This window comes from Balaenoptera musculus, chromosome 5, assembly GCF_009873245.2.
Source record: "Balaenoptera musculus isolate JJ_BM4_2016_0621 chromosome 5, mBalMus1.pri.v3, whole genome shotgun sequence".
Taxonomy (NCBI): Eukaryota; Metazoa; Chordata; class Mammalia; order Artiodactyla; family Balaenopteridae; genus Balaenoptera; species Balaenoptera musculus.
Genome location: NC_045789.1, coordinates 110,457,136 through 110,573,457, shown reverse-complemented (window position 1 = coordinate 110,573,457; position 116,322 = coordinate 110,457,136). Strand labels below are relative to the sequence as shown.

General features: G+C 38.6%; 1 protein-coding gene and 1 pseudogene across 5 annotated transcripts; one reads left to right on the top strand and one right to left on the bottom strand.

Moving 5' to 3' along the window:
* Window positions 1-22,050: 22,050 nt before the first annotated feature.
* On the bottom strand, window positions 22,051-109,996 carry EGF (epidermal growth factor). 5 transcript variants are annotated; one of them, XM_036852782.1, is made up of 24 exons: window positions 109,384-109,996; window positions 87,970-88,169; window positions 85,740-85,921; window positions 85,098-85,325; window positions 83,630-83,832; window positions 70,124-70,249; window positions 68,915-69,037; window positions 66,488-66,610; window positions 65,481-65,606; window positions 64,244-64,380; window positions 61,070-61,218; window positions 56,583-56,687; window positions 55,113-55,336; window positions 51,694-51,861; window positions 50,838-50,987; window positions 47,963-48,085; window positions 43,346-43,462; window positions 42,194-42,319; window positions 38,340-38,462; window positions 36,552-36,696; window positions 31,189-31,356; window positions 27,999-28,116; window positions 25,138-25,243; window positions 22,051-23,192 (listed from the first exon to the last, which is right to left on the bottom strand). In XM_036852782.1, the coding sequence occupies exons 1-24, from the start codon at window positions 109,508-109,510 to the stop codon at window positions 22,942-22,944; spliced, it is 3,648 nt and encodes a 1,215-aa protein (XP_036708677.1). In that variant the 5' UTR covers window positions 109,511-109,996; the 3' UTR covers window positions 22,051-22,941. The 5 variants fall into 5 exon arrangements, with proteins under 5 accessions (XP_036708677.1, XP_036708679.1, XP_036708682.1 ...); XM_036852784.1 differs by having other exon boundaries at window positions 47,963-48,082; XM_036852787.1 differs by lacking the exon at window positions 31,189-31,356.
* Window positions 67,092-68,046, top strand: LOC118895544 (annotated as a pseudogene).
* Window positions 109,997-116,322: the final 6,326 nt, after the last annotated feature.

Sequence of the window (116,322 nt, the reverse complement as noted above, 5' to 3'; positions counted from 1 at the left end):
CTTATAAATGTCGACTTATTCTAGAAGAGACTCTTAAATCTCAGTTATAGCCGTAAAAATTTAACAAAGTTTGGAAAGACACCTATTTCGCAAAATAGTTTGACAGCTTTTGTTTGCTATTTTCCAAAACATGCAAATAGAAAAGAAGGAAAAAATACTTCTAAAATGGTGTAAGGGAACAAAGGAAATTCCAAACTCCTTTCTTTTAAGTTCTCTGTCCTTGTTGGCCTACTTACTAATTCTTTTGCCTCATAAATTCCTCTGCCTCATATTTATTCACAGGGATTAAAACTACAGAATGAAAGGCAAAGAGTCTCATGTGTATCTAACACAAGATAAGGTGCAATCATAAGAAAACTTACAATTTCCCATTAAGCCTGCCAGCTTTTAGATAAAGTTTAGCCTCCGACACAGGACCAAGAAAGACTCACCGGCTCCGGCTCCAGCTCACGGCTCCAGCCACCACTGCCTTGTTCCCCTTCCTTCAATCATTCTGGTATGTTCTCAGTTCTTCCAAGGAGTCAGCTGCTGCCCATCCCAGGGCCTCCACGTTCACCTGTTCTTGTGGTCAGAAGTGGTCTTTCTACCTCTCGCGATGGCATCTACCATGCTCACACCATGCCTCCTTGAGCTGTGTACGAGCAGGCAGTGCCAGTCCTGGGTGATTAACCCGCATGACACTTTTCAAGCACCCTCCATTCGTCACTCAGTAATAGGCACAATCCTTGGTACCTAGATTTTCTCATTATCTGTAATTACTCTTTGAGGCACATGAAATGTTAACAGGAATAAGTACAATTATCCAGCTTTGCAATGAGAAGCCATACTTACTGACACTGTGGTTAGGAAGTCACTGAATATAGATGTGGTCATCTTAGGCTGAGTGCCAGTGCAACCAAATGATTGAAAGGCACCTTTTCCAGATGGCTGGGCTGATTGAAATCAGATGATTACATCATGTTTTTTTACTGCATATTTGTCCAGGAATATAAGGGAGTATTGTTATCAGAATGTTATCAAAAAGTGTTGAGGATTGGAGGCACAGGTCTAGTAGTCTGAGTAGCAACAACTGAGAGAAGTGGACTGAGAAAAGAGAAGGAAAGGAAAGCAGATCTCTGATCTCCCCATCCCACGGGGAGTGCCAGGGAAATACCTACGGAGGGTAGATTTGCCCGAGAATCCTACCCTACCCCTCTCCCCCATCCCATTCTGCTCCACGAAATCCAGATGACCCTGAGAACGAAGGGTCTCCTCCTGGTTCCCACGGCTGCTACACAATAAACTGATTGGCATCATTTCTCTCTACACCTGCCTCCTGATCTGTTGGGGGATTTCATAAACCTCGCTCTGGCAGTGTCTCCACGTAGCCTACACAAACAACCTACAGAAGTTTCAGCGGAGAAAGATATTTACGTAAACACAGTAAAGCCTCCGAATCTCAAAGAAATTATCTTGCAAAAATGTGCCCTTGATTATAAAAGATGTATTCATCAGGATCCTCACAAATAATAGAAACCGAGCTCACGATGGCTTAGGCGAAAAAGGTACTGATTAGTCCACAGATGGTAAGGTCCGATCAATAGAGCTGGAGCCAGCTGCTAAAATGTCAGTGATCTTTCTCCGTCTCTGTCCCTCTATGTCTCTCTCTTTCTCTCCCTCCCTCTCTCACTCTCACTCTCACTCCCCAGTGCTGCATTACTCTTTGTGGGATTCCGGTCTCTGGCAGGCTCTCCCCAGGGGGTGGCAAAATGACTCCCAGCTGCACCATCATTATGTCTTATCAGCTTCGCATCTCTGGCAAGAAGAGAGGGAGTAACTCTCTCAAGAGCCCCTGCAGAAATCCCAGGATAGAGTATTATTATCCTGATTGAGATCAAGTGTCCATCTCTGGGACCAGTCAATGTAAACTTAAGGACGAGAAATGCTGATTGGCCAGGCCTGGATCACATGGCCAGGAAATGAGCTCAGCCCCACCTAAATTGAGAACTGGGAAAGGCTGTTGCCCAAAGAAAGAGCAAGAAGGAGAAATGAGCCCCAGGCTGATAATAAGAGAGTGCCCATTTCTGAAGGCACAGGGCTTTCTGCTTTCTAGAGGTATCTACTCCCCTGCCTCATTCCTCATTTGGCCTACAGGAATCTTTCCCTTCTTTGGGCTGATTGGTTCTCCTACAACAACAAAAATAATAGTAGCTCATAGTACTTACTATGTGCTATTTACATGTTTTTATTTATGTATTCCTCACAGCTTCATATGCAGTTGTTACTATTACCACCCACATTTTATAGATGAGGAAACTGAAACACAGAGAAGAAAATAATTTGCTAGCTTTACACAGCTAGTAAGTGGTGGAACTGAGGGGCAAGTCTAGCAGGCTGGCTCCAATGGGTACTAATGTCTACCTTGCTATTTTGCCTTTGTAATAGTTTTCTTTTGTTGCCATTTTATACAATTAAATTGCTTAAAGCATGGTTTCAAAAGCAAGGGTGATGCTGAAATCTTTTTCACTCCAGGTTTACATAGAATTCTAATCTCAGAACTCAATGACTCTGTACTGGGTAAAGGTAATTGAAATGTCTTAAAGATTTTTACATGTTGAGTTTTTGACTCGATCCAAAAAAAGAAAAGAAAAGCCTTGGAAATAGAGGAAGTCTGAAAAAAGATCCTCTATAACAGTATTTCTTAAGCTTCACTTATTCACAAATTTTCTATATCCATACACCACCTCAACTATTATTTACTTGGTATTTTTATTGAACTTGATCTTAAATTGACTCACTATTTATTGACCCTGACTCCAGCCTGAAGTACCTGAAATCATGGAGTTGGTGTTCTAATCGTCTTTTTCCTAAAACATATTAAAAATAAGCACCTGGGAAATCAAATTACAATGAGATAACACTCATGTCACCAGAAAGGGTAAAATTAAAAAGACTGACAATAGGACAACCAAACCACTCATGCATTATTGGTGGAAATATAAAATGGTACAAGCGTTTTATATTTTTTCTAAAGTATAGAAAAAATCTGTTCCTTATAAAACTAAAAGATACACCTAGCCTATGACCTGGCAGTTAGAATCCTACCTGGGAGAAATAAAAATATATTTACACAAAAAGACTGGCGTAAGAATGCTCATAGAGGCTTTATTCATGATGGTTAAAAACTGGAAACAGACAAGAGAATGGATAAACTGTGGTCTATTAACAGAATATTATTCAGCAACATAAGGGAATAAACTACCAATGTGCACAGAAAAAGGAATGAAGAAAAAAATTAAGCTGAGTGAAAGAAGTCTTACACAAAAGAATACATATCATATGATTCCAGTTAATTGAGGTTCTAGAATAGGTAAACTCATCTATGGTGAAAAAAACCAGAACAGTGGTTACCTGGGGATGAGATCGGGACAGAGATGAAGGAGGAACAGGCATAAGGGAGCCTTCTGGGGTGATGGTACTATTCTGTATTTTTACAGGAGTTTGGGCTACATAGGTATATGTATTCATTTTGTCAAACTCAGTCAATTTTACTAATATAGAAAAATAAGCTAAATAGATAATCAATAAGGACCTACTGGATAGCACAGGGAACTCTACTCAATATTCTGTAGTAACCTATGTGGGAAAAATCTGAAAAAGAATAGATATGTGTATATGTATAACTGAATCACTCTGTTGTACCCCTGAAACTAATACAGCATTGTAAATCAACTACATCCCAATATAAAATAAAAACTTTAAAAAATGCAAAATCCCCCAAAAAAAGAAAAAGAAAAAGAAACTATAAACAAATATTGAACTCATTAATAACGTGCATGCAGAAGGGCTTTAGGGGAAATGCACCGGTGTCTGCAATGCATTAAAAATAAGATGAATCGATGGCTCCAGCAAGGGGTGGCTAGAAGGTTAGATATGTGATGAAGCAAGTACAGTGAAATGTTGATGGAGAATCCAAGTGGTAGGTTTACGGCTGTTCGCTGTAAAATTCTTTCCAACTGGCTGCGTTTTGAAAATTTCCATAATTAAATGTTGGATGAAAAGTAAATACCTAACCGTTAAAATCAACTGTTCACTTAGCTACCACTTGAAAGCACTTCATCTCCCTCCAGTGGTACATGTTCAGAGCCTGCAGACACTGCTGGAGCAGAAACTTGCTTTTTCTTGACATCTCGATTTGCAAAAGAACATTCTTCCAGCTCTGTTTAAGCCTACAAAGCTGAGTGAAAAAGTTGTGGTTCAGGTTCCTATACATCTCTTCACTTTTCAAGTCACAAATTACACATTTTCTCCTATTTGTCTCAATTCCAAGCTTTCCTGAAACAAAGGAACAACTGACTAAAATTTTGTAAATGAGCTCTATTCTCCTTCAGGAAGGTCATTCTTTAGGAAAAGAGAGGGATTTGGCTTTTGGAAGTCTTGGTCACTGAACAAATATGTCTCTAATTTAACAGCATGATGGAAAAAAATGAAAGCTGACCATTATGGAACTTTGTAAGTTTTATAGGTGCCACCACTTAAACCATTGCCTGAGATACTGTTAAAGTTTCAGTTATAGTATGCAGTTATCAAATATTTGAATCCAATAGCAACCCATATCAATAGTGATTTGGACTAAAATATATTTGTGTGACAAATAAATGACTGTCATTCACAAGGTTTAAACAATAGTCCTTAATCAAAAGAAACTGAGAATGCTAGAACAGCAGAGCAAGCAATATAAAACAAATTAGAATAGAAGATTTGGAGCTAGGCAGAATAAACAAAATGATCATTTTTTAAGCCATGACAATTACTATCTTGATCAAGAAAAGAAAAGCACTAACGACAAATATTCAGCAGTCTGAAAGAGTTTGAATAGCTGTTAGCATAGATCAAATTTGTGTAGAAAAAAAATAGCACATGGGCTTGTTACTTGCTATGGTATCCAAAAAAAATTCAATTCCTATAAAATGCAGAAATTGTTCTAATTAGGCAATTATAATGACTGTTTATTAGAATTGTAATTCAAATGCAAGCTTCCATTTTACATAATCTAGCACTAAAATGAATAAATTAATTGCTGTTAGGAAAAAAGAAACCCAGATTGCTATTTGCTTTATATCTGTGTATATGTGTGTAAAATAGAGGGTAGGAATCAGATCAATGTTTCTTCTTCTTATAATATCTACATGAAAGTTATACTTATTAACTACCTAGATGAGATCTACTCTTAGACAAACTAATAACAAGTTTATTTGAAATTTTAAAAAAATGACAGTGATGCAAAAAGAAAAATTATTGAGCAAACATTAAGACTATAAGCCTTCAAAACTGCCTTCTAAGGGAAGAGGCAAACCTCTGTGGCTATAGCCAAAGATAAATTACAGATCGCTAAAAAAAAAAAAAAAACGGACAAGAGAGGATCCTGCCAAGAAAACCAGAGTAAGGAAACTATGGATTCTGTCTTGATCTCTCCCATTTGGTAAAATGGAAAACTCTTGTTGAAACCGCGTGATGAACAGACGCAACACGAACATGGCTGGGACCATGCATAATGCAGTGGTACAGATGCTGATAGATTCACACAAAGACACTTCCATTTATTTTTCATGGGCTTGAAAACTGATCTCTACAATGGTCCCAGGCGAGTGTATTTTTGGCTTAACAAATCTCCCAGAGTACTTTGATTTTCTTTGCATCCTAAATGAAGCTATCCATCATGGGTATGCCTCTTAATTGGCAAAATCGAAGACATGGAAAGGAAGCCAAGTTTCTGATTAAATTAATGTGCCCATTTGCTGAATTATAGAAGACCTCTTGCAAACCCCAAACGGATCATGTGGTTTTTCTAGGACTAGTTTTTTAAAACTGAATGAATGATAGGACCAACTCTGACAAGCCAGGCTTGAAATGAACAGCTATAGGGTTTCTTCCTAGGTTCCCCAAGGTAGAATCACTTCGTTACTCTCCCCAGTCTCCTGCCAGAGAAATTTCTCATTATCCTGTCTCATCATATCCCCGTCAACCCCTCTCCATTGCACACTCACTCAAGTACTTCAGTCTCTAGAAACTACCTATGTACTTAAAACTAAAGAAATATTGAAGCTAATTGGACTAGGTATCACTACCATGGAGTACGCATCTAGATTAGGCAGTAAAAGTAATAAAATGCTGACATGGTTCCCAGTATCCGTAATGTGGGGAAGTTGGCATCCTTCATGGTCTGTGGGTTCGGGTGTCGGGTATAGGTTTTAGTTCTGAACCACAATATTTCCCCTCTAGACATCATTTGCACAGTTTGGAAATCACACTCACAGATCCCTGGAAGGGCCATACAGGCCCACCTGGGGAAGCTATTGAAAAGGGACATTTGACCATTTGTAATTGCAAGTTTGCACCTAGTTCAGGGCCTGGTACAAAGATAAAGAATGCAACATAAAGGGTTCCGTTAAGACATCTGATTGAGAACAAGTCTCTTTTCTTCCATCTCACTGAAATGACAGACGAATAGAATCTAAAATATAAAAACTTATTTTAAGAAGATAATTCATAATTTTTTTTCTTTTCTGGAATATTTTAACTTAACAGACAGAAGCCTCAGACATCAGAAACAAGTTTAACTTAACTCAGTCTTGATTGATTTGCTACTCAGAGTGTGATCTGTGGGCCATCAGCATCCACATCAGCTGGGAACTTGTTAAAAATGTACATTCCTTCTCCTAGACCTACTGAACCATACTTTGCATTTTTGACAAGATCTCTGTGTGATTTTGTGGACACAAAAATTTGAGAGACACTGAGCTGGTTGCTGGGGAGGTGGGTACTTCAAATGAAAAGTTGTACAGAACTTGGGCTAGGTTGGTTTCAGGGCACACTGGAGCAGAGGAAAGCCAAAGTTACACAGAAACAGAAATGGCTGGAAGACGCCATGTTGTCAAGGGAAGAGGAAGAGCAGAGCGGAGAGAAGCAGAGACGAGAGGCCCTGGGACAAGGGACTGAGAGAATTATACCAACTCCTTACGTTCCTGCCCAGTCCTCAGACCCAGCAATCTCTCACTTCACATCTTGGATGGATGCCCTATGATCTGTGGCAACTTTACATTTAATGCTTCGTTAGGGCAAGTCTGGTGCTAATCCCTGATCATCTCTGTATGATTTCCCTGTGTGATGTAGTTGCTATCAGAACTAACAAGATTCGGGATGTTGAGTGCAAAAAGGGAAATAAATCACTTAGTTCTCCACAGGATCTGGGCCACATCTGGAGTATGGCGCTCAGTTTGGACATCTCATGTCAAAAAGGATCCTGGCACCTCTGGACTTCCCTGGTGGTCCAGTGGCTAAGACTCCATGTTCCCAATGCAGGCGGCCCGGGTTCAATCCCTGGTCAGGGAACTAGATCCCACATGCCACAACTAAGAGTTTGCATGCCGCAACTAAAGATCCTGTATGCCGCCATGAAGATCCCGTGTGCTGCAACTAAGACCCAACACAGCCAAATATATAAATAAATAAATAAATAAATAAATAAATAAATACATAAATAAATATTTAGGCGGGGGGGAAAAAAGGATACTGAGGGTACTGACACCCTGGAGTCAGACCTCCAAAGAGGCATAGTCTGAACTACATCTGAAAATATAATCGGTAGAGGAACGGGCAACAAAGGCATGGGTATTTGGCTCCTGGTAAAGAAGATTCTCAAGATACGTCTTGAAAAAGGAGACACTATTTTCTAATATTTTAAGGATTAGATAAAGAATTGATCTTTCTAGATGTCAGAGCCAGCCCAGTGGGTGGCTGTAAACAGCTCACTGTAAGGAAAAATTTTCTTACGACTCCGACGGCATTACAAGCTGTCTTTTGAAGTACCAAGCTCCCTGTGACCACAAGTCTTAAGTCGAAAGCTGAAGCCAAAAGACCCTCTTCAGAGACTTGGGAGAGAAAATTCTACTTTGAGCATGGAACTAGAAGACCTTTGAGATATGTTGTATCTCTAAGATTGTCCAGTTACAGGGCTAGAATTATAAAGGCTCTTTTCCCTTATCTACTCTTGAGCAGGTAGAGTGACTGCTTTAGTGATCTGAGTGATCACCGAAGTCCAGATTTTTCTATTTGCCTTATTTTCTAAGAACTCTGCTGAGTTTTATGGCAGATTTTGAATAACAAGATGGTAACAATTGTGAGGGAATAAAAAGTCATTTGGAGTCCAAGAGAGAAATTGAAAGAAAGCTATGAGTTTGGAATGAGAAAGGAACAAAAGCTGGTTCCGAGAGTTCTAATATGGCAGAGGGTTAAAAAAGCTGTTAGAGGCAGAGGACCTTGAAGCTTCTGCTTTCTCGCATTTGTGATCTTTATTTCCTCTCTATTTTAATTGCTTAAAAAATTATCCCTATCAACTATCTCACGAAAGCAGGAAGTACAGACATTATCATTATCATTTCCAGCGCAGAGCAAACATAAGCAAGCAATGCTGTATGAATCTGTTGAGTAATTTAGCAAACACAGAAAGTTGCACAAGGATTTGAAAAGCAGAATTTAAAACTTAAAGTTAATGGGAAATCCTAAACGACAAATTGCTAAAGGTCAGATTTGTTAATAGAAGAATGAAGCAAATCAAAGCAGCAGAATTTGAATGACTCTTCTCATCATACTTATGAACATCACTTTTTACCATCCCCAACCAAGTAATTTCTTATGAGACTCCAAATGCCAACTTTTTATTTTTCTATATATTGCCTCCTAGTTTGTACACAGCCTTTCTTTCCTCATAACCTCTGTTATCTCATTCCTCTTTTTTATACCTCTATTTGCCCAAAGCGTTCAGTGTGTGTGGTAAACAGCATTCTCTGCCTCTCTTCAGACTTCCAACTGTGGAGGAAAATTCCCAGCTCAGAAACATGTTAATCCGGCATACATGCTCCATGGCTTCAGGGATCCAGAGTTCAGAAGACCCAACCCAGACAAATGCAAGGAATGTGAATAATTCCGCTTTGGAATCCACGAAGTGCTCAGTAAAATTTAGGGACAATATCTTTTGTGGTCTTTTCACCCTTTTTTTTTGGCAACTGTGAAACGCACATTTTTTTCACTTTTATATTATGATATATGGGTAGTTTACCGAGAAATAATAACAATAGAAATACCTATGTACCTACTACTAAGACTTAGAGATAACACATTACCAGGACCTCAGAAGCCTTGGATGCCCATCACTGAAGGTCTCCTCTCCTAGTGCCAAAGACAACTACCCTTCAGAATTTTTTGTCAATGATTCCCTTGCTTTTCTTTATAAGTTTACCATGTAAGCCTACATCCACAAACAATATACTGTTTAGCTTTACCTGCTTATAACTTTATATAATGGAATTCTTTTGTACATAAATTTTTCTTCTTTTCTGTTTAAATATTGTTTTACAGATTAATCCACTTTCATGTGCGTAGCTATAATTCACTTAACTGCTCTACGGTATTCCATAATAAACCTATACACTGATTTTTTATCACGTTACTGTTGATGGATATTTATATGGGCTCCAGTTTTTTTGCCATTGTAAACACTCTTGTATGTGCCTTGAGATATATTATTGGTGTAAGAGTTTCTCTAGGATATATACCTCAGATTAGAATTGCTAGGTTGTAAAATATGAACAATGTTCAAATTTGCTTGGTAATGCCAACATGGTGATACCAATTAACACCCCACCAGCACAGAGTACTGGTTGTTCCACACTTTTGGACAAAACTTAGACAGGTCTGACTTTAAAATTTTTGCCAATGAGTGTGAAATGATATCTCATTGCGGTTTGATTTCCCTATTACTAATGTGATTAGTCATTTCTTCATGTGTTTTTTTTTTGTTCGTTTTGTTTTGGTTTTTTTATAAATTTATTTACTTATTTTATTTTTGGCTACATTAGGTCTTTGTGGCTGCCCATGGGCTTTCTCTAGTTGCGGCGAGCAGGGGCCTCTCTTCGTTGTGGTGTGCGGGCTCCTCATTGAAGTGGCTTCTCTTGTTGCGGAGCACGGGTTCTAGGTGCGCAGGCTTTAGTAGTTGTGGCACATGGGCTCAGTAGCTGTGGCTCACGGGCTCTAGAGCACAGGCTCAGTAGTCGCAGCACACAGGCTTAGTTGCTTCACGGCATGTGGGATCTTCCCAGACCAGGGCTCGAACCCGTGTCCCCTGCATTGACAGGCAGATTCTTAACCACTGCATCAACAGGGAAGTCCCTCTTCGTGTGGTTTTTGGGGGCATATTTGTGTTCCCTCTTCTGCCTTTCTACTGCATTTTCTTTCTTGTTCCCTTTAGGAAGTATGTATATATTCTAGGTTTATATCATCCTTTGTCAGTTATATCTGTTGCAAACTTTTCAAAGTTACATCCTGTATTTTTACTCTCTTTGTGGTGTATTTTGAGGAACAGAAAAGTTCTTAATTTTAATGATAATTTATTGATATTTTCCTTTTTGAGGTCTTAAGAAATTTTCCTTTAACCCAAGGTTATTAAAATATGCTCCTATAAATATTTCTAAAGGCATTCTAGTTTTGCTTTCCACATTTAAGTTTATATTCTACCTTAGATAGATTTTTTTTTTGTAAATGTGTAAAGTAGGGATCTGTTTCATTATTTTCTGCACAGTTAACTGATTTTCTCAGGTGTACTTGCTGATTCTCCATTCTTATCCCACCGATGTGCATTACCTACTCTATCATCTTTCAAGTTTTCATGTATGGGTATTTTATATTCCATTTGTCCATTGTTGTTATATTTCTACAATGACACTACACTTCTTAGTGGCTATAGGTTTATGATAATTTCTGATACCTGCTAGATCAAGTCCTCCTATTTAATTCTTCTTCACGGGTAACTTCTGTTTTGTAAATAAGTTTATTTGTATCATATTTTAGATTTCACATGTAAGTGCTATCATATGGTATTTATCTTTCTCTTTCTGACTTACTTCCCTTAATATGATCATCTCTAGGTCTATCCATGTTGCTGCAAATGGCATTATATCATTCTTTTTTATAGCTGAATAATATTCCATTGTGTGTGTGTGTGTGTGTATACAACATCTTTATCCATTCATCAATTGATGAGCATTTAGGTTGTTCATGGATAACTTTTGACTTTTCATAAACAGCCTATATTCATTTAAATTTACCCACATATTTTCCCTTTCAGTTGGTCTTCTTTTCTTATATTTTCATGATTCGACCTGGTATCATTACACTTCTGTCTGAAAAATTACTAGTATTTCTATTGGTGCATGTCTTCTTGTGTCCGATTTTCTGTTTTTGTTATCTAAAGTTTTAATTTTGCCTTCATTTTTAACAATATTTTTTGCTGGATGTAGAAATCTAGTTATTTTCTTTCAATACTTTAAATATATTATTCTATTTTCTTCTGCCTTACATCATTTCTGTTATGTCTTTTGAAATTATGTTTCTTATTTCTGAATGCTTTAAAAATGTTCTTATTTTTGTTGTATTTAAGCTTTTAAATATTTATCTTGTTTAATTTGGTAACATTTCTTTAATCTGGTTTATTATTTTTCATCTATTTTGGAATATTCTCAGACATTATATCTTCAAATATTGCTTTTACTCCCATCCTCTCTTTTCAACCCTTCTGGAATTGAATATATATATTTGGTGTGTGTTAGAAGTTTTTTTGTGTGTCTCATGTATTGTGTTTTTTGTATTTTTCATTTTTTCTCTTTGTCTTCATGTTTCAGTATAGATATTTTCTATTGACCTAATTTTCTAGTTCACTAATTCTTTCTTCCGCTGTGCCTAATATGTTAAACCCATTTACTAAGTTCTTTATTTCAGTTATTGTAATTTCCAGTTGATTATCTTTAATAGATTCAAATTCTTGCTGAATTCTTTTTTCTCAGCCTTTATATTCTTCAACATGTAAACCTAAGTTAACTTTAAATCCATGTCTAATAACTTCAGTAATTGAATATCCTATAAATCTGTTCATTTTGCCTGTAATTCTTTTTTCCTCTTCTCCTGGTTTTTGGTCAACTGTTTATCTCCTGGGTTACCTAATAATTTTTTATTAAACGCCGGACATAGCATATAAAAAATTGAAGAAATAATCAGGTTTTGAATGATGTTATGTTCCTATACAGAGGGTTCACTTTTTGCCTGTAGCAAAATTAAAGTTAAGATCACTTTAATCCTATTTGGGAATGAGCTAATTTGAATCTGTGTTTCTTTGTGAGAGCTGGACTGTTTCTAGTTAGCTCTTTTCTTAATCCTATTTGGGAATGAGCTAATTTGAATCTGTGTTTCTTTGTGAGAGCTGGACTGTTTCTAGTTAGCTCTTTTCTTAATCCTATTTGGGAATGAGCTAATTTGAATCTGTGTTTCTTTGTGAGAGCTGGACTGTTTCTAGTTAACTCTTTTGCCTAGGGTATAGCATTCAAAGATCCTTTATGAAAGCTTGCATTGGTTATCAGGGCCACTCCTCTTTGGCAGGCCCTAAACTCTGATTTTTTTCTCCTAGCCCCATAAAACTGTTGAAAGCTCTGTTAAACCTTTCTTCATTTGACTGCTATTCTCCTCTTATCCTTTTAGTCTTCTGTTTATAGGTTGGCAAATGCCTCAAGAAGAAAAGTAACAATAAATGTCAGTTTCATCTCTTTGCATTTTCCATTCCTTCTCTCCAAGATTTAACCCTTCAAATTCTCACTGCCTTAGTAGCTCTCTGATGCCTTCAAATAGATTGTTGTTTGTATTTTATGCAATTTTCTAATTATTCACAGCAGGAAATTTCTGATATGCTAGCTTTTATAACTTTCCATTTAAATTTTAGAATCAGTTTGTCAAGTTTTACTTTAAAAACATGAAATTTTTATTAAAATGTTATTGAATCTAAATATCTGTTTGAGGAGATATATTAAGACCTGCTATCCATGAACATGGTATATCTTCTTTAGGGTCTCTTTTGTATCTTTTCATCAAGTTTTAAATTTTCTCCAACATAGCTTGGACCCTGTTAGATTTATTCATGGTTACTTCATATTTATACTACTATTGTAATTAATATGTATTTTAAATATATTTTCTAATTAGTATTACTGAGGTATAATTTTGTATTACTTCTTGCAATTTAACTGTAGATTCTTTTGTGTTCTCTATGAACAACTGTATCATATTAAAATAATGAGAGTTTAAGTCCCTTGTTTTCAATCTTTACATATTTTAAAAATTTAATCTCATTATTTTTGGAATATTATGGTGCTGTCAAATTACTGTCTACAACATCTAGTGCCAGGTTGAGTGGAAGTGATGCTAGTAGGGCATCCTTGGTTTGACTCTGATCTTCAACATTTCACCATTAACTATAATGTTTGCTGCGTGGGATTTTAGCAGATTTTCCTTCACCAAGTTAAGGGATTTCACTTTTCTTTGTATTTTGCTAAGATTTTTGCCATGCATGGATGTTAAATTTTATTGAAAACCTTTTCTGCATTTATTATTTTTTTCTCTTTTTATTTGTTACTGTTATACTTATTGGTTTAAATATTTAACCAAATTTTCATTTATTATATAATTGCCATTTGGTCATGATATGCTATCTTTTTAATAAATTGCTGAATTCATTTGTTAGTCTTTTGTTCAGGCCTTTTACAACTATACCCATAAATGACTTTGGCTTGTAATCATTCTTTCTTGTGCTATACTTGTCTACTTTAGAAATAAGTGTTATATTAACGCCATAAAATGAGATAGAGAGTGTTTTCCTTAAAAAAAAAGACTTTGTTTTTTTAAGAGCAGTTTTAGGTTCACAGCAAAATTGAGAGGAAGGTACAGGGATATCCCATATGCCTCTTGCCCCCACACATGCATAGACTTCCCCATTACTGACAGTCCCCACCAGAATGGTACATTTATTACAATTGATGAAACTACACTGACACATCATAAACACCCAAAGTCCACAGTTTACCTTAAGATTCACCCTTGGCGTTGTACCTTCTCTCAGTTTGGAAAAACGTATGACATGTATCCCTCATTATAGTATCATCAGAATATTTTCACTGCTTTAAAAATCCTCTGTGTTCCACCTATTCATGTCTCTCCCTTAACCCTTGGCAACCACTGATCTTTTTATTGTCATCATAGTTTTGCTTTTTCCAGAATGTTGTATAGTTGGAATCATACAGGTAGGCTTTTTCAATTGGCTTCTTTCACTTAGGAATTTTTTTTAAGGTTCCTCCACATCTTTTCATAGCTTTGATAGCTCATTTCTTTTTAGTGCTAAATTATATTCCATTATCTGGATTATCACAGTTTATTCATTCACCTACGGAAGGATATCTTGATTGCTTCCAAGTTTTGGCAATTATGAATAAAGCTGTTATAAACACCAATGTGAAGGTTTTCGTGTGGACATAACTTTTCAACTCCTTTAAGTAAATACCAAAAAGTTGATTGCTGGATCATATGCTAAGAGTATGTTTAGTTTTATAAGAAATAGTCAAACTGTCTTCCAAAGTGGCTGTACCATTTTGCATTTCCACTAGCAATGAATTAGAGTTCCTGTTGTTCTAAATCCTTGCCAGCATTTGGTGTTGTCTATGTTCCAGATTTTGGCCATTCTAATAGGTATGTAGCAGTATCTCATTGTTGTTTTAAAATGTAAATTAAAAATTGTGTGGATCATCTTTTTATATGCTTATTTGCCATCAACATATCTTCTCATTTTCCTTTTTTATTCTATGGAAGTATTTGTATAATATAAGAATTAGCTATATCTTGAATATTTGGTTGAATTTTACTGTTATGTCAGTTAAGATTAAATCAAGGAAGCAAACAACTAGGTATATGGAATAAAGAATTTATTATAGAAATTAGATCTTACCTAATTGCAGGAGGAGCTGGGAAAGTAAGATCCAGAGAGGGGATTTGGACGGTCCGAGAAGTCACTGATCAGCACTCTTGATGCAATGGAATGCATGGATAAGGTGAAGTTTACAGAGAAATATGCACACCAGGCACTCTTACCTTTCAAGTGGTAGCTGAAGCAGAGCTGGTGGGGAGGTCAATGGAAGACGTCTGCATCTGTGTCTAGTGGTGGAACTGGGATCACTGGTGTGCATCAGGGTCAACAGTCAGGAAAAAGAGATTAACACCAAATAAGGGAGAGAGAGAACAATCTGCAACCTGGCAGCAATCACTATGGGGAAGAGTGAGGACTCACTGGCACCTGTGCATCTGTCTTTCACTGCATCTAACCATGATGACCAACTGTATCACAAAAACATACAAGGAGGAAATTCTGCGAAACAGTTCTAGTTTACCCAGTTGATACAATGCAAAGCTACCAAATATGTAATGTTCAGTATTTTCCTTGTGGGAAGAATTTTAAATTTTTAAATTTCTTTAATGGGTTTAAAACTATTTCTTTCTCTGAAAGTTTGGTAAGCTGATTTTTTTTTCCCTAGGCAATTGTCCATTTGGCCTAAATTTAAAATTTTATTGTCAAAGTTATTCATACGATTTCCTTTTTTTAAAAAATCATGACCATGTCTATAGTTTTATGCTCTTTTCATCCATAACATTATATAGTTGTTCATTATTTTTTCCTGATTAATTTTGTCATAAATTTGTTAAATTTTTTTCAAACAACTAACTTTTGGCTTTTTAAATTTTCTTATGTTTTTTCTTTATTTCATTAATTTCTGCTCTTTATGATATCTTTGCTTATACTTTCTTTGGATTTATTCTGCTTTTTAAAAATTTCTTCAGTTGGGTGCTTCTTAACTCACTAACTTTCAGTCTTTTTTCCTATATAAGATATAAAGGTTTAAAATTCCCTCTAAATGTCAGTTTAGTTATATACCATAAATTGTGGTATACAGAATTTTCACAATTGTTCAGTTCCATTATGATTATGATTTCCATTATGGTTTCATCTTTCACCCATAAGTTATTTAGTAGTGTTTTTGTAATTTCCAAGCACTCTCATTATCACTTATCATTTAACTCTAACTCAATTTCATTATGGTCAGAGAATATGGTTTATACCACCACATTCATGTGGTCTTTTGAAACTTGCTGAAGATACATTATGGACTAGCAAATACTAACGTTCATGAATTTCTATGTGTACTATATATATCCAATTGGAAAAATTATACTTTAAAGTCTTCTATATCCTTACTAATTTGTCTCCTAAGTTTATTAACTACCAAAAGTAGTATGGTAAAATCTCCTACTGTGATAGTGTTTTCTTCAATACTTCTTGTAAGTTGTCAATTTTTTGCTTTATATATTTGAGGCAGGGTATTAAGAGTACATGATTTTAGAATTATATTTCTGGCAAATTGAACATTTTATCATTATGAAGTAATTTTTATCTCTAGTAATGTATTTTATTATTCATCTTCACTTTCCTTCAGTTTTGGACATAATCTATCTTTAAGAATAAGTAAAATGGAAAGAATATCTGCCTCACTAACTTTATAGTTTGGGTGTGAGAATTAATGAGGTTGAATAAGATAATGAATACAAAAATCCTTATTAAATTACAAAGCACCATGCTACAGCTGAAACTAACACAACATTGTAAAGCAATAATACTTAAATAAAAAATAAAAAGACCTAAATCATTAAATAAATGAATGAATAAATAAATAAATAAAATTAAAAGCACAGTGCAAATGTATGATAGAACTCTGGAGAAAAATACTTTAATAACACAGATACAAAGGCTTTTTGACCCCAGTGCAAACTATCATATATACCCACATCTATGGGACCAGGTAGCTTAAATGAGATTTGGGTATAAATGGTTTAAAAGCTCAGTCACAGTCCAGTCATTACCATAGTTTTTATTTTTTATTTTTTTTAATTTTTAAATTTATTTTTTTTGTGTTTTCAGTTTAATTTAGTTCAAAATATTTTCTAATTTCCCTTGAAACTTCCTGTTTGGACCATAGGTGATTTATAAGTGTATTGTTCAATTTTAAATATTTAGAGATTTTCCTGGTATTTTTCTACTTTTGATTTCAAGTTTAATTTTTTTATAGTCATAGGACATCCTTTGTATGATATATAGTTGACCCTTGAACAACAGTTTTGAGCTGCACAGGCCCACTTATATGAGGATTTTTTCCAATAAATGCATACAATATTACTACATCATTCATGGTTGGTTGAATTTGCAGATACAGAACTTTGGATACAGAGAACTGACTGTGAAGTTGTATGTGGATTTTTGACTGTGTGAGGGGTCAGTGCCCCTAATCTCCATGTTATTTAAGGGTTAATTATATATTTAAAAAAATTTGTTAAGGAAATTTGTGGCCCAGAATATAGTTTATCTCAGTGAATGTTCCATGACCACTTGAAAATAAGGTATATACTACTGTTATTGGGTAGAGTGTTCTGTAAATGTCAGGTTGATCAAGTTGGTTGATAGAGTTGTTCAGGTCTTCTATAGCCTTACTGATTTTCTGTGTACTAATTCTGTCAGTTACTGAGTGAGGAGTCTTCAAGTCTCCAACTATAATTGTGGATTTGTCTATTTCTCCTTTTAATTTCATTGGGGAAATGGTATTTCCTTATCATTGAGGCAACAGGTATAAATACTAAAAGCAGGTAATGATAGTGAAAAATTTGGAAAGTTGTTGTTGACAGAGATCAAGTGGTTCTAGAACTCTAATTATACATTTTCTTACTGATCATTAGAAGCTACCACCTACATCTTTTGTGCTGCTGTCTCCAGCTCTAACAAATTAATAAGCATTTAAAACTAACGTCCACATTCTACAGTGTATTTCTGCTTGGCTTAGCAGCTGCCAACAAATGTTAGAGAAATATCTCACTATAATATACAAGGGGGTTATTCTTACAACACATGGGATATTTAATTACCATCTGAGATTTTTGAGTAGAAGCCTTATGATAGTTTCTCAAGGACCTCTTCTGTTTATAAACTTCCTGCCTTTAAAAAATAGATAAAAACAAACAAATGTTTTTCGCAGTTCTATCAAGGCACAGATAAGCTGCACAGTGTTGTCTCATACTAATATAGTCAAGAATTAATATTCTCATTAATTTCTTTATCCAATGCATAAAACTTGATGAATAAATGACCAACATGTCCCAAAAGTAAATGTCTAAGGTAGTGATTTTAATGTAAAAATGAAATTGAATGTTTAGTCTGTCTTGATATTTGTGCATAATGCCTCTTAAAATTTTGACCCAGGGGTTTAGGGTTCTGTTCTTTGCCCCATCTTCACGTGCCAATTGCCTGGATTAGAAGCAGAAAAAACAAGGTCACCATAATGTAAATTAATGCTATTAAAACAGTGGTCTCAGGAAAGGGCAAAATAATAACTATAATAACACCATTTAATTTTATGGTAAGCATTATGCTAAGTACTCTACATGCATTATTTTATGTAAAAATCACAACAGTCCTCTGACAACAGTACTGTTATTCTCCCCATTCTACAGATGAGGAAATTGAAGCTGAGAGAGATTAAGTAGTTTGAACAAGGTAACAAAGCTAGTTAAGTGACACAATGGGATTTGAATTCAGTTTTATTGACTTCAGAGACCATCTTCATAACCACTACATTCTGTATTGTCATTAAACGTACCCACACCACCTCCTCTATCTGGAATCGATGTATCTGCACTCTGAGAATGCAGCTGAGAAGAGTAAGGAAAAAATAAAAGGATGCAACATGTCAAAAGTTTAAGGACTGGGACTTCCCTGGTGGCGCAGTGGTTAAGAATCCACCTGCCAATGCAGGGGACACAGGTTCGATCCCTGGTCCGGGAAGATCTCACATGCTGAGGAGCAACTAAGCCCATGCGCCGCAACTACTGAAGCCCGCACACCACAACTACTGAAGCCCACGTGCCTAGAGCCCGTGCTCTGCAACAAGAGAAACCACTGCAATGAGGAGCCCACTCGCCACAACTAGAGAAAGCCCACACACAGCAACGCAGCCGAAAATAAATAAATAAAAATAAATAAATCTATATTAAAAAAAAAGTTTAAGGGCTAAAACCTAAGTACTTTACACAGGAAATGTACTTACGCTCTCCTTCAGGACTATACATGTACTCTTACTTTACTTACAGTGCTAACTTGCTTGGTAATCTGAACGCCAAGTTTACAAAACAGAAGCAACAAGGAAGGTGATAAGGAGCATCTATGGAAGGTAATTGATAGAGTCATGAGAGCTGACAGCTTAAAAGTTCATAAAAGGAATAAAAAAATAACAGGTTAAAGTATTTGGACTCAAGTTCTAAGGATCTTTGTATGCAGCAAAGAAGCTCTGACTCTCACAAAACTGTAACATTATATTATGCCTGGTGTGTAATGAAGTTCTTACGTCATCAAGAAAATGTGTAATTATGTGCAGCGTGTTTCATAGAGTGGTAGAAAAAGAGTGCTATCTTAAATTGATTTTTTTTAGAAAAGAATATTTGGTTTCTAAAGCAGTAAGGCCTTGATTACCTCAATACCTCAGTGGTAGAAATAACACCTTAGTTTGTGTTGGTGTTGCTGTTACTTTAAGTTGTTTCATACAAAAGATGCCTCATTTCAGAGCTAAAGAAACCAGGGTGCAAGCACCTGCCTCACTGTCCAAATGACTCCCTAAAATTCTGAATAATACAGTTTTACTATACTTTATTATTTTGGCAGGTGAGTGATATAAATGAAAAATAACAACCCAAATAATTCAGGCATTAATCTGGGATTGACAACTCTTAGTTTAGAATGCACTCTGAAGGCTTAATTGTTGAGTAACGCACATCATAATTTTCCTTCTGGCCCACCAGAAATGGAAATTGAACTATGTCAGAAGGGTCAAATATTCACTGTAGAGGAGAAAAAATAGGAAATGACCATCAGCTAGGAAATTTTCCTGTTTGGTAATTTATGTGCTTCCTAAATTCTCCGGTTCAGATATGTGAGTAATTAACTAAGGATCCATGTCCATCACATTATTTTCCTACTGAGCTACGTTGTTGTAAGCATATGCTACTAGCGACAGAAACCCTGTCAAGTTCCAAACGGGAAAGAACTCTGCTTCAGGTGTGTCTGGAGTGAAAGAGCTCAGGATGAAACAATGCAGAGAGGGTTTCTCATTTAAGGATTTAAAAAAAAGAAGAAAGAGAAAGTAAACAACAACAACAAAACGTTGCCTGTCACAGCTGCTTAAATTACCTAGATATTTTCCCTTTCTCCCAGCCTTTTTGTTGGTTTGTTTGTATGTTTTTAAATAACTTATTTAGTGTTTTTAACACATTTTCAATGATCACACGATAATCATTTATTCACATGAAGAGGATATCAGTTGGAAATCAAGGTTAATAGGTGGAACTGGAACCATACGGTTTCAAAAGATTAGAGTATGCTAAGCCTTCTATTAGGTGCTAGAAAAGAGGGCAGAATGCTCATGTTATGTAGCAGGTGACATTTAGTCAAATAGGATCACAATCAGGCATTGTGCACAATGAGACCATGAGATTTAGGAAATAAAAATATTTGAGGGACTTCCCTGGTGGCGCAGTGGTTAAGAATCCGCCTGCCAATGCAGGGAACACGGGTTCGAGCCCTGGTCCAGGAAGATCCCACATGCCTCAGAGCAACTAAGCCCATATGCCACAACTACCGAAGCCCATGTGCCTAGAGCCCGTGCTCCGCAACAAGAGAAGCCACGGCAATGAGAAACCTGCGCACCACAACAAAGAGTAGGCCCAGCTCGCCGCAAATAGAGAAAGCCCGCGCGCAGCAACAAAGACCCAACGCAGCCAAAAAATAAATAAATAAATAAATAAATTTATAAAAAAAAAATTTTTTGATTTGCATTTTTTCCAGACTGAATATCTTAGATGAAAATGCTCTTTTAAAAAAATAGATTCTTAAAGGAGGATATTTCTGGTAAAGACGTGGGAGCCTCAGCAAAGGAAAACTCTTTCAGGGTGACTTGCTAAGGACACAAAGTGTGTTTTCTCTCTACTTTGACCAGGGAGACAGTGTTAGATCCTGATCAAGGACACAGGGTCCCAGTTTATGAGGTATCAGATTCACTGCACAGCTTTAAGATAACGGTTCAAAGATAATGCTATGTTATGGGCTATTGTGGTCTCATGTCATCACTTTGGTTATTGCTGGAATCCTAAAAGAGGTGCTAAAATACAAAAATGTAATCTAAACACTTAAAGCTTCAAAAATGCTCACTTTTGGAAGAAGAAAAAATATTCACACTTACAAATATAATTTTCCCATCATTGGGAGAATTATGACTACATTTTTTCTGAGGTCAGTTAACTCATTAGAAATAAAAGACCGGGGCTCCCCTGGTGGCGCAGTGGTTGAGAATCTGCCTGCCAATGCAGGGGACATGGGTTCGAGCCCTGGTCTGGGAAGATCCCACATGCTGCGGAGCAACTGGGCCCGTGAGCCACAACTACTGAGCCTGCGCGTCTGGAGCCTGTGCTCCGCAACAAGAGAGGCCGCGATAGTGAGAGGCCCGCGCACCGCGATGAAAAGTGGCCCCCACTTGCCGCAACTAGAGAAAGCCCTCGCACAGAAACGAAGACCCAACACAGCCAAGAATAAATAAATAAATTAATTAATTTAAAAAAAAGAAATAAAAGACAGATCTTCTGATCCTCCAGGTTATCAACTATCAATTAAAGCAAAACTGAATACAGAAAAATCTGAATTAACTCCACCACGAAATCTTTACCAAAACTTCTAAGAAGTATCTACTTGAGATGTGCTTCAACTCCTTTTCATGCTGACTTCTGGCGTAACCAAAGTCCAAGGAGTTCAAGAGAAAGGAAAGAAAAGATAAGCAAAGGGACTAGTTAATGCGTAAACTGAATAATCCAAAGCCCCAAACAATCCACAGTTACAGTATTAGGTTGTGCAATTTGTAGTAACAGTGTCTTGGCTGCAAGAATGATATTTAATTGGAACACTTTGTGAAATTTTACTTTTTAACGTTAGAGAGAAAGATTTCAAATATGATTTTTTTTGTAAAGTAACAATAGGAAGCTTAGAATATCACTTTGCTTCAACTCTAACATCTCCTTAAACTATAATTTATTACTTAACCAGGTGTACAATAAAATGTTTATGTTTAATGCTGATTTTATTTAAATAATTAGAAGAAATTGATTGCTGTCCAAAATTAAAACAAATCAGGCAATTTGCTTACAATCTCATATTTTGAAAATAAGTAAAAATTCTGTGCAAACATACAAAGGGAGAATTTACCATTTTCATTAGGGGAAAAAATTATGTGGGAGAAAGAATAGTAATGTCAGAAACACAGAAGTCTCTTGGGTAATGTTTTAAAAATTAAATGTTTTCATTCAAAGATTTTTAAAGAAAAAATAAGCCATCCAATTTGGAAGAAATCAGGTTCTAAGTTAGTACATTTTTCATTAATTTATCAAAATTCATTCTGCAAAATTACCAGCATGGACCACACCAATGATAAGTTAAATGCCTACTGATGTATTATATCAATAACAATAATTTAATATTCTAACCATTTCATAAGATTGAGCTAAATGTTCTGTCCAGTTAAGAGAAATTACTTTATAACTGACCCAACCTGTATTATTGATTGTTTTAACCCCAAATTTCTTCTGGGGCTGCAGGGAAAAAAAATCTGTTTGTATTGAATATTGAAGACAACACAGTTTACAAAGCACTACTTTCCCCATTTTGGTTTCTAATGAGTTACCCAGTGATTCTCCAGGTTACTTTTACTTGAAAATTTGCAGTGAGACTGCTTGAAGGAAGAAGCAAAAGCACAATACGTATTTGTCTCCGACGCTGAGTAGGTGATTAGTTGTAGAGATTGTAGAATGAAAATCTGTATTTTTTCCTCTACTTTTTGAAATGAAGTATGACTATCCGTCAATACGGTTTGTTCCTCTTGATCTTACTTTTAATTCCAGCTTTCACTGAGTCAGCTCCATTTGGTGTGGTGGATCCGGAGCTCTTTGTTGCCACAATGGGTAAGCTGACGGGAGAGAATGGGACTTCTCAACTCCCCCAGTAATGGGCCATGCCCCATAGGAGGGGAGATGAAAGCTACACTTCATTCTCTGGTGACTAGAGCCTTTATCACTGGATGATGAAACACAGCATCCTTGTTCTGTGGCCATATACATCTGGGGCTCCTTTCTCCATGATGTTGGTTGCAATGACCCTATACAAGAGAAAAAAGACATTTCAGTATTCACATCACTCACAATGTCCAGCAAGACAGACCTTAATAGTAGTGGCTGGAGAGTAGGCCTGAAATATGAGACACAAATGAACCCATTTTCAAACCATTCTGGACCCAATTTTTTAAAAATTAAAATAGTTTTGGTTAGTAAGATGATTCAAAGGACTGTGCTACCTGACGTTGCTACTTAGCTTTCTCTGTGTACCTCCTCTGTCCCCACTTGGCCCATAAATGACTTGAGAACAGAGCTCAGGTTTTAAATGCACTTGCATTCCTATCCCCTAGCATGATACTCTGCACTTAACTTGCACCAGTTGATGTTGGCTGAGGTCAATGAATATGGTTCTATGGAGGCACCACTAGTGTAGCCTGTGGCTTAATGGGTTTTCCAGGGTAGAGAAAGAATTGGCTCAGAGCCAATCTTGATCTTTTATCTTATTTCCCACTCTACCTCCCCACCTCCAATCTCCACATACACTTTCACAACAGGCATTTATGAGATGGCTGGACATGACTGGGGATATGATCACTCATATTGGGAGACAGGTATTATGAGTGGCTCATAGAGAATGGGTCAAACTGTTTGCAATAGAATGAGTAAAAAGAGAGAGATTCTAATTTATTCCTGAGTATTCAGCTGAGTCCTTAGTTCTTGTCTGAGTTTAACCATACTCTTTTAATTGTGCTACTGAATATCTTACAAAATTACATTATATATACCTCTAAAGGAGATTATCTTCATAACAAAGAATTATTTGCTTTTAGCTCCTCAAGAAAAAGTACTATGTAAAACAAGATATTCCATTACATTCAAAAATGCTACTAATAACAACAAAAACCCAAGCAACTTTTGAAAATGCTAAATGTTTTCATTATCCCGATTAACAACACTTGTAATGATATATATACATATATATAATATTTATTGTAGTTTTAATATTCAATTCTGAAGTATACCTTAATATCCAGAGCCTTCCTGAAATTAGGAAAGAAAGTTATACTGAATTTGGGTTACGTGGCAACACATGTATGAGAGGGGGATTTGGAGTGAGTTTTTTCAAAACAGGAAGCCTATGTTCTCTCTATGAGGAAGTCTGAGGAGAAGAGAATGGTAATAAGCATATTTATGAAGGGCAAATATCAGAAAAATATAAGTGGGGCTGAAGCGCCTCTCATTAGCAGAGGAAGTGGTTTTGTTGGCTCAAAGTTTCTCTGAAACTTTCTGAAGGTTTATGATACAAAAAGCATATTCAACGTTGTCCTCTGAGTTAGGAAATATAACTATGATATCCGAGACCCAAGCCCAAGAAATTTATCTTAATACAACTCTTGACAAAAGTATTATGTCGAATCATACGTAACTCCATTTCTACTGGAAGCAGATTGAGCTCCAGAACAGCCTGAAAATGTGGGTTGATTTTACAGCCCCTCTCGCAGGCTGGATTTCATAGACGGCCAGGCATCTGGTTGAGGGCTAGCTTCTGATAAGACTTAAATACTCCCAAATCCCTAGGAGAACCCCCAGATCAACTTAAATTCACAAGAATCCTTCCTTCTAAAACATGGAACACATTTTCTTGGAGCCACTTGCAACTTCACTGGAACCATACCTACAGCTGCCAATATAGATCCCGAACCCCAAGAACGACCTCAAAACCCAATCTAAATCAAAATAAGGAGTGACTCGTGTGCTTGCTTAAGGGGACCTAGCAGACTGCTATGTGACCAGAGTTTTGGGTGAACATGGTAACCTCAGGTAAACAGGAATCTAGTCTAAACATATTTCTCTAAAGTTCTATGGCATTCCAATACAGCCAGCTGCTTACACAGCTTATACAATTTCACTATTCACTATTTCTGTGTGTAGATGAGACTTTTCACATTCAGGGAAACATTCAAGATCCAGGTAAAGATAATCATTCACCAGGCTCCAGGGAAGAAAACTGGCCAACGTCTGCCACCAGGCCGTCCTTGAGGGCTACAGGTTGACTCCCATTGCTGAAGTTTTGATGTTCCTTTATAACCACAAACTGCAGCAAACAAAAGGGAGAGAGAGGACATTGTTAAAATCCATAAATTATCTCAACATACGTTAAATAAAACCTATGGCTTCATGTCCACCTTATAGAAGGTAAAAGCCAAAAGAAAGGCCCTGTCAAGTTTGTCTCTCTGGCTAATAAAAGATTCAGTTTTCAGTTAGAAAGCTTCTGTTACTCTCTATTAAAGCACCTAGCACTACCCATACATGAATCCACAGGTGTTTAAGCATTGCCCACAGGCCAGACAAATAATATCTCGCACATGTATGTGCTCCAACTTTTCAAATATGTGTGTGTGCTTAATTAGGAAAATTCACTTAAACATGCTATCAAGTTCTGAATAATTTGGGCTCATTAGTGGGTAATAAGAACTAATAATGCAGCTACTATTTTGCCGGGATCCATGAAATGTCTTTTCATGCTTGAACAGCTTGGGAACCAGAATTCTAAAAGGCAGGCTCAGAAAACAACATTATTTCTCTTTGGTCAACAAAATGATTATTTTTGTCATTGTTTGTACTGTCCACATTTGATTGGGCACTTGCAATGCAGGCTAACCAGAGTTCACTGGCTCACATTCACACCAGATAGATTAGAGATTAAAGCAGATCAAAGATAAAAGGAGAGAAAAGAAGTGACCCCATGCCCCAGGATGAAGGATGCAGTTTGGTGACGTCCTTCCTTGCCAATCAGTAACCCAGCAGAGAGACTGCCCCAAGGTTCTGAACCAATGCTCTACTGGTTCAGAAATGTACCCTCCACATAACGAGCCCATAGCTCAGAAATACAATGAGGAAGAGAGAATAGAAAAAAATCTCCTTGGTCATATTTCTCCTTGAGAAAAGTATAGGAATCAAGATGAGTAGAGTCGATTAGGGAGAGAAATGTTGGTGAGAGAACGGTGGATCCTCTGAACACGTTTTCATTTTCTTATTTTCCACAACACTAATCACCCTTCGCCACCTCCTCCTCATCGATGGTCTCCCACAGTAACTTATTGCAAAACGAATACATGACCCACTGTTTAAGGGCACATGCCCATTTTTCTGGCTTAAGTTAAAATCCAGCCCACTGCACTGCCAGTTTTCCAACCACATGCCTCTCTGCCAGAAGAACATAGGTTCCGGGATTCTGGCCTGGGTTGGGGAAGGCAGCTGATGGAACCAAATTTGTTTCTGCTGCTTCTCCTCCTAGTTTGGGTGTTCAGCTCTCACCCACTCCCACTGATATCTGCAGCAGCCGTTGGTGTCAAAGACAGTTCTGACGGCTGGGAGACTGAGCCTCTCACCACAGCCCTGAGACAGCATGCTGCTCATGACAGCAGCAAGTGTTTTTGATTTTCTAAGAAATAAGATACAGATTGTATTTCTCCTTCTCTCCCATGATTTAAATAAGATGAACTAAACTTGCTACCCAAAACCTGAAGGAAGTACCGTACAGGCTGACAATGAGATCTGGAAAATTAAAGAGTCCACAAGTCATGAAGCTTCAAAGAACTGAGGACATTCTATAACTAAGTCCACCCAGAACCACACACTTAGGGAATCTCCAGAGACAGGAGGGATCTTAGAGCTCATGTAATCCAAACGCCTTGGAGTCCTGATGAAGAAACCGGGGTTCAGTGACTTGCTGAAAATTAGCCAACTGGTTAGAAGAGTAAAGCCAGAATTCACATTTCTTATTGTATTTCTGTACTCAAGTTACACCAAAAAATAAGTATACACTGAATGCCTACAACCGGCAGAGACAGATGGTCACTTGTTAGTCAAAAGCATAGCCACAGGAAAGCTGTTCTCTGAAATGCACATGAAGTAGAGGCTGGGGAGTGGGAGAAGTGATGTGGGAAGGACCCCAAATGATGCCTTTGCCCCTTGACAACCTCTCCCTAATAACCTTCTCCCTATGTGCCCACAGGTTTCAATTCCCCACGGACCTGCCATATAGTCCAGCCTCTTCCACGACATATACCACAAATGATACCAACAACACACACTGAACCAGTCAAGTTATCTCTGACGGGATTCTGAAAAATGGAAATTCCAGCAATTTCAAGAGAGCCTGTCCCAAGTCTGCCCTCTAGTGTTCTAAGATCAATTACTGAAGTGGATGATCTATGAAGCATTTTGAACTTCACAATTACTATGCTTTTTGGAAAATATAAAGGGTTGCCAGATAAAATACAGGATACCCAGTAAAATTTGAATTTAAAATTGAACTTTCAGTATTAGTATGAATTTAACTAGGTGTCCTGTATTTTTATTTGCTAAATCTGGCAACTGTTTTGCTGCTGAAGTGTAAGGACTTAAAATGTGTGTGAGAAAAGAAATTTTAACAAAATTAGGAGCATAATCTTGGCTTTTTAAGACATCCATCTGAAAGGGATCGCCTAAAAATGGGGAAAGACTTTTCACAAACACATAAAAAGCTAACTTATAGCAAGAAAGTACATGCTAGAAAAAAGATCCCATCAATGTCTCGTGCATTCCATTATGGCACTAGTTTAGCTTATCTGATTACTTTAATTTAGGACACAGTTCCCCCACCCTCACTGCCCACCCAGGACCTCCCACTTGTTGTGGTGTTAGGTAACATTAACACCAGCTGGAAGCTATAATAGATTCCAGTCTCTCCGAACTCAGTGAAGAACGAGAAAAAAAATGAACTGGGATTAACGTAAAGCTTTATTGCTTTACATTTCTTGCTTCATGTATTTAATTTCTTGCTTCATGTACTGTGGTCACATTACCCAAGGTTGGGGGCAAGAGGACATCCCAGCCTCGTCATCTGCAGGCCTGATACTGCTCACATCTCCGCTCGACTCGTCATAAGGATTCTTTGGATTTTTCGATAGCAGCTTCTGAGTCCTGCCATAGAGCCAAAATATCAGACAATCTCAAAACAAAATAAAACAGTAGCCTACACAGTGATGGTCAAGGACAACTACTTTTGCTACTGAAATGTAGGTACTTAAAATGCATGGGAGAGAAGAAGTATTAAGGAAACTAGGAGCCTAACTTTGGGTTTTAAGGCATCCTTCCCTGCATTATTTTCCAGACGATGCTTCACTCTTTCCAAGGTACCGTGACAAGGGGTAGGAGGGCATGGGGTGGGCGGGAAGCCATGCATTCATTCATTCATTTATTCATGGACGTATCGATTGAGTACTAACTATATCCTAGGCCCTGTCCTAGTACTGGAGACATAACAATGGAAAAACAACACAACAAAATCTCTACCTAAATCGACTTAGAATTTGTGGGGAGGGGGTGCCTATGGAAATAGTACTACAGCAATTGTGTGACACGCACTATATTAGCTTCATTTTACAAGTGAAGCCAATGGGACTGGAAGATAGTAGTGATGAACCCAAGGCACACAGCTACCAAGGGCAGCCCAGGAGCCGGGTCACAATGCTGTGCCAACTACATATTGGCACCTGCCATCTACCTCTACAAGGATTATACCACGAGCTGCAGCAGCTGCTGACCTTCAACACCCCCTGAAAGGAGCTGAGTGCGGAGATCAGGAATGAGGCACTCTGTGCTCTGCGAAAAACTGGCAGAACAGGTCCTTAGATAATTAGATATTCTCAGGAAAAGATTTTATGAGCCCGATTCTTGCATCTCCTTGTATCTAGCAAAGCACTAAAATCCTTCATGGTGACGTCTCCTCCTCATGAGTAGCAGTAACCTTCACGAGACTAGCAGCAACCTTCTGCGAAAAATATGTGCTTGATTGCCTGTACTCCCCCTTCACCAAAGTCACATATATACTGACCTTGCCCCCTACCTCTCTGGAGCAGTTTCTCAGAGCCATCTGAAATGCTGTCTCCCGGGCTATAGTCCTCATCTTGCCCCCAATAAAACTTAACTCATAACTCTCACGTTGTGCTTTTTTTTTTTTTTTTTTTCAGTCGACAGATGCAAAGCCTAGGCTCCTTCCAGGTCTATGCAAGGCATGGTGTCATGCCCTGGGGGAGGGGGTGAAAGGGAGGGAGACCTAACATGAAAGTGGGATCTCTGTCCTCAAAGCATAGCCTTGAGAGGGAGAGAGACAGGTACATCACATACTGAGCCGCCATTTAAGGGAAGCCAATGAAGGAAAGGTGGTGGGGAAGACCACCAGCCAGCCTCAAGATTCCAAAATAGTGCTGCTATCTCGGGGCAGATGGCATCTTAATTCCCTCTAGAAGTGTAACCCTCAGTCAAACACGCCTGTCTGACCATCGGAGGAAGGGCAATAAGGAAGGTAAGGGCTGCTGTGGAAGCCCCATCCCAGGAGCTGTGAATTCCATGAAACAGATGGAACCCCGTCAGGAAATAGTGTGGGTTATTATTTTGAATCAAAAGCATCAAGGAAAAAAATTGAAGTGGTTAATGTAAACAGTTCCAAATTTGCAAGTTATAGTTTGTGACATAATACTTCCTGTTGATTTTTTTACAAAGCGGTCTTTCCAAGAAATCGTTTTTTTTTTTTTATTTTTATTTTTTAAAGTCTTTTTTATTGAATCTGTTATAATACTGCTTCTGTTTTATGTTTTGGTTTTTTTGGCCGCAAGGCATGTGGGATCTTAGCTCCCTGACCAGGGATCAAACCCGCATCCCCTGCATTGGAAGGCAAAGTCTTAACCACTGGACCGCCAGGGAAGTCCGCAACAAGTTTTATGAAGTAATAATATTACAATACTTTTTAAATTATTTAGTTCCACAAACAATCTTTTCAGAGATACACAAGACAAATAGTGTCAGACAGTCAATCTAGACAAAACAGGTCAGACTGACACAAAGGGAGGAATAACTGATTTTAACTCTTTAAAGAAAATGGCTAAACACACCTAACTTACAAACCCAATGCTAGATCTGTATTTATTGGTGTACATTAGTGACGTGGCAATATTTAAACTGGCAGTTTTACTTTGAACTTAGCAGCATATTACTTACTATGTCATAGTCCATAGAATAAGAAAAAATACCTAATAATTACAGTACACTTGGACTTGTTTCTTCCTTCCATTTTTTTCTACATTATTTGCCAATCATCTGCTTTCCTTTTGGCATTCTGTCCAATGGGATGAAACGCTGATTATTCAATATTCTTCCTACAAATATCCAAGATATTGATTGAACACCAGGCTAAAAAGTACAATGGTTACTGATGAACCCCTGAATTAAAATTTCAAATTTTTGCCTGAGAATCCTGTGTCTCAAGATAGAAAAGGATTTGGAACGTGTGACTCCTTGGGGAAGATTACAGTTCATGGAAAATCATAACAATAACAAAAAGCATTTATTAAGTCATATATGCCAGACAAACTACAACAGTGCATAAAATGCTTTTCAATATTGAGGATAGCGGAGGATGCTGTCTTACTTTTTAAGAAAGTGGAAAATGAGCAAACAATGTGATGCCCATTTCTTCACCCTAATGTAGTGGGGGTTTTTTGTTTTTTTTTTTTAAATAAATGTATAAATATTATTGTTCCACAGTTTTAAACTTTTAACTTGAAATGATTAAAAACATAAACTCCAAGGACCGGAAACTTCCTTCCAAGTTAGGGAAGATAACTGAGTTTCTTGAACAGAAGTTAATACTTTGTGGGAAATCAACTCAATGGATGGCACCCATGAAAAATTATAGTTATACAGGTTGGGGATGGCGTGAGAGGAAGCACATGATGCTAAAAGAAAAAAAGTGGAATATAAAAACGTGTGAGGTTAAATAACAACCCAGGAAACTACATAGGTTTATGAACAAAGACTGGAATGGAACAGTAAAAGCACTGATGTTTTAGAGCAATGAAATCCTGGACCATTTTTTGTTTCCTTTTACTGTTATTCCAGTTTTTAAATGAAATAAGTGTGTAGAAGCAGCTCATCTCAAGAAGCCCCTGGGAGGGGCTAGAAGGAGGTTGAAGGTTCCAATGGAAGCAAAGTCACCTGTATCTCTGAGCCCCGCACAGCCCCAAGAGCAGTAGCAGGACCAGCACCACCACGCAGACGGCCACCGCGGTGGTGCTCCGCTGCCGCCCGCGGCCGGCATGGCGCAGCTCCCACCACTTCAGGTCTCGGTGCTGACACCGCTCCCCGACGTAGCCAACGACACAGCTGTGACAACATACAAACAGAGGTCAGCAGTGAGCCAAGGCCGAAAACGCTTATATTTTTGCACTCAATATCCAGCCTTCTCTCAACCTCTGCATTTCGGCTTCAGCTCTTTGGACATACGGAAAATCCATCAGGGGTCATTTGAAAGCACTCTAATTTACAAGTTAATGCAACACAGACTTCCGCCATTGGTCTGTTGGCCCTGGGATTAATGGGGGATTATTTGCATACCGCCTCTATAAGGCACTGCAGAACATTGATCAAAGATCAATTTCTGTTAGGCTAAAATCCTGTGAAGCTTCCTCTAAGACCAACATAAAGCAACCCTGCCCTAAGAGCCAAGGGAGTTTTCGAACAAATGTTCAGCCAGACTGCAATGAGTATAGGTCAAAGGAAGGAAGAATTCAAAGCAGAGTCTTTCACTTGAGACCAGGTTGTAAAAGAATGTTGAGTAGTCTCTGAACTGGAAGCATAGACTAGTCTGCAGAGGAAACCATTTTTCCTCCTTTTTTAAAATCACAGACTCAGAAGGACTCGGTGGTGACACACAAGCATTTGCTTACTTCTTCAAGGGAGAAAAACTAAGTGGAGGAAAAGAGGCATTCACCAACATCCTGCTGTTGCATTAGTGAAATTGTTACTGGAATTACCAGTGGGCAACACAGGCTGCGAACCTTTAGATGAAAGTAAATGAAACAATGCTGCCATCTACTGGGAACACATGCTTCCAGAAACTCTCAGGATCTTGGGTAGAACTATATTCTATTATTCTTTGCAAGATCATAAACTTTAAAAATATTCTATTAGAATTTTTGTGTCGCTCACTTGTTAGGAATTTCTTCACCTTGGCCCTGGATCCACTCTCTGTATATCCATGTCCCCACTTTGTTCCAAAGGGAGGTAAAGGAATGAATACACAGAGAACTGATACCAGTCCCCATGGGGGGAAGACGCAGCAAGGCAAAAGCATTAGACGAAGCATGCATCATGGATGAAGTCATGGATGAAGGCCCAGAAGGTCTCAAGTCTAGTCCTAGTTCTACCTGAGTTGGTTATAGGAGCTTTGGCGAGTCACTTTCAAAGACAGGAGGGAAAGTAACTAGTGTTTGTTATGCACCTTATATTTCTGATATTGTACTAGGCGCTTTTATTCATTTTATTTTTGATGGCATATTCCCATTTTATAGACGAGGAAAGTGAGACTCAAAGGAGTTAAGTAATTTTTCACACAGCTAGTGAATGGCAGGTTTGATTCAAATGGTTCTCTGATTTCAAAGTCTGTGTTCTTTCTACTACATGGGGCCACTTCCAAAAAGAGTTTTAAGTTCCATGCACCTCTGAAAAACGATTCTTCTAGAAGTGATCCTACCAGAGAATGCAGGATCTGAGTGTAGGAAGCATAAAGGACCATCAGGTTATTCCCGGCTTTCCTGTATGCTGTTTTAATTCTAGCTGTCCTTGGTTATAGACGTTTACTATCAATGCCTAGAAGCCACTTTTAAACTGTTTGACATTAATAGGCCACATCTCCAATCCTTTCATAGATCTTAGGGTCTCAAGGAATATGCCAAGCACGTCACAAGAGAACTGGGAGCCAAGGAGGCTGCAATGTCAAAGCCTCTCAGCCTTACAAGGCCCAGAGCATCAGCCAGCATTCCACAAGGGCAGGTCATGCTCCACTAGTTCTTTAGGGTTGTTTTTTTTTTTTTAAACATCTTTATTGGAGTATAATTGCTTTACAATGGTCTGTTAGTTTCTGCTTTATAACAAAGTGAATCAGTTATACATATACATATGTCCCCATATCTCTTCCCTCTTGCATCTCCCTCCCTCGCACCCTCCCTATCCCACCCCTCTAGGTGGTCACAAAGCACCGAGCTGATCTCCCTGTGCTATGCAGCTCCTTCCCACTAGCTATCTATTTTACCTTTGGTAGTGTATATAGGTCCATGCCCCTCTCTCACTTCGTCCCAGCTTACCCTTCCCCCTCCCCGTGTCCTCAAGTCCATCCTCTACATCTGCGTCTTTATTCCTGTCCTGCCCCTAGGTTCTTCAAAACCTTTTTTTTTTTTTTTTTTAGATTCCACATATATATGTTAGCATACGGTATTTGTTTTTCTCTTTCTGACTTACTTCACTCTGTTATGACAGACTCGAGGTCCATCCACTTCACTACAAATAACTCAATTGTTTCTTTTTATGGCTAATATTCCATTGTATGTATGTGCCACATCTTCTTTATCCATTCATCTGTCAATGGACACCTAGGTTGCTTCCATGTCCCGGCTATTGTAAATTGTGCTGCAATAAACATTGTGGTACATGACTCTTTTTGAATTATGGTTTTCTCAGGGTATATGCACAGTAGTGGGATTGCTGGGTCGTATGGTAGTTCTATTTTTAATTTTTTAAGGAACCTCCATACTGTTCTCCATAGTGGCTGTATCAATTTACATTCCCACCAACAGTGCAAGAGGGTTCCCTTTTCTCCACACCCTCTCCAGCATTTATTGTTTCTAGATTTTTTCATGATGGCTATTCTGATCAGTGTGAGGTGATACCTCATTGTAGTTTTGATTTGCATTTCTCTAATGATTAGTGATGTTGAGCATCCTTTCATGTGTTTGTTGGCATTCTGTATGTCTTCTTTGGAGAAATGTCTGTTTAGGTCTTCTGCCCATTCACAACCCTTTTTTCATGAAACATTTCACAGCACCGTTATTGGGAGAACTTGGGCTGAAGAAGACCTGCCCCATAGGGTGTTGGGTTGGTTCAAAGCCAAACCAGAATGAACGATGACCTCTTCTGTGCTCAGGAGGTTTGGGGTCCTCTGAGAATCCCCAGAGCGGGGGATCTGTGAGGAGGACCTTGGGTGTGGAGACTTTCAGTTCTCACATTCTCTGCATCCCCGGGGCGGCCAGGGGGTCCTGCATCTGAGGGGAGCTTTCGTTGCCTCCAAACAAGGAAGGAAGCACATTCCTTTATTAACGTGCTCACAACGTTAAGAACACTCTGTGTGGAATGATGCCTGTGAAGTGTTTCTAATAAAAGCTGGACTGGGAAGCACTCCTTAAGGATGTGTTATTATGGAATTAAAAAACTACAAGGTGAGGTCATTGGGGGGCGGAAGGAGGGAAGGGTTGGACATCTGATTAAACCACACTTTTATTAAATATAGAATTCAAAAACAAAGTTATGATCCTGATTAATGGGAACTCTGGAGATATTTTAAATGTTGCTTTTGATTAAAGGTCCTTAAATTTAAGTGTTAGATCCAGCTTAATTGTCATTTTGTAGCAACTCGTGTTTGAAACATTATTAGAGGAATATGATATATTCATCAGGATTTAATGACAGCAAGGAAAGCAGTGTGCTAAAGAGTTCACAAATCATTTAATGAATTGCTGCTATCAGGTTCAAATGAAATTAACGTGCTGACTGCAATAGGCAACCCTGCAGTACCCTTCTTCTTATTATAATGTCCTTTTTTTTTTAACATCTTTATTGGAGTATAATTGCTTTACAATGGTGTGTTAGTTTCTGCTGTATAACAAAGTGAATCAGCTATATGTATACATATATCCCCGTAACCCCTCCCTCTTGCGTCTCCCTCCCACCCTCCCTATCTCACCCCTCTAGGTGGTCACAAAGCACCGAGCTGATCTCCCTGTTCTATGCAGCTGCTTCCCACTAGCTATCTGTTTTACATTTGGTAGTGTATATATGTCCATGCCACTCTCTCACTTCGTCCCAGCTTACCCTTCCCCTTCCCCATGTCCTCAAGTCCATTCTCTACATCTGCGTGTTTATTCCTGTCCTGCCCCTAGGTTCTTCAGAACCATTTTTTTTTTTAGATTCCATATATATGTGTTAGCATACGGTATTTGTTTTTCTCTTTCTGACTTACTTCACTTTGTATGACAGACTCTAGGTCTATAATGTCTTTAATAACCCAAAGTTAAAGTATCAGAGAGAAACACAGACCATTGCTAGGACACTTGTTTTCATAATTTCATTATCTGTAACAACAAGAAGCCATGAACAGGTAAAAACAATTTGATTCTTATTATCAAAATGAAGGATGATTAAGTACTAAATTTATCTTAGGTTAGAAAATCACAGCATGAAATATGAATATGAAAGCAGATTTCTATTAGAACTGAGTCATTTTTGCTAATATTCATGAGCATTTTTCACTGTTTGTGTCAGGCTGACGTGATTTATAATGCAAGGCCATATACTTTGTCACAGAATATAACTTATTCTTCTTATAATTTAGACGATGTTTCTGCTGATTATTAGTGATAAAATAATCAAAGCCTCTAAGCTTACAGCATCTATTTGTGAGGATCGAAGTATTTCATCATTCCTTCACTAGGCACAGAGAAAATTATCAATGAGTCAGGAGTCCAGCCGTAGGAGACCTATTCATTTTTCAGTATCTATCAATTCTCTCAGATTGCCTTCAAATTATGAAAGTAATTAAAAGTAAGATTTGATACAAAACTAGATCTTCTGCGTGTGGTTTTTACTAAAAACTGAGGGGCATGGTTTCTGAGTGAGTGCGGTGGGAACACCTCGCAGTTCCAGGGCTTCCTTGAACACTCTCTTCAGGTTGGCACTTAGGCCACCGAAACCATCACGGGGACAAAAGCAGAGCAAAGGCAGCCACGGCTGCCTCCAGCAGTCGTTACCAAACAACAAACATGTAAATGCCAACCATTAGGAAGTCAAGAGGGAAAAAATATGTTAGTTTTGAGCATTGAAGGCAAGAAGTCCAGTGTGAATATATATAACACTTTTTAAAATTCAGAAACATAGCATTGGTGCGCTCCATCGATTTGGCAGAAAATACATCAAAGTTTTAAGAAATTCTCTCAGTTTAATCCCCAGCCTGTACCAGTAGTAACATCAAGTTATTTAAGTAAGAGGGAAAATAACCAGTTCCTTACATTTAATATTTATCACTAGCACCGGGTTAGGGGCGGGGGGTGGTGAAATATGCAGGAAAGGTGTAATACACACACACACACAATTTATATATGTAAATATAGGGTTACATATATAAATTATATATTTTTCCCTACGGAAAAGCCTAATTATAGAAAAATCTCAATATAAGTTTTCTGAATCTGCTAAAAGTTATGGGCTGCAATATCATATCTCTGTGCCATCAGAAAAATAGCTTGACTTACTTGCAGGCATAGCTGTCGACTGCTTCAAGATACATACACACACCGCCGTGGAGGCAGTACCCATCATGGGACGGGGGACATTCGGGATAAATATTTCTCACAGAAGAGCGGCCATCCTCCCTGGGATGAGAGGGTGGAGTCGAGTCTAGAAGAAGCAAAGGCATTTCTTTTACTTTCTGAAGTGATTGGGGTCTTTCAGATATCAATATCAGGAAGTAGTTTCTGTGAACAATTTGTGAGATAGAACAATAGGTGTGATATAGAATAACAGTTTCACTTTCTTAACCAGACCTCGTGTCCTTCACCATGGAACCAGCCATTCTTTCCTTAGGTTCAGCATTATTTGACATAAAGCATGTTGGAAGCTGTAAGAGAATGGTCAATCCCAAGACCATATGAATTCCGAGTGCAGATCTCATTATAAAAGCACACCCATCATCCAAAAGCACACGCTGTGTGAAACAGCAGTTAGCTTAAGAGCGTCTCACTGAACAATAGTATCTCTTCATGCCTTATAAACCACCTACCACTACACAGTCCACTACCCCTAGTTTCCTGAGAGTCTCAAAAATTTCTCCCACATGCGACTTTCTTCTAAAAACTATTTAAGTTGCAGGGGAGCCCTCAAAGACAAGACTAGCAACTTTGACAGAAAGGAAATGTTACCATAACAGAGGGGACGCCAAAGCGGGGAAGTCCGTTTCATTGAATGGCTTGCTGCTCTTTAAAAGGAAAACATTAGGGTGTGTAGCTGACTATATAAATATTAGGAGTCTTTCAGTACCTTTAAGAGGAGCAAATTATTTGAGAAAATAACATGCTAAAAAAACAGAGACCCGAGCAAGTGCAGAACCTTCCTTTCTCAGGATGTTTTCTGCTTGCAGAGCTGAGACAGGTAAATAGCTGGCAGTGACTTAGCTGACCCTGGCTTCTAGGGTCTGTGAAGCCAGCTCCCCTTCTGGGTGCTGATGGTGAGAAGATACTGCTGTTATGGGGGAGGGTTCAGGAAGCAGGAAGTGACCATTATTAACATTTTTTAAGGTTCTAATTCAGATCAAGAAATACTGACTTGATTTTTAAAAAATTAAATGCAATTTTATTAAGAATTTCAAATTACATATGTCAAATCTCTAGAATGGAATAGAACCATTTTGAAACTGGAGAGATGGCATAGATGAACACTGATATCCCTTGAAACTCCAACTTTATTTAAAAAAACAGTTCCTCTGCAAACCATATTCCCCCTTATATAACAAGACGAAATAGTATCTACCTCTTCACTTTGGCAACAGCTATTTCCTAAAGGAATGAAAAAAAAAAAAGTAGTGATTTTGCTACTTCTTTAAGTTCATTAAAAATGGGATTCTATCTTTAGATTAAAAATTTTAAGTTCAGAAAAAGCTTATTTTAAAATCCTTGAAAGTGATTCAAAATGCTAAGAGTCCGGACATCCTCCTCAACCTGTCTAGCCCTGCAGAGCTTTTCCAGCAGCCCCCAAAATCAACACTACAAATCAGGACATTAGCTGCATAGTTAAAGAGAACCACCTGTGTTCCCACCTTTATTGAATTGTGAATAATAAAAAAGGATTTATTCCAGATGCTATTAAATTAAGAAAACTTGGGCCATTTCACATTCTCAACCCCAGCATCAATCTAATCAGGAAAGTAAACTCACCAGCCTGATTGAACTGAATGATTTCTAGAAGCTCTAATGGAAATACACTTGGGTACTGATTTTTTCAGAATCAAGTCCCTCCCCTTGGATCTGGACCACCCACCAACCTACCAGGGCAAATCCGTCCAGGTTCAGACAAGTTGCCAGCACATGTGCAGGTGTAGTTTCCCTCCGTATTTGTACAGGCAGCATTTTCCCCACAGGTGTGCACGCCCAGTTGGCACTCATCAATATCTGTCAGGAAAAGGGGGTAGGAAAGACAAAAGTAGGGTGCAGAGGAGAACAGAGGGTCGTATAATTGGAAAACCCAATATTCTGGAAAGGGAGCATCTTCAACTTCTGTCATGCCATATGTTCTCAGAGCTCTATACATTTTTAGATTCAAAAATTCTATTATAAATGTTGGAGAGAGAGATGGACTGGGCCCCTTGGCTGCATGCCCACGCAGGTAAACTCCTGACACGAGGCTGGAAGTTTTCCTACTGCTTGGAAGGAAAGGAAATTTCCCAGCACATGTGGCTCAGTGGGAAAGCTGGAGATGGTAAACTATCTCTAGGTAAACATTTAGTAGTTCAGATCATATCAAATTCAACATTTTTGCCTTTTTTACATAAATATGAACGAAGTCATCACTTTTTTTCCCAACTACCCATCTTTTCTTTTCTCAGTTACCACCACCCTAACCTTTAGGTCCTTCTCTTCAATTTTCCATTGCTGTAAGAGGAGCAGCCTTACAACATTCCCTGCATCCCATCTCTCCTCCATTTCTCTCCTAAACACCAGTGCCACATTAATCTTCCCGAACCACATCTCCCGTCACTGCACCACTTGACTCAGATGCTGCCAGTAGCTGTCTGTTTCCTAGAGCTGTGCTGCCTAATACGGTAGCCATCGCCATATGTGGGTATTGAGCACCTGAACTGTGGCTAGTACACACTGAAATGTACTGTAGGTGTAAAACACACACCAGATTTTGTGGACGTAGTACCAACTGTGAAAGAACATAAAATATATCAATAATTTTTATATTATAGATAACTAATGAGAACCAACTGTATAGCACAGGGAACTCTACGCAGTGCTCTGTGGTGACCTAAATGGGAAGGAAATCCAAAAAAGAGGGGATATACGTATATGTATAGCTGATTCACTTGCTGTACAGCAGAAACTAACACAACATTGTAAAGCAACTATACTCCAATTAAAAAACAATGATGAGGGACTTCCCTGGTGGTCCAGTGGTTAAGACTTCACCTTCCAATGCAGGGGGTGTGGGTTTGATCCCTGGTCCAGGAGCTAAGATCCCACATGCCTCGTGGCCACAAAACCAAAACATAAAACAGAAGCAATATTGTAACAAATTCAATAAAGACTTTAAAAATGGTCCACATCAAAAATAATAATAATAATAATAATGATGATACTAATAATTTTTATATTGATTACACATTAAGCTGTTAATATTTGGGATATATATTGAATTAAATAAAATATTAAAATTAATTTCACCTGTTTCTTTTTGCTTTTTGTAACGTAGCTACAAAAAATTTAAAATTACATATGTGACTGACATTATATTTCTACTGGATGGTGCTGGTCTAGAGAAGTAAAACCCCAATGCCTGACTTTCAGATTCTAGTTTTCCACAAATATAACTCAACTTACCTGTTATGGACTGAATTGCATCTCCCCAAAATTCTTATGTTGAAGCCCTAACCCCCAGAGTGACTATACTTGGAGACAGGACCTATGAGGAAGCAATCAAGCTTATATGAAGTCATAAGAGTGAGGCCCTCATCCAACAGGATTGATGTCCTTCTAAGAAGAGGAAGAGATACCAGAGATATCTCTCTCTCCCTCTCTCACTCTCTCCACAAGCCACAGAGGAAAGGGCATGTGAGTGTGGAGCAAGAAGGGGGCCGTCTGCAAGCCAGGAAGAGTCCCCACCAGGAACCAAATCTGCCAGCACCTTAATCTGGGACTTATGGCCTCCAGAACTCTAAGAAAATAAATGTCTGTTGTTTAGGCCACCCAGTCTACACAGTACTTTTTATGGTAGCCAGAGCAGATGGAGACACCACCTTGCCAGACTCAGTTTTTGTTCTCCTTCACACAGTATAGACACACAGTCTATACTTAAGGCTCTAGGCTTTTCTCTACACCCCCTCCCCCAAATAAGACCTGTGATATGTTCATGCCTGGGATGTTCCCCACTCTTTCACATTTCTGCATAATAAAAATGTACTTATGCCCCCAGTTCCATCCAAAATGATACTTCCTCCATGAAGTCTTTCCCAATACCTCAAACAGATATGTCTACCAGTTCTCAACTTCCACTTAGTTTTTACTTGTCTTATGATGCATACCTTTCTTCACCACTTATCACAGCTGCATTTCTTTTAGATCATATTCTCCATGTAAGCAAGGACTACCTTCCTCATCTTGGTATTCCTCACAGATTCTAGCACTGTGTCTTTGCACTAATAGGGGTCAATTAAATATTTGCCACATTGAATCGCTAACCTGAATAGCCCAAAGGGAGTCTTTTTTTTTTCTTTTTTAAACTGACATCCTACTGTAATCTCTATGAACTATCACCTTGAGAATGAGAGAGAAGCAAAAACAATGATGTACTGTTGGCCGAGAAACACAACTACTCTTAAGAATAACAACAGTTTTATATAGCACTTATTGTGTGCCAGGCATGGTTCAAAGCACTATATCTACTACCTCTCTATATCTACTATATATACATGGGGCTGGGGGGCAGTGCGGAGAACAAGAACAAGCTCAGTGCTTCCATGTGGCCCGAGACGCCATGCCAACCAGGCAGGCTGGGCCATGACACTCTGCTCCATGGAAGGAGATGGGTGAGTAACAGAGTGAGAATCCAGAGTATAATGAGTTTAAACATCCAAGAAAGTATACCTTCCTTTTTCTTCAAAGTAAATTAAATATAAAGCCTGTTTGTCTAAATTATCTATGAGCCTGCTTAGTTAGAGCAGTGACATTTTCCCAATTGACAGCCAAATATGTGCTTAAAAGAGCCTTTACAGATGTCTGTGGACTCCACAAAACTAATCTGATAAAGGTCTGATTTAAACCAACCAGATCCAGAAAATTGGTAGTTATGACTGATATTTCATCTTTAACTTCAACATGTGGGAGAAAGCAATGCCATTTTAGTTTGTTATCAAGGTATCTGCCCCTCACAGTGAAAAGATTTTTATGTTTTCAGAAGGAAAGGAAAACACTGAAAGAGACATGTTAAAGCCCCATAAAACTTGAGATAACTATTTTACTGGGCCAAGATGGTTTCAGGCAGGTCTTCACTTGTACGGTGACGTTGTGTTACACCTGGAATGGTACATGACATCCACTAAGTGAACTCCCAACCCAGCAAGCCACACCCAGACCTTGGCAGAGGATGGTGATTATGAAAGAGGTCTTAATCATTCCTTACTTGATTCTAAATGTCAACGGCTTGAACTTATCAAGAGCCAGCCGGTGAGCCCTTTCACAGAACCACGCTTCCTTCCCATTACACACAGCCGTGACCTCCAACAAACCCACATCAGCTCTGCAGTTCACCACGGTTCAATTGCCAAATTCAGTGTCGAAGAAAATGCTGTCCAGTTCCCCCCATGATGGCTCGAGGTGTGGAGTTATCAACGAGGCACTGATGTCACTCAACCCCCGGAGAAAGAATTAGAAAGGCAGAGGGGAAAACAGCCTCTGCAGAGTGTAGAAGCTGACTAGTGTGGTCACGGCCAAAGGGCACGCAATTGACTATTTACCAAAAACTGAAATATGTCAGTTTGAACAGATCACACAACTCCTCTTTTAGTCTTAACATGTGTGTCACCGCAGTTCTCTCCTGTCTTTTCTCGGCCCGCCACACCCAGTGTTTGGTGACTCTCCAAGGCCTGCCTTCACCGTTGGCCCTCTGCACACAGCTCTCTTACCGAGGCAGTGGATCCCATCTCCCTGGTAGCCTTCTGAGCACCGGCACACGTGGCCACCTTCAGTATTGATGCACTTGGAGGAGGTGGGAGGGCAAACTGAGATACCCAGCTGACATTCATCTATATCTGTGGGCAAAATGATGAGCTAGTGAAATACACAGGCAACCCTGGTATAAAGGAAAAGAGTAGGAAAGGATAGTATAATCGTACATACAATCATCCAGCCATTGACAGGTACTGCTTGCAAATGTGATGCAAACCCTGCATCTTGGACTTAAAGCTCATTTCTGAATCAATTTTTACAGATTTCTCAGTGTTTGACTAGCTAAGTATGTGTAAGTAAATCACTTTGTGCCAGAGTTTCAGACCATAAGAACATTTACAATAACGGCTATCAATGTAAAATAGTAACCCATCCAGCAAAACCTATTTAATAAACTAAAACTTATGACCTAAGCCTTTGGGGGGAAAAGCTGTGTTTTTATTGGAATCGGGGAGTTTATAAATTTGACTTGAACTCAGATTCATGCTTTTAAAGCTAATTATAAATTCTTCTCCTTGGGGCTTCCCTGGTGGCGCAGTGGTTAAGAATCCGCCTGCCAATGCAGGGGACACAGGTTTGAGCCCTGATCCGGGAAGATCCCACATGCCGTGGAGCAACTAAGCCCATGAGCCACAACTACTGGGCCCGCGTGCCACAACTACTGAAGCCCACGTGCCTAGAGCCCATGCTCTGCAACAAGAGAAGCCACCGTGATGAGAAGCCCATGCACCGCAACGAAGAGTAGCCCCCGTTCGCAACGACTAGAGAAAGCCTGTGTGCAGCAACGAAGACCCAACACAGCCAAAAATAAAGTAAATGAAATAAATAAATTTTTTTAAAAAATCAATTATATTAAAAAAAATTCTTCTCCTTAATGTCAATTGTCTATATTATGGAATTTTAATATAACTCAATGTAATATAACGATATGTTATATGTTTCTTATTTTCTATTCATACACCCATCATCTTTTTAGCTAATATCAAATAATGTATTCAATCCTGAGGGTAACATAAATCCTTCTGGAGATTTTGAATCAGTATGATCTGAGAGAATGTTTCTGATTCACTATTTTCCAGATATTATGTGTATTTGGATTTTGCTCTTACCAGAACACAGTTTTCCATCTCCGGCAAATCCTTTCAAACACCGACACGTGACATTCTCTCCCTCTGAAACACACCAAGCCTGTGTACTGCATCCCAAGGCACAACAGTCATCATCATCTGCAAACAGCGAGAACCCCACAGGATTATTTCCAGACCTCAGAGGAGAAAATGGACTTCAATGTTTTGCATTCTACCAAAAATTCCAGTACTTCCTTTCTCAAGTTCTGGGGCAGGTTAACCTCCAAATAGAAACACTGTGCTGATCTGTAAGCTATATCTATATTAAAGGATCCACAAACCATATGTTTCTGTTTACATGCTCTCAACAAATCTTTAGTCTTAAAGAATTATGTGGTGTTCAAAGACCCCCATGTGAACTTATTTATAATTTTTTAAAGCATTTGCAAATTTGAACTATACAATTTCTAGGACTAAATGGACTCAAACTTCAAAAATTGTATTGCTTTATTTGAGAATTCCCAACCGTTGTGACATACAAAAGGGGTCAATATATTCTTATCTCTCAAAGATACGCAACTAATATGTAGCAAGTAGATCTGTGTACCAACATGGCAAAGAGATTTAATCATAAAAAGATTTATTGTCAATTTACTAAAATTATGTTTGATATATAATAGAATATGTATGTCAAAATGTATGTTTATTATCAAGATTTATGCTGTGACTTGCAAACCTCAAGGCACTTTTTTTTTTTTTTTAAATTTATTATTTTTGGCTGTTTTGGGTCTTTGTTACTGTGCGCGGGCTTTCTCTAGTTGCGGTGAGCGGGAGCTACTCTTCGTTGCGGAGTGCAGGCTTCTCATTGCGGTGGCTTCTCTTGTTGCGGAGCACGGGCTCTAGGCGTGCAGGCTTCAGTAGTTGTGGCTCGTGGCTTCTAGAGCACAGGCTCAGTAGTTGTGGAGCACAGGCATAGCTGCTCTGCAGCATGTGAGATCTTCCCGGACCAGGGCTCGAACCCATGTCCCCTGCATTGGCAGGTGGATTCTTAACCACTGAGCCACCAGGGAAGCCCCACCTCAAGGGACTTTTACAGAGTCATGAACCATACAAACTAAATGCTGTAAATGGATCATTTCATTTCATACTCCAATGAAATGCAAATGCCCCAGAAGACAGAGTTGCCTTTTGAGCCATAAACATGAGCAAGTTGTTTTTTCCTTTAGCTACTTATGTATATAATCATTCTCCAAATGCCTCCTCTCTGTTGGAGTTGGGGGTACCTGACATACCACAGTAGGATATAAACTATCTTCTGTCTTTTCACTGGTAAATTTGCTCATCTGAGTATAGAGGAGGTCAAGAAACCCTCCAAAGTTGCCCGTAAATTAAAGAAAGTTAAATGATCTAAATAGGAGTCAGGTGCCATGTGAATGCAGCCACCGGGTAGTTGCGTTTGATTTGCTTAGCTATTTGAGTGAGAAGATTTTTCTTGTGGGAACACGGGCCTTTCATGCTTGCTTGGTCACCTCCTGTCACTCATGACTCTTTGAGATGGTTAAGTTCAGACTAACTCAATTATCCATTGGAGTCAGCATTTATTTGGAAGACTAGCTCCCAAATCACAAGGCTGTTCAGAGTGTATGGTGGACAGTATCAAATTACCCAAGACATTTTAAATCACTTGCGGAATTATCTTAAATTAACATATGATTCAGGATTTATTTGGTGACTTGCAAACCCCAAGGCAGCTTTGCGTAATGAAAAGCAATGCATGTGCAGTTGCAGGAGGGATGAGCCATAGCCAAAGCTCCTCCTGCCACAAACTAGCTCCACAAGGAAGGCATGCTTATGCTTCACGCGCCTCTTCTCTAAAATGCAGATGGCAGTTTCCGTCTGGTCTACTTCACGTGGTTGTTGTAAGAACTTGAAGAAAAAGTGATTTTTTAAAAGAATCTTTTGAGAACTATAAAATATTGTATTTACATATCTAGATAAGAATGATAAAGAAGAAGAGTATTGTGACAGCCTGAATCAGAATTAGCCTTATCACACTAGAAAAGACTCTGGGGTCTGTTTGTAAAATTAACAAAATTAATTCATTTTGAAGTACCTACTATGTGCCAGATCCTAATGAGGGCCAAAAATACAGTGGTGGAGAATATAGACAAGGGCTCTGTTTCCTTACATGATTATTTATTGAAGTATAGGTGTAATAAGCACAATCAAGAAAAAATACTGGGTTCCAAGGGAGCTGAAACAGCTCTCGCCTCACTTGGTCAGGAGACTAGGAAAGGCTTTCTGAGAAAGAGCATATTAAGCTGAGATCTGAAGGATACACAGGACTTGGGGAGGTGGGGTTAGAAAGAGCCCTGTAGGCTGAGAAAACAACACCTGCATGTTACAGGCAAGGCCCATGCAATGGAAGCAGGCCAGAGAAAGCTGGGGATAGAAGGGCACCAACTGAGGCTGGTGAGGTGGGTACAGGCTAGTTTCTCCAGGGCTCAACAGGCTAAGTTAAGAATTTTACATTTTATTCATGAATTTAGAAGAATTCGTGATTTTAGTGAATTTGACAATGAAACTTTTTATGATTCAATCTCTTTGCCATGTTGTACACAGATCTACTTGCTCCATATCACTCTGTGTCTTTGGAGAATAAAAAGATATGGACCTAAAATCTAACATAAAGTTTTCAAATTTTTTTAGTATAGATACTTGTTTGAAATGAAATTTCACAACAAAATATAAATAAGATCCCTTAGCCTAACACAGGTAGAACTAAAACTTTACAGGCTAAGACAAAATAGAACACAATCCAGGGAGGGAAAGATGAGGTAATCTTCACCAAGACAATCAATTTCATTTATTCCACACGAGGCAGAGTGCAGTCTCCAGGCATGAAGCCAAACACAGCCTGTCATATATGTATTCCAAATCTTTAGCCATTTTGTCACTCCCCCATGCCACCCACGTGGCCTAATTTACTGTCTGTCATTCACCTTGGTCTTTGAGTCCCCCAAACATTAGCTTTTCAAAATATCCTCTATGAACCTCTAGGGATCCCTAGTGACTTTGAAAAGGTTCTCTATACTGCTAATATATATTATGTATATTGTTTTATTCTACCACATTGTCTCCACATCTGACTATGACCTTGGAGGCTGGGGCTATATTTAGCTAAGTATGGTATCACCAGCATTTAGCACGGTGTATGGTAAATAAATAGTCACCAAATGAATAATATTCCTAACATGACAATGTTCCAGTAATTCTTTTCTTGATATGAATTAATTACTTGGTCATAATTTTCAAAATCTTTGGTCGAGTCACTAACTTCACATATCTTAGTTTTCAAATCTGTAAAATGATAGATTGTGATAAGGGTCAAATTAGAGGATATACTTAAAGGACCTGGTAAACTCTAAAGCTCTGTAAATATTATTATTACTAAAAATATTCACCTCTTTGTATTTTATCAAAAATCACACTGATAAAATCCTATAAGGAGGGGTAAGAGGTCCCAGGGCCTCGAAAATTGTAGTTTGCCGACCACAAAAGTTGTGCTTAAGTGTATATAATGCCCTAATGTGGAGTTCTCAAATTTATTTTTAGCCACATACAGTAATAAAATTGTCTCACTCAGAAATATAAATAAATAAAATGCTTCAAAACAGAGCTGCACTGATTGAAAGGCAGAGACTTAGCATGAAGAAGAGGTGGGGTGTGCAGAAGCTTTAGGGCTGAGCTAAGCCCAGTTTGAAAACCACTAGCTTCATGAGTGAACACAGAGTATAAAAGAATTAGGTTCCCGGGCTTCCCTGGTGGCGCAGTGGTTGAGAATCTGCCTGCCAATGCAGGGGACACGGGTTCGAGCCCTGGTCTGGGAAGATCCCACATGCCGCGGAGCAAATGGGCCCGTGAGCCGCAACTACTGAGCCTGCGCGTCTGGAGCCTGTGCTCCGCAACAAGAGAGGCCGCGACAGTGAGAGGCCCGCGCACCACGATGAAGAGTGGCCCCCACTTGCTGCAACTGGAGAAAGCCCTCGCACAGAAACGAAGACCCAACACAGCCATAAATAAATAAATAAATAAATAAATAAATAAATAAAATTAAAAAAAAAAAAAAAAAAGAATTAGGTTCCCTAAAGTCGTTACACACTGAATAAATTATTTAGCCTTTTGGTGATAAATGGGCAATATATTATAGAAGAAAAAAAATCTAACATTTGCTGTTTGTGGACTTTCTGGAGCAGCTGAAGCAACCAGTCTATATGTGCTTATCAACTACCATCTGCTTTTCACACTGACGGAAGTAAAGCTAAATGGGCCAAACACCAAAAATACTAGGCATGGATGGGGATACACCCAAATCTTTCCTGGCCTATTTTTCACTTTTGTTTCCAAGTTAGATTTCTTCAAAAAAGATTCAGTCCAACGACTCTCAATGAGTAAAGTTCATGTCCAGTCTAATATGCAGCCATCTTCCTCAGATAAACCATTCAGAAGAGAAGGACCAAAGTTTGAGTCCAAAGTCTGTCTTCACTAGCTTTGTGTAGATTTAGTCAACATTAAGTTAGAGAGTTCGTTCAGAATTTCTAATTAGTAGGATGGAAATTGTTGGAAACAAAGCTGTATTGGAGAACTCATTATTCATACCTGACACCATGATTTCAGCCACTAGCATATGTTGAGATTCTGTAATATTATCTTCAAGCTCTCTACTGCTGGGTAAGATGTCCAACGGTATTACTCCATTACTCAGATCTGCTCCACTACCTATTGAAGGCCAACAGATACAATTAATTTACTTTTGTGATTCAAGAAATGTTTGAGTTAATTTGTATTTATGGCTGTTTGCTGGTTGTGAGTTCAGACTCTTTCTCACAGTCGGAGGATTCAGAAAAACTGCCAGGGTCTTGGTGGCTTAGAAAACCTTCTCTGCTACACCACACTCTCTCAGCTTCACTCCATGCACTTATAATTGAGGGTGGGAAGAGCCAGTAGGGAGGAAAGACAGGACCCTTCTCGGTACTGGCAAAAACAATAAAAGTAGAATACCAAAATCCTTACGAACATAATCAGCTCATAATCACTGCTCGCCATTACTGAGGACAAATCAGTGAGATGATCTCCCCAACCTGCTTTTCATATATACCCCTTCTCCTTTAGGCTGCTTATGACATTTATTTTAGCCTGATTTTGCCAGTATTTAGAAATGTGGAAGGGCATAAACAAGCTATAATTTAACATAGTCATGGAACCTATGCAACTCCCCAGAACATGGAAGAAATGGAACCCCTAAAACACTGTGTATTCTCTAAGTGTGGCCCATGGATTCCTGGGGTCTCACTGCATGGCATCTAGAAGGTCAAAACTATTTTCATAAAAGGCAAATAACTGTATTGTTATTTTCACTGTCAACATTGATACTGATGGGGCAAAAGCAGACATGGGTGAAAGTGTGGTGCTTTAGCGTGAATCAAGTCATGATACTAGTAGCATGTTCTCTACTGTGGTCATGTTCTTCACTGCCACATACACACACACACATGCGCACACACACACACACTCCAGTTTCACCTTTAAAAGCCCATGATGGAGCAGTAAAATTACTAATTTTTGAAAATCTTGACCATGGACTACCTGGCTCTTTAATCTTCTGCGTAATGAAATGGGAAGCAACACATAAAACACTGTGCACACACTGAAGTTATGATGGCTGTCTGCAGGAAAGGCACCTGTGAACTCTCAGAGATATGAGCTAAAACTAGGCTCTTTTTTTTTTCATTGAACATGATTTTTACCTGAAAGAATGTTTGATAAACTATGTCATTAACATTTGGGGATTTGATATTTTCTCAAAAATGAATGAAGTGATGCCGTCACTTCAAGGAAAATTAGCTCACAGTGCTTGTTGCCAGTAATCAAATTTAAGCTTTCAAGTGGAAAGTAGAATTCTGGAAAACTTTCCACAAAAAAATTTTAACAAAATCCAGACACTCAAAGACTTTTCTGATGAGTTTGATAATAATAATTAATGTTACTGTAGGTATATTAATGTGATATTTGGCAGACTTGCATAACTCAGTCAATCAATATTTTTAAATGACCAAAACATGATGCAACAAAATCATGCATGGTAAAAGATCCACTCAAAGTGCAAAACAGAACACTGGGTTTTAACATAGCAGAGGACAAGAAGTTCATTGATATGGCTTCAGATTCAACATAGCAACTAACTCTAAGAAACTACCACCTGTCTAGTTCTGATATATGTATAATATCAAAAGAAGATATACAAAAATGTCCTCTGAAAAGGCTATTAAGCAATCTTCCCTCTTCCAGCTCCATGTGTGTCTGATGCCAGATTTTCTTCATAGGCGTCAAACAAAACAACACAGCAACAGCTTTAACAGAGGGGCAGATGGGAGAATCTGGCTGCCCTCTATTAAGTCAGATATTAAAGATATAAATGTAAAACAATGTCATTCTTCTTACTACATATTTTTGTTTTGAAAAATAGAGTTATTTCATTTCTTTTCATAAAAACATGTTCACATATAATGGAATATTACTGTAACTTTAGAGATATTAAAATTTTTAGTCTTAATTTCTAATATCATAAATCTTGATAAATATAACCCACACAAACAAAGACTCGAGTTTTTCAATCATTTTTAAGAGTGTAAAAAGGTTCTGAAACCAAAAAGATTGAGAACTGTTATCCTAAGGCAACAATTGATAGAAAGTTCAGAAAATCCAAAATATCCAATTCTGGTCCATGGATAAATTAATCCATTTATTTGCTGTCAATGTCACCTAACATATCATGCCTATTGGATAAATATGAATTTTTAAAAAATATCTAAAATAAAATTTAAGTTCTCTTTGGTATAAGATATCAAGAGATGAATCCAAATACACCTTACCTGTTTGGATGCACATTCAAGGGAAGTAAATCAGTACTACTGTTTACATGTCATATTAGATCTCTTCTTCCTCAAAGTCACTTTTAGTTTTTAAAAACGTGGATCACAAGCCTTGTCGGGCTGGATTCCCTACACCTGTCTGGTATCCTAAACTTATTTATTACAAAGGACTTTGCTTTTCATATAAAGACAGTCATGTGGCAGGGGGTTTATATATGACTACCTCTAAAATCGAGGCCATAAAACTTCTAAACAAAATGTCTTTGAACATTCCCTGAATTGGTAAAATACTGGCATTTATTTCCAAGGATGGGCTACTCCACCAAAAATGGGGGGCTGGAGCACTGGAACTTAAGACTTTGAATATTATCTTTTGTTCATTAATTTTACAGCTAGAGGAAGTCAATTGAATTTAGTTTGTAATGAGGAGGCCAAACTTATCAGAGGGAAACAAAAAAAAAAAAGACAGCTTGGCATCGCCAAAAGCAAGGGAGCTTTTAATAATACAAAATATTAAAAATTAGCACAAGCATAAAAATCAATGTAGAACAATATTCCTGAGCTAAAGTAAGATAATTTGGCCACATAGTTTATCATATTACCTGCCAATATCTGATGGCCATTCAGAGCCAGACACGTTTTTCCATCTGGAGCTTTCACAAAACCTTCACGACACAAACACTGAGCAGTTCCAAACCTCTCTTCGCAAATATGTTCACAGCCTCCGTTTTGATGTAAGCAGGGATCTGCTCCTAGCAGAGAGGAGGTACATTCACAGATGGGCTTGGAGATGAAAAGGTGTAAAATCAGTGTACAGCTTTGGGGGAAAGAAACTATCTAAATGGAGCTGTTTATATCAAGAGCTATTTCAGAAGAGTACCTATAAAGAGCCACTGGTTCTAAGATAAGCTCAGAATGTTATTACCTTAGGAGTATTTATTGAGTTTAGCCAGTACCTTTGTTCAAGAAGCTATTTGGGAAGATAGGACTCCTATTTCCTGACTCATAATCTAGTCAAACTGACAAACGGTGATTCAGAAAGAAGAGTTGCTATGGGAAACTAAGTGGCTTTTCCATTTGCTTACCTACTCCTGGCTGAAGCTCACTCACTTGCATTCTCAGGAGGCGGGGAAAAGCCCAGTGTAGGCAGAAGCTTCCACTGCGGGTTTCTAAATCGCTCTCCCCACCCATCCCTGCCCTTGCCCTTAGTGCCTTTAACCCAAAAGTCTTTGAAAAGGAGCAAATAAGTAAAAGCTACTCAGGAGAAGAAAAGCTGAGGTTGGAGGGATAAAGCCCAAACTTATTACCAGACTATCTTAGTTTAAACGAAATCCAAATCTCAGCAGATCTTAACATCTACCCAAATTAGTGAGAAGTGCAACACACACCCCCTTCCCTGCCGTCAAACGATTAAAAGAGTTGCAGATGCCAGTCAAAGAAAGACTGCGTCCAGTGTACCTGGTTTTGCCAATGGATGAACTACAACCAGTGATGAGGGCTTCAGCATGCTGCCTCGGAGACGTACCCTATTTTTGCCAGTCCTCTTGTTCACCCTTATTACCGATGGCATAGTCCAATCAGAGAACCACACATGATCCTCAAACACAGCCACAGCAAATGGGTGACCTGGAAGCAGTTCAGATCCATTATAAACATCTTGTCTTTGCCATGAATAGTTTTGAAAGGACAAGGCCTGAAACAGATATCCAATTCCTACACTAAATCAATTCTTTAATACAGCCGCTAAGCAATGTATGAGCCACTTCCTTGAGCCACCTACATCAAGGAGAAGCCACATGATGAGGGAACCTCTTCTTAGAATGGGAGCCTGGTGGTATGAAGTCCTAGCAAAGCCCATGGTCATCCAGCATTCAGAGAGTGGGAGAATGTGGGTGATTGACATAATACCACTCATAATGGTATTATGTCAGGAATAGCAGGAATGTTTCTGTGTTCAGTGACTCTGTCACTATTTATAGACTAAACAACTTGCCTGGGTAAGTTGGGTAAGTTATTTTACCCCTCTTTGTCTTAGGTTCCTTGTCTTTTGAATGGCAGTAATAAGTAGTAGACTAAATTTACAGGTTGCTGTAAATTGAGATTTTTACATTTAAAAAAATCTAAGGTAATTGAATAATAGCCTCCTCAAATTCCCATCTCCACCAATACATTTCCTTTCCTATCTCTCCTCTTAACTAAAATTAGTCCATTGACTGTGCTCCTGCCTTCTCTAGGACCTTGTTCTGTCAATTACTCCTTTCATTTACCTTAATTCTCTTCGATTCTCTTCATCTTACCAGCTTCTTTCCCTTAGCTGATTAGTATGTTCAGGTCTCTCCTATCTTAATTCCCTCATCCCCTTGACCCCTCTAACTTCTTTTTGTCTCTTTCCTTCCCTTCTGAGACAAGTTTTTTGGAAGTTATTTATTATCTGCTGCTTCCATTTTCATGGCTCCAATCGACCCCTAAGTGGCCTCTTCTGATCCTACCTCAACTAAACCCGCCTCTCCATGCCACTGAAAGAGCTCTGATAAGATATTCCAGTATTTAGTAAGCTGGGAAATGTTTTAATATACTATCTCAAGTGGTTAGAGGCTAAAGCTAAGGACCCCTAGGTTTGGAAGCTTTTATCACATCCAGTCACATTCCCCAGGCCAGTCTTTTTGCTAATGAGCAATGGATTTGGTGGATTAGGGTGAATGCCTCCCTCTACTGGCAGCAAACTCAAACGATTTTTCCAGGTGAAATGAATCTCCACCCATCATTATTGACCAGGGCCATTAAGATTCATTTTGGTCTCTAGCCTTTGTCCCAAATTAAAGCCATAAATGCAGGAAGGGGATTTTCTATATAGTTATTGTTTCGTTTTGTTTGCTGTGATAAAAAACGCATAATACAAAATTTACCATCTAAGCCTAAGACTTAACCCACAGTTTTAGTAATGTTAAATACATTCACATTGTTGTGTAACCAATTTCCAGAAATTTTTTCATCTTGCAAAACTGAAAATCTATACCCATTAAACAACTTCCTGTTTTTCCCTCCCCCTAGTCCCTGGCAAATACTATACTACTTTCTGTTTCTATAAGTGTGCCTATTCTAGATACCTTAAGTAAGTAGAATCATACAATATTGGTCTTCTGTGACTGGCTTATTTCATTTAGCAAAATGTCCTCAGGGTTCATGTATGTTGTAGTATGTGTCAGAATTAGCTACTGTTTTTCAACACAAACACCACACTAGATATAATCTTCCTTATTTTTTGTTTACAGGGGAGCCACAGTTGAACTACCAGTAGATGGCACTGTAATGGTGGGAACGGTTATTTAGATGTTTACATACCAGATTATTTGTATTTGTATTTAATAGGAAGTTGCATTAGTCACAGATTATAGCAATACAAATTATTTACAAAATATCTCCTATGCTTTTTTGGTTTAGAATATGTTGTCTTTACATTCTAGTTAGGAATTTCCAAATCCCTTTATACCTCCATATATCAAAGCTATAACTTTACATTTATTTGGGAGATGTATTTTTTAACAATGTACGTCTCCCCTACTAGACTCCATGACTTCACAGGAACCATAATTGTTTTACTCTCCACTGTATCTCCACTTCCTATAATGGCACATGGATGATTAAAGTCTACAATTATACACAAGCTTATAATTTATTATGAAGTATGTCAATTCTTAAAGAAGCTTGGAAGTATGTAAAATTTTTAATTACATTTATCTTGATCTATTTAATGTAAAATACAAATCTAGAAATTCATCACCAAAGAGAAAGGGCAAAATAAATACCTTACATGGATTATTAGTTTGTTAGGTTCTTCCTAAAAGAGAAAGACCATGTTTTTTCATCTTCCCAACCAACCAGTTTCTAAATTCCCAAAGCATCTTTAACATCACCTTGGCTTTCTTTTGACATCCAATCTGTTACCAAATCCTCTCAGTTTTTCATTCACAGTGATTTTTGTAATATTCTAATCCTCCATTCTACTTTTTAAATGGCAATCTTCTAGCTCAGGCCTTTATTAACTGTTGACTGAACAATTATCATAACCTCCTAACTCATTTCCTGCTCTCAAATTCCAATCCAACACTTATACTGTTACCTAAGTGGTTATCCTGATATACCAATATTATCAGATACATTTCCTGCTTAAGAATATGCAATGGCTCCCTAGTACGTTCAGAATTAATTTCAGTTAACGTATGCTGGCAGTACTAACACACAAAGACCAATTTTTGCAGCCTTATCTCAAATGATAATGTTTTATCACCATCTATTTACCACATGGCCCAGTTCAAATACTGTCTTTGCAGATTCCCTGAGTCAAAATGAATCTCCTATGGTTATGTAATGTCATAACAGTTTGTACTTCTCTTTTAACAGTTAGCATAGGCTACAGTGTTTCAAAAGTATTTATGAAAATATATGACACCCCATGCAAAATCTGAAAATATAATAGGAGGGAAAACTGTATTAACCTTGGCACATGAATGGCTAAAGGTGATACTATCACTTGTGAAAATGACATTTGAGAAAACATAAGAAATGCTAGTAGCTGAACAAGTTCTTATTCTTAAAGAAGTTTTAAAATATTTAATATTTTCATTCTGATTTTAAGAAATCTTGGCAAAGAGAAATGATTATGCATCGCTATTTTTTATCCAATTTTCCAATGTTAAAGTAATCTTTGTAGCTCATAAATCTCTGGAGAAATCTGTTAGTCTGTCTGTATTCCTTTCTCACCATATGTTTAAGGGTGGGGGGGGGTGAGTGAGTGTGTGTGTGTGTAAACACATTTTGTATTTAACACTCATCAACACTCAATCAAGTTGAAGAAATCACCCATTCCAAAGCCTCACCTACATCGTTCTGGACAAGTCTTTGGCGTTTTGAACCATCCAGATTGGACATTTCAATCACAGACTGCTTGGCATCGCACCAATACAACTTGTCAGTTAAGTAATCAATTGTTATTCCACTGGGCCAGACCAGATCCGAGCTAGCTATAACCAGTCGGCCAATGCCTTGAAGGGAAGAACTTTCAATTCGTGGATTAATCCCCATCTCAGTCCAGAATAATCTCCTTTAATCAAGAAAGCACACAACAAATAAAACTTGCAAGGAAAAAAAATTCTTTTATTCTTTCATTATTAAAAACATCAATGAAAATCACTTTAGGATAAACTAAAGTGGTACACCAAGGAATACAGAAAGAGAAAGTATAGCACTGAATATTGGACACAATTTTCAAAAGCAAAAGATTACCTTCTCTATGTACAACAACTTGGACAGAAAATGGTGAATTAAGGCTCAGATGATTGGATAAAAAAGGAGCTGTTAGTTTAAAAACTTGTAGTATATTACTATCCAAAAGTGTTTGAGTGCATATTCTTAAATTAGCGTTTCATGCTACAAAAGGCAATGGAATCTTGCTAGCCTGTCCCTCTGCTATGCATATGTAAAACTTGCTGTATATGTAAAATTACAACGTAAAGGGAAGAGCATATTTATCTATTATCCTGTTTTATACTATGTACTCAGTTAACCTGGTCAATTTTAAGTTCTGTAAATCAGGTGCTGAGGCACATTTTTTGAATTCAATATGGTTCAGTATCTTTTCACTGGCTTATTTAGAGATGGTTACATTCTCATTGTTTGAATCATGTGGCTGGCTCCAAATTAATTATCTATTTCTACCAGTTTATTATTTCCCACAGACCATCATAAAATTTCCATTATAAATAAAATAGGATGAGCTTTTATCCTTGATTTTTAACTAGGAAGGAATTAGTTATTCTCCTTAACTTAATTCTCTAAACTTAAACCAACATTTGTCACTAATTCACAACTAACAACATAGAACCTTCTAATATTTCACGATTTCTCTTTCCTCTTCCCTAAATCTAGGAATGACCTATCACTGGAACTCATGATTTTTCTAAATAGAATTCATAAGCCATGCAATCCAAATATCATCCTCTCTCAAGAAACAATATAGTTTTTAAAGAAAGTACATAGTGTAAGGGGCTTATGCCTCATTGATTAATGAATTACAACCCACTTCTTTTCAAAAAGAAATTGAATTTGCTTAAAATGAAAGGGTATCAAAACAATAAAATTTTCTATAGGAAAAACAAAAGACATTAAAAGGATGAGGAAGTTATGCTAGCCATACCATTTCTGAACATTTGAACAAATCTCATGGATTTTCTTGGTTTCTGATTCTACTGACCACCTGAGGTCTTAAGACAAATTTTGGACACTAGCACACCAAACATAAACTGTCCTATGACCTCCACAGAAAGGGTCTTATTTTCACAAATACTTACTTGGCCATTGGATGAACAGCAAGTCCTCGTGGCTGAGAGATGCCCTCCTTAATGATTATTTCACGATACTTCCCATTTAAATCACTCCCTTCAATGAGAGATTTCCTAAAATGCATGTAATATAAAGGGGCTTATTATATCAACTTTACTTTTTAGACAAAAATACTTGTTTTCCCTGTTGTTTACTGAAAAGCAAAATAGGCATTCTAAACTCCCCTATCACAGGTGTGCACATGAACACACACGTCAGGAGTAACACATATGCAAAGTCTATTGTTTTTTTTAACACAGTGTTTAAATTAGTTTCCCAATATTTATCCCAAGCAATTAAAATACACCGTGAAAGGATAAGGTAAGAGGGTTCTGTGTCTGTGGCCTGGCAGGGATAAAGCCAGGAAGTGCAAATGCCACCATCCCTTTCTCTTCACAACCTCCCAGCTCCTGGTGGAACCAATAAAAGCCTCAGCCTGGTGTTCACAGATCACAGGGAGGAAGGAGAGTAGACCTCGAAGGGCCACAGAGACAACCAACACAAGGACAGTAGGAGCAGACTTACACTGACTTTAATTTTCTTCCATCTGATTCTAAGACAAATGGGAGTACTGAAATACTCTTTGCTACTCTTTACATTAAAAAATAATAATAACTCTTTGGAATCTGGCAGGGGAGAAAATTCTTGCTTTCTAATTTTTCCATTTATTTGTCAAACAAATCTTTATTATCAAATAGACACTTCCTCAGCACTTAGTGTGTGTCAGGGATTGACCTAAGCACTGGAGATACAATAGTAAACAAAACCCGGCTCTGTCCTTAAAGAGTTAGAGATCAGCTGGAGAGCAAAGGGGAGGGAGACCGAAGCAGGGGTGGGGGGGTGGGTGATGGGGAGGGAGGAGGAGGGAAGAGGGGGAGAGGGAACCGTAATACAGTGACTGTACAGAACGCGACTGGCAGAGTCGGTGTGGGTGGCTGGCTGGAGTGCACGGTGAGCCCCAGCAGGTTCCCTGAGCAGGCAGGACCACAACAGAGGAGATTAAAAAGAACCTCCCTTCCCCACCCCGTGCCACCTGCTCGCCCCGTCTCCCTACTGCAAACTAGAAAGGACAACTATCTTTAATCCATTCGATAAACATTTGGAAAGGTCTACTCCTCGTTCTTGCAGGCAATGTGTGCAACAGGCCTGCCCAGAAACACAGGGCAAGCCCAGTCCCTCCTCCCTGTGCTACAAAACACTCAGGAGACCTTCTGCAGGTGGCTTGTTCAAGTGCCCTTTCTAGACGGGGGCCGGGGCTTGATCTATTCTTCCTCATGGGCCATATGCAGGAGGGAGATAGAGGTAAAATTGGCTCAGGGCCTGGGCTGGGTCAAATCCACTTTGCAAACTACCAACTCAGGGCAGTGGATAATTTGAAATCATTTATACTCCAGCGCCACTTTTAAAAGATAATTTTATTCCCAGATGAAGTGGAAGGTATTTTTGAACTCCATGTGTCAAATTCACTCCGTCACAACTGTCACTGTGCTTGTTCCCTTGACGGAAGGAATTCTGAAGCCACTTGCTTGTGACCAGGGGAAATAAAACTGTCAGTTCTGATTTCATTGTTACATCATCTCTAAATTCTTACTGTTCTGAGCAGGAGGAAGGTGACGAGAATTGAGACCGACATGAGCTCCCGACTCTGGAGCTGTCTCGGGCAGGATTGCTGGAATTTACTCTCAAAGCTCCCCAAGGGGGGTCACCCAATAACACACTTTTATCTGATTCAGCCACAAAGCACAACTTGAACTCCAGTGTTGGTCATGAGACAGCAAAGACAAGGGCGGACATTTGGGTTCACGTGAGTTCAAGCATAACCCTTAATCTAGTGGAGTATCTTTCTCTTCATATTTGTTATCTGATGGGTCTCAGTGCCACCACTGGGATCCTCTAAACCCACCCTATTTCCAGGGCAAGAGTTGTCCATCCAGAACCCTAGAAGAGTGATTTTTTTATCTCATGGTAGTTTTTGTTACCTCAAAAGGATGAGCAAACAGATATATTGTTTCCCTCTTGATTCTTTTTACTAGGCATTTGACTTTGGGAATCAGGATTCCTTAATACTAAATAATAGCACTGCCAGTGGAATTATCAATCTGCTTCCTTCCTACATTTAGATGTTAATTTGAATCTGTCTTTTCCTAAGCCAATGTAAACTGTAAGTATCCATTCTGGTTCTTTTACTTGGTTAAGAGTTACTATATAATCTAATATCACAAGCTTGGAATCCCAGTTATTTAAATCCAATTTCTAGCTAATATTAAGGTTTTCAAACTATAAACCTCTCATTTCCAGACAAATTAAAGGTTTTCTCTTAGCAGCTGCCGAGGACATGAGAAGGGCTTGTTATTACTCAAGTCAATGAACTAGAGAATTTGAGGTCTGGTCCTCCAGGATACGGTGGTGCCTGTCTATCTCCTGAAGGCATTGCCTCAGCAGTAGGTACTATGGTGCTATTAATCAAACACGTAAAATTAGAGGTGCCATGCAAATGTGGGAAGTATGAGGAGACCCAGCATCCTTAGAGGGGTCAAAAGTGGCAGACAACTGCTATCCTAATCAACGTTTCCTAGAACAGCCGTGTACAAGCTCTGTTATTATGCGCAGCTAATATTTTAAATGTCCTTTTAAGTAGGTTCAAAACAGAGAAGGCCATTATTAAGATTTTTAGCATTGTTATAACTGAAGTTGACTTTCATTTGTTATGTGACTCTGGGTCGAGGACATTTAGCTGACCCTGGTTGTAGAGGGCAGTATGTACTATGATTATCAAAAATACAAGCTTTGGAAATGGTCATTGTTGAGTTCAAGTTCCAGATCCAGTACTTGCTGGCTGCTTGACCTTAGGAAAGTTATTTTACCTCTTTGATTCTCAATTTTTTAATCTTTAAATTGGGGATAAGAAGACTTACCTTTAGGGGAGTCAATATGGATATAAAGCTCTTAGTGCAGTATCTGGTGCATTTCAGTTATTCAGTAAATGAATAAATACCCAAAGGATAAAGGAATGGAATGAAGGTACGGTTAAATGAATGAACAAATGAATGAATGAATTATTTAAAATATACTCACTCTGGTTATAGAAATGCCATATTATTGGTAACTGGGCACCACATCATGCATCTGGCTCATTTTTAAAATCCTGTTTGTTTCCCATGGGTTATCCAGACCAAAAGAGATTTTCTGGGACATAGAAAGCCTACCCTCAAGCATATAAACCCCCTCCCTGGGACTTCTTCCTCTATGTTGGGACCACTGATTTCAGAGGTGAAACCCTAATTAATTCTCTCTTCTTTTACTTTAACAAGGTTGCAGAGGTGCCAGAGGTTTGGGTTGGCCACCAGGTCACTCCATAGCTTTAAGTTACTCTGAGAAAGTATCCCAGAGCATGGAATCTCTAACCTTCTTCTGGGAGGTACTCCGTGGCTGGCTCCTTCTTGCTCAGAAGCAGGAAGTGGGCTCTCATTAGCACACACAAGGGATGCAGCCGCTTCCTTCTTCCCCCTTCTCCTACCCCATTCCTGGGGCTCACAAGGCCACACACACACACGAACACACACACACACACATACACACCAAGTGCAGCAGTGCTTCCTGCAGCCCCAAGAGCAGTATGCCCAGAGGACAGACACACCACAACTTCTCTCTGGTCCTGTTGTTGCCCATCAGAGGGAAACAGACCATCTCTCCCACCTCATGAGGACTTTCCTCACAACTTCAGTGTGAAGCTCTTCATGCTCACTTAACTGAGGGCCAACATGTGGGTTCTAGCAAGACTTGTCACTTCAATGTTGTGCAACCTTGAATGAATCACTTAGCCTTTCTGAGCCTTCATTTCCCCACCTGTAAAATGAAGGGGAAGTTGATCCCTGAAGCCCCTTCCAGAGCCCCCTCTGGGAGTATCCATCCTTCATTTGGCAATTATTTATGCATGACCTTAGGATATTTCTTGTACTGAGATTTAGACCAAGCATTGGTATTAGTTTTCCCTGTGTACACGTGTCTTATCTCCCTGGCTAAACTGTAAGGTGACTGGAAACATGGAGCGCTCCTCACGCTCCTGTGTGTCTCCCATGCTACCTGGGAGAGAGCCTGATCCATAGCAGATGCTCCGAGAATGCTTGTTGATTATATCCAGACAGGTTTTGTGTTTCCCTGATTACAACCAATAGCCTGAAATGCAAAAACACATGCTGCTTTCTTGGTCCTCAAAACTTGCCCATGGATACAGACTGTGATGAAAGATACAGTCTTGATTAAAAGGAGGAATGTCCTGTTTGGTGGTGGGGAGGGGGTGGAGGGACTGTGGACAGCACTGGGGACATCTTTTCTCCGGTCCCAGTCAGGTGCCCAGCAATATTTTCCTGCATTCAAAGTGGAGAGTGAGGCCAGCTGTATTACCTATCCAATCACTCCCCTCCCACGTGGCTTAAAACTGAAAGAGGAAACCTACCCTCTGTCTGTCCAATAGAATTTACGGCCAATCCAGTCTACAGCAAGACCTTCTGGCACACCTACTTCTTCCTCAATAAGCCTTTCTCGCTGGGAACCATCCATATTTGCTCTCTCTATCCATTTTAGGGTTGTATGGGCAAAGTATATCTACAAAAGAGAACACAGGCATTTCAGTTTGATTTGTTTAAAAACTTAATGTAGAATATATACAAATGAGGTTAGTAAATCTTTATATTATACAGTACAGTAGTTAAGAGCTGGGCTTTGGAGATAGACACACCTGGAACTGAACTCCACCTCGGTTGCTTCCCAGATATGTGTAAACTTAAGCAAGTTTATCAGTGTCTCAGAGGCTCAGTTTCCTCATTGGTAAAATGGGGATAATACTATGAAGCGCACTAGTTTTACATATATAAGTTCTTAGCCTTGTGCCTGGCACATATTTCTATTGCTATGGGTAATGTGCTTATCTTTGATCATTGGTCAATAACAAAGCCATCATACTTGAATTCTAATGGCTTCTACGGCCTGAAAGGGAACAAAGATGAGCAGTTTAATGGGGGCTGCAAGCTGAGCTTTAACTTCTACTGCTTGATCCACAGGATTCCACTTCGCTGCAAGTCAGGAGACACAGCTTCCTCTCCCAGTTTTGACACTTATTTGTTTGACTGCCTTGGTTAAATCATTTTATTTATTTATTTATTTTTAAATTGAAGTGTAGTTGATATACAATATTATATAAGTTATAGGTATATAATACAGTGATTCACAATTTTTAAAGTTTATGTTCCATTTATAGTTATTATAAAATACTGACTATATTCCCTGTGTTGTACAATATATCCTTGTAGCTTATTTTTTACATAATAGTTTGTACCTCTTAATCCCCTCCCCCTATATTGCCCCTCCCCACTTCCTTCTCCCTACTGGTAACTACTAGTTTGTTCTCTATATCTGTGAGTCTGCTTCTTTCTTTTTATATTCACTAGTTTGTTGTATTTTTTGGATTACACATATAAGTGATAACGTACAGTATTTGTCTTCCTCTGTCTGGCTTATTTCACTGAGTATAATACCCTCCAAGTCCATCCATGCTGCTTCAAATGGCAAAATTTCACTCTTTTTATGGCTGAGTAGTATTCCAATGTGTGTGTGTGTGTGTGTGTGTGTGTGTGTGTGTGTGTGTGTGTGTGTGTGTGTAGGTACCACATCTTCTTTATCCATTCATCTGCTGATGGATACTTAGGTTGCTTCCATATCTTGGAAACTGTAGATAATTCTGCTATGAACATTGGGGTGCATGTATCTTTTTGAATTAGTGTTTTTGTTTTTTTCTGATATATACCCAGGAGTGGAACTGCTGGGTTATATTGCTGGGTTTATTTTGAGTTTATTGAGAACCCTCCATACTGTTTTCCACAGTGGCTGCACCAATTTACATTCCCAATAACAGTGTACATGGTTAAGTCATTTAATCTCAATTTTCTCAGCTATAAAAATGACAAAGTCAGACTAGGTATTTGCTAAAGTTCCTTTCATCTCTAACTGTAGATAATTTCATTTTAATTAATAGATTTTGTCCAACAGAACATACCTTGAAGATGCAAAGTTCTTTTTCAGTCTAGTATGCAGACTATCAAACAGGTACAAGAATAAAAAATTGCTATGGGTTAGCTGACAATTTAATGATAGCATATGTGGAATATTAACTGTGAGTACATATATGTACATAAACCTATCATCAGTAATGAGAATATTCATAAAATGGTAATTAAATAAAGGATTATCATCTTTCTGGATAAAATAGAAAAGGTTCTATTCCATAATACAAAAATGGGCACTTCTTATATTAAAAAATACTCTGCTAGTGCTCTGCTTCTCAAACTCAAATGTGTACATGAATCACCTGGGAATCTTGTTAAAATGCATATTCTGATTCAGTGGTCACGGTGGAGCCTGAGAATCTGCAGTTCTAACAAGCTCCAGGTGATGTTGATGTCACTGGTCTAAGGACCACAGTTTGAGAAGCAAGAAAATGAGAACATTGACCAGAGAAATGAAAAACCATGAATAAGCCACATGACTTAAAGTTCATTTTAGGTTTCCTTATTCACCTAGCTGTAAAAACTACTGACTGTGTGGGAAAAAACTAATTTGGTAATAAATGAATCTTGAACTGATTCTATTAATTTTTTCCTGTTAATATAATTCTTCTATGGAGTCAAATAGATTCAGTTCATAGGAAAAAAAAGAATTGCTTGCTAGTATTTAATTACAAAACTTCTATTTGCAAAAGTAGTTATATTTGGCTATCAATCCATACCAATTAAACACAGAATCAATTTGCTTCACTCTGCCTCGTTTGGCCATTTACCAGAATGCTTCAAATCAGGAAGAAACAAAAGCACAAGGTTTAAAATTCTAGGAATTAATGCACCATCTAGTAATAACTAAATCATTATGGAGGGAGATTAATAACTATGTAACTTCATAATTATTGGCTGATTAACCTCCAGAAGACACTGTAACATATCATTTCAAGCACATTCTAACCTAGCATAAAGATAACAAGAAATTAAAGACCAAACGGTCAGCTGATTGGGTTGATAATTTAGAAATTCTAATGTTTATACAAAAAAACCTCATGTAAAATTATTATATAAATAATGTTGTGTTAGACTGCCATTCACACATGAGCTGTAAAACTTATGTTTCTTGGTTTTCATGGTTAGGAGGTCACTGAATTTCCTCCCTTAAGGACATGTATTGAATGCAAATTAGTAATCCATACTTCCTATGCTGCACCTCAACCTCCTATTTCTCCCAAAACACAAATAAATAAAAACCTATTTATGGTGCTCTTCCTGTGTGTATGGCACTGTGCTAGCTTCCTCTTCTCATTTCCAAAGAGGAAACTAAACTTCAGATTCTGTTCAAATTATCCCCAATAAAATGGCTGAATCACAGCAAGGAACCAGGTAAGGTTATGATAACAGAAACATCCTTAAAACTTTCTCAAGTGATGTTTTAATATCTACATTTAAATTTTTCTTTGCCTAATTGTTCTGAGCTTAGCAGAGGATTTTCAAGTAACCCAGGTCATCTGTTAGGATAAAATCCTCCACTCTGTCCTTAAAGCACAGCCACATCTGTTCAAGCAGCAAAATCATACCTTATTTTCCACAGGGTCATGATCTAGGGCAAAAACCATTCCTATTTGCTGGCTGAGCAGGATTCCATAATCTGTTCCATCAAAATGCACGTGTCGAATATCTTGAGAATTGGCAAACAGCAAAAACGGTGGTGGTCCTAATAACCAAATTTAAATATGGTTGCATTTAAAATATGCCTTGGAACCCAAAAGGCACTTCTGACTCTTCCCGTTCATTGTACCCTCTTCCTTAATTTCTGCAGTACTTGTTTCTTAATTTCCCACCAGTACGGTGTAGGTTAAGAGAGGCAAGAAGACTTCCTTTCCCATGAGGTGACATATGGCCAGAATTTCATCACTGGTTTCCTCCCTGTCTAGGTGCCTGCTTTTAAAATACAAATTACTTATAGAAAGAGACAGTATTAAGTAACAAACATCTTAACTAAATGATGTAAGTCTTATGCTCTGTAATCTCCTTGATTCACACATATTGAAACATTAATATTAGCAGATTGTATTAATTCATGTCCAAAAAATACCCTTCTCTGGTCTGGACACTTTTAAAATGGAGGTATGATTATGTGAGTTAATAACTAGACCCCTGATAATTTTCAGAGCTCAGATTATGCTATATTAACTAAGGCCCTGAGAAGTTAAGAGTACTGGGGTCTAAGGCAGACTCTGTAGGCTCATCATTATGTTATCCCAGGTTACAGGCATAATGAACCCCAGGAGAGATTAAATCAATTTGGCATAAATCTAGGATTTCCAAGGCTGTTGAAGGACATGAGAAGTAATATTAGAAGATGAAAAAATAGTTGAAGCACACAACTTTATATTAAATTTTGTCATGAAAAGGACAGAACTTGTCAAAGTATTACGATTATTACATTCACCAGAGAGATAAAAATCAAATCAATCAACAAATATTTATTAAATGCCCCTTAACTATAAATTGTTTTAAGACTATTCTGGTTATGACTTTCACATATACTGGAATGCCATACCTGATGTTATAGTAAATCTTTGCTTAACGCTAATTAACTTCAAAATGTTCCTCAAACACAGAATTATTATTTATATAATATTAATTTATGTTATTTATATTTATAATGTGATGTGTTTTCCATTTCCAAAAATGAAAAAATCAGACTTTCTATGCAGAAGCCAAAAGCAATTTAACACTTTCTAAATAAAATGTTGTTTTTCACATAATCTTTTTTGCAGAGACCCACTTTCAAATGTTCACAGCACTAACCTGAGGCTGTACAGCTCTTTTTGTCCAGTTGTAGGTCGTACCCCGGAACGCAGCCACATTCCCAGGACACTGGGCTGAGAGGGATGCAGAGCTGGTTACATCCACCATTATCGGGAGATGAACAACCTACAAAAAACAATTCCTTGGTAATGATGCTATGTTATTAAAAATATATCAATTTTTCATCAAAATATTAAGGTGAACCAAATATACGTTGCTTTTTAAAACCATTTCCACAATCATTCATACCGTCACAATCAAGCTTATTTTTCAGAGATTAGGAGGAAAATGTCACCATACTCTACTTCCCTATAACCTGACATCTTCAGTGTTAATCCTTCACATCCCAATGACCCTTGTCTTCTTGTTCTATCACTGAATTTGTGAACAAGCACACTGGCAGCTGGCTGGAATAGAAAATGCATTTTGATGAGTTTGGCAGCTGGTCTAATTCTTCCTAGTGATTAATATATTTTTTTCTCTCTCATATTTTTGGTCTCTTGACTTCTTTTGCTCTTTTTATTTAAAAAAATGTCACACATAACTCTTTGCTAATTTTGAGTTATAGCCTTCACTCTATATGCTTAAGTCTCTATGAAGATAAAAGTAGGGAGGTATTCATAGGTGCAAGGAACAGGCTAAGCACTCCACATCCACCATCTTGTTTAATGCTGGTCACAAATCCAGGAGGCAGGTATCATTAACCTCCACAGATGAGGAAACTGAGACCAAAAGAGGGCAAGTAACTAGTCCAAAACAACACTGCTAGTAACTGGTAATGCTATCTCAGGGCTGTCTAGCTTCAAAGCTCTTGCTCATAACCACTACACTATGCTATCTAAAAACAAAACACAAAAATCTTATTTAAATCCATATGTTAATCCATTATATAAATATCTTTCAATGTGTAATGTTGGAAAATCTATTCTCCTTTGTCAGTAGATGGATTTTTAGGTGTCAGTTAGAAAATGAATGTTTTCAAACAAACGATAGGTAAATAAACTTACCACTACAGGTTTTCCCATCTGTCTCAAGCACTGAGCCTTCAGGACAGAAACATATGGGACCGTCTGATGTCAGAACACAATCATGACTGCATTCAGACACATTGCTTGGGCAGGAAATTAATTCTAATTAATGAAAAATAAGGTCAAGATTAGTGTTAAATCAGATTTATGGAAATTTGGTAAATTCAGTTGCTAACAAAAAAAATGATATCCTGGAAAGAATAAGTTAAAGATTGAACATTTATGAATTGCTGTGGTAATGGAGATATAAAAATAAAGAAAAAGTTTCAAATCTAAAACAAATTAAAGAAGGACTTCTAACTTTGGAAAATGACTCTAGTTTCCTCAAAGTTATCCTAAATATAAGTAAACAAAGAGAAAAAAATTCATCATTTATACTGCCTTAACTGTAAGAATTGTATCTTGAAGTCACCAAATAGTTAATGAGAGAACATTCTCTTTATAAAGGTATTACAATTAATGATTAAAAAGAAATATTAGAACTAGATATCATCATTCAAATCCCCTGATGAAATAATGAATCTAGGAAATGAGTGTTAATGACCACTACAACCATTCCCTGAAAGAAGACTGGGCTCTTTCTTGCTCCCAGCAGTCTTGGCAGCTGCTCTCGGTTGGGGGCAGTCCCACCCTAAGGCAGAAAAATGGTGGCCGAAAAGAAGACGAAAAAGTTGCTGGGCCTGATCAACTCTACGCTCCAACTCATTATAGAAAGTGGAAAGTAAGTGCTGCAGGTACCAGCAGATTCTGGAAATGTTCAGACAAGGCAAAGAGAAACTGGTCATCCTCACCAACAAATGCCCAGCCTTGTGGAAATCTAAAATAGAGTACTACACCATGTTGGCCCAAACTGGTGGCCACCACTACGGTGGCAATAATATTGAATTGGGCACAGCATGTGGAAAATACTAGAGTATCTATGTCACTGGCAAAGCCCACTGGGGTCCTCGGGAAAAATAAGATGGAATCTAGGTGATAAGATAAAGTCTAACCTCTTCTTTGGGCTTAGTCTCGTTTCAGTTGCATGTAGGGGGCCGTGTGCAGAGGCCTTGCGCCTAACACATGGGATCAGAGTTCCCAGCGCAGAACTGCTGCACCTGATACTGCAGCTCGATGGGCCGTATGCAGAAGCACTGTGCTCGACTCCTCGATTCAACATGGCAGCGACAGCCGTGTGCAGAGACCCTGCGCCCAGCACTGCGACCTGGAGCCTGAGCAGCACGCTTGTGTGTGCCCAGTGGGAACTCCGCCCCCTCCCAGCTGTGGAGAACCCTATAAAGCAGCCCTGCCCACGGCCTGTCAGGGGAGCGGGTACTATGGAGGGGAGCTCGCATCTCTCCAATCTCTGGTCCAGTAATAAAGCTTTCCTTTGCTTCTGAACCAAACTCGGTCTCGTCCTATTGGCACTAGCGATGCCGGGCAGGAGGACCCTTGTGAGGACTGACTGGAAAGGGTCAGTAACATGCACACTGGCTATTATTGACCCAGGTGATTCTGACAGCATTAGAAGAATGCCAGAATGGACTGGTGAAAAGTAAATCATGCATATTTTTTCTTCAGTAAAACTGTCCAGAGTTTGTTTTTTAAAAAAAGAAGAAGAAAGACCATTGGGGAACTTTAGAACGGATGACAGAGGGAGAAACAACCAGATGTTATGTGTCTCCTCATGGAAGTATAAGCATACCAATGAATTATTATTGTCAAAGTTTCAAAGCCTAATCTGATCAAGCCTGCAGATCTAACTACAAGTTTGAGAAGGACAGTGACATCTTAGAAGTGTGTTCAGTAAAATCCAGAGTGTGCGAAACTCTGCAGGAAAAAAACAGTTTCTTCAGCAAATACTTGCAAGGGGAAAAAAAGAGGAGAGGGAATCTGTAGGATAAGAGAGAGAGGTATCAGCTAATATCAGTATAACACACGGAGCTTGTTTGGATACCTAGTCAAACAAATCAACTGTTGAAAACTTTTTAAGATCATTTGAAAACTGACTAGATGCTTGATGTTATTAGGGAATTATTGTTAATTTTTTTAGTTATGATAATGGTATTGTGGTTATACCTGAAAACTGACTGGGTATTAGATATTAGGGAATTCGAGCTAGTTTTTTAGATGTAATAGTATCATGATTATGTTTTCTACATGCTTACCTTTCAGAGATATATAATGAAATATAATAAAATATGGATAAATAAACAGTAAAATATATAAATACATGCTTGTTGGAGGTTTTGATTTAACAGGTCTGGGATAGAGTCTGGTCATTTACATTTTAAAAAACCAAAATAAAACTCCAAGGTACTCCTGATGCATACTATTGATCGAGGACCACCAACCCAGATCATAGCCCCTTTAGAAACATCAGTGAAAATGGAGGAAATAATGCAATAAATACTTGTTGTGACTTACGGTGACACCGTTTCCCATCAGGAAGCAGAACAAATCCTACAGGGCATGTGCAATAATAGGATCCAGGGATGTTTTCACACCCAAGAGTACAGCCATGATTCCAAAAGGCACACTCGTTGACATCTACACCATAACAACAGTAAAACAATCAGATGGTTATTTTTGAAAATAAATTGTAGTTATCACTAATAAGTCAGCAAACAATAGGGTATCTCACACCTCTATCTGCTGTAACTGACCATGGCAAGACTGTTTTTGCTACTCTAACAAAGAGTGAAAGAAATTAGTTCAATTATCATGAAAGCCATGGTTTAAACTGTCACAGTTTATACTTTCAAATACAGATTTTCATATTAAAATTACTCTTGGGATAAAGTAGTACTATTTCCCCTGAAAAGATATAGCCATTTAAGGCAAGGACCCTAGAAAGTTCTTGACAAGGGCAGGACCTCCCCTGCTTTGCTCTTCAGCTTTCTCGATGCTGACAGGAGCCCTTCACCTGAATGTGGGAACATCCCCTAGCAGCTTTACTCTGGCTGAAACCCAGCCTTCCAGAACACTGTTCTATGCTATGGCTCTTGCCCACTAGTCCCATGTAAGCAGAGGACTGCAGTTAACAGGCAGATGCCAGGTTGACCTGAAGTCTCAACCCAACTAATTCCACTGAATATATGTTGCAGCCATTGGATTCTTTTCATCGGTAACTCACTGGACGTCCCAGGAGAAAGGACATGGCATTTCTCCTTGGGTTAATTACATCGAGCCTGGAGTCTCACAATAGAACGAGCCCCAGATAATGAGGCAAGGTGCCGTTTCTCAGGATTCCTACCAAACAGTTATGTGATGAGATGTGGGAGTCACATACCCTTTGAGGATCTCATGAGAGCTACGGAACTACTCCCCTAAAAAACTTGACAATACTGACATTTTGCACACCGTCAAACCCACAGAGCTCCGTAGAGTCCACTCAGAGAATCCCTGCCTTATATCAATCCCTGAGTAGCCTCTGAAAGTATCTGATCTGGGAACACAAGATATAAAGGAGACCTGAAAGTGTTACAAGGGCTTTAAAATTGGGGAAAAAATAAAATTGCTTTTCTGGGGGAAAAAAGGAGGAAACTTGAAATTGGTTTCACATGGAGGTTCTGGATTGCCCACTGAAGACCAGCCACTGGCCCAGGTGGGCTGTGCTTGCTCACCACACATTACCTTCACAGTTCTTTCCATCTTGGCTTAAAGCGTATCCCTCTGCACACATGCACACACGGGACTTAGGCTCTTGCCCACACGTGCTGCTTCTGCAGTTACCTTTCCTCAGTTTGCAGAGTTTCTGATCTAAAAGAGAAGGCGGTTAATTTGGAGTGGAGGTGTGTTTTGACAGGAGCAATGCATGATCCCCTCATGGCTCCTAAGAACTCTAATCTTCCCATGACATCAGCAGGGATGTTGTCTCACGGAGGTGGCACTGCTCTAGGGTCGAACATTAGCCCAGATTACTCAGCATTCTGAAGCCCATTTATTTCTCTAGTTGTATCTCTCCTACAGTAGCTCTCGGGACAGGACATACTAATTACATGGAGATGTCATTCCTTGGGTTACGAACACTAAGCACAACTTAATAGCTTTTTCTTTTTGACCTGCTTTTATCAAAAGTATTTATTTATTTAAAAAATAAATAAGGCAATAAACAGAAATGCTGAAAATGAAATATCTGTTTAAGAAGCAAAAAAGGCTGCAAAACGAAGAACATCTCTTCTTAAGTATGATATTTATAGGTCAGATCTATATATTTATCTGTTTTTAGGATCATTATGTAAAGAACAACTTCTTTCAGACAGTATATACCACTGCCATATGTCTTATCCCCAAGTTTCTGAGTTTATTGCTGCCAGCATTCCATGTTTGACAAAATAGCCCAGGGCGAGTAGTAAAATCTGCTCAGTAAGGTAGGTGCTTGGATTAAATTAGCCAAATACATTGAACAACAAATGGCCAACTTGGTACCTTTGGTTTTCAAAGCCAGAGTCAAGGACTAAACTAGTAACACATATATCCCTGTTCGAATTTTGTTCCTTCTCATTTTTTTTGCCAATTTTAATAATGACTTTGTGAAATGCTCTGGGAAATACAGAGGTAAGCTTGAATTTGAGGGCAGCTCTCAAGGTGCATGTAGTTATGGAGGCCAGAGCTCTGGCAATAGGTGACGGCAGGGGAAGAGGACTGGGGTCAGGCACCAGGAGACCCGGCATAGCTGAGATCAGTGAGAGCCTGTGAGTAAGGGGAGGAGCCCACTAAAAGCACAGCCTTGCTGTGAAAGACACAAGAAACAAGCCAGTGAGAGCCTGAGCACAGTACTGCAAGAGGCTGAGACGGTCCTCCACGTAGGTTTGTTTCTCTGGTCTCTGTCTGCTTAGAAAGGCGGCTCCTCACGCTGACTCTACCCCTTTCCTTCTACTTCAAGTTACTAAACACTTTTCTTGACCAACAAAGCATCGCACATTAGAAACATATCCTTGCCCCCTTGAAAATGTTTCTAATGTACTTTGAGACCAGCTGGAGGGCATGTCACCCTCTAGAGATTCTGATTTGATACATCAAGGGAAAGGAATCTGGAATGATTCTGACGCTGGAGTCTTTACACCACACTTTGAGAAACACTGGCCTAAAGTACTAATGGAATATCCCACTTTCACCTCAGTTATGTACGCCTCCTTTTAGCTAATCTATGTTATTTCTTTAGTTATTTTAAACTTGTTTATTCAGATCTCTTGATAGAATTACATGCACAATTATTTAATACTGTTGCAATATTGTCAACTAAGTCAGTTAAGATTTACACTGGATAGTTTTTTTTATAATTAAAAAACTTTTTTTAAAATTTATTTATTTTTGGCTGCGTTGGGTCTTCGTCGCAGCGCTTGGGCTCTCTCTAGCTGCGGTGAGCGGGGGTTACTCTTCCCTGCGGTGCGCAGGCCCCTCACTGTGGCGGCCCCTCCTGTTTCAGAGCACGGGTTCTAGGGGCACAGGCTTCAGTAGTTGTGGCTCGTGGGCTCTAGAGCGCAGGCTCAGTAGTTGTGGCGCACTGGCCTAGCTGCTCCGTGGCAAGTGGGATCTTCCCGGACCAGGGAACGAACCCGTATCCCCTGCATTGGCAGGAAGATTCCTATCCACCCTGCCACCAGGGAAGCCCTACACTGAATAGTTTTTGGATATTGATTCCAAAAATTTTGTTTCCTGTCCACGGTTTTTATGCCAATTACGCATGTTTAGTAACATTGTTTTTCATGTTCCTACACGCTTCACATATCAAAATTTTAATTAAGAAAATTAAAACCAAAATGACCCCAATTTTTAAAGTAAATGACTAAAGTCTGAAACTCACAAATGTACTGGAGACAAAATGTACCTAATTCAAATTTCTAAAAAAGAGCATGTGATTGTTTTAACTGTATTTTTTATAACGTTTACAAATGAACAACAACAAAAATCCAGAAAGGCCTGATTAATAGCACCTTTTAATAGCCTTTCAATAGCACCAAAGTGCTACTACTTTCTTGAGGGAACCAAAAATTGAGAGATTATGCTTCCTGTAAATATCCCCTTTAAAAATCTTTCCAAACCCAGTATGATAGACGACCACTGCATTAAGAATTGGGAAAACTGAGTTCTGTCTTCGTCCTGCCTTTTACATAAAATCACTTTATCCCTTTGACTTCAGTTTCCATGAAATAAAAGTGTCGAAGTAGATATTCTCTGAGATCCCTCACTTAAAAAAAAATTAGGGTTCTATACAGAATCAAATGTTTGTTGTAAATTCCTCTAAATTTATACCTCTAAAGATTCTCAAACCTTAATACTTGCTTTTGATATGTTAATGGAGATTCAAACTGACTTACGGAGAAAACAATTAGTGTCTAGGGTACAGGAAATTGCTCTGTTCTTCATCTAGATCCAATGTTATTTATCTTTTTTTTTTTTTGTACTTTTCTACTATCTCTTCCTGTTCTTCTGTGTGTTCTTATTATAATCATCAACATCATCACAATTATGTATATATATGTATATATCTTTTTCATTAATCAGTAAGCTTCTGAGGATAAAACATGTATCCCATTCACATTTATAGTCCCAATAGCACCTAACCTGGTGCCCTTTACAACACAGGGGTGCTACAAACATCTGGAACACATGCACAAAAACCTGTGATCATGAAACCCGCAACTTAACTCCTTTATCTGGTTTCTCCTTGAATTTCCAGTCAACCTCAGAGTTAGAACTCAAATAGATGGTCAGTATTCTTTCCACTATACCATACTGATGATGGTTTTAATGATACTTATTAACAATATACATTACTATTCAATGATGAACATAGGCAGGAAAGCAATCACTATTCGTCTCTGAATGGCTGTGCTGATGATGTGACCCGAATTCAGACACTAAACACTTAAAAGGTCATTTCAGGAAGAGGCAAAACATAGAGGATTGAGGGCTGTATTTTGTTTAATCTCCTTAATCTTCTGCTGTTCTTTAGCTTCAAATTAGGCTGAAGCTAGCACTCAGAATGCTGCTGCTGACCTCAGGTAACACCCCTCCCAGAGCCCAGCAGTGGAGCCTAATTACCTTTGAGATCAAATTAAAGCTCCTTAATCATGGAGTTTAATGTCCACCACCAACTGCGCCTTCAGTAACTGTCCGACTCACAAGCTCTCATGAGCTTTGCTACAGCCAAGCAAACTATAGATTTTACCCTGGCGCAGTTCTGAAACAACACACGTGGGATTCCCGAACCTGCTTCTTTCCACTGATCACACCTTTCTCTCTACCTCAAATTCAGTGTCAGACTCACCTCATCAACAAAGCCTTTCCAGTCTCTTCCATTTGAACCCATTCACTTGAATCATTCTTTTAAGTAAATATTTAGCACCCCCAATAGTTAAAAATTTGAATAACATTTTATAAAGTATTTACATTATCACATGTAATTTTTATAACAAGCCCTTGAGCTATGCAGAGCAATTATTGTCTTCCATTTTACAGATTAGGAAATAGTATCTTAAGGATCACATATAAGTAATAAGGGGTAGGAGTGGGACTCGAGCTCAAGTCTTCAATGACAGACCTCATCTCTTCAATGTATATAATATGTGTGTATGTGTATATGTATATACATATACTTACGTATATATATATATATAATATAATTATGGGTTTTTATAGAAATATATATATTTATATTATTAATATTATATATTAATATATACCATTATATACTGATACATAATAAAGTTAATATATTAACATATTAATATGTTATGCTATATATTTTATGTATAATAAAATATATAAATTATATCTATTTTTTTCTATAAATGTCTATGATTTTTGTTTTATTTATTTATTGTCTTTTTCATTAGTGAGTTCCCTGAATAAATGACTCCCTCACCTTCCCCAAAAAACTTCCCAAACTGTATAATATAGATGTTTATTCTTCTTTGTTAATAGAAAATAAGAAGGAAGAAACAAGAATGGTTATTCTGTGCTATTGGAATTCCTAATTATAGTAAAAAAAAAAAAAAATCACTTAGCCAGAACTTAGCTACTTGGTATCCTTATCCATCTAAACCTAAGAATCAGAAAGTAAAGAAATTGGGACTTCCCTGGTGGTCCAGTGGTTAAGATTTCTCCTTCCAATGCAGGGGGTGTGGGTTTGATCCTGGTCAGGGAACTAAGATCCCATATGCATCAGTGGCCAAAAAACCAACACATAAAACAGAAGCAATATTGTAAAAAATTCAATAAAGATTTTTAACAATGGACCACTTAAAAAAAATCTTAAAAACAAAAAGAAAGTAAACAAATCAACAGCCTCTGAGCAGTTAAAAAATAAATGCCTTTTACTCTCAGATGCACCCCTCAGGCCCACTCAGTCTTTCCTTATTTCAGACCTATTTCTGAGGAGCTTGGCCAGTCCACAGCATGAAGATGCAAACACAAGGTGTGGAGGCCTCAGCTCCCATTGCTACCACCCCCATCCGCAGTGCATTCCCCACTAGCAGGAGTGGCTACATGATTCCGATGTTCTCTCTTGCTGAGCCCAGACACAGACTCAGCCCAGCATTCTAGACCATCAAGGGTTAGTTACTGGTCATCTTTCCCATAACTAGAAGGCTTATCTCAGGGCTCCTCCTGGAGAAAGACGGCATAATCTGAGTGTGAAAATGATAATAACTGCAATGAATAAAAACATTTCAAATATTTTTTACATCCTTGAATTTATAAAGATGCTTTTTTTAAAAGAAGGTCACCTCTGGAGGATACACTAACCCTTTATTCTGAAAACAGATAAATTAAGGGAAAGATTAAATCAAGCATTTAATTTACCTTTCTTATAAAAGATGCTCCTCAGGGAAATCATGGAGCTGATGTGGAAAAGTGATTCAACTAATAAGCAGTGATAGAATTAGAATGTCATTACTTCAAACCTCTAATGAAAAAATGCCTCTAAGCAATGACAATTAATAGCTTGTAAAGCCATTACACAAAGGCTGATAGGAAACGCTATAATGGACAGACCAGGCTGGCAACACCTGAACCACTGATGAATCTTGAACATCACAAAAAGAATGGAGACCCAGCCACTGCATGCCCTCTGGCGTGGTCACTAGGAAGCATGAGGTACTACCTGCAGTACCACCTATAAAGTACTCTTGCACAAAATCTGAATCTGATAAGGCTTCTAGGCTAAAACTACCAGTGTATAGGAAAAACAGAATCATGTTAAGTGACACCACGGGGATAGAATCTGAAAAATCCAGAATGTGGGAAATTCTAAGGGACAAATGATCTGGGTTCCTCAACAAATGAATGGCAGGAAAAAGTCTCAGAAAATAAAGAGGCCACAGCCAGGCATATGGAAACCAGCAAGAAGCAAGAGACAACAGCAAGAAAGATAGAAAATTGATAAAGAGCCATTCCAAGTATTTAAAAGGCACTTCACATGGCAGCCATTTGGTGTCAGGGCAAACCTGCATTAAAAACGCAGCTTTGCCTCAAATCAGTCCTATTCTTGCCCCAATGACGTGTATCTTTGTAAATGTGACCCTCATCATTAAGAAAATGTCAATATCTATAAATATGTTAGGAAGTACAGAAATCCATAATTTGCTAAGATTTCTGTAATAAATAACAGAGCTTTGGGTGTTTGAACTGATAATTTAAACTATATGAAAACAGAATATAAGTGTAGATGAGGATATGGAGAAATTGGAATCCTTGTGCACTGTTGGTGTAAGTGTAAAATAGTACAGCCGCTGTGGAAAACAGTATAATGGGCCTTCAAAAAATTAAAAGTAAAATTACCATATGATCCAACAATTCACTTCTGAGTATACGTTCAAAAGAATTAAAAGCAGCATCTCAAAAAGATATTTGCAGACCCATGTTTGTAGCAGGACTATTCCCAATAGCTAAAACATGGAAGCAACCCAAGTGTTTATCAAAGGATAAACAGATAAGCAAAATGTGATATATACATGCAGTGGGATATTATTCAGCCTTAAAAAGAAAAGAAATTCTGACACATGCTACAAAACAGATGTATCTTGAGGACATTTTGCTGAGTGAAATAAACCAGTCACAAAAAGAGGAATATTGTATGATTACACTTATATGAGGTCCTTAGAGTAGTAGTCAAAATCACAGAGACAGAAAGGAGAACGGTGGTTGCCAGGGTCTGAGGAGAGGCAGAAATGGGGAGTTCTCATTTAATGGGTGTAGAGTTTCAGTTTTACAAGATGATAAGATTTATGGAGATTAATGGTGGTGATGGTTGCACAAAAACTGTGAATGTACTTAATGCCACCTAACTGCCACTAACCTACACTTAAAAATGGCTAAGATGATATATTTTATGTTATGTGTACTTTACCACAATATTTACATTTTAAGAAAAAATTATGTGAAAAAAAGATTCATATATCTAGGATGATTCTTTTCTAGAGGTATCAAAAAAACCAAGGTTTTACAGTAGAAACCCCAGCAATGACATAATTAAAATGAATTAGAGTCCCACCTGGGCAGTTTTAGCTACACTAGTCACTTCCATAAGCAGGTACATTTCTAGGTGGAGACAGTACTCCTTCAGGAACTCTCAGAATTAAAGAAATTCAGCAACATTTTTCTGCATGAAATGAATGCAAAGTATTTTAAACAGTGTTGATGACAGATGTGCTTCATTTTCCAAAGAAGACGCTTTTGAAATTCTCTTATGAGCTTAAAACAAGAATCTACATTTTAAAGAATCACAGAAGAAAGCAAAATTGTTTGCACCTTTTACAAAAGAACATCTGTGAGCAGTAAAACTATAGCTGCAAATTCTCCAAATGTTGAGCTTGAAATAATGCCATTAACACTGTATACAAAGAAGTTCCCACACTGGCTCTGAGATTCCTATACAGTCTGCCCTTTGTATCCATGAGTTCCACATCTGCATATTCAACCAACCGTGGATCAAAAATATTCTTTAAAAAAATTCCAAAAGTTTCAAAAAACAAAATTTGAATTTGCCTTGTGCCAGAGACTGTTTACATAGTATTTACATTGTATTTACAACTATTTACATAGTATTTATATTGTGTTAGGTATGATAAGTAATCTAGAGATGATTTAAAGTACAAGGAAGGACGTTAGGTAATATGCAAATACTACACTATTTTATAAGGGACTAGTGCATCCTCGGATTTTGGTATTGGCCAGAGTCCGAACAAATCCCCATGGGTACTGAGGGACAGCTCTAACAGTATAGGTGTCAGGGCAGCCAGGAGAACACTGCTGCCTAATAAGTTTAATCATGACAACAGAAATGTGAGATCAAGTCTGTGTCTCTTTTCAGAGCGCCAGAGAAGGAGTGTGTGTGTGTGTGTGTGTGTGTGCTTATGTGTGTGTGAGTGAGAGAGAGAGACAGAGAGAGAGAGATTGATTTTCTGAGTTCCTGAAGTGGAAAAAATTTTTAAAAGAGAAAAAAAATAAGGTTTGGGCCCCATAATATGTGCAAACTGAAGCTTTTAACCACCAGCAGGCCATGGATAGACAAGAATATGCCAAATGACAGGTTATCCCAAAACAATTAAGGCAAACCTAAGATAGGAAACTATAGACAACAGTGAGAGGGTAGCTGGGGAGGCAGCATGGTGTCAGTCTGCCTGGGTTCAAATCTCAGGTCCACCCCAGTATGACCTTGAACAAGCAATTGTGACATCTCTGAACCTCAGCTTTGTAATCTATAAAATGGTACTAATAATCACACTTAATTTGTAGGGTTGTTGTGGAGATTAAATGAGATAATGTAGGAGAAGCCCAGAGCAGATCATTCTGCACCCAGTCAACGGTCATGACTATTATTTCTAAGAGCAATACGACCTGTGCCATTTTTCTATTTCCTACACAGCAGCCCATGTGACTCCCAAATCTATTATTTCTAGCCCAGACTTTTTTCCTGAAACCTAGACCACTTAATGAAAAGAAAGAAGAAAAAGACTGAAGCATAAAAGAGTCTAAAAGACTCTGAAAAAGACTCTCACTAAGCTGCAAAGATCTGCTGCAGAGAAAACTGATTTAAAACACTGGAATTTATTCATAACTATACAAAAGGGAGCAGGCTTGCTGAAGACTGTCTGGCCAAGGGTGGGGGCTTACAACATGGAAGAAAGGCAACACGTATTCAGATATTAAATATCTTTAGAACTTGTTCCTCGTGGTATTATTTAGCAGGGAGAGGGTACCAAAGGGTGTTTTTCTCAGTCTTTTTTCTTTCCAACTGTGGTTTATTAAATGTCCTCTAGGCACTGGGAGTACAATGGAGAGTTGTATTCTGTGTTCTCATAGGACAAAGGAAGTTGAGGAAGACAGACAATTACGGCAAAACATGATAAGTGCCCTGTGACAGGGGAAATCTGCTATTTTCTGCAAATAGCTACTGAGGCTCTGAGTGAGGAGGTCAGGGAAAGTGTTCCTGAAAGAAGTGATATTGGAGCTGTTTCTCAGAGGATGAAGAGTAAGCCACTGCCGAGAATTAGAAAGAGTGCTCCCAGGGAGTTCCCTGGTGGCCTTGTGGTTAGGATTCAGGGCTTTCACTGTCATGGCCCAGGTTCAATCTCTGGTCGGGGAACTGAGAGCCACAAGCCGTGCGGCCAAAAAAACACAAAAGAGTGTTCCAGAACATGCCGAAAGGCTGGAGGAGAGAGCAAGCGTGCCTCCCTGGAGGAAATCAAATCTTTGAGGATGGCTGCAGCCCAGACTTTAATGCAGAAAATGGTGAGAGTGGAAGCTGAGAAATGAACGGGGTACCCCGTGAACCGGTTAGATAAAAAGACTGGGTTTTATTACTGGCAACTGAGAGTTGACAACTGATTTTAACCCAGGAACGACATGATTGGGTTCTTCGTTTTGAAGGGTTATACTCCCTGCAGCATGGAAAAGGGAGGTGGGGGACATGAATTAAGTGGAGGCCTGGGATGGAGGGCTCTGAGAGGGGCCCAAGTGGTTAGATGGTAGGTAGTGGAATTGTCAGGAGCTGGAGATTGATTTCATGGCGTTGGAGTGAGAAAGGGGGAGGAAAGGGCAACTCCTAGATTTCTGCCTGTCGAGGTGGAGGTAAAATGCTACTCACCAAAGTAGGGACACTGGAGGGAGAGGAGCTGGGGAGAAGGGAGGGGAAAGTGAGTGGGTCAGTTATTTCCTTTGTTCCTAAAGCACTTGCAAGAAATCCAAGTAGAAATGCTCAGAAGGCAGATAAACACGTGGGCCTTGAGAAGGAAACTTGTGCCGAGCCTGAATGTGCACATCCAATGTGGCCCCAGCAGGACCCTGATCCTGGAGGAAGCAGAGAGCAAGAGGAGGCACCAGAGTGACTACTCTCAGGAAATAGGTCAGAATCATCAGAAAACCAGCCTGATGCTGAAACTGTGGCTCTACTACCTCGACTTGGGTGCATCAATCTGCTGCATCGAACTCCTCTATAACCAGCCAATCCTAATGGACAAGCCGTGGACCAACAAGGACTTGTTTAAACTGATACATTAGTCTTCCTTGTGGAGCTCTGTGGCTTTGCCTTTGTAAGCCCCACCCTTGCCCTTGGTCTTCATCAGGGCTGCTCCCTTTTGTATATTATGAATAAATCCCCAATGTTTGAAATCACTTTTCTCTGCAGCTTAGCTCTCACTATGCCTCAGGCTCCCCCCACCCTTCATTTGTCTATATCTCAAGAAAGAGGTCTGAACTAAAAATAATATATTCAGGAGTCAAACAGCCTACTGCATAAGAAATAATTAGAAAAATGCCACAGGTTATACGGCCCTTAGATATTAACAGTGCACATAACCGTCTGAGTGGTTCTGAGAAATCACTTGAGAAAAAAACAACCTGCTTAACTTTATTTAACGCAGTCTAAATCATCTGACCCTAAAATGTTTCTTCCTTCCAAATAATCCTTACAGAACTAGTGTTTGGAGAACATTTTGATAAATGATAGTTTAGGCATTTTTCATGAGGTAGGTTTGTTGGTCCTCTTATTTGTATAAATACATATATTTTATAACAAATATAATATCAACCAAGTTACATGATTTTTCTCAGCTATCTCCTCACTGAAGTAGTCTCACTACTAAATGCCTTGCAAACCAAGGTACTACTACTATTCACTCTGCCAGAAGAGCTACAATTGTAAGCCTATTCTTCAGCAGGAATTAACCAGCCTCCAGAGAAGTACATCTTTAAATGTGAAGGCTATCGGGTACTTTGAGAACCTGATGGAAGTTAGGTACCATCTCCCTGGAGGGACAACTGCATATCTTCCTCTAACATATACAATCAAGGGCTTCACAACCCTACATCTCAGGTGAAGAATTTCTGCTGTACATGGCACTAAAACAATTTAAACCTATTTGATGATAGCCAAAGCAACAGTACTCTTGAAATCAAAAGTCCTTTGCACTTGGACCTCATATGAAGCCCATCCTTTGATCAATAACTAAAGCCAGTATCTCCAGTGCCAACTCCTTCTCGGTTCCAGGTTTGCCTGTAGCTCTGCAGCTGGCACCGTCTTTCCAATCAAATTCTAATATTTGCCACATTGTTTTATAGTGCATTACTGTAGATTTTCTCCTGAAATTCCTGCTTTCAATATCCTATTTGAACTCCCCATCAGAGAGGCCAAGTAATAGTGAAGGACTCTGAAGAGCTTACCTGTTTATGGTAGAAAGAACACTAAAGTGACAGACAGGAATTTTTTCCAGAATCCATCATTTACAAGGTGTGTAATCCTGGAAAAGTCACTCTATTTCTCTAGGCTTCATATTTTTCAATTACGAAATGAGTACAATAATTGAGGACCTTTCTGTCTCACAATGTTGCTGTGACAAACCAATATGATAATGCCCAAGAAAATACTTTGGAAATGACAAGGTTACATATAAATGTAAGATATAGTGATGATGATGATGATGATATCCCTAACTACTATGAATAATTATTTATTCATAGAATTATAGTTGTTGGTTCTAATTTTATTGTGAGTCATCACCACTTGGACAATAAGTTGTATCTGAGCTTGAGTCGAAATTTCCCATGTAAGGTAACTGGCAGTCTATCAGATCCACTGCCTTTATGTGTGGAATATGGTCACCATCTATTTTATAGTCTTGCTACCTGGTTGTTGTTCTTTAATGTTGTGCTCAAGCCACAGGTGAATTGTTTACCACAACTCTTGCTTTTTAAATTCAAATAAGTGAATTAAAAAAAATAACTTGCCTGAACAAATGCTTCATCTCTAGGAATTTGTCCTTGCAGTTTCTCATTTCTTGCATTGAAAGTATAGTCATTACACAAGTTAAATTATAGTTTCTATCTAAGTTTTTTAAAGAAATAGATTAAAAGCATTTGGACTATTAGTTACATGCCTGAGGATATAAGAAACAACAATGTCAATTCCCCCTAGATTCTAACCTCCCTTTGACAGTCTCACGCCTGTTCTCTGTTCAGTCCCTCCAGCTCTCTTCAGGAGCTATGTCGAGGGCAGGTACAGACCCATTTATACACTAATTGTGGGAGGGAATCTTAGTCCCTACCATGTCCCACATTATTACCAAATCCTAGTGGCATCCAACAGGTATAAAGAAGAGAAAACAAACAATTCCATCTTTATTTTGAAAACTCACAAGGCTAGTTGCAGATGAAATTAAATATATTTTAAAGCCCTCTTGAAATAGAATTTTTACATAAAGGCAGATGTTAGTGTAACATAATTTATGTGGTATATAAGCCATATCAAGACAGCCTACCTAAAAAAAAGATTATATGTGAAGGAATTTGTATGACTGTTAGCATAACTGACGTCATCTTGGGCCCTTACAGTTTCTCCTGTCCTTCTGCTGACCCTACGCAGGACCGTGCTGTGCAGTGAATCACTTCTCTGTCATCAAGGGCTTTATAGGTAATAATCATAAGGACCAGGTAGCCTCTATACTCTTTTAGTCCCCAAACAATGATGAAAACCTTCCCTGACATATTCCTGGCACCCATGAGTCTAGTGACCCATTCATAAATGCTGTTTCCAAGCACGTACCCCCGTACCCCAGGTTCACTATAAAATTGTCCCAGTGGCCCCTCGGCAGTGCAGAGTACAGCTGTGAATGCTTCCAGATCACTGTCTGCCCCATTCCAATCCCACCCTGTACGTTACTCTATAATAAATCAATCCACTGATTATACGGAGCTGCCTGCCTCATTTTTCGGTCTTAAGATGCTTCCTCAGTTCAGTGGGCACTTTTCGTTCCCTTCGTCCTTCAACAGAATTCAGAGAAGGCTACATTTGAAAGGAGAAATCTGGGACTACGACTAGATTCAGTTAATCCATTCATTTTACTAATTCTTTATAAATAAACAAATAACCACTGAATATAGGGTGGTTTACGTCAATCTGTCCATCCATCCATCCGTCAGATATGGTCCCTGCATGCATGGCATTTATAATCAAGTGGGAGAGAAAATCAAAAAGAAAGCCAAGTGGTATGTAATTCCACGTTTGATGACTTCAGTGAATATCTATCGAGAGAAAGATAGGAGGTGAAGGGGCCTACTTTGCTCGGAGGACCAGAGAAGGCCTACCTGAGGACATGACAGTTAAGCTCAGAACTGAAGAGAAGTCTAGGCAGAGAGAAGAGTGACTGCAAAAACCCGAAGGTATGAAGGAGCTTGGCATGTCTGAAGGACTACAGGAAGACTTGTGCTAGAGTCCAGTGAGGGGAGGAGGAAAGGATGCTGGATCAGGTTGGTCAAATATTGATAGGCCTGGTTAAATGTTAAATTTCGATCTAAATGCAAAGGAAAGCTTTTGAAATATTTTAAGCAGGGGGGGGTTAACAGATCAGATTTACTATTTAAAGGCAAGAGGAGAAAACAGAAAGATTAATTAAGTAGCTGCTACAATAGGCCAGACAAGATATGCTGGCTGTTTGGACTGTGGTGGTGGCAGCTGGGGGGGCGGGGAGTGGACATTTGAGATGTATTTAGGAGGTAGAATGGAAAGGATTTGGCGGTACATTGGAAATTGAGGGTGAGGCAGTGGGAGAAATCAAGGATGACTCCTAAGTATCTGTCTTGAGAAAGTAGGCAGGTGGGGACTATGCCAGACCCTGTTTGAGGTCAAAGATGACTCACCAGGTGCCCAAGGATCACCCTCTGCCTTGGGCTGTACGAGTGGATGCACTACTTTAATTCCACCAGGTGGTACAAGTGATGGACTGAGGTTAATTTTAACCATATTCTTCCCAGTGTGCTTGTTAGCTATCCAAATTGTCTTCTTTTTCCATGTTGAATAGAAAATACGATCACCAAAAAGGGACATCGCAAAAAAATTGTGCCTAAAAACAACAGGAAAAACACATAAAGAATGGCAGAACATTTCTTCTGGGCTTATTAAAGTTTCACTTCATTTCAATTTATTGTCTGAATTTTAATCACCTAGGTTTTCAATTGTTTCTCATTTAGGGTTAGAAACAGATGTTAAGTTTAAATTTTTCTCTATGTAGCCACAGTCTTAATTAATAGGATACGATTTTTAGCTCCAGATCCATTGTCTCATTCTTTGGCCTCTCAGCACATAAGTGTGGTGAAAATAAAATAGGGAAGAAAACAGGAACAGGATAAGAGTGGACTTCAGGTTGTGTCAATTTTGCACACCTAATTGCTGCCTCTTGCCACAAGCTAGAGTCAGTTGCTGGCAAGATAGCAAATCAAATGAAAGACAGATGCTTCACAAAACACATGACATAGTAATTCCAAAAAGAATAACTATAACCAGCATGTGAAAATTTATTATATGCCAAATACTCTGTTAATTATTTTTATTTGTATTTCTTTACTTAATCTTCACAATAATCCCAAGAAATAGGTCCTATTATTATCCCCACTGTATGGCTCTCAGCATAACTGATGCCATCTTGGGCCCGTACAATTCCTCCTATCCTTCCGCTGACCCTACCCAGGACTGTACTGTGCAGTAAATAACTTCTCTGTTGTCAAGGGCTTTGTAAATAATAGATATTGTTTAATAATCATTAGGATCGGGTGGCCTCTATGCTCTCTTAGTCCCCATAAAATGATGAAGACCTTCACTGCCGTATTTCCAGCACCCACAAGACTTAGGAATAAATCTTGACCGAGGAATGCACTTCCTGTTTCCAAGCACATATCCCCATACCCTAGATTAACTGTAAAACTGTCTCAGTGGCCCCTTGGGAGTGTGGAGTGCAGCTACAAATGCTCTGGATCGCTGCCCACCCAATCCCACCCTCTGAGAAAGTTACCCTATAATATACTGATCCATTGCTTATATAGAGCTGCCTGCCTTGCTCTTCAGTCTCAAAATACCATTTCAGTTCAGTGGGCACTTTTTCTTCCCTCCCTACTCCAACACCCACTTTAAAGGAAACAGGATGAGAGAAGTCGTGTAACCTGCCCAAGTCACTCACCTAATAAATAGTAAATCTGGGACTTGAGCTCAAGTTTTTGGACTCCAAAATCTGTACTAAACCACTACACCAGGTTAGCTGACAAAAGTAAAATTCATTTATCACACAAACTTCAAATGGCAATTGTGTTATTATATACCAAAAGCAAAACTTACTGTGTGCGATGTTTGCTAAAATGGACGGAACCTCCATCGTAATCACAGGAACAAATACGAGAATTGCTTCTTTCTCTATGGTACTGAATCCAAAAGAGCCGCTTATCAAGCACATCCAATGACACAGCTGTTATTTTCTCTGATGTCTCTAACAGAAGCTTCACTTCCACACCACCGAGATCTGCTCTGTGAAGGCTGCCCGCCACCTCTGAAGACCAAAACATAAACCTGAGGGCAAACACATCACGTAGACACATAATTGAATGTAAGGTCACTGAAATGGCTGACTTCTCTCAGTTTTTCAGTAATCCGCGGATGTCTGCACAGGACGAGTTTGACTATTTTGAATGAAAATTCAATTCAACAAATATTTATTGCCCTGTTATGGCAATTTCGTGTGATTTCAAGTTAGAAGGAGAATTACGCTTCTCTAGCAGGAAACCATGGTAGTCAACAGTGCTACTGGTAGAGCGAGCCTGGCTTAGTTCAAACCCAGGCAAACGCCCTATTGAAAATGGTGTTTGTGCATTGTAAAAGAGAGTCTTGGTCTCAATCAGGAGGTCTCTTTAAGTCAAAATGTTATGATTCCATGAATTTCAGATTTTGAAATATATTTCAATGTCCAAAACCAGCAGAATTTACCTTTCTACTGGATCAACTGCTATATTTGCAGGATATTTTAAGGCGCTTAAGAGAACACGGGAATTGTTTCCTTTCATATCTGTTACTGTAATGATTCCTTCCTGTTGATTTGACCAAATAAGTTCTTCATTGATCCAATTTATTGCCATTCCTGAAACATTTTTCTCTATCCCGCATATTTTCTGTAAAATCAAATTTTAAAATTGTTATTAATATTTCCCCATTCACAACAAAATTGTTTTTATTGTTATGTATCAAAGTTTATTCTTTTAAGTTCTTGTCATTTTTTGTGCATTCCCAAAATTTAAATGATAAACTAGTCATAGATACCATGCCATTATTCAGATGCAGCAATATTCATCCTCCCATGTGAATACTTCTGGGCATAGTATTTATATCACAGCTTTGAGACGAAAATTTATTCTATATTTATTGAAATTAGGCAATCAGCTATAAAGTATTAATAATTTCAACTATAGTAACAGTGGAATTTCCACGCTACCTTAGGTTAGTTTATTCAATTCCATTTGCTAACGGAATTTTCCAGGTTCTCACCTGAACCCAATTCCAAGCTTTGCTAAATTCTGGCAAGATTCCCTTGGAGTTTGTGCATAGGGGCATTAAGTAGATTAATTTCTTCTGGCCCCTCTTCCTCCCTTTATAAAGGGACCTTCCAGGTCCCTCCCTTTCTAAAAGTCCTCAGTGCCTTCAGGCTCTGTCCCCAGGATCTGAACAGCAGGGCTTTTCTTTATGCTCTCTCGTGATAAAAACAACTTAACCAAACCTCAGTTATCTCCTAGTTCCAGCATGTGTAGGTAAACCGGTCCTCTAGGTGCGTGGAGGGTGAGAGATTAGAGGAAGCCCCGATTTGTACCATGGCAGATTTCTGTGGTGGAAATATTCCCACAATCACTGATTTTCAGCTACCAATGTGAAATCAGCAAACACAGAGTTGGGCAGAAATCAGTCTCAGAGTCTGTGCTATTCCTACATCCCATACAAAGTAATCTAGCCAATCCATTTAACTAATTGCTAAGATATTAGTTCACCCTGGTAAATTGTTTGCCTTTTAATGGTTGTCCTTTATAAACAATGTTTTAACCCAAAGCAGGGACTAATACTAGTGGATTTTAGGCTTCAGGCCAATCCTTTCTTAATGACTTGCCACAAATTCCACAACTATTTAATGCTTTTTCCTGTTCTCTGACAGGAAACCCTCCAAATTCTTAAACTCAAGATTTTGAAACTAGTCTACAGATGGCTGGAGAGTAATGAGTAGCCATCTTTGTTAAAAGTGAGATTAGTAAGTATTAGAGATGTGATAAAACAGATTAGTGCCTAATTGAAGGCTTTAAGAATAATTGGAGGGAGAAAGTTGTGTTTAAAAAAAAAAAAACAAAACCAAAAACAAACAGCAGGCACTTTGTGTTGGGAATAAATGCTTAAGGTTTCTCTGGCCACCTGCTCTCCGTAATCCATCTCCCAGGAGAGACCATTCCTGCTGGGACTCATTTAAGGGTTCTACTAATTAAGAAGAAAGATAAAAGATCTTTTGTATGTGATTGAAGCAAAATATTTTATATCTATCACCTGCTTTATTATTTTTTTTCCAGAGTGCGAACACCTTGAGGATAAAAAGAAAAAAGATTTTCTTCCTAAATATAAGGTGCACAAACCCATGACAGAGATTTTACACAGATGAGACAGGGTTTCTCAACCTCAGTGCGATTGACATGCGGGGCGTGGTATTCTTTGTTGTGGGGGACTGTCCTACATATTGCAGGATGACTAGCAGCATCCCTGGCCTCTAGCACATCTTCTCTTCTCCCCAGTCCAGTTGTGACAATCAAAAATATTTCTTGACATTGCCAAATGTCCCCTGAGGGGCAAAATTGCCACCAGCTGAGAACCACTGGAGTAGAAAATAATCATGTAAATAATCTGTTTTAACCATAAAATGGTGATCTGGCTTAATAAACTTACATCTTTTCAAAATTACATTGAAATCCTCACTTTCTCCTGTTGGGGACTTCTGAATTTCAATGCCACATGCATGGGCTTGTTCAGTAACATGATACCACAGATGCAGATTAAATAAATACCTACATATGCCAGATGCGTATTTGCAATGTAATGTAATTTTCATTTATCTATATGTTATGAATTTGCTATATCATATTTGACAGCCTGTTCAAAACTCCCTCAAATGCCATGGGAAATGGTACTTTACCTCTTGCCTTGTCCCATTCAGAAAAACTCTTTGCAAAAGTTGTCTTTCTAGATCGACCCAATAGATTCTTTCTTCACTGTAATGAAAATCCATGATCATGGATATGCCAGCATCTGCCACCAATTGCTCATGATTAGTTCCTTCTAAGTCAATCCTAAAGATCCTGTTTCCATGGGAGAAAATTAAGAAGGGTGCAGGACCTGCATGGGAAGAAAGAAACCAAACAGTATGTTTTCAATGATATTTTATCTGATTAAGACAAAATACTTCCCCATGACAAATAGCACAAGCAGAATTAATTATTTATTTTTTTTGTTCTTTAATTTTTTTGGTTGTGCCGCATGGCACGGCATGTAGGATATTATTTCCCCAACCAGGTATCGAACCCGTGCCCTCTGCTTTGGAAGTTTGGAGTCTTAACCACTGGACTGCCAGAGAAGTCCCCACAATTAATTTTTTAAGTGCTGCTTTTATATTTTAAATAAATACCATTGTTTAGATAATAAAGACTTCCTGTAGATGTTCACAATTAATTTTGTAAATCATTTTCTCCACAAATTGACTGTAAGAAATGAACATTGCCAAATTATGAAAAAAGAAATATTTGAAGAGAAAGACACTTTCTAGCTTAATAATGTTATTTTTATGTTCAAAAAGAAACTACCTACTGTATTCTATTATAAAGAGGGTCTGTATGAATGTCAAATTTCATGATGTAAATTGGAAATAAAATTTCAGATATTACCATTTTGGAAATGGATCTCCCTCCTCTAGTCTTACCTTATGAACAGAGCATCCAGGTTACTGACAAAGAAGAACATAGTGAAACCTAGAGGTCTTGAGCGGAATCAGGAAAAATTGAAATGCTGTCCATGAAATCTCTGAAGTATTTTGTCCCTGTTAACATTGCCACATAAAATTTACGACTCCCAGTTAAATTTGAATTACATGTATATTGCATGGGACATCCTTTACCCTAAAAAATTATTCACTGTTTACCTGAAATTCAAAATTCAAGTAACTGAGTGCCCTAAACTTTTATTTGCCAAATCTGAGTAGTGGACCTCAGTGGATCTCTCGATTCCTACAAGGCCTTTCCCTGTATCCTAACCCTATGCCTGGGGTCCCGTCCTGTTCCAGGTGATGACCATCTACCCACTCAGACTCCCAAGTACTCAACACCTGCTTGGGAACCTGATGCCTCTCTTTGGAAATCTCAGCAAAAATTATTGGCCGACTCCACATAGAGCTTGCCTCCAGTGCTCCAAGACAATGTCAGGGGACCATGTCATACTCTGCAGCCACGGTTAGCAAGGGTTAGTTTCCTTGGTCTTTCCTGACTGAGGATGAGGAGGCTTCTGCCATTCTGCCTTTAGATAACTATATCAGTTAACCACTGGGATGAGTGGGGGATTGGAGAAGAATTCTAACATATTCTCACTGCCCTGCTGGGCTGACTCCATTCTGTTTTAATATTAAACCTTAATAACTTAATGTGACATAATAAATGTGTTTACTGTTCTAAGGATTTCAAATGATGATGAATTAACATCCTCTTACTTGGGGATTACGTTCTAGAGTCAGAAACATTAGTTCCACTTTAGAGAATATATTGGAATAGAGATACAAGAGAAGGGAGAAGTGTAAGATCGTGAGAGTTTTGAAATAGGTGCCTTTATAAATGTCTAAAAGAATTGGCTCAAATCACTCTTCCCATATCTTTTCCACAGCACAAGACCCCTGGCAGAGATGTGTAGGACAGCCCATTCTCCATTGCCATTCTAGCTGTAGAATCAGAGGTATCACAGGAGAAATGGAAAGGGCGTTAAACTGAGAGCCAGGAGGCCTGGTTTCCAGCCCCGGCTCACTAGTTTCTCTGGACATCTCACAGGACCTCCCCAGCCCATATCAGAGGACTACCGGGGAAAGAAAATGAAATTATAGATATGAAACTATTTCATTATTTGTGAAGCACTACACAAATATGATTTGCCATTACTTATTCCCACAACCAAGGTCTCACTACGTAGGGTTGTACCACTGTTCAGGTTTGAACCCGTGGACTAGAATGTCGTTATAACTCATTTCTCTTATAGCAATGTATCACGGAGAAAAGGAAGGCATAGGAAAAGACACCCTAAATAGACAGCTACTAATCTGTGGGCCACAGATTGCTGCAGGCCTGTGGATTTGTTGCCAGGAGTCCTCTCTTTGAAATGTGTATCATGCATCCTGTGTAAACTGAATAGATGTGTCAATACATGTTATTAATTTTCTAATGCATTGATACATTGATGAGATTGATAAAACATTTGATTCATTCCAAAGTACTACTAAATAGGTTTCCAGGTAAAAAAAGGAGAAAGGAAAAGCACTCTAAACATTTTAAACAGAACACAGCATAATGCTTTGTACATAGTAAGTACTCAAGATTTTTTCCTAAATCAATAAATTAATGAAGAAATAATTGTATTTTTAAATTTGTCTGGGCTTTTTACCAGTATGAATGAAGACATAGACACTAGCAGATCTATCAAATTAATAAAAGCAGAATCTATCCTATGGTAGTTATTTTACTAACAACAACAATAATAATAATAACAAACTTTCACATCCTGGTCTCATTTATCCTTAATATAACACTACGGCCAGACATTACAGTCAATGAATCAAAGAGAAAAAATAAATCTGAAAAACACCTAGATCCATAAAACACAGACCATAGCATTAACTTCAATTGCTTTTCAAAAAACAAATATTTATGAAAATACTAAGTATGAATAATGAATAAATTTTATCTTCAGATTTTTCTCATTCATGGGTGAATCCTAGCATCCAGTGTTTTATCATAGCTCTCAGAACTAGAAGACCCTAGACATTACCTAGTTCAGTGTTTCCCAAAACTGTTTGTTCAAAACAATCACACAGGGTGCTCTGTGCATGTGCGTGTGTGTGTGTCAGGGTGCTCTGTGCATGTATGTGTGTGTGTGTGTGTGTGTGTGTATCTTTTGCAGATCCCGTCCCTGGAAATTCCATTTCAGTAAGGCCGGGCTGAGGACTAGGAATCTGTTTTTTGAACAGACAATCCAGGTGATTCTTATATCTTGGTGAATTTGGAAATCGTAGATCTAGTTCAGATGAGGAAATTCAGCGACGCTTCCCAGAGTCCCACCTACAGTTGATGGTGGAGCTGGAATTAGAACCCATGTACTATCCTCCCAATGCAGTACTCTTTCCTGCATTGCTCTGGGTTATGTGTCAAGACATTACAATCTTCATTTTACTTCTGTAACAGATTTTTATTCCACCTCCCTCAAAACACCATTCCTACATTGTCAGCATCATTTTGTGTAAACCAGGGCCTGGGATGAATATTTGTAAAAATGAATTGTAATATGATTTAAAAGAAAGTTAAAGACTTTGAGAATTAGGCCTGGTGAAATAGTCATTAGACTGTAGGACACTGGAAATGATAAATAAGTTAGTGTTTTTTCAAACCTGTCAAAGACTCTATAAACACTGGTGTGTGGTACAATCTGTGGATATGTCAGCAGGGTGTGTATGTTTGAACAGCTAAACTTTCCCATGTCAAAACCCGCACCATTTACTTTGGGTGCAGTTCAGTGAGAAGGAAGTGCATAGAAAATCAAACATCATGTCTAAGGAATACAAACCCAAAGACAGCAAACAGGTCACAGCAAATCAATTGGAACCTCTGACTTCTCAACCTGGGGATTAGTAGGGGATCTTCAGGAATTAGAAAGGAGTCCAGAATGTTTGGAGCACATTGAAGATCTGGGGCCTCCAGAGCACAGAGATCAATTATAAAAAGCAGCTTTTGATTGAAAGGGGTGGAGATGTGGGTGGCAGAAACAGAATATTTCACCACCATCACCCCTTCATCTGCTCTGAGTCTGGAGGAGCAGCCCCACCCAGGTAAATGAGAAGAGAAATTGACTGTCTTCTTTGGGCCTTGGGGGCAAAAGCTCGTGGGACCTGGTTAACACATCAAGGATACTGGCAAGCATGTTAGCAAGACATGCCAACGCTTAGTCTTCTCAGGCCAACACTGCCACCTGCCCTCACCGCCACAGGTTTCCTGCTCTAAATCTGGAGGCAGACTGAAGAAGGCTCACAGGACAAAAGAGAAAATGGAACTCTGGACTTTCAGGATTCAATGACACTATGAGAAAAGAATGTAGATTTAAACTGACAGGCCTGATGTAAGAAAGCCTGACACCTCCTCACCTGCTCCTACCTAAGCCCCTGATAGGAGTCATTTATTCCTACCTCCCAAGGGGCTGACTTGAATAATATCTGGGTTTTATGAAGTGCAGGAAGTTTTATTTCACTCTAAAAGACTATCCTCATCTTCTTTTTTTCAATTCCTTTTCCTTTTCCTAAAAGGGCACACATTTACTTTTTGAGCAATCACGGCTTTCTTCTCAGCTTACTCATTAAGGTCAAAATTCAGGACAGGTGAGATAGAAGCCAGGTGGCTCAGAAATAATACATTGAATACAAACAGCTTATACAACTCAATAACAAAAAAACAACCCAATCAAAAAATGGGCAGAAGATCTAAATAGACATTTCTCCAAGAAAGACATATAGATGACCAAAAAGCACATGAAAAATGCTCAACATCACTAATTATTAGAGAAATGCAAATAAAAACTACAATGAGGTATCACCTCACACCAGTCAGAATGGCCATCATCAAAAAATCTACAAACAATAAATGCTGGAGAGGGTGTGGAGAAAAGGGAACCCTCTTGCACTGTTGGTGGGAATGTAAATTGATACAGCCACTATGGAGAACAGTATGGAGGTTCCTTAAAAAACTAAAAACAGAACTACCATACGACCCAGCCATCCCACTACTGGGCATGTACCCTGAGAAAACCATAATTCAAAGAGTCATGTACAACAATGTTCATTGCAGCACTATTTACAATAGCCAGGACATGGATGCAACCTAAGTGTCCACCAACAGATGAATGGATAAAGAAGATGTGGCACATATATATAATGGAATATTAGCCATAAAAAAAATGAAATCATGCCATTTGCAGCAACATGGATGAACCCAGAGATTATCATACTAAGCAAAGTAAGTCAGAAAGAGAAAGACAAATACCACATGATATCACTTATATGTGGAATCTAAAATATGACGCAAATGAACGTATCTATGAAACAGAAACAGACTCACAGAGATAGAGAACAGGCTTGTGGTTGTCAAGGGGCAGGGGGCCAGGGAGGAGGGAACAATTGGGAGTTTGGGATTAACGGATGCAAAGTATTATATATAGGATGGATAAACAACAGGGTCCTACTGTACAGCACAGGGAACTATATTCAATATCCTGTGGTAAACCATAATGGAAAAGAATATGAAAATATATATATATGTATAAGTGAATCACTTTGCTGTACAGCAGAAATTAACACAACATTGTAAATCAACTCTATGTCAATAAAATTTTTTTAAAAATAAGAAATCATACATCTAGAAAGGTGAGCCAGGAGATGTGAACTTAAATTGCTACCAAACCAAAATTGGGTCCTCTTGCCTGTGCACAGTAAAGCCAATCTACAGACACCAGGTTGTGGTTTGAAGGAATGTGCAGCGTTTATTGTAAGGAGTCATACAAGGAGTCCAGGACAGCTAGTGCTCAGAAACCTTGGACTCCCCCATGGGTTACACCAAAGCATTTTTTTTTTTTTTTTTTTTTTAATTTATTTATTTATTTTTAGCTGTGTTGGGTCTTCGTTTCTGTGCGAGGGCTTTCTCTAGTTGCAGAGAGCGGGGGCCACTCTTCATCGCGGTGCGCGGGCCTCTCACTATCGCGGCCTCTCTTGTTGCGGAGCACAGGCTCCAGACGCGCAGGCTCAGCAGTTGTGGCTCACGGGCCCAGTTGCTCCGCGGCATGTGGGATCTTCCCAGACCAGGGCTCGAACCCGTGTCCCCTGCATTGGCAGGCAGATTCTCAACCACTGCGCCACCAGGGAAGCCCCCACACCAAAGCATTTTTAAAGGAAGGTGAGGGAATGGCATCCCACGCTGTGTGATCTGCTCGCGCACAATTCTCTGATTGGTTGATGGTGAGGTAACAGGGCGGCGTCACAGGGGTTAACTATATTCATCCTTAGGCTCCAACAGGTGTGTGTTGGGGGGCAGTGCTGTGTGCTCACGGTCATCAAGTAGTTAATTTCTTCCATTTGGTGGGGGGTTTAGCATTTGTAAAACAACTCAGGAAACGTGCATCCAATACTGTTATCTAGGTCCTACAAAGAGGAGCTGAAGCAGAGGGGAGGGGGGAGGGGTCTGTCGTGGGATGGCCCCATAGGGTCCTGCTCGGTTACAGAATCTTAATTCTGTAAGGAAAGCTCTGAAAAATGTGAAGATTGCCACCCTAGTCCCTGAGTGGTGGTAGAAATGAGTCATCTGGAGCAAAAAATAGTCCCTTCCTCACCCACATTCTCATTATCAAGCTAAAGAGAATCCATTAACAGGTCCTCAGGATAGTAACTGAGGCTAGCAAATTCTAGAAAATTAAACTTGTTCTTTTCAACAGAGCTGCTCAGAGTCTTTAATGTGCTATTATACACTTTGATTCTCCAAGAAGGTGGGTGGTAAATACCATCAGAATAGTAACAGCCAACATCTTGAGTGCTATCTCTGGGGTAGCACATTAAATGCATTATTAGATTTAATTGGGTAACGTTAGGAGGTAGATGCTCCTGGCATCTTCATTTTACAGAAGAAACTGAAGTTTAGAGCCACTAACTTGCTACAAGTCACATGTCCAATAAATAACCAACTGGAGATTTAAAGCCATGTCTTTCTGATCACAGATTTAGCTTTTAGACATCATGCTTATCCCAAACTGAATTCATCAGGAACTCATTGTTTAGCGTCTTGTGGTTCAGCTCCGTCAAGGAACCCACTTCAGGAAGCTGACCGAAAGGCTGGATTCTCCGCATCCATCCATGTTCCAGGAACTAATTAGAAAATGGGTCTCTTTCAGTGGATTCCTATAATTACATCACCTGGATACTTTTATTTCTAATTCTATAATATGTTGCATCCCATATATAATGTATTCCCTGGATTCCTTGACTCATGGCCCCTTTCTCCATCTTCAAAGACAGCAGTGTATCATCTTCAAATGCCTCTCTGTTTCCATCGTCTTCTTTCTCCTTTGACATTCTGGCCTCCCTCTCCTAAGGATGCTGGTGAGTACATGTAGGATCCACCTAGATAATCCAGGATAATCACCCCATTTCAAGATCACAGTTGTGAAGTCCCTTTTGCCATGTAAGGTCACATTCACAAGTTCCAGGAATTAAGACATAGATATATTTGGGGGCCATATTCAGCCTAAAACAGTTAACAATGGTGAACATCTTTTCATGGATTCATTTACTATCCTTATATCCTTTTGTTGAATATATCTGTTTAAATCCTTTGCCCATTTTAAACTAGGTTATTTATTTTCTTATTATTGCATTTGAAAGGTTTTTAAAAAATATATGTTGGATACAAGTCCTTTGTCAGATACCTGCTTTGCAAATGTTTTCTTCCAGCACACAGCTTGTGTTTTCATCCTCTTGACATTGTCTATGGCAGAGCAAAAGTTTCAATTTTGATGAGGTACAATTTATAATTTTTTTCCTTTGTATATCATGCTTTTGGTGTCATTTCTAAGAACTCAACTCCAGGACATAAAGATTTCTATGTTTTCTCCTAAAAGCTTTAAACTTTTACATCTTAAATTTAGATCTATAATCTATTTTGAGTTAATCTTTGTATAAGGTGTGTGGTTTAGGTTGAGATTATTTTGCTCGTGGATGTCTAATTGATCCAACATCATATGTTGAAAAGACTATCCTTTCTCTATTGAATTGCTTTTGCACCTTTGTCAAAGATCAAATGACCATATTTATGTAAGTCTATTTCTGGACTTTTTCTAGTCTGTTCCATTAATTTATGTGTCTATCACCCAGCTTATACCACAGCTCACTATCACTTTTTTTTTTTGGCCGTGCTGTACATGGGATCTTAGTTCCCCGACCAGGCATTGAACCCATGCCCTCTGCAGAGAAAGTGCAGAGTCCACTGGACTGCCAGGGAATTCCTCACTATAACTTTTTAAAAACTCATAATAATGCAGTTTTGCAGAACAGTGAATGCTGTCAGAAGGTTCCTGTGCTGTAGGTAATCCTTCATCTTAAGTAAGCATGTTTATCCCTCAGATTGTCAGCATAAATTATGCTCAATTTTATTTAAAGATTAATGTTACCATACTAAAATGCATTCCCCAACATTAAAATTTTTTTCCAGATGTTTCTTACAAAAACACACACACACACACGGAAATCACTATCTTGACCTGCCCTCTGAGTTTTGCCTCTGTATTTTCTACTTTCTGCTGGACATTTCCAGTTGCAGATGTCACACAGCCCCAAAAGTCCCTCTGCATGTTAAAAATTGAGTTTATGCAACATTCATTTGCATCTATTGAATTTAATATAGGAGTTCAAAAATTTGGTTTAAAGTTCAATATGTTTTGATATTTAGTCTTTGATAACTGTCATAGACAAAATAGATATTTCACAATTATATCTATATCAAATATAAGATGCTTCATTGGCTATATTTACAAAATCACAAAATATGCCTTTTAATTACATCTATCAATTATTCACAAATTTTATTGAATTAGACTAGCAAATTTCTGCCTTCCTGTACTTTAATCAGTAAATGCAAACTAACCAGGTGTTGCATTTTATATTCTTAGCAAGTGGAATTGAAAGGACAAAAATTCTTAATTTAGAAGTTTTTAAAAACAGTTTGGAAAACTCTGTTTACAGGAATTTTTTTAAAGAATGCAGACATGAGAGTTTTTTTTGTTTTGTTTTGTTTTTTTGTTTTTTCAGAGTAAATCAGTAAATTGCACTGTGTACCAGAGGTCAGATAGGTGTCACAGAAGAAAAAAAGAAAAAGAGGGGTGGGCAGTAACAGGATGGGTGGAGCAGGTTAGAACTGTGGTCAGAGAAGGCCTCATGGGGGAAGTGAAATTGAGAAAAGACAGAAGAGCAGGGTGGGCCAAGTAGATATGTGGGGTGAGAGCCTTCCAACCAGAAAGAAGAGCCAGTGCAAAGGCCCTGAGGTAGATAAGAGAGAGTTTTTAATAAGTGACATATTGACATTGATTCAACAACCAAATCACATGACAATAGAAACATTTCCAACATCATCAGTTTTCAAACCACTCTCTTCATCATAAATTTCCTACAATCAGCAAGTCACTTTCTCACTTGTTGTTAGAATGTCACCTTTAACTGAAAGGGATAAAGTTCTGTTGTTTTAGTTATTTTTTCAGTAGCATACCACTGACACCAATTTATCATCACAGAAAAGGTAAAAAAATTTGAAATACTTGTCCCTTTTTAAAAAGAAAAATATGTAACATTTGATTATTGTCATAAGTGCTTTGCTTCCAGATACTCTTCAGGAAGCATGTGGGACAAATATTTTCATGGTTATTCCCCATTCAATACAAAGTATTATAAAGAATCTAGTTTAGTCTTGTTTTTATAGAAATAATGACATCAGAGATACCCCACTGCACTTTGTGCAATTCCAGTTTCAGTGATTTTGCTGCCCTGATTCCCTGTGAAACTGTGGAGACTGTACTGTAGGGTCTGCTGTCATCTCACTCAAGAACGCTTTTTGTTGATGTGGCTCCATTGCCACTGAGTACATGCGTACTATTTTTTTTCACAATATATTTGTTAATATATAAAGAAGTCATTGACTACTGAGAAAATTTCTTCTCTGATGCATCTTTCTTTTATTGGCTTATAAAAAAGTATCTCAGTTCTTTGTGCATTTCATTGTTGAAACAGAGAGGCAAATACAAGAGTAGCTAAGATCACTGGCACTGGAGAGAAAATACCCATGTTGACTCTTTACTGGCTCCACTATTACTTATAATAGCTGTGTGACTTTCAGCTCATTACTTAACCTCTCTGTGCATAGGTTCCTTCATCTTGGAAATGGAAATGTTAATAGTACTTCATAGGATTATTATGAAGACTAAATAAATTCATGCCAAGACCTTAGAATTTTCCCTTACATATAGTGAGTTCTCAGTAAATGTTCACTCTTAGTCTCTAGAAAATACCATAAGCTGAGATATAGCAGAAACACCTTTACTCTCACTCAAACTGTAAAATTTTTCTAATACTTACTTCTTTAAAATTTCAGTAATGCCTTCTGTGAAGTTTTCAGTAGTATTTGCTGACAAAAGAACACATTTAATCTGTTGCCATGTGGTTTTCCATGTATTACTTCAGGCATGTTTTACCACAGCAGGGAGCAGGAAGACAAGTATTTCACTAATAGTGTGAGGCTTTACCTTTATTTATTTATTTTTTTTTGGCAGTCCATACTTGTAAGGGGAGTTTATTTTTACATTGATGATTATAACTCCTGTTTCCAGAGACCACATTAGCCCTAATGACTGAAAAACTTAGGCAACAGTCACAAAAGTTTTGTTATTGCATATTTCAACTTATAGAGGCTTTACCATTTTTGCTGTAATGTCAGAAACCTCAAGGGAGCCTTCTAACTTTTTATCAGTAAGCTTACGGTATGTAGTCTTGCATATCATAACTTTGAACACAACTGTAAAAATCATAAAGAGTTCATCTTCGCATTCTGGATACTTATTCTTAAACATCTTGCTTGTCCTGATGGCTTCATTAGCTAACATTTTGAGGCAAATTTTCACTTGTTTCGAGATTTATCACTAATAATGGTAGTAAGCATAAATCCATTCTTCAGGCTTCCTTCTTGTTAATTTCTCCTTTTTGTCAAATCTAAATGTTTTTATCCCTTATGCAGCCAACAAAGAGCTCATTCTGAGAATAAGGGGTCAGTGCTGTTCTTTCCCCATTATCTTCTTGGGCTTGCATTATTAGCATTGTCTGCCATCTTTACTTCCTTCGCAGGAGGGTTTTTTAAGTCACTTGTTAGATTTTGTAAGAGTGAGCTTTGATAAAACCAACTAATATGGTCCACAAGGCATCAGGTAAACTGCAGCCCACCCACACCTCGCCCTCTAAGCTGAGACTCTCACTGTCCCTCAGGATACCCTGGGCACCTGGATCAACGAGGTCATCACTGTCAGTCCAAACACATAACTGATGTTCAATAAATATTTGTTGAACTGATTTGAATTAATTCATTGGTATAATTGGTGTATTTATAAAAGGAAATCTCAGTCCTACTTTCAAAGCGCTTTCAACATAGAGAGCTAGTAAGAGACTTTCCCTACACTAACTTAACATTATTAATAATTTTCAATAGAAAGAAGTAATAAAATCATTACATTGGTGGGTTTTCAACATCAGTTGTGGGAGGTAACATGTGCTTGGTATATGTTGTAAAATGAGTTGAGGGTCCTGAATTCCAGTTCTCTTAGGAACCTGGTGAGTTACTTCATCCCTCTGGATTTCAACCTCTCATCTGTAACATGAGGCAGTTGGGCTAGATGATTTTGAAGGTCCTTTCTAATCTAACATTTATCAATTCCTAACCTGCCTGTCTTACAGAATTCAATAGTTTCCTTGTTTGCCATATTTTTGAAAGAATCCTGAGCTTGTGGTAAATTCATAAATAGATGTTATTCATCTTAACCCCTATTTTCTGTGAAATGTTTCCATCTCTCTGCTTCTCTAAACTTCAAATACCAAATCAATAATGTGTCATTATGAGCTCTAATAAAGGAAATAAAACAATAACCTAAAGCAAACAACCTGCCCCAAGTGACACCAAAAGCTCAACTCTCTGAAGGAAGTCTACAAAATTAATCAATTGATTAAATCTGTAAAAATTTTATTAAATGTACAAAATTTGGTGTCAGTCTCATTTATAACTAACACAATTATCTTCTCCTTTTCCTACCTTTACAATCATGTTCCTCATATTGCAAGGCTAAACAAATATTTGCCTATAGATACTGAATTCTGAATGTTTCTAGATGAACAGACAGAAAGAAAAGAAAATGAAGAAGTGTTGGAACTTAGATGTTTCCTGAGTCCATTTCCATTGTTCTTATTATACCACCCTGACCAGTGCTAATTTCTGGGCCCTAGCTGCAGGCATTGCTATATAAATACAGAGAAAAATACTTCATATAAGTTTCTTGGAATGTTGAAGGCAAATGTGACAAACCCTAAGAATAATTACTTAGAAAAATTAATTAATTGGGGATTTTGTACCATACTTTATCATCAAGGATAGTAACAAATCACAGAGAATACCCTAGATGATTGTTAGGACTTGGCTCATGCCAAGAAACCAACTTCAGATTTCTCTAAGAACTGTTGAACATCTGAAGAAACAGGTATTAGAAAAATTACACAAAGCAAAGGTGTTTCTAATATGTCTTAGCTATGGTATTTGGTAGAGTAATAGCTAATATTTACTGAGAACTCACTGTGTGTCAGGCAAGATCCTAAGCACCTTACACGAATTAATTTATTCAGTCTTCATCACAATCCTGTGAGGTAAGTATTAGCAGCTCATATCAGCTACATAATTGGACCTTGTCCATTTCAACAGCTAAGGCCTATCAGAACCTGCCAGGCATAGTGCACTTACTAGGCGTGAGAGACTCCTTCATGCAAAGCAAGGCAACAAGCAAGTGCGACACTAGAACTACCACCTGTCCAAAACAGCTCTAGTTTTTCCTGGGACAAGATCAATCCACTCGTGTAAAGCACCAACCACAATTCACTCTGTCTAAAAATATATCCTCTGTTTGAAAAATGGCATTTTATTCTGTCTACTGGAAGGAATAAAACCTGGTCATTTTATACGCATCAACATAGTCTGCTTTAAAGAGGGATATCCATGCAGATGGTGCTTCTATTTAGCTTTCTGTTCCAGAAGATAACACATCAATGTTGAAAGACAGTCTCCAATCATCCTCTCATGAGCATTACTGGGTACTTTTCAATTGCATTAAGATTCACGATGGAAAGTTTTCTTCACATACCTTATTTTTTTCCTCTTACATGAAATTTTTGCCATGATTCATTAGAATAGCCAAGAAATATAAAACTTTCAGAAACTTTTTCAAATGTTTCCCAAAACATAATAAGACTTTTGAACCACTTAGAGCTTTTAAAATTCTCAACAACATTGCCTGAATCTAAAAGATATACATTTCCACACACCGGGTAAATTGACATTAATGATAGTAACCTTTGCAATTTCCTTGCAAACCAAGGAAAGATTAAATTCCTGTAGTAAACAGAACAATTGCATGCTTCAGGGGGAAGGAAAAAAGCACCAGAAGATCCCTGGTAGCTTCTGCCCCTAGGCATGTTTTGAAACCTCATAAGGGAAGGACCCAAAATGCAGAGGAATCATGTCAACAGCCATATATTATGACAGTGTTGAGTTTGACTGGGTCTTCCATCTTTGACCTGTTCATACAAGGATAGTTTATGGAAGAAGAAAGATCCTTCTTCAAGCTTCTGAAATTTTAACCAGAAAAGCATTGAAGTGAACAAAATAAAATACTATTTCTCAACTGACACACCATGTGCTAAAGAACAAGACAGCTGCCATGAAGTTGTTAGGACTGTCTGTGTATCCTAGCAACCAACTACCCACAAAAAGAACCACCCCATTAATGAAATCCACTTACTACACACAAAGTTAGTCCATAGCACCCTGATAGGTGTCTCGGAATGGAGGAAGAAGGTAGTGCCTTTCTCTGAAAGGCTTCGTCTATCCTACACTGGAGGGCACTTTGCAAATAAATCAGTGCCCACCATGAATCGCTGTCATTCTCACACAAACTCCAGTGTACTAAGTATCCTGGGAAGTACTTGGGAAATCCAGACACTGAGCGACATTAGCATGGCCAGGCTTGGGAGAATACGAAAATCAAGGTCATAAGTGAAAAGAGATGCACACACCAATTCAAACTTCAGACTTAGAAAGGTCAAGAGGTGATGAGAGCAGAAGTTCCTGCCTTGCATTTGGCTAAAATGACTGAAGTTTCTATACATTAACTAATTTCCAGCATCAAAGGAAAGTTTTGAATGATGACGTTAAGGAAAAGATCTCCTAAAGAAAGACATACATGTATTTACATGTATTATTCCACAACTGCCCTCAGAGATTAGTTACATTGGCCATATAAAATACAATGTGTTTTCAGATATGGCTAGATCTTTCAAGAAGTATAAAGGTCTCCTCTGTTTAATGTAATTTTTTCTTCTTCTACACCTGACAAAAACATTACATATCCTTTCAGGCCTGGATCTCAGTCATCTTCTTGTTGTGGGTCCCAGCAAATGGGACAGCTGGGGACATGACTGGAGTGATGGTATGCAAAGCTAATATTTGTATTAACATTATTGTTAATAAAGAATCCCTACAAAATAAATCTGCATTCCTGGTTCACCTAATATCCAGGTAATACTCCCTTCATGATGAGTAGTATTAGCGTTCTGGATGAAAGTATTCACCTGTAGGCAAGAAGTAAATAGACAGTGGGGACAACTATATTTCAATGCTCAAGGTTTTCTTTGTTGCTGTTGTTGTTTTTGTTCCTGGTTCTTTCTGCAAGTTAATTCTAATTCTAACATTAGAAACTATAACACAGTGAAACTAACATTTTGTTCCCTAGCTCTAGGATTGCTCAAATTTGGAGTTATTACTAAAACTTAACTAAACACTAAACTGCTTTGTGGAATTTGAGAATTTCTTGAAAAATACTGAGAAATTCCTTGAAAGAAAGTACATTGTTTAAAACTGACTTGGACATTCTGAAAAAGTTCTCCAGCTATTGCAGCTAGCTACTGAGTCTTTAATTTTTTTCCTCAGAACAGGTTTGCAAAACTATTTCATTAAAGTAATTGCTGAAATATCTTAGATCAGGCAATTTACACATATTGGAAAGTTACAAGTTTCTATTCCGATTTTTCTCCACTATAATCAAAGTGACTAAAAGGTTAAGAATGTTGAACAGATTTTAGAAGACGAGTTTCCCAGGTAAGGAATTTTTGTTTCCTTTCATCTGATGTCTAATGTTTGATTTTTTAACTGTCTGGATTAAGAGACAATATATAAATTAATCTAAATAAATTAGTACAATAGAATCTATGGGTCAATGATAAAAATAAGAGAGGAGACATCGTAATTGCTTCATAATCCAAACAATTTGATTCTCCTAATAGCAGACCACTGACTGGGGAATATTCTGCCTCTCTCATCTTCACCCACTGGTGGCTCTCGTCCGTCCTCCTCCCATTCCGGCCACATCACTGTGGAGTCACAGTGTTTGTAGAAGACAGTCCCTCCTACCTACCATTCTACCATTTCACCTGAAACGTGGGACTGGCCTTTTGCTCATTTTCCTCAGCGCAAGTGAGATCAATCTTTAACTTTTAATCAGATCTTCTTTAATGACTAGTGATTAATAGAAAAGAAGAACAACTCACCTTACAATGGCTGGCCAAGACCAGACTTATGAAGGTCTCTTTTCAAGGCAGCGCCCTACCTCACTTCTGAACTATGTCCACCGGACCAGAGAAAGGGCTCCCCTAACCCTGGAACTCCGCAGCCTCTTCCTAGCCTGAGAGTTCAGGAAAAGTCTCCGCTTCACGTGGCATTCCCACCACCTGGTCTTCTCTTCTGTCTCAAACTTAACATTCCCCCATTGTGGAAAAACAAGCGAAAAGATTGGTTTAACCTGTGGCCAGAATTTCTCTTCTGAGAAACAACTGTTTTGTTTTTACTAAAACAGTCCAGTGTACTATTTAGAAATTGTTTAAGGTATTTAAATTATTATTTATAAAGAGAGGCCTAGGTTATGATCAAGCAAACAGAATTGGAGGAGGAATAAATCTACAATGGTTGCCTGAAACAGACGAAGGAGGCCGAGAAAAAGAGGAGTAGGTGTAGATCAAGGTCACTGAGGGAGAAACAGGGGTGGATAAATGTGGAGAGAAGCTGGCGCTCAAGAGAGGATGGTGGGTAAGGCTTTTCCACACAAAACAATTATTTAACTTTTAAGTACAAGAATGAAAAACATTTTGTTCTAGTTGTTTGATGTGCTGGATCAGGATGTGACCATGACTTTTTTTTTGCCCCAAGCCTTCAGTTAAAGTTTGTACCCTCACAGCCCAAGGCACTGGCTCTTTTGAGAAGTGAAACAGGGTGGTGTGGGTGTGAGGTAATGGAGTGTGGGAAAGGGACAGCACATGAGGGAAGCAAGGCACACAGTAGTCAATAATTCAGTGGAAGGGGCTTCCCTGGTGGCGCAGTGGTTGAGAGTCTGCCTGCCAATGCAGGGGACACGGGTTCGAGCCCTGGTCTGGGAAGATCCCACATGCCGCGGAGCAACTAGGCCCGTGAGCCACAACTACTGAGCCTGCGCGTCTGGAGCCTGTGCTCCGCAACAAGAGAGGCCGCGACAGTGAGAGGTCCGCGCACTGCGATGAAGAGTGGCCCCCCGCTTGCCGCAACTAGAGGAAGCCCTCGCACAGAAACGAAGACCCAACACAGCCAAAAAATAAATAAATAAATAAATAAGTCAGGAGCTCTAAAAAAAAAAAAAAATAATAATAATAATTCAGTGGAAGGACCAAGTGGACACAGAGCCTTTCCTTCCACATCACCGTCCCCGCCCAGCAATCCTCCAGGATAGAGGACGGGGACAATGAGTTTCTCCAGAACATGAGATAGAGACATAGACCATTTTTATTTAAAAATCCTAAGATACTATGACCCCAGCAGGCCATAGAGGAATTTATGAAACTCCAACCCATTCTTAGGGATGTGGTCTGTTCTTCTGGCCCTTATGGCAGAATTTCAGCGCAACCCTACTTCAGGAGGGATCCTGGGGCACTAAGTTAACCAACTGGGGAGATCAATTTTTATTTCTACAGTTACATATTCTGAAAAAAGTCATTCACTATAAATAATTCCCCTTTACTTTAAAACTTAGCAACCTTTTTGCTTTTCTCTTCATGCTTAAGTGAAAGGAGCTGAGCTAATAAGGAAGAAGGATGAAGCATTTATTCCATCATTTTACTAGTTCTCTGAAACAGTCTCTCCCAAGTAGGATGTGTACCACTTAGAGATTGTAAGATGGTTCATTATTGTGTGGAAAGAAAATGTTAGAAATGTTACATGTTGTATAATGTTCATAATATTAGTATATATATTATGTAAGTAACTGATAAATAAACAAATGTGTATGGGAGCGTATGTCCACATTTTAACTTTTTTTTTACAGATGGAAGGGAGTTTGGAGACTACTGATGTTTAAAAAAAAAAAAAGCCCAACCATTTATTCTATACAAGGAATTATTTCAAATGGATTTTTTATGAAGGCAAATTTGTAGATGATAAAGTAAGATTCTGAATTTACTTAAGCCAAATTACTAGTCCATTTACTTTTGATGGGAAACAATTATTTGCTCTACTCTGAAATAAGCAAATAAGTCTCGCCTTCCAACTTCTAAATTGAATGTCAACTAAAATGGACAACCCCCAACTAGCCCAAAAATGTAAATTCATTTGAAGAGCTAATTTATCATTCCTTTATATGCCCTCAACAACTTTACAAATCTTAGGGAAATTGGTTCCAGACATAAGGAAAAATACATAAGAAATTTAAATACTTTCAAGTGGCTTGTTTTTTGCTGTTGTTAAAATCACTACTGGTAAGAAATCTAACAAGCAGACTTACTTTGCACTCAGTGGAATTTTTTATCAGTTGATGTCACAGAAAGACAAATATTGGAACTGCAGTTCCACAAGGGCACTCACTCAAACCAGTTTGATACAGTTCTGTGTTTTTAATAAACATTTCTTTTGAGCACAGAAATACAAGTTACGTATGTTGAAATTATTTTGACTACAAATTGTAATGTTAAAAAACTGTCATTGGGTTTTTTCAATGTGGCATTTTTCCATGTGTAAAAGAAATTCAATTATTATAGAAGAAACTAAGCCATATTTAGAAGATACTACTACTATTCCCACCAATAAAATAATGTTAACAACAATAAAAATATTAATAGCAGCTAAGACTTATTGAGTGCTTATTACATGCCAGGCTCTGTTTTGTGCACTTTACATGTATTAACTGAGTGGCCCTAAACCCAGGCTGCCCATTATGCCTGTTGAAATCACCAAGGGAGAGTAACAGAAAAAGATGCCCAGGTTCCACCTCCAGAAGGGACTCTCACTCACTCACACCGACCGGATGTTAACCCCATTGGTGGTTCTAATGTACAGCCAGCATTGAAAACAAATACTTTAACACAACCCTGACAACAATCCTTGGAGGAGGGGGTAGTTATCTTTATTTGATACTGAGGAAAATGACACACAGTTCACAAGCGGCAGAACTGAGATTTGAACCCAGGCAGGCAGTTTCCAAAATTTAAGCTCTTTACCACTAAGCTCTACTCCCCCTCAAAGACCACAGACCACTGAGTATTTAGGTGATGCTTTTATTCACGTGGTACGCATAAAAGATCATTCCTGTAATTTCTTTGCAGTTAGATTTTTTTGAAAAAGCTTTTGCGTAACTCTGGCTGAAAAAACAAACAAGGTTTTGATCATGGAGCTCCTCTGGTTTGCACTTGACTGGGAAGCTGACCAAGCCTTAACCGGTGCTGAAATCAGTGATTTCACTGTTTACTGCTAAAAGTGATCTCCCCAGTTGGCTAACTAGTGCCCCAGGATCCAGCCTGCAGCCAGCTCTCTGAGGCTTGACCTGTACTTCTTCTTCACTCTATTTACCAGGAAAGTTCATATAAATAATGCAGGTACAGACATAAAACAGGAACAGTTCCTTTTCAACTGCTATTTCTCCTCCAGGGCAAATAGGCTTGAAAGTTCAGAAGCCACTGGCCAGCAGTTTTCCTTACTGCTCTCCTTATGTACTGTAGTTCAAACAGAAGCTAACAGAATACACAGTTGATTTAAAAAAAAAAAAAAAGCAGGAGGTGTAGGGGAGGGAAGAAACGAAGAAAACCCAGTTCTGTGTTGTTATCACTTGTTTTCTCTGGCTCACAGTCACATGCAAGACAACATTGCATAAAGTTACCTGAATCAGACCACAAAGCATTCTTCCTGCTGGGTCAGGCTGGCTACAGGTGGTCTGTCTCAATGCCAGGGGCAAGGAATAAGGCAAGTAGAACTTAATTAGAGGAAACATAGATGATGGCACCATATCTATTTAGAGAGGAGAAATACTATCCTCTGAAATGCATGGGGCATAGGGTGTGACCCAGGCAGTTATCAGCTAACAGGAGACGTGGAGTATAAAGTAGGGGTTTTAAACCTGTGACTCGCGAGGAACAAGGGAGCAAAGAGACAGAGTCACAAAGTGGCATCCAGACATTCCACGCTCCGTGGGGTCTGTGCCATGTCACTGCAGTGTTCAAGTAAGGCATTTTGTGATAGGATTTGATCAAAGAGATTCAGCCAAGATATGGAGCCCAGAGGACGTTTATTGAGCACAATCTGCTAGCCTCCGTGGCAGGTGCACTTCCCGTGTTATCTCATGGAATCCACACAACAATTCTGAAAGGGGGCATTATTATTTTTCAGCAATATTCCACTGTAGCTCAAGTATTAAGTAGGTAGCATGGATTTGAAATGAGGTATGTTTGCTTCTAAAACCTCTGTTCCTTCCACTCTGTGACACAGTCCCCCTAACTCATTGTCTCTATCCTGGGCTTCAAGTTTATTTCTTCAACCAGCCTCAGTGAAGGCACTTCTGAGCCACAGGCGGGGGGGGCCGCAAGAAGCATGAGGTGCAGACTCACTTGCTAGCAGGGATCGGGTTGTTCCCTGAGACTCTAAAGCCATGAGTAAAAGTTCATTTTCGTATTATTTTTGCTCTCTCAGGTTCTGCTTCTTGAGTGGCTCCCACTATCTCCCCTCATCCCATGCGGATGGCAGTGCCTGACTCTGGTCACTTGCCAACTACTTCCACCCCAAAGCGGTCCAGTCCACTCGACATGACTATGTTCAAAGCTATGTCTCCAACAGCTGTGTAACAGGCTCACGAGGTCATTTTTGTCTTTTGTCATTCCCTTTTCATTGCTATTCTTCAGGGCTTTGATTAGCAGACCAGGGAAACACACTCTATTCATTCAGCAAGAATTTATTGAGCATATACTGCGAGAGCAGAAATGTTCTAGGTGCTGGGGACATGGAGATAACTAGAACGCAGTCCTTCCTTCCAGTACCCTAGGGCTCTGCTCACCTGTTCCAGTAAATGCTGCCTGGTGACAGGGCCCTGACTTCCTCACTGGTAACTTCCTTTACGGGACGGCCAGGACAGGAGCCCAACGACAGCTGTTTGCCTCAGAAGTGTTCCCTTTATTTCCACTATTTCGTGCTATAGTCCAGAGGCTTCTCTTCTGGAAAATTTACTGTATTTCCTTCAATCTACCTCTTTTTGGGAGCTAGCCCTCTTCCCAGAAGGGCAAAATGCCAAGAAAGGAATATCAGGGCAGTTCATGGTCTGTCATGGATGGAAATGTCTAACTTGTTGGAGCAGCAGGTTGGAGACCCACCCAAGGATTAAATTAAATGAATCGAGGAGGGGGCAGGGGGAAGAGACATTTTTTCAGGCAAAGTCCTTACTCAGGATTGCTATTTTACATTCAGTAGAATTCCCACTCACTCTTGATTAAAAACCCATTTAATATGGGAGGAGTTGTGGCATATTAGCGTTTCTTAGCAGTTCCCAAAATTACAATGCACCTGTTACTAAAAACTGGAGCTGCGTCAGAGCTTCAGAAACAGCAGTGAGGGAGAATGGGAGGCGGTTTAACTTGAAACTTAGCTTAACTTTCACAATGATAGAATCACATTTGTTCCCAATTCCCTTCCCATTTTTCACTGGTTTTTAGCAGCCTCTGAGTTCTTAAAACAAATTTATCCGAAGGAGGATATTTTTTTCTTCATGGCTTAGAGACAATCTCAAAAAAAAAAAAAAAAAAAAAAAGCCATCTGTTTCCCCAGTTTCCCGTGTAAAGCTAATCAACTAAGTATTTAATCACTCCTCATGTCAGAATCAAGACGGAGGTTTATGTGAAACGTTCAGCTAGTTAAAAATGAGACCTATTCACTCACACACACAAGAACAATTTGAGAGCCGTGAATTTTTATAGTTAGTAGCAGATTAGCTCTAACAGCCAGCCTTAGAAAACAAAAAGGAAGCAAATATACACACCCAAAGACAAACCAAAAAAAAAAAAAAATGCCCACGTATACAAGACAGAATGAACAGGTATCTGAGGGCAGTTCCCGGGAAGACGCGAACTCCTTTCGATGGGGTTACTTACCCACACAAGCAGAATTCCCGTCTCCCGAGGGAGCAGCTTCAGGACAGCTCCAGCGCTGCAGTGCTGAGAGGCTAACAAAACTAAATTTAAAAACTACCGGCAACAGAATGATAAGGAACAGCAGCATAATCTTGACGGACTTGAACTCTCAATAGAAAATAAGTTGACTTTGCTTGAGCATAGCCCGAGCAAGGTGGGTATGTCTGACCCCCAGCGTGTCCACCCGGGTCAGCCTGCAGCCCTGGGGCATCTTTTCCTCTGCTGCCCTGTTGCCCTCGAGCTCCTTCTCCTTCAACTCAAGACAGCGTCAAAATGCAGCCTGAAGGGGACACTCCAGGGAAAGATTTCTTTATCTAAGTTTTTGGGAAGCCGGTAAGAAATACCTGACACCCTTATGACAAATTTCGCGGAGTTTAACTGCCATGCACTGGAGGCCTGCCGCGGACCTCCCTGTGACAGGCAAAGCGGCAGGGCCAAGGCTAGAGAGAGGAAAAAAAAAAAGGAAAGAATTGGTGGAAAGTTCCAACCACGACCCTTGATGAGGCTGAAAGAAGAAATATGGACATAACGATTCCTCCCCAAACGCGGTTTCTCTTTTTGAAAAGTAGAGTGACTCCCCTTTCCTTTTTAAAGCTTTTTGGCTCCACCCCTCTCCTTTAGCAACACTTGAGTGAGCCTCTGTTTGCAAATGCGAATGTGGGCAATTCCAGCTACAGGAAAGCATGGACGGTTGCCAAGGAGGAGATAGCTGGCTATTCACCATAAACATTCCGGGCAGAACCAGGGGGAGAGCAAGGAGGGGGCTGGGGAGCTGCTCGTGATGTCTTGGAGGTACCTGCTGAATATTGGCTAGGCTTGAATATCTGGAAGGATAGAGACGAAGCTAAACCATGTTGTATAAATCAGTGGTGAACAGCATTGCTGATAATGCAGACTTTAGAGCAATTGATCACTCACCTGAGCAATATTAAAGAAAAATGACCTTCAGCTCATTATTTGAACGAATGTCAACACCGGTGCACATTCCTGGAGCTTAATCTTTCTCCCTCCTGTATATTTTATAGCGGAATTTGAAAGATTATTCTTTCCAAATCAAAGGGAAATCCCTGACGCCAGATGAAGAGCTACAGTATGCACAGACACCTTTTCTTTCAGCAGGACCATAATAAAACATCGTGAGGGGCCAGGAGTGCAGGGAAAGGAGGGGATTGTTATCATAGAGCCGTGTTGGAAAAAATAAGCTAATAGCACAAAATCTGGGAAGCATTGGAAATCCAGCATAGCTGAATGCTGTTCCTTCTCAGATAGTTTAGGCTATCTTTTCACATCTCAGTGATAGAAAATAAAAGCTGCAAGTGTGGAATAGCTGTCTGCTCGACCACTTTCTACTTGGAACAGCAGCAGTTGTTTCTTCAGGAGTGCACCCAGGACCCAGAAATATCCAGCTCAGGCAAACCATTTACACCAGATTTGATGAACAATGGAAATTTCTGCCAATTTATTTCATCCTGGAAAACAAGCTTTCATTTAAGTTGCCCAGAGGTAGTGTTCCCAGTGTTAGTCAAAATGTAGATAAAGCGATAGTCACAAAAATAACAGTCACGCTGGTGAACACCCCTTGTGGAGAACGGGAATGACTCCAAGCCTTTTACTCATGTTTAATTATGTTCTCGTCATTTTCAAACACTGGGTCACTTTTCTGAAACAGCTAAAGTCGGGATTCCTCTGATTTCAGCCAGCCTCTGCCAGGCAGCTCTGACCCCTTACAGGAGAAACAGACCCTAGGGGGCAGCAGAAGTCATGTGGGGGGATACATGGAATATTCCATTGCTTTCTGGACTCAGACTCAAGACTCAGAATGAATGTCCTACAAATACCCTGCACTGAGTTACTAACCTTGTTAATGAGCTTCCCCTCCAGCAAATGCGTTGCCGGTGTCACAGGTGACAGCAGTAGAAGGAGCTTGCTTAGAGGACAGTCTATGTTAGTGGAGAAGAGAGAGGAGAATAACATGAACACAAATATGAAATAACCCACAAATATATTCTATTTGGATTTTGAATCTCTCATATTATTTTTGTTGTAAAAAATCTTGCTTTCCGAATTACATGTCACTTGGGCTAATGTGGTCATTAATGTTGAGCATAAGCCCCTTAGGAAATGATGGAGTCAACATGGGTATGGTAGATGCTGAGACTGGTGACTCATGTTAAAGGTCAACCCCAGCTCATCCAGAGACAACCTAAGGTTGCCCAGATGGCGAATACATAGGACAGGGGCTACCACCTAGAAAGGACATCCGGAGATATTTAATAAGTCCATATTCTTATTTCTAAATAAAACTGGACCTCTCCTGGACAAATGAACATCCTCCTTATTTTAAAGTTGCCTAGAAATCTATTGTAGCTTTATGGGTTTGAGCTGCCTAATACCTTTTAGTTTCTGGGATTGAGTCAAATTAACTAATTCATTGATTAATTAAAGAGCTCTATGTGATAGGACACTGTATGGAATACAAGAAATAGAAGTCATCGTCCCTAAGTTCAAGACCTTGCTGAGGTTGATTAAGCACCACAACAAAGAAGAGTTTATGAGTATGAACTAATGAATGACCAGTCACCAAGTATTCTGAGGGTGTCAGGAAAGAAGGGGAACTGCACGAACTATGTGGACCAGAGCATGCAGCAAAGCTTTCTGGATTAATTAGGAAGCCTCAGACGGGCATGGAGAGGGAGGAAGGCCATGCTGACAACAGGATTTGTGACAGGACAAAGAAAAAATTGCTTATTTATTAGATCTGGAGATCCTGAGGTGATGCAGTTGGATGGGAGGACCTGCTGGTAGGTCCATGAGAGAGTGAGATGTTAACGGCAAGGGGACAGCTCTGAATGCTTTTAAACATGAGTGGACGTCAGTAGGAGAAGGGAGGCTGTTGGGAGATATGTTTATGTGTGCTGGTCATCATTCTAACTCTTCAGATAAAATTTCCCTATTGAAGCACAAAGCACTTAATTCTCCTGGCTGTACACACAGCTGTTATTAATCATCACCACCACCACTCCATCAACAGATTGCTTCCAATATGTCAGGCATATAGGAAATACAGATGCTTTATTCACATTGCTTCCATTCCTCAACACCAGCTTTCAAGGTGGGTATTATTGCCCCATTTCACAAGTGAGGACGTTGAAGATCAGAAAGGCTGAGAATTTTTTCCAATATTACACACACTTCTGGAGAATATGAATTCTGAAGTCATGATTCTCTCCTCATTAGATGGTGTTTTAGATCAGAATAAACAGGCTGGGATATCATCAAAAGAAAGATGTATATGATCACAGGAACCAGAAGTGACAAGGCAGTGTGTTTTGGTAGGAGTGACTATTAAATATCCATCCACAGAAAGAGTACACAGAATATTTCATGGTCCACTTCTATCAATAAGTGTCAATTGTATCGGGACAGTTCCTACAAGATTTGAAAACATTTTCTTGTTCTTCAAAAACAAAGTTGTTGACATCTGTCTGGCATTCTTAGCGATTCATACATGGCAGAAATTGAAATAGTATTAAGGACAAGAAATTAGGATCCCAGGCACAGGAGTTAGATATCAAGGGCAAATTACAATTTATCAAGATATGAATACCAGATATAAAAATTGTATTGAAGAAGAAGGGCAATTGTGCTCCTTGGTTTTTACCAAAATGAGTTGAAAACTTATATCCACAAAAAACCCTACACATGAATATTTACTGCAGCCTTATTCATAATTTCCAAATTTTGGAAGATGTCCTTCAATAGGTGAATGGATAAACAAAATGTGGTACATTCATACAATGGAATATCATTCAGGAGTAAAACAAAATGAACCATCAAGCCACTAAAGACACGAGGGAATCATAAACGCATATCGCTAAGCGAAAGAAGTCAATTTGAGAGGCTACATACTGTAGGAATTCAACTATATGACATTCCGGAAAAGGCAAAGCTATGGAGACAATAAAAATATCAGTGATTGCCAGGGTTTGGGATGGAGGAGAGATGAATAGGGGGAGCACAAAGGATTTTTAAGGCAGTGAAACTATTCTGTATGATCTGATAATGGTGGATACAGGCCATTATACATTTATCACAACCCACAGAATGTACAACAACAGGAGTGAACCCTAATGTAAACTGTGGACTTTAGTTGATAATAATGCATCAATATTGGCTCATCAATTGTAGCAAATGGACCACATTAATGCAAGGTATTAACAGTAAGGGAAACTGGAGGGAGTGGGAGGGAAGGCAATATATGGGAATTCTCTGTTCTCTGCACAATTTTTTTTGTAAACCTAAACCTGCTTTTAAGAAAAACAGTTTTTTATTTTTTTTAAAAAAAAGAAGTAATACTATGCTTAATGCACAGATTAAGTAATACCATGCTTCTAATGAAAGAAATCAGATTTTTAAAAGTCCTTGGTAAATAAGAAGGAAAAGAGAAGTCCTACCCATGCTCCATCTTTCAGCTAAGTCCACTCCAATCACCTAGAAAGGTTCCTCTGACCAAGAGGAAGAAACAAGCCTTCAGAAACTGGGTATTTATTTTTAAAAGAACATAATAATCCATAATATATAATTCCTAATTCTGTGAAGCAGCAACAAAATTTAAATTAAAAAAAAAAAAAGCTCATTTTAGACTGCAATGCCAGCATGCCTATTGGTTTGCAACCTCAGGAGTTCCCTGGGTGAAAATCGAAACTGGCCTCTGAACACAGAGGGCAGAAGAGAGCAAAGAAAGAGGCAGACCACTCCTCATTGGTACGTGGCAGGTTTAATAAGTAAGGGAACTTATCTACAAGGCTTGTCTTGGGCACCCACAAAATGAGTAAATCTTCACGCTAACCCCCTAAAATCTTAAAATTTTATGTAGAGGCCTTAACTGAGTTCAGTCATGTATTCCATCCAGATGATCTCAGCAACACATTGCTCTCTCAAGGCCGAGTCCTTGAAACGGCTCCGGCTATGAGAACGGTGGGCAGAACATACATTCCAAGGGCAGGGGAGGGGAGGGGGTGAAGAGCCTCAGGTCAACTGGTGGTCACGTCCTCTTGATGACCTCCTCCAACAATCCCTCCTTCATTGTTCTGTCAGGTATTTTAATTTCTAAAAGTATCAAAAGTTAATGGAAAGAACTCTGACTTTTCTATCATCCACAATTCTGTTGTCCCTTCGTATCTGCAAGGGACTGGTTCCAGGACCCCCTCAGATACCAAAATCCAAGGATGCTCCAGCCCCTTACATAAAATGGTGTCATATTTGCATGTGACCTACACACATCCTCTCCTATACTTTAAATCATATCTAGATTACTTATAATACCTAATACAATGTAAATGCTATGTAAATAGCTGCCATCACGTGGCAAGTTCAAGTTTGGCTTTTTGGAACTTTCTGGAATTTTTTTCCAAAAATTTTCCACGAACGGTTGGTTGAATACGCAGATGTGGAAGCCAGAGATATGGAGGGTCGACTGTACAATCTTTCCCCTGACCTTCAATTCTGCTGAATCTATAGAAAGCATAGTTCCATTAAGTATAGAACATTTGAAGGCTTGACAAGAGTACTACAGATGCTATAAATTATATATAATTTCATATAATTAAAACTACTTGCTGGAAACTAATGAAAATGCAAACCATATTTTCAGCTCTTCCTTTGCTTTTATTATATTTATTAAACTGTGAAGTAGTATCTTCTCTCCATTCCTCTACCTTCAGACAGAAATTGTGTGAAAATAATCATGGTTTACAACTTAAAATTGGAAAGATGTATAAAATAGATGGTGGAGAGAAAATATTTGAGTAAATGATATATTTTTAAAGTTTCAAATACCAGAGAAACAAAATTAAGTTGCTTTCATTTGGTTTCCCAGCCTGACTTCCAGTTGAGATGCATTCACGTTTTATTTTATTAAAGTAAAATTTATACAAAGTGAACAGATTTTAAGTATAAAATCTGATGAATTTTGGTAAACGTATATACACATTAAACCAACACCTCAACCAAGACAAAATGTTTCCATTACTGCTGAAATTTCCCTGTGCTCACTCCAGTCAACCCCACCCATGTCCACAGGCAAACATTGTTCTGATTTCTATCGTCATAGGTTAGTTTTGTCTGTTCTTGAACTTTATAGAAATGCAGTCATACAGTAGGTTTGCTTTTGTGTCTGACTTCTTTTGTTCACCATAATGCTTTTGCTATTTATCCACGTTGTTGTTTGTATCGGTACTTCGTTCTTTTTTTATCTCTGGGAAGTATTCTTTTGTATGAATAGATCAAAATTTGTTTATCCATTCTCCTGTTGATGGACATTTGGATTGTTTCCAGGTTTGGCTCAATGAATGTTTTCATTTCTTTTCAGTTAATACCTAATTACTGGTTCATAGGGTAGGTATATGTTTAACTTCATAAGAAGCGGCCAAACATTTTTCCAAAGTGGCTGCTCCAGTTTATATTCTCACAAGCAATGCGTGTGAGTTCCAGTTGTTCCACACCCTCACCTACATTTGGTATTGGCAGCCTTTTTAATTTTAAACATTTTAGTAGGTGTAACATAATATCACATTGCAATTTTAATTTGCCTTTCTCTGATGAATATTGGTGTTGACCATCTTTTCAGATGTTAATTGATCATTCATGTATCTTCTTTTGTGAGATGTCTATTCACACCTTTTGCCCATTTCTTTATTGTGTTTTAAATATTTTTATTGATTTGTAGAAGTTCTTTACATATATTCTGGATACAAATCTGATCTATGTATTACAAATATGTAAATATGTACATCAGATCTATGTATTACAAATATTTTCTCCCAGTCCATGCCTTATCTATTCATTTTCTTAACAATATCTTTTGATGAGCAAAAAATTTTAGTTTTGATGAAGTCCAAT

Excerpts from the sequence above, each read along its gene's own strand:
- EGF (XM_036852782.1), bottom strand. The coding sequence starts at position 109,510 with ATGCTGCTGTTCCTTATCATTCTGTTGCCGGTAGTTTTTAAATTTAGT. Across the intron at positions 64,381-65,480 it reads AAAGAGCTGTACAGCCTCAG|GACCACCACCGTTTTTGCTG; the intron begins GTTAGTGCTGTG and ends TTTGGTTATTAG. Across the intron at positions 31,357-36,551 it reads GTCGACAGCTATGCCTGCAA|CTGTGTCGTTGGCTACGTCG; the intron begins GTAAGTCAAGCT and ends ATGTTGTCACAG.